The sequence below is a fragment of the Canis lupus genome, chromosome 21 (genome assembly GCF_048164855.1).
Source record: "Canis lupus baileyi chromosome 21, mCanLup2.hap1, whole genome shotgun sequence".
Lineage (NCBI taxonomy): Eukaryota > Metazoa > Chordata > Mammalia > Carnivora > Canidae > Canis > Canis lupus.
Genome location: NC_132858.1, coordinates 1,447,059 through 1,578,679, shown reverse-complemented (window position 1 = coordinate 1,578,679; position 131,621 = coordinate 1,447,059). Strand labels below are relative to the sequence as shown.

The 131,621-nt window shown below is 45.2% G+C and overlaps 3 protein-coding genes, 1 long non-coding RNA gene and 1 pseudogene across 13 annotated transcripts; 3 read left to right on the top strand and 2 right to left on the bottom strand.

Moving 5' to 3' along the window:
* Positions 1-16,430: 16,430 nt before the first annotated feature.
* LOC140613281 (mammaglobin-B-like) lies at positions 16,431-19,089 on the bottom strand. Its single transcript, XM_072791836.1, has 3 exons — positions 18,945-19,089; positions 18,394-18,581; positions 16,431-16,640 (listed from the first exon to the last, which is right to left on the bottom strand). The coding sequence occupies exons 1-3, from the start codon at positions 18,997-18,999 to the stop codon at positions 16,602-16,604; spliced, it is 282 nt and encodes a 93-aa protein (XP_072647937.1). The 5' UTR covers positions 19,000-19,089; the 3' UTR covers positions 16,431-16,601.
* A 19,151-nt stretch (positions 19,090-38,240) lies between these two features.
* Positions 38,241-41,010, top strand: LOC140613280 (secretoglobin family 1D member 2-like). Its single transcript, XM_072791835.1, has 3 exons — positions 38,241-38,370; positions 39,510-39,700; positions 40,883-41,010. Exons 1-3 carry the CDS (start codon positions 38,316-38,318, stop codon positions 40,910-40,912), a joined length of 276 nt encoding a protein of 91 aa, XP_072647936.1. The 5' UTR covers positions 38,241-38,315; the 3' UTR covers positions 40,913-41,010.
* A 23,195-nt stretch (positions 41,011-64,205) lies between these two features.
* INCENP (inner centromere protein) lies at positions 64,206-87,547 on the bottom strand. Of its 9 annotated transcripts, XM_072789458.1 has the most exons (20): positions 87,301-87,546; positions 86,131-86,333; positions 83,964-84,110; positions 83,473-83,586; positions 81,743-82,542; positions 77,877-77,928; positions 77,049-77,103; positions 76,848-76,965; positions 75,993-76,044; positions 75,434-75,551; positions 75,212-75,346; positions 74,611-74,622; positions 70,128-70,237; positions 69,931-70,051; positions 69,581-69,703; positions 68,547-68,752; positions 68,241-68,331; positions 67,936-68,043; positions 66,203-66,353; positions 64,206-64,724 (listed from the first exon to the last, which is right to left on the bottom strand). In XM_072789458.1, the coding sequence occupies exons 3-20, from the start codon at positions 84,101-84,103 to the stop codon at positions 64,510-64,512; spliced, it is 2,721 nt and encodes a 906-aa protein (XP_072645559.1). In that variant the 5' UTR covers positions 84,104-84,110; positions 86,131-86,333; positions 87,301-87,546; the 3' UTR covers positions 64,206-64,509. The 9 variants fall into 9 exon arrangements, with proteins under 9 accessions (XP_072645559.1, XP_072645561.1, XP_072645558.1 ...); XM_072789460.1 differs by lacking the exon at positions 86,131-86,333 and having other exon boundaries at positions 83,964-84,114; positions 87,301-87,547; XM_072789457.1 differs by lacking the exon at positions 86,131-86,333.
* On the top strand, positions 86,861-129,528 carry LOC140612266 (uncharacterized). 2 transcript variants are annotated; one of them, XR_012013550.1, is made up of 5 exons: positions 86,861-87,046; positions 97,769-97,934; positions 116,661-116,844; positions 124,003-124,186; positions 124,807-129,528. It is a non-coding gene; the product is annotated as an uncharacterized lncRNA (long non-coding RNA). The 2 variants fall into 2 exon arrangements; XR_012013549.1 differs by lacking the exon at positions 116,661-116,844.
* On the top strand, positions 115,081-115,175 carry LOC140613687 (U6 spliceosomal RNA; annotated as a pseudogene).
* Positions 129,529-131,621: the final 2,093 nt, after the last annotated feature.

Below are 131,621 nucleotides of genomic sequence, written 5' to 3'. Positions count from 1 at the left end.
GGATTTGCAGGCTGGGACACTACTCTGTATGAGATGATGATGCCAGATATCTATCATTGTGTATCTGTCAAAACCCATCAAATGTACAATCTGAGTGAAATGTAATATAAATTACTGACCTTGAGTGATAAGGATGTGGCAGTATAAGTTCACCAATTGTGACAAATGTACCATCAGGTGTGGCGTGTTGATGGTGAGGGAGGTTGTGCACATGTGGAAGTGAGGGGCACATGGGGACTCCGTGTGCTCTGCTTGATTTTTCTGTGAACCTAACACTTCTCTAAAACAATAAAGGCTATTAAGAAAAAGGGGAATAAAAAAATTAAAAAAAAAAAAAAGAAAAAGGGAAATGGGAAGCCCAAGTGGCTCAGTGATATATCGCTGCCTTCGGCTCAGGGCCTATCCTGGGGGCTTGGGATCGAGTCCCGCGTCTAGCTCCCTGCGTGGAGCCTGCTTCTCCCTCTGCCTGTGTCTCTGCCTGACCCCTTCTGTGTCTCTCATGAATAAGTAAATAAAATCTTAAAAAAAAAAAAGAAAAGAAAAGGGAAATATCTTGTTGAGACATTCTCTTTCAGTAAGAACACCATCAGAAAAAAATGAATCAATGGAATTGTCACCATCTATAGATAGTTGATCAAACCAAGAAAATCCCAGATAATCTACTGAAAAAAAGTGTTAAAATTGATAAAGTTTATTGTGTAACTTAATATAAGACCAGCATGTAAACCACAGTTCCTTTCCTATCAACCTGCTATTAGCATTCATGACATCAAGGAAAAAAAGATGCCATTGGCAACAGAACAATAGCAGCAATAAAATTATTCTGAAATATACCGAAGTGAAAAATGCAAAATTTTAAGGATCAAATCACGAAACATTACTTATAGATATAAAAAAGAATCTCAACAAGTAGATGGACACACTGTTTCTGAGGGAACTAGAACAGCGAAGGAAGTCTCCTATTCTCAAATTATTTTACGAATCCAATCCAGCTCACATCAGAATCCCCATTATCCAGCTTTACAGTTTGTGTTGAATTCTGAAGTGCTGGATCTTTCAAAGTAGAATGTGTTCATGTATTGAGTTGTGCGAATAGTGTGTAAGGGCCCAACGGTAGAGCCAGACTACTGGGTTCAAGCTCAGCTCTTGCACTTTCTAAATGTGGGCACATCAGCAAGATGCTGACCCTCTTAGCCTAGTGCCTCATCTGCAAAATAATGTGATAACAATAGTGCCCGCCTCATGGGATTTATCTTTGGATAAATGAATTAATACAGGAATAATCCTCAGCACAGTATCTGACAGTAAATGTCACCTACAATGTTTATATAATGAAAAGGAAAACATACAAGTAAAATGTGAAGCATAGTAAATCAACTCACTTCCAAATGAAATCTCAAACTGAATCTAACCGACTTCGCCAATGAGGAATGTTTATTTATCCTTAATGTGAACAACGTGTGCCTCGGAATTTGTCTTCGGTTCCTTTGGCATTTCTCTCACATTAAAGTGGGGTTCCTCTCAGTTAAAATTCCTTCCATGTTACTTCTCAGTCGGTTTCTTGTTTTATGATCACATTGAAATGGCTGTTGTGATTTTAAATTCCTAATCACCTAGTACTGGAACTAAGGTATAGGGGAGTGGCGGGTGGCCATAGATATTAGTTATCCTCAAGGCACAAAGGGTCTCTGGGCTCCTGTTCACATCAGGAGGCACTGGGAACACGTGTCTGTTTGCTTGTGGTTTAAACCCCAGGGATTCTAGGGTTGAAGTCTTTAAGTGGTTAACATAGACATGGGGCATGCAAAGTTTTAAGATATCACACCGGGATCATAAGGTCCCAAATGGTGTTTGGAATAACAGATCACAATGTCATTTTTAGCTGGTACCTAGGGGAATTCAATCACCTCTCTTCCCATTTGCACATTCATGTGAGGAGTCTTTTCGGGGTTTACATCTATACAGATGAAAAAATGAATAAACCTGCCTCATTTTAGCAATACATGATATTCATGGACATACAAAACTTAAAAGCATCTCTTTCGGCTCTTTAAGAGATGTGTTTGTCAACAACATTTTATATCATGGATGTAAGAAGTATCAAATTTGAAATATATATGTCTTCATCCAAAGCTGCAAATATCTTTTTCTTAAAAGATTTTATTCATTTATTCATAAGAGACACACAGAGAGAGGCAGAGACACAGGCAGAGGGAGAGGCAGGCTCCCTGCAGGAGCCTGATGGGGGACTCGATCCCAGGACCCCGGGATCATGACCTGAGCCAAAGGCAGATAGATGCTCAACCACTGAGCCACCCAGGTGCCCCTGCAAATCATCAGCGTGCCTTATTTTATAAGCTCCGCAAAACCATTCTATTACTTCTTCTCTTGTCATTATCACCATTGAGCCCGTGAGATTTTTGCCCTGAGGTTCATCAGGGAAATGTGTGAGCTGACCAAGCCATCTACTACTTCCGTGGATCATTGCCTCAACTCTCATACCCCTAGTACATGCTCAGTCACTTGCTCTAAGCTGTGGGCTGCAAAAAGAAGCCCATGATGTGGTAAAGACCACTGCACATCAGAGATTATTTCCTTCACCAGTTTGCCATTGTTGCCATAACTCAATGGTTCTAGGTGTCTAAATCTTCTTTCTGTGTCAAACATAGAGTAGGATTCAAGGAAAAAAATTAGAAATGCTTGGTTTGCTCCAAAATTTGCCTTAGCAGTTTCTCATTGTGTACACTGCCCTACTTGGGCATTTTACAATGCTGGGAATCCAGTCCAGGTGCCATTTCAGATACAACCTGGAGTTTGAGGACACTTCATCCCATTGCACATTGACTTCATCCACCATCACCCATCACTGGGATCTTCCCATGGCCCAGCTGTATCAGGTACTCTCCTCAGATGGTCTGACCCTTTCTTACGGGGAAGTCAGATGTTTGTTCCTCCCATTTGGCCTAAGAAATATAATAGTTAACTCTGTATATGAAAATAACCTGACACTTAAAGAAATTATGCAATGTTATGTTCCCTAGAAGAACATATGTTCACATTAACCAGGATCCACCTACTATTGGTGAGTTACTCCCTTTGCTCCCATATATAGCCTCTCTTTGGGAATTCTGTTCAGAAATAGAAGAAGAGCCTCATTTATGAGAAGAAATTTCCCGCAGATTTCCAACTTTTTAAAAAAATACTTTATTTATTTATTCATGAGAGGCAGAGAGAGAGAGAGAGAGAGAGAGAGAGAGAGAGAGGCAGAGACACAGGCAAAGGGAGAAGCAGCCTCCATGCAGGGAGCCCGACGCGGGACTTGATCCCGGGACTCCAGGATCACACCCTGGACCAAAGGCAGGCGCTAAACCACTGAGCCACCCAGGGATCCCCGATTTGCAACGTTTTAAACATCAAATTACAACCACATATCATACCCCAACACCAGAATCCCAGATCTCTAGAAAGGTCATATCTAAATTAGTGACAAATTACAGACTAAATAAATCATAAATAACAAGCCTACAGTGACCTAAAGTCCTCTCAATGATACAATAAACATACAGGTTGCATTAAAATGGGCTGCAATCAACTGCGCATATGAAATTATCATGGCCCCAGAGATTTCCAGGTGGAACTCCTAGCAATTTTGTTCTGCCATGAGAAGACACTTGAAGGTCAAGGACTCTCTTCTCATCCCAAGCTCCTTTTAAGGTGGAGTCAGAGCCGCCAGACCAAGGTGAGACTCTGTAACAATATATGAGCTCTGTCTGAGGAATAGATGTTACAGAGAGCAATTCCAGAGAGGCTGCCTTGTGGTGCTCAAGGCCAGGTGCTAACAACTCTTGTTGACCATCCCCTCAGTAGGCAGATGTGCTAGGTCATCCCTGAGGTACATGCTGCTCATTGTAAGTTGGCCCCTATGGGAAGAACCTTGAGGACAGCAAGTCATGGCCTCATCAGAGGTACATTCCAAACAGGGGGAGTTGGAATCCTCTGTGAACGCTTAAGTAAATGGCACTCGGATGCCATGTAGGTTGATGAAAATAAGCAGATTTTCTCCATCTTTTAGCCTCAGAAGGAAAGCAGTTAGCCTGTGGCATCAATAATAAGTTGAGTAAAGTTGTTTTTAAATTTTGGAAGCTCTGCCTGAAGATGGAGGTCAAATAACCTCAGGAGTTGTGAGTTGTACCAGGAAATTGATGAACTAATATTCACCATAGGAGTTTCAAGACTATTTGCTTTGCTGACCTTTATACTTTGTTTACCACAAAGTACTTACTTCTTGAATAATCTCTTGTAGTGAAGTAGACAATAAGAATAATTTGTGCCTTTTGGGTATTGATCCTGTTGAATTCCATTATGCTTTAATATTTATGTACACGTAGCTTTAGCAACTTATCCAAATCTCTGATTGTAGATCTGCCACTCTGGGTTTGAGACATAAGACGTAGACCTCACGGGACTTTTCTTATCCCAGCATTACCTAGTACACAGTATTGACCGATAAAGTTTATGGGTGCGTCAGTTGATATATATGTATATATATATTATGCCAATAAGTCATGCTTATTTTGTTGTAGGCAATGAGCACACCAGCTATTAACCTTTCCATAGGTCAGACAAGTGGTCTCCATCACGCTGAAAAATAGCACTCAGGCTCTGTAGGTTAAATCTCTGTGTACCAGATAGGCTCTGTGTCTTCTCAGTTCTAGAGTTGCTTGTCCTACTCACGTCTCTATCACTAGAACTGAAAGCCTGTGAGTTACATATCCCGGACCCTTGCCAGTGCTGTCTTGTGTGGCTCTCCAGTGGAAGGCACTGATGGGAGTTTAAAGGTGGGAAGAAGACAGAAGTCATGTTTTCTCAGTTTTTGACATCACCTCTTACAGAGGTTGTAGAAGTAGTGTCTCCAGGACACACAGAAACCCAAAAGGACAGTGCTTTATGAGTTATGGGAGCATGGAAAATGACCACCTAACCAGAGGACATTGAGGAGAGCTTCTTGGGGGTTGTGACATGAATATAAAGAAAGTACTTATGCTAGAGTAACAGTCAACCTTCAACAATGCTGCATAGGGTCAAAACAGAGGAAGACCCGATCTCACTGCATGCTGGGAACTGAACAACATGAACACCATGGACTTCTGGGCCAGGAGGTGAAACTGCAACCAGGTGAAACCTGGAATGGCTGAAGCGATTTGTAGATGCTCTGGACCAGTTCCTCCCATCCCAACACCTGGGTTCTTGTAACCCCCGAACAGGAATCCTCTCTGTAAGTGATCTCAAATTGCCTTTGGGGATTTTTTAAAATTCCATTCCTCTTTTGCTCATTCCCTGGGTAGGAGAGGCATGGGTCAGAGTCCCAGTATTTATTGAATGTGTGGGAACAATGAGTAGTCAGTGAGAGAGACAAACTATTCCCAGTTGGAGAATGCAACTCCCCAGTTTCTACCCCCAGAACTGATTCTGCAAATTGATGCTATTAATTTATCATGATTGAGCACATGCTCTGTGCTTTCAGGGCAAATAAAGGTAATGAAAATATTAAGTGTCTTCTGCTCAGGATGTGCAGAGTGGGATGATTTAAAGAGACAAAGAGAGAGGAGCTTCTGATAATTAGATCCATTTTAGTAACATAAATGAAATTTAAACCAGCACTAAGTCATTTGTTTGGAAGAGAGGGGTGACAGGGCCTCTAGTAAAACATTTCCCTCTCATCTGGGCAAACACATTTGGAATGGGAGAGAGTGTTCAACCAATGCTTTGCTGAGGTTCAAATGTAGGATGATTTAGGTGTTTTCTTTGATCTGTTCAATGTCTCTTTGCACATCTTGGGCCCTCTCCCATGGACCCTGAGGGCTAGAGTAAACACTGAGAGAAATCATAACTGTCACCACTTCACCTCCCATTGCTTTATTTCTTGAATGCTTTGATACCAAAATTGTGTCTGCCTCCTCCTCCACCTGTCACATTCTCTAGTAAACACCAGGTATCAGCCAGGAGAGCGACTTGGAGGCAAGAGAGCGTGAGTGTACTCAGGTTTGCAGGAAGGTCAATCTTGATTCCTAAACAAGCTATCAGGTGATTGATTGAGATGTGAAGGATCAACAGGAGTCGTCCAGGTAATCAAGGTGGAGGCACAGTTACCCACAACAGGGATGTGGAGCCTGGGTCATTAGCGCCGGAAGGGTGACATCTTGTGGTCCTCTCTAGGAATCACACCTATTCCTGGAGAGCTGAGCATCCACATCTGCCCATTAACCCTAAACTTGAGGAAAACGTTCACTTGTCTGTGTTCCCCTAAGTATGCTCATTGATGTGCAATCTGATGACCAGGACTCATCAGCGTCTGTTTATCCCTTTGACACCCCCACATCTATCACATCTCCACCCATGCTGCCTTTTAAGTGAGATTCCATAATTCCCTCCTTTTTCAAAAGCCACAGGGAATGTCCATCCCCAGTGGGACCCAAGTTCTTCTAGGAGTGATATTGCTTACAGCCTCAGGTTCAGTGGGGTTGTTAGGTCCCCTCATAGAGAGGGCTTGCTGCCCCACTGAAGGGAATCATTTACATGCTCCAGACTCAGTGCTTCTAGCTGCCACACCACCCCATATTTTACAGTCATCTCCAGGACCCCAGAAAGTACATGATGTAATGCAAGTCAGATCATGCTGGAGCTCCCAATTCTTTGCTGGTGGTTCTTGACTTTGTACTATCGTCTGGAATGGTCTTTTCTTCAATTCCGCTGTCATTTTCTTAGAATCTCCGACCTGGACTTGCCCGGGAACTCGTGTCTCTCATTGATTGTTGCTTGACTGGGTCCTCCCACTGGCTGAATTTTTCATCAGGGTCATTCATCCACAAACATCTTGTCGAATGCGCCTTCTGTAGGGGCCAAGTGCAGGCTGCCCCTAATGTACCACTTTGGCATATTGATTATTTTCAATAAAAGTTACTTAAGAGGCAATCTGTGCATAAGGACATTCAGATCATCCTCTGCTGCCGTGATTGAGGAAATAAATCTTCCTGTGTAGGGCACTTTTCCTCTACCAGGATGTGGACATCCTTATATCACCAGAGATATAAAGTGTAGAGCCCTGAAGACTCCTTATTACTTTTTACTAGTTTACTATCCCAGTCCAATTTTGTTTAGAATTCCCTACCAATTGTAGCTCCCAAAGTTAAGTTTCTTTTGTCCTGTCAATTCCTCACTCATTCATTGTCTCTTTGTTTAAAAAGTAAAAATCTGCCTGCCTTCATTATTCCTTTAGGTATCAATTTTTTTGATAGGCTCTATTTATGGCTCATAAATAATAAAACTATGTTTTTTCTCCTGTTAATCTATTTTAAGTAAATTTAATTACCAGTCCAGCAGAAGACCTTGAAGAGTAGAGGGATAAGTTTTCCTTCATTTCAATTTCATGTCAAGCACTGTTCTTGGCACTGGAGACACATCAGTAAGGAAAACAGGCAAAAATCTGTGCTGTCACGAAGTTTATATTTTATCAAGGGAAGAGAAGTAATAAATCAAACGAAGAGGCAAAATAGATGGTTTATTAGAAGGTGGTAAGTGCCATGGAGAAAAAGAGAGTCATGATTTTAATTAGGGTGGACAGGAAAGGACTCACTGGCAAGATGGCAGAGGTTTAGGGTCCCCTGTCACCTGTCCCCACCAACTTTCCTAGATAACTTTCAAATCATCCTCAAAAACCAACAAATTCGCCCTGAGATTTAAAGAGAGAACAGCTGGAACACTACAGAGAGGAGTCTGCGCTTCTAACAAGGTAGAAGGTGGGGGGAAAAGGTGGGGAGGGGCCCCGAGGACCCCAGCTAAGGCCCGCGGTAAAGCCCCCGGGGACAGGAAGCCCAGTCCCGGAGGAGCAGGAACCTAAAAATGCAGACCGGATTCTTCCTGGAGGGAAGGGCGCTTAGCAGGGAAACTGGGCAGAACCGCAGGAGGGGCAGGGGAGCCTCCGGTCTCCCGGGATCACTAACAGAGGAAGTGCACCCCGGGGGGGAGCGCCCCACACACCGGGCCGAGCGCGGTAAAGGGCTGGAGCGCGCGCCCGGAGGGGCCCCGGGAGCAGCTCAGGCGGCGGCTCAGGGCGGAGGGGGCTGCGACCTGCTGCCTTCGGGAGCCTTGCGCCCGGGAGCGCGATTCCAGCAGCGCAGGCCCCGGATCCCAGGGCTCGAGCAGACACAGCCCAGGATCCTATGCTCACCCCCGGGGCAGGCGGAGGCACAGGAGGGAGGACACAGGGCAGCGAGGACCCTCCTGCCGCCGGGCACCCCCGAACCGTGCAGATCAGCACCCCGCCCCCGGAGCATCCAGGCCAGTGCAGACTGGGAGACTGCGGCGGCAGTGACTGCGGGAGCTGACTCTAGAGCTGGAAGGCCGGCTGCCGCCAGTGTGGTGTTCCTCCTGGTGTCACCCTGTGCCTGGGATGGAGCGGGGCCGCCAGGGAACAGGGGCCTCACGGGGTAAACAGCTCCCACTGAGCCCGGCACCGGGCAGGGGGCGGGGGGCGCAGGGCAGCTCCCCCAGGTGCACACACCTGAGAATCAGCACAGCAGGCCCCTCCCCCAGAAGACCAGCTGAAGGACAGGGGAAGAGCAAGTTTTTGACTGAGCAGCGCTGGACAACTCCAGGGGAAGTCGAGGGATTTACAGTACATAGAACCAGATGATACCCCTCTTTTCTTCTGCCTTCCGTTTTTCCAGTACAACTCGTTTTCAGCCACTCTGCACTGAGCAAAATGACTAGAAAAGAGAACTCACCACAAAAGAAAGAATCAGAAACAGTCCTCTCTTCCACAGAGTGACAGAATTTGGATTACAATTTTATGTCAGAGAGCCAATTCAGAAGCACAATTATAAAGCTGCTGGTGGCTCTGGAAAAAAAAGCTTAAAGGATTCAAGAGACTTCATGACTGCAGAATTCAGATCTAAGCAGGCCGAAATTAAGAATCAATTAAATGAGATGCAATCCGAACTGGAGGTCCTAATGACGAGGGTTAATGAAGTAGAAGAACGAGTGAGTGACACAGAAGACGCGTTAATGGCAGGGAAACAAACTGAGGAAGAAAGAGAAAAACAATTAAAAGACCATGAGGAAAGGTTAAGGGAAATAAATGACAGCCTCAGAAGGAAAAATCTACATTTAATTGGGGTTCCAGAGGGCACCGACAGGGACAGAGGACAAGAAAACATATTCGAACAAACCATAGCTGAGAACTTCCCTAACTTGGGGAGGGAAACAGGCATTCAGACTTCAGACCCAGGAGATAGAGAGGTCCCCCCTAAAATCAATAAAAACGGTTTGACACCTTGACATTTAATAGTGAAACTTATAAATCCCAAAGATAAAGAGAAAATCCTTAAAGCAGCAAGAGACAAGAGATCCCTAACTTATATGGGGAGAAATATTAGATTAACAGCAGACCTCTCCACAGAGACCTGGCAAGACAGAAGCGGCTGGCAGGATATATTCAGGGTCCTAAATGAGAAGAACATGCAGCCAAGGATACGTGATCCAGCAAGGCTCTCATTCAGAATAGAAGGAGAGATAAAGAGCTTCCAAGATAGGCAGACACTGAAAGAATATGTGACCACCAAACCAGCTCTGCAAGAAATATTAAGGGGGACTCTGTAAAAGAAAGAGGATGCCCAAGAAATAATCCACAAAAGCAGGGACTGAATAGGTATCATGATGACACTAAATTCATATCTTTCGATAGTAACTCTGAACGTGAATGGGCTTAATGACCCCATCAAAAGGCGCAGGGTTTCAGACTGGATAAAGAAGCAAGGCCCATCTATTTGCTGTCTACAAGAGTCTCATTTTAGACATAAGGACACTTACAGCCTGAAAATAAAAGGTTGGAGAACCACGTACCATTCAAATGGTCCTCAGAAGAAAGTAGGGGTAGCCATCCTCATATCAGATAAATTAAAGTTTATCCCAAAGACTGTAGTAAGAGATGAAGAAGGACATTTTATCATACTTAAAGGATCCATCCAGCAAGAGGACTAACAATCATGAATATTTATGCCCCGAATGTGGGAGCTGCCAAATATATCAATTAATTAATAACCAAAGTTAAGACACACTTAGATAATAATACGCTAATACTGGGAGACTTCAACACGTCGCTTTCTGCAAATGACAGATCTTCTAAGCACAACATCTCCAAAGAGAGAAGAGCTTTAAATGATACGCTGGACCAGATGGATTTCACAGATATTTACAGAACTTTACATCCAAACGCAACTGAATACACATTCTTCTCAAGTGTACATGGAACTTTCTCCAGAATAGACCACATACTGGGTCTCAAATCAGGTTTTCACTGATTCCAAAAGACTGGGATCGTCCCCTGCATATTTTCAGACCATAAGGCTTTGACACTTGAACTCAATCACAAGAAGAAATTTGGAAGGATTTCAAACACGTGGAGTTTAAAGAGCATCCTGCTAAAAGATGAAAGGGCCAGCCAGGAAATTAGAGAAGAATTAAAAAGATTCATGGAAACTAATGAGAATGAAGATACAACCATTCAAAATCTGTGGGATACATGAGTTTCCTGGGAGGCGCAGCGGTTTGGTGCCTGCCTTTGGCCCAGGGCGCGATCCTGGAGACCCGGGATCAAATCCCACGTCGGGCTCCCGGTGCATGGAGCCTGCTCTCCCCCTGCCTGTGTCTCTGCCTCTCTCTCTCTGTCTCTGTGACTATCATAAATAAATAAAAATTAAAAAAAAAAACAAAATCTGTGGGATACAGCAAAAGCAGTCCTGAGGGGGAAATATATCGCAATACAAGCATCTCTCAAAAAATTGGGAAAACTCAAATACAGAAGCTAACCTTGCACTTAAGGAACTGGAGAAAGAACAGCAAATACAACCTACACCAAGCAGAAGAAGAGAATTAATAAAGATTTGAACACAACTCAATGAAATAGATACCAGAAGAACTGCATATGTGCTGCCGAAGCGAGCACGACACCAGAAGAACTGTAGAGCAGATCAACAAAACGAGGAGTTGGTTCTTTGAAAGAATTAATAAGATCGAGAAACCATTAGCCAGCCTTATTAAAAACAAAAGAGAAAAGGCTCTAATTAATAATATCACAAATGAAAAAGGAAAGATCACAACCAATACCAAGGCAATACAAACGATTTTAAAAACATATGATGAGCAGCTATACACCAATAAATTAGGCAATCTAGAAGAAAAGGACGCATTTCTGGAAAACCACAAACTACCAAAAGTGGAACAGGAAGAAACAGAAAACCTGAACAGGCCGATAACCAGGGAGGAAAATGAAGCAGTCATCAAAAACCTCCCAAGACACAAAAGTCCAGGGCCAGATGGCTTCCCAGGGGAATTCTATCAAACGTTTAAAGAAGAAACAATACCTATCTACCTAAGCTGTTCCAAAGGATAGAAAGGGATGGATACTTCCAAATTCTTTCTACGAGGTCAGCATTACCTTAATTCCAAAACAAGACCAAAAGGGAGAATTATAGACCAATATCCCTGATGAACACACATGCAAAAATTCTCAACAAGATACTAGCCAATAGGATCCAACAATACATTAAGAAGACTATTCACCATGACCAAGTGGGATTTATCCCCGGGATGCAAGGCTGGTTCAACACTCGTGAAGCAATCAAAGTGACAGGTCATAGCAGCAAGAGAAAAAACAAGAACCATATGATCCTCTGAATAGATGCAGAGAAAGCATTTGACAAAATACAGCATCCATTGCTGATCAAAACTCTTCAGAGTGTAGGGATACAGGGAACATTCCTCAGCATCTTAAAAGCCATCTACGGAAAGCCCACAGCAAATATCATTCTCAATATGGAAACACTGGGAGCCTTTCCCCTAAGATCAGGAACAAGACAGGGGTGTCCACTCTCACCACTGCTATTCAACATAGTACTGGAAGTCCTAGCCTCAGCAATCAGACAACAAAAAAACATTAAAGGCATTCGAATTGGCAAAGAAGAAGTCAAACTCTCCCTCTTCGCCAACGACATGATACTGTACATAGAAAACCTAAAAGACTCCACCCCAAGATTTCTAGAACTCATACAGCAATTCGGCAGTGTGGCAGGATACAAAATCAATGCCCAGAAGTCAGTGGCATTTCTATACACCAACGAAGAGACTGAAGAAAGAGAAATTAAGGAGTCAATCCCATTTACACTTGCACTCAAAAGCATAAGATACCTCGGAATAAACCTAATCAAAGAGGTAAAGGATCTATACCCTAAAAACTATAGAACACTTCTGAAAGTAATTGAGGAAGACACAAAGAGATGGAAACATTTTCCATGCTCATGGATTGGAAGATTTAATATGGTGAAAATGTCAATGCTACCCAGGGCAATTTACACATTTAACGCAATCCCTATCGAAATACCATGGACTATCCTCAGAGAGTTGGAACAAATCATCTTAAGATTTGTGTGGAATCAGAAAAGACCCTGAATAGACAGAGGAATATTGATAAAGAAAACCAGAGCCGGGGCATCACAATGCCAGATTTCAGGTTGTACTACAAAGCTGTGGTCATCAAGACAGTGTGGTACTGGCACAAAAACAGACAAATAGATCAATGGAACAGAATAGAGAATCCAGAAATGGGCCCTCAGGTCTATGGTCAACTAATATTGGACAAAGCAGGAATGATTATCCACTGGAAAAACGACAGTCTCTTCAATACATGGTGCTGGGAAAATTGGACATCCACATGCAGAAGAATGAAACTAGACCACTCTCATTCACCATACACAAAGATAAACTCAAAATGATGAAAGATCTAAATGTGAGACAGGATTCCATCAAAATCCTGGAGGAGAACATAGGTAACACCCTTTTTGAACTTGGCCACAGCAACTTCTTGCAAGATACATCCATGAAGGCAAGTGAAACAAAGCACAAATGAACTATTGGGACTTCATCAAGATAAGAAGCTTCTGCACAGCCAAAGAAACAGTCAACAAAACTAAAAGACAACCTACAGAATGGGAGAAGATATTGGCAAATGACGTATCAAATAATGGGCTAGTATCTAAGATCTATAAAGAACTTATTAAACTCAACAGCAAAGGAACAAACAATCCAATCATGAAATGGGCAAAAACATGAACAGAAATCCTACAGAGGAAGACATAGACATGGCCAACAAGCACATGAGCAAATGCTCCGCATCACTGGCCATCAGGGAAATACAAATCAAACCCACAATGAGATACCACCTCACCCCATGAGAATGGGGAAAATTAACAAGACAGGAAACCTCAAATGTTGGAGAGGATGTGGAGAAAGGGGAACCCTCTTGCATTGTTGGTGGGAATGTGAACTGGTGCAGCCACTCTGGAAAACTGTGTGGAGGTTCCTCAAAGAGTTAAAAATAGACCTGCCCTATGACCCAGCAATTGCGCTGTTGTGGATTTACCCCAAAGAGACAGAAGCAGTGAATCGCCGGGACACCTGCACCCCGATGTTTCTAGCAGCAATGTCCACAGTAGCCAGACTGTGGAAGGAGCCTCGGTGTCCATCGAAAGATGAATGGATCAAGAAGATGTGGTTTATGTATACAATGGAATGTTACTCATCCATTAGAAATATCAAATACCCACCAATTGCTTCGATGTGGTGGGACCTGGAGGGTATGATGTTGAGTGAAATATGTCAATCGGAAAAGGACAAACATTATATGGTCTCATTCATTTGGGGAATATAAAAATTAGTGAAGGGGAATAAAGGGAAAGGAGAGAAAATGAGTGAAAATATCAGTGAGGGTGACAGAACATGAGAGACACCTAACTCTGGGAAATGAACCAGGGGTATTGGAAGGGGGAGGTGGGCAGGGAGTTGGGGTGACTGGGTCTGGGCACTGAGGGGGGCATTTGGCAGGATGAGCACTGGGTGTTATGCTCTATGTTGGCCAATTGAACTCCAATAAAAAATAATAATTAAAAACAAAGTCACAGAAAAGGATGGAACTAAGGTGTATTATGCTTAGCGAAATAAGTCCATCAGAGAAAGACAATTTCCATATGATTTCACCATATGTGGAATTTAAGAAACAAAACAGATGAACATAGAGGAAGAGAAGGAAAAATGAAATAAGATAAAAACAGAAAGGGAGGCAAGCCATAAGAGACTCTTAACTACAGAGAACAAAGTGAGGGCTGCTGGAGGGGAGGGAGGCGGGTAGAGAATGGGCTAAGTGGGTGGTGGGCATTAAGGAGGGCATTTGTGATGAGCACTGGGTATTATATGAAGGGATGAATTCCTAAGTTCTAATCCTGACAGCAATACCACACGCTAAATTAACCATTTTGAAATCTTGGTTGGAAACAAAAACCAAAAAGCACTCCTACAAGGGTACAGAATGACGCAGTCCTAGGTGCAGGAGAAGAACACCCCTATACCTTTATTCATAGGCACTTTTGCTGATGTGCCACTATATTTACTTTATTATACAATCTCCTTTTATTTCCAGTTCTAGAGACAGTAGTGTCCTTCCAAATGATCCGTCTTTGCACGTCCTTCATCTTCCCTTTTTACTGCTCCCATCCTGCAATACCCTCTATTACCAATTCTTGCATGAAATTTGCTCTGTTTAACATGTAGACACCTTCATCAGATGGACCGGGCTCATCTCAACAGATATGAAGTTCTGCATGGCTCTGTGTCCTCTCCATTTCCTGCAGCTGAATCTCTTCCTGTTCCTCTCCTGTTATGGTCCAAGAGGGAGAGAGGGTGGATTGAGATCCCCGTATGTGAGAGGCAGATAAAGATGGTTCCCCCCCCAGTCGCCAGTGAGGGTGCACCCAGAACACTCAGAACTGAGTATGGTCCATGCGTTCTTAATAAATAAATGGTTTGGTGTGTGTGTGTATGTGTATGTGTACCCCACATACAACGTACCCCACACTGGTGTGTATGTGTACCCCACATACAACGTACCCCACACTGGTACGTTGTGTGTGTGTGTAATAGCGGGGATCTCTTAAAATGTGGGTTCTGGGCAAGGGTCCTTTTGCCCAAGTCTAATAGCACTACAGGCCCTGAGGTGTTTGGGAGAAAAAAGAAAGGTGAGACTCATTATGACTTTTCTGAGTCTTATTTATTTTGGGCCAGTTTCCATGAAAAGCACAATAAATATGATATCTTACAACTGCATTAGAATAAAGAAGAATATACCCCACACTGGTACGTTGGTATATATTCATTATTACTTCAGTCAGTTTTGGTTAATATATTTTTTAAGGATTTTATTTATTTCTTCATGAGAGACACAGAGAGAGGGAGAGGGGGGCAGAGACACAGCAGAGGGAGAAGCATTCTCCTGGCAGGGAGCCTGATCCAGGACTCCATCCCCTGACCCTGGGATCGCGACCTGAGCCAAAGCAGACGCTCAGCCGCTGAGCCACCCAGGTGTCCATTGGTTATGTTTTCAAGGAGAGTATAGCATTCATGTGGAATCCTGAGTATCATGTGTCTAATTCTCTGGATGGGTTATGCCTGGAGAAGGTCAGCCCTGGTGGAAACTGAGAAACAGTCCTGAGGAAAAGTCAAGGGGCTTCTGGGGTGACAGGATAGCCTGTGAAGGAAGAGAGGTTCTGTGAGTTGTGAGCAGAGGGGTGGCATTAAACTATCCCTGGTGACCGGAATGAGGGGACAGGGAAAAGCAAGGGTAGCTATGGTTCAGTATAAAAACTGCTGGCTTTGCCTCATTCCTAAAGAACACACATATTTCCCTCAACCTACGTGCCTTTGTAGGGCATCATGGTGAAGAGACTGGGCCACATTGCCACTTGAGGGGACGGGAGTCGGGCACTCACACTATTTCAAAGGGCCCTGCCCAACCTCAGGAATGAGGGCACATCAGATTTTAAAGATATTTCAAAAAGCAAAATGAATGCCACATTAATTAAAGTTTAACATCAAGACAGGAGTCACTACTGCTTTGTATGAGTCTCGTCTCTCCCTGGCTCTGGTCCTGGCCCCGCACTCTTGGGTCCGGGGCAGAGAGTGGAGAGGGGCCCCGCCGCAGGAGCTTGGCTCGCAGCACAGGCAAAGATTGCGGTGGCCCAGGAACTGCCAGCCTCACAAACACCAGAACCTAAGTCTTGAGGACTTCCCAGATAGTCCGAGGGAAATGGGGGTCAGGAGGGTGGAAGAGCACATTGACGGAGAGAGGACCATGTTGGGCTACACATGGGGCGGAACAAAGTGCTTTTCAGACTCCCCACTCCTTCACGCAGGTGTTCTCCAATGAGAAACTATGCGTGCGTGTGTGTGTGTGTGTGTGTGTGTGCGCGCACACGGGCACATGCACCGGTGATAGAAGAGCCTCTCTAAAGCCTCCAGTTTGATCAGATAACATAAGAAAAACGAACTTCCATTTGCAGATACTTTATTGAAATGAAAATGTACTCAAGGTTTCAACACTTATCTTGCAGTTGATAGATCAAAAGACAAAAAGGAGAAGAATGTTGTGGTTTGTATTAATCAGCAGTCGGCGTCCAACCATTCTCTGCAGTCCTCAGAGCCCCAGGTCACGTGGAAGGTTAAAACAGAGCACACCAATAACTATTATATATTTTGTTCTAGAAAATAAAAGCAGAGACATCGCTCAGATTTTCAGCTCTCTGTGACAAAGGAAAATCTTGAAAGACAAACATGTCTTCTCCTTGGCTTCCTGGGTTTGTCCACATACATCTGGTATCCAAGAAAGTCGGTGTTTGAATTAAGATCTTATTCTAAGGGTCAGGAGACTTTATTGATGCCAGAGTGGTGCTAGGGTTTTCCCCGTCAGAGATCTGGGGATAATTTTTCCCCCACGTTTCCTGTTCCACGAAATATCATATCCCGTAAATATGCTGTGTGTATGATCAGTTTTCACAAAGAATTTTTAAGTCTCAGCTCAAAGATAAAGAGATGTGAAGTTTTTGAGCTCTGGTGTGGCCTTACATGTTAGAAATATTAAAAACAGTGTTGAAACCAAAACCATTATTTTTGAGACCTACAAAATTTTTGAGATATGCCCTCCAAGTCATCAGTCCAATCCAGATTTCTAAGAAAAAATTCCGTTATCCTTGCCTGTAGCGTTTTTTTTTTCCCAGTCTTTAAAATGTTTAGTTCGGTAAGTACACATAACATAAAACTGACCATTTTCATCATTTTAAGGATACAGTTCAACAGTGTTGAGTATATTCACGTTGTGATGCAGCCATTCTCCAGAACATTTTTATCTTGCTATGGTGAAACTCTATACCCACAGAACAATCCTCATTTCCCATACCACCCAATCTCTAGAGAGCATGATTATACCTTCTGTTTCTAGGAAATTGGCTACTCTAGAAAACGGCTCTGAATGAACTCACGCAGCATTTGTCTTTCATCATAGAGTCCTCAAGGTTCATCCATGTTGTGCATTGTGTCAGCCCCCTTGTTAGTGAAGGTCACTTCCAACTGTTCCTTTAGCAATATTTCTAAATCGTCTACCCTGGAATGTTTTCAGTGGCATTTAAGGTAGGGAATAAGATGGAGAGAACAAAACCACTACTGATTGTTGTCTTACACTTTCCATCCCTCACAACAGGTCCATACCCATAATTTCTACTTGTCATTCACGGGCTCTTTAATTCATGGTCAAGGAATCCAGTCATTTATACAAACACATTGTGATTGCTTGCAAGTGCTTTCAATTCTTTTAGTAGGATGTACAGAATCTTCTTCAAATGTGTTCTTCTGGAATCTACTCAGAAATTCTTTTTTAAAAAAGATTTTTAAAAACTTATTTATGATATAAAGAGAGAGATAGAGGCAGAGACACAGGCAGAGGGAGAAGCAGGGTCCATGCCGGTAACCCGACGTGGGACTTGATCCCGGGACTCCAGGATCACGCCCTGGGCTGAAGGCAGGCGCTAAACCGCTGAGCCACCCAGGGATCCCCTACTCAAAAATTCTTATGAACATTTTCCTCTTTGTTTCTATGAAGAAGGGGATTGTTTTTGCTGATCACTGCTACAAGTAGGGACTTCTTGAGAATCAAATGTCTTTTACTGTGATAGAAAATGTTGTGTGTGTGTGTGTGTGTGTGTGTGTGTGTGTGTTGTGTTCTCTCTTTGGCCTTTTTCATTTATCATTTTCTAAAGATTCACACGGTGAAGAGGCAAATCAGCACTGGGACCTTGGCTGGCTTTCTGGATTCAAAATATTCACATGCACCCACAATTAATTTCACTGAAATAAAATAAAGCCTGTGTAACACTTGCTATGGAATAATGAGTGACAAGCCTAGAGCCTGCTCATCCCTGTCCACTGGTTTGAAAGCACATCAGGAGAAACCATAGTTACCATCATCAATGCAAAATTGCTCAGAGTTTCATCCGACTGCTGGAGAAAACATTGCTTCAGCTCTGCTATGGCTTCTTTAGTTTCAAGACCATATGTGAAAGGTTGAAGGAAGTTTTGGTATTCATCTATGCTCACTTGAGAATCGATTGCTTTGTTAATCGCTTCTTCTAAGAGTAAGCATCCAGAACCTGAAAGAAAACATGCAAAAGTGGTCTCAGTTATGTAGGGATGAAGCCTTTTCGGGAGTCTCTAAGATGGTGGTCATCTGCTTACATTCCAGTGGACACATACATTCAGGAAGATTAGGGTGAATGGTCTTGAGTTCTCGATTCTAGCATAGAATTTCCTTTACCCGCGAACATGTGTGCCCCCTCCTCCCCGATCCCTCTCACATTCCCTCATAGTCCAGAGAAGCTAGACACTAGTAACCATGAAGTAGGAAGACACCAGAGAAATGAGATCTCTACACTGGAGTTTGGGGAACAGAAGATCTTCCAGAAAGCACTGACAGATCTTCAGGCCAAAGCCTGTCCTCCCCATCCAGAACTCACCTGCAAGGCAGTAAAGAGGGAGGGCAACCAGCACGAGGACTCTCAGCAGCTTCATGGTTGAAGTCAGCTCTTGCTGGCTCGTCTGACAGGGACGAAGGAACTCACGTTGGATGGGAGGACCTAGGAGTCCTCCCTTTATTCTCCTGGTCACCACCTTAATCCCTCCCATAAATGAGGGAATGAGTCACACCATGAACCTGGCTTCGGACCAGGAAATGGCAGCAAGAATCATCTGCAACCCAGCTAGTCTGCTCTGTGTTTGTAGAAACCAAGGAGACAGAGCTTGGAACTCCATAATGATACATGACTTTAGATGAAATTAATGCAGACGTGCTTGCTACCTAGTCATATTACAGCCAACCGAGCCTGTGTTGTCACCCAGTTGTTTTATTATTAGTGTGGTCTTCATACCCTCCTCGCTCCCCTCCTACTTCTTTTTTTTAATAATAAATTTATTTTTTATTGGTGTTCAATTTGCCAACATACAGAATAACACCCAGTGCTCATCCTGTCAAGTGCCCCCCTCAGTGCCCGTCACCCATTCACCCCCCCCACTTTCCTCCCCTTCCACTACCCGTAGTTCATTTCCCAGAGTTAGGAGTCTTCATGTTCTGTCTCCCTTTCTGATATTTCCTACCCATTTCTTCTCCCTTCCCTTCTATTCCCTTTCACTATTATTTATATTCCCCAAATGAATGAGAACATATAACGTTTGTCCTTCTCCGATTGACTTATTTCACTCAGCATAATACCCTCCAATTCCATCCACGTTGAAGCAAATGGTGGGTATTTGTCATTTCTTTCTTTCTTTCTTTTTTTTTGTATTTGTCATTTCTAATGGCTGAGTAATATGCCATTGTATACATAAACCACATCTCCTTTATCCATTCATCTTTCGATGGACACCGAGGCTCCTTCCACAGTTTGGCTATTGTGGACATTGCTGTTATAAACATCGGGGTGCAAATAGAAAACATGAGCAGGCCAATAACCAGGGAGGAAATTGAAGCAGTCATCAAAAACCTGCCAAGACACAAAAGTCCAGGGCCAGATGGCTTCCCTGGGCAATTCTATCAAACGTTTATTTTTATTTATTTTTTTTAATTTATTTATTTATGATAGTCACACAGAGAGAGAGAGAGAGAGAGGCAGAGACACAGGCAGAGGGAGAAGCAGGCTCCATGCACCAGGAGCCCGACGTGGGATTCGATCCTGGGTCTCCAGGATCACACCCTGGGCCAAAGGCAGGCGCCAAACCGGTGCGCCACCCAGGGATCCCTCTATCAAACGTATAAAGAAGAAACCATACCTATCCTACTAAAGCTGCTTGGAAAGATACAAAGAGATGGAGTACTTCCAAATTTGTTCTAAGAGGCCAGCATCACCTTAATTCCAAAACCAGACAAAGACCCCACCAAAAAGGAGAATTATAGACCAATATCCCTGATGAACATGGATGCAAAAATTCTCAACCAGATAGTAGCCAATAGGATACAACAGTACATTAAGAAAATTATTCACCATGACCAAGTAGGATTTATTCCTGGGACACAAGGCTGGTTCAACACTCGTAGAACAATCAATGTGATTCATCGTATCAGCAAGAGTTAAACCAAGAACCATATGATCCTCTGAATAGATGCAGAGAAAGCATTTGACAAAATACAGCATCCATTCCTGATCAAAACTCTTCAGAGTGCAGGGATAGAGGAAACATTCCTCAACATCTTAAAAGCCATCTACGAAAAACCCACAGCAAATATCATTCTCAATGGGGAAGCACTGCGAGCCTTTCCCCTAAGATCAGGAACAAGACAGGGATGTCCACTCTCACCACTGCTATTCAACATAGTACTGCAAGTCCTAGCCTCAGCAATCAGACAACAAAAAGACATTAAAGGCATTCGAATTGGCAAAGAAGAAGTCAAACTCTCCCTCTTTGCCGATGACATGATACTCTACCTAGAAAACCCAAAACACTCCACCCCAAGATTGCTAGAACTCATATAGCAATTTGGCAGCGTGGCAGGATACAAAACCAATGCCTAGAAGTCAGTGGCATTTCTATACACTAACAAGGAGACTAAAGAAAGAGAAATTAAGGAGTCAATCCCATTTACAATTGCACTCAAAAACATAAGATACTTAGGAATAAACCTAGCCAAAGAGGTAAAGGATCTATACCCTAAAAACTACAGAACACTTTTGAAAGAAATTGAGGAAGACACAAAGAGATGGAAAAATATTCCATGCTCATGGATTGGCAGAATTAATATTGTGAAAATGTCAATGTTACCCTCCTCCTTCTTCAAGGTCCATAAAGCTTCCCATCCCGTTTCTGCTCCTGCGGGCTTACCAACCTCTGGGCTCAATGCAATACCACAAACATCCTGTGGAGGTCAGACTTCCCTCCCCCTCAGTCACTTTAGTAAGGACTTGTCATTTGGGAACTACTAGGTCTCATTTTTGGTGAAAGCCTCTTTTGACAAGAATATCTCACTTAATTAAATCGATTTCATAAATTCAGACTATTACAAATCTATAAATATTTTTTAGCTCTTGAGGATTTTTCCGCTACAGATTCAAAGGATGATGTGCAGCAGTAGAGCAAGAGGTTGGTTGCTCAGCAGAGGCAGTGCTGAGTGGTGGGCCGGTGAAGAGTGTGGTCAAGCAGATATGGATTTAAACCTTGGATGGAACACCTAATCACGAAGTGTCCTTGGGCAAGTGAAACTGCTGGTCGTTTCATTTCAAGCTTCCCTTTCCTCATTTCTGAAATGAGCAGGAATAATATCAGGCCTGATTTTGCAAGTTGACAGACATTCTGTAAAGAGCTTATCTAGGGCTTCAAAAAGGTAATCACGAATAAATCGAAGGTTCATCCATCCTTTCATCCGTCCGTCCATCCATCCATGCATCCATGCATCCATCCATCCACGACAGACTGACAAAAGGTAACCATGGGCTTTCCCCATCACGGGGGCCTGTGCTCTGTGGCCCAGATTCAGTGGTTCAGCCAGGACTTGGCCCTGTGGAGCTTACATCTACGAGAGAAGCAACAAACAAGCCCATAAGTGAATGAGACACAGAAAGTGATGGCTGTACAGAACAACACTGAGGGGCAGTGTCCAGGACAGAGGTCCAGTCTGGCTACGGGAAGGGGGACTTTAAGCCTGGATGAGTGGACAATGAGATCAAGAGGAAGATCTGGGAAAGAGTGTTCTAGGAAGAGAGAACAGCACACACAGAGGCTCTGGAGCACTTGGTATTTGGCAAGATAAGGAAAGCAAACACAGTGTGTCTCGTGGTGTCAAGAGAGACACAGGACGGCCTCATACTGTAGAAATAGAAAAACCACATCAGTTGAAGCGGGGACAGCCTGAGGGCAATAGGAACATGAGAAAGAAAGTTGGCTCAAGGTAACACAAAGAAAGGGAAATTGATGAGAGAGCCAGAGAGATGAGTTAATTACTCGTGAATACAGTATTTGTGTTTGGATTATTTGAATATTGGATTATTTCCTCCCATTATTCAGCTGGAGCCTAAGTTGCCAAGAACAATGCTAATTTAGGGAGAGGCTAGAAATAGGAAGGAAGGTTGATGTTCCTATGTGCGTACGTTCCCCGGGTTGATCATTGCTGCCAATATCCATTCCAAAGTCAAATGAAGGTCTTCAGTGATGAAAGGAGAGACTTCTTGGCTAAGTCTTAATGGGCAGTCACCCTGGGTGATTTGGACTTGCTGTGTTACCTGCTGGGACACAGTTCCCTGTGTCAGAACACAAATAAAATAAAGCAAAATAAAAAAGAAATAAAGCAAAACAAAACACAAGAAAATAATACCTCACATCATGTACATGGTGTCCACAATAAAGAGTATATTTTTTTTCCCTCACGTTTTCTCCACTGAAGATGATGATCATTCCCGCTGAACGAACACAGTGAACTCAGCTCACAAAGGACTCATTGGCAAGCCAGTGTCGACCAGGAGAAATAGAAGAAACCAAAAGTTTAGATTGCATGTGCAGCTAGCCTGATGTTCCTCCTCCCAAAAGGAGCTTTAAGTCAGGTTCCCAACGATGTTAAGAAACTAGGGGAATGGAGGCCTCAGTTTCCGTGTTGGTAGAACATTACTGTTCCCCTATCATTGCAAACCATGATGTACAGGTGAGTTTGTACAGGTACATATTTTACCCTGAATACCCTGTGTCATGGGAGAGAGACAAAGTATTCGGCAAGAGGGAGTTATATTTGGCCTGTCCTCAGTCCTACGCAAGACCTGAGATCTACTCACACTGATATTATGGCCATTTGAGGCCTTGCCATACTGCCTATAAGTAAAAACCGTCAGTGAGCGCCATCTTTTCTCAGTGATTCATGCGTTGGTACAAAAGCCTATGAAGGAGTTCTTTTGAAATTTAGATGATTTTTAAGTGCTTTTAAATTGTAAGTTACTAATATGGATCAACTTTGCAGTATTGAGGGACAAGATATCCCACATGTTTTTTCACTCATTGTTTAAAGCCAGTTCTGCCCTCACCTGCAGAGCTGTTGGGACATTAACCTCAGGCATGTTCTATCAAAGTGAACCTCTTCCTCATTAAGATCTTGCCAAAGTCTAGGTCTTGGGGACAGAGGGACTTACCCAGGCCAGCAAGCTTAGGAGAGACTCTGGCTTTGAAGACATCTTGAAGGCAGTGAGATGGTTGTTCACAGTATCTAGAGTGTTCCTAGACCAGGCTCTCTAGTTGCCATGGGCCAAGCCTGCTGTGGAGATTTCACAGCTGCGTCCCCTTGTACCCTGGGATTGTCATAAGTCCTCGGTACAGTGTTGGCACATAGCCGGCACTGTGTGCGTGTCACCTGCTAGTGAATAATATTATAAAACTGAGAAGGTCTTATGCTAAACCCAGAAGGACTACTGGACCATCAGAGACCACTGGAAATTTGCTTCAACATTATATTCTGTGAAAAATCTAGAGAAGGCCATGTTCACACCTGAGGTAAAAGTCCCATGTTTGAATATGAGGCACTGAATTTGGATCCATGCTTACTTGATATTGCTCTGACTTCTTTTTGCAAGAGATTTAATTTACATAGAAACTCTCTGTCGAACATATTCTACATACTGTTGGCTTTTTAATCTTTTCAAAGCTCCCAAGCAATGAGTGTTTACCTGTTTTCTAAATTCAATAAAACACAATTGCCAAACAAGAATAATGCACTCACTGGACCCACAGCACTGAAGCAAACCTCCTTTAATTTGATGCAAAAAAAAAAAAAAGAAAGAAAGAAAACTCAAAGCATAGGATGATGATCGTATCTCTTATTCCAAAGTAAGTAGTCTAGAGTGTGAAAGTGGTCACAAAATGGATGGCAGGCCAGGAGAGCAGCACAAAGCAGGATTCTCCTGAGAAAACTGCGATATGTGGGCACCCCCCCTTAGTTGGGAACCTCCTCTGCAACTTTCCAGGTATAATCTGAAGGCACCCCCGTCCACAGAGGGTAGGGAGAGACTGAAGAAGAGGCAGGCCACTCTGGGTTGGTATGTGGCAGGTTTAACGAGCAAGTAAAGTTACATTAGAGCGTTGCCCTGGGTAGCCACGGAGGAGTAGATTTCTAAACCCACCTGCCAGAATCAGAAGGTTCCCAGAGGAGCCTTAAGTGAGTTTGATCACATACCCAATTCAAGTGGTCTCAACACCACATCACTATCTCAAGACATTGTCTTGGGACAGCTTCTGGGAGTGGAGCACTACATTCCAAGGACAGGGGTGGTGGGTGAGGAGCCTCCCATTGCCTGGGTCCAGCTCATGGTTCACCTGGAGGTCACGTCCTCTTCCCCAACACCTGCCCGTAAGGTGAGCATATCATTTCTCTCAAGTGCAGAAAATGGCACAAAAGAAGTCAAGCGGGTGGATCAATAGCCCACCCTTGTGGGTGGCAGCCAGGGCAAGGAGCCTGGTGTTCTGGCTGAGAAACAGCTCTCAACACTATTGACCTCCTTAGATGACCCCTATGGACTTCCACCTTATGGCTCAAATGGATTCTCGTGATCTGGATTCACACTGCCCTATGTGAACTCCAGGGTGATCACTATGGAGGCCCCTGAGTGTTCTGCTGAGGCTTTTGCTCCCTGTGGATTCCATATGCCCGGGCCTTGCCTCAATCGCACTGAGGTGAAACTCCTTATCCTTTCCCAGTGGCACATGACACACAGCCCTCTTCTCGTGCCTTTTCCTGACCAGAGAATCCATGGATGTCCCTTTCAAGACACTGGGTGCAGCTCTCTCCTGACATCTCCAGGATCCAGATCCCATGGTCCTTCCTCCCTGTTATGCTCCTACAAGGTAGTGCCTGTAGTGCGTGTGTATCTCTGGTCTTTGTGTTGATGACAGGGATACAGTGGGTTTTTAATTAATTGCTGTGAAACTGCTCTTCAGGACAGATTTTGTATTTGTCCAGAGATTTCACTGATTATATTACACACTTTATTATTGGGTCTATTAGTAAGAGAAACACATCTAAATTTGAATCTTTCGTGAGGTCAAGGATGAAAACCAAACTGGAAGCAGTCCCCAGCCTGTCATTATGGTGCTAACACCACCTTGTTTATGTTCCTGGATGAAGACTTTGGTGTCAGAATAGGGAGAGGGCTGGTGAGGACAGGAGGAAGTGGGAGCCTGTGCCATGCGTGGACAGGCCACCTCAGTCTCCTTGTTCCACAGAAATGACCATGACCTTGGGCCAATGTAACTTTGATCTAATCTATCCTGGATCCATCTGATGACTTGGGGCTGCAAGTCGGATTTGGAAGCCAAGCCAGGATCAAGGTCATCTCCAGTGAATTCTCCTTGGCTCATTCACCAAAACCCTGAACTTTACACAACGTGTGACATTGCCAAGAAATATGTGTTTAGGTATTTAATCCCCATTGACATGTGACATTTCATATGGGTCATTAGATATCTACACCATTATCTTCTGTGTTGAGTTAGTAATTTTCCCTCCAGTTCATGCCCAGCTTTTCTTGCTACCCGTAGGCAGCACAGTTGTGAACCTCACAGGGGGTTCACAGGGGACATTTCGAAGGCTAATTGGGAGAACTGATATAATAAAGTATTTGCACTGTGAGAACAGTGATTTTCTACTAAAGTTCATGACTCTCTCCTTCCACCCATACCTGCGGGGACTCGTCAATGATGGAGATGTTTTGGGTGTCCTCACAGAATGGTTGGTATGCTAACGGTATCAAGTGGATAGAGACCAGGGCTGCTCCTAAACAGTCTGCCATGCTCATGATATTTCCTCAAAAAGGACTTATTCTTTGTCAAATGTCAATAAAGCCTTGGTTGAGAACCCCACTGCTGGAGAAATAAGTAAATACATTGGCCCTTGTGGCAAAAGATCGGTACTTCCAGGTAGCCTCCCACTAAGTGGACAGTGTGAGTGGAGCCCCACTCGCTGTGCAGATAGATGTTGGCAAGATGTGGGCATCTGAGTCATTTGGTGCACAGAGCTCATCTTGTTCTCGCTCACGGAGGGCCGTGGCCTCTCCATTGTGTCATCCCCATCCTCTTTGTCCTTCAAAATCCAATTCAGTCATCTCCTCCTCCCGTAGTTTTACTTCAGAGAGAATGTCCAGCTCATACGGCTTTGTTCTTGGTTGAATGTCTTTTGGCTTTTGAATTCCGGGGTAGAATCTCATTCTCAGGGGTATATTGATGTTTTTTTTATGTCTCTTATGTCCTGTCATTTGACATGATAATTAATTCCTTAAGGAAAATCATTACTTCTTCCAATAAATACATAGGTTGCTCCTAAGTTTGGTGCAGTATAGATTCCAAGTTGTCCTGAGATACTTTGCCACCTCCTAACATAATTTTGGCCAAATGTTTCCCTGACCATTTGTTCTTGCCCCTTTTCTTCTATCTAGTCCTTCCTTTTCGTTTCTAACAACTTCTTGTACTTTTCAAAAATTTTCATTTCATTTTATTTTTGTTAAGTTTCTTTATTTTTAGTAATCTCCGTACCCCCACTCAGGGCTCGACTTCTGGATCTCGAGATCTAGTGTCGCAAATACTCTTGTGACTAAGACAGCCAGGCACCCCTTAAATTTTTCATTTTACTTTTTTATTTATTTATATTTTTTTTTAAACTTATTTATGATGGTCACAGAGAGAGAGAGAGAGAGAGGCAGAGACACAGGCAGAGGGAGAAGCAGGCTCCATGCACCGGGAGCCCGATGTGGGATTTGATCCTGGGTCTCCAGGATCGCGCCATGGGCCAAAGGCAGGCGCTAAACCGCTGCGCCACCCAGGGATCCCAAATTTTTCATTTTAAAATAGTGATATAGATGCATTGCTGAAAAAGGAAATATTAAAAACTGTTTCCAATGAGAAGCACTGAAGCTGTGTCAATTCTTACTCCACCGAATTGCTTCATAGTATTCTACTGCTTCTTTCGCTGTGTCTCCTGGTTTTGTTGTGATCTCAATATTGTTTAAAACTGTTCTCCACTGATTCATTCATAAAAACCTGCGTTATATCCTGCATTGACTGGATTCCATCATCTTATTGTTCCTCCTCTATCACTTTTTTTTTTTTTTTTGGTAAAGCCCATCATCCCAAACCTTCTGAGGATGAGTTCACTGGAGGTAAAGCTTTTGAAGATTTGCACTACCAAAATCCCCATCTATCTTCATGCTTAAGTGATAGTCGACTTCATATAGAATTCTATTCATATGTAACTAGATGTTGAAGCCTCTGAATTTTTAATCGAACTTTCGTGTCTTTTAGTCTTGTGTTGACTCAATTTTTACTCCCCATCTTGGTTATGACCTAGTGTTTCCTTCTGAAAGAAACACCTTTCTTCTGAGCGATGTTCAAAAGAATCACAGCAATGTGTTTTGGTGTGAGGAGTGAGGAGGATATGCAATATCATATTCTTCATTTCTAGGACATTTTCTTGAGGTATTTCTTTGATGACTTTCTTCCCACCATGGTCTGTCTGATTCTGGAATCTTACTATTACGTGGGTAATGGATTGATGTTTTAACATGCTTTTGTTCTCTCTCATAAATGTGTTCTTTATCCTTTCCAATGCACATATGCCACTTTTGTTCCATGATTTTGCTTTGTATTCCAACTCGTGTTTCCAGCAGTCATATTTTTAATTTTTCCGGAGCCGTTTGTTTTACTTTGAATGTTTTAAAGCTATGAGGAGATAAAGAGATCTTGGTAATCGGGGCTTTTTGAAGACCCATGAAAGGATCCACATGAGAAAGAGCTGCCGGGCCCAGAATCCACACTAACTGTAAAGGAATATGAGTCAGTTAAGAACTTTCTTATCTCTTCTCTCACCTCATTTTAGGCCCCAACTCAGTGTGAATTTATGGTTAGTAGGTAGAAGAGGAATAGTAGTAGCAAAGGAGTGAAAGAAAGGAGGTCTCAATGTTGAAGCAATGTGAGGTTTTGCTCGTTATAACAGACCTGAATATACTGACTTCAGAGTGGAGACATTGGACTTCATATCCTAGGAAATGAGGAGCCTTTGAAGGTTCGCTTGAAATAAGCCATGAGAAAAGCCAAGCTTTGTGTTCAGAGTGTTGACTTTTCATAAGGAGTAACATGGATGGAGAGAGAAGCCATTGGAGGAGAAGTCCCTGGGCAGAGAGAGTTAATCTGTGTCCAGGGGAACAATTAGAGACCCGGAAGACAAATTCAAAAGACTCTGCATACACCTCATCCTTTGTGACTGGTTGAACACAGTTGTGAGTTTGAGCTGGAGTTTCTAGAAAAGTAGGCGTATGTCAACAAAGAAAAATCTAGGAGGCAAATCAAAAATGAGTTGACACCAGATGTAATTTGATTTTGAGTTGTTGACAACTCTGGGGGAGTATGTCCAGTAGAGACTGAACTACAGGCCATGCTCCCATTTAGTTATTTTTCTGGTGCCACAGAGAGCTGTAGCCTAAGAAGTCTGCGTGTGTGTGTGTGTGTGTGTGTGTGTGCATGTGTTTATGTGTGCTTGATAAAATATACAGAAAAGAAAATTTAGCATTTAAACCTTATTTATTCATTTATTTGTTTATTTATTCATTATTTATTTATTTGAGATAAAGAGACAGACAGAGAGAGAGAGAGAGAGAGAGAGAGAGAGAGAGAATGAGCCGGGTCGGGGGGGAGGGGGTGGGAAGAGCAGAGAGAAGCAGACTCCCTGCTGAGCAGGAAGCCTGACATGGGGCTTGATCATGACCTGAGCCAAAGGCAGATGCTTAACTGACTGAGCCCCCTAAACCATATTTAAATGTACAATTCCACTGCATTAAGTACATTCACAATGTTGTCATGGCTACCCATGTACTCATTTGCAGATGTCATCTCAAACAGAAATTCTGCATGCAGTAAAAACTCACTCTGTAAACTTCTCTCCTCTCAGCCCCTGCCTGGGCAGTCTTGCTTTATCTCACCTCACACTCTCTAGCAGCAACTCATGAAGGAAAATGTCCTGTATGAGATCCTAAGCTTGTTGGTTTTATAGCAGTGAAACTATAGAATACCCCTGAAATTAGCAGGATTGAAGGTTTACAGTAGCTAAGGAAAATCTGAAGGCAAGAGGTTGCTGGATGGCTGAGTGGGAGGAGCATGGGACTCTTCATCACCAGGTCCTGAGTCTGAGGCCCATTTTGGTGTACAGATTACTCAAATAAAAATAAGACTTAAAATAAAAACCAAAATGTTTCAAGGCCACCACTGTAGTGATGCTGGGTGTTCTCTGAGTCTCATGGCAAGGTTTGGCCTCCTCCCACCACCAACGGGTAGCACCCGCCTCCCCAGCCACTGGGCAGTTGGCACCTAAAGGTGATGGAGGTGAAGAAATGAGGACTTCATGGGTTCTACCTGCAGAGATATCTGCATGTTTGTCCTGGCAGGGATGGTGGGCAGTTTGGGCATCAGTTGCTTTTGAAATGTTCACGGCTGATTCTGACACAGAGCCAGGGTGAGGAACACTTGAGCAAGACATTCTTCATCTCCACATGCAATGGCGGGGATAATCTTTATCTCCTGGCTACTGGTAGGGACTAAGTGAGACAGAACGTGTGAACCTTCCAGGGTAATGACCAGCCCATAAGAGTGCTCACTGAACGTAAATGCTTACTTAGTATTTTGGAAACAATAATACTGATTGACAAAATCAGTTGTTCTATATAATTAATATATAATTAATTTATTCAAAATGACTCTGTGAAGAAATATTCTATCACGGAATGGCAAAATGATAACAGAAGGATGTCTGTGTTTGTGTGTATGTGTGTTTGTGTGCAAGTATGATATTGTGTATCTCTGGTTTTGTCCACGTATGATTGTAAAACTGTATCTGTGTGCATGTTCTTGAGGGTGAAATGTGTATCTGTGCATAAAGATTTGTTTAAGGTTTTGTGAGGCAGAGAGCTTCCTGGAGGAGATGTGAAATGGACCTTACAGATGAGGTTGTAGGCTAACCTAATCAGGGAGGATATAGAGGCAGAGAGAATCCCACCTGTCCTGGTACAGTGGTGTGACTGAGCAGGACACATAAGTGAATGGCATGTAGACAACTGTGGCTGAGAATAGAGTCCTGGGTGACCAGTAGAGAGGCTGAGGGATGCCCAGGGATGGAGCCTTGGATGTCTTTGTGTGCAATGCAAATGGTGGGCCTTGATCCTCCTAGCAGTTGTCTGTAGTCTGAGTATCTCAGAGTTTGCAAAAGATCCATAATCCTAATCCTTGTGTCCACTAAGCATACTTCAGAGGCTGAGTATGGAAGGTATTTCACAAAATGGGACTGATTTGAGGGCACATATTTCCTGATATGTTAAAAATATGTGTTTATTTTAAAGATTTGTTTATTTATTTATTTTATGATAGACAGAGAGAGAGAGAGAGAGAGGCAGAGACACAGGCGGAGGAGAAGCAGGCTGCATGCCAGGAGCCCAATGCGGGACTTGATCCCGGAACTCCAGGATCGTGCCCTGGGCCAAAGGCAGGCACCAAACCGCTGAGCCACCCATGGATCCCCCAAAATATGCATTTATTTTAAAGGCATTGCTAGTAACTGATAATAGTGGGTAGCTGTTACCTTCTATTTCTCAGTCAAGAGTTTGTATCAATTACCAACTATTGGGGGTATAGCTCAGGGGTAGAGCATTTGACTGCAATTACTAACTATAATTTGGGAGTTCGGTTTAAGTCAAAAAGTCGGGGTGCCTGGCTGGCTCAGTCAGTTAAGTGTCTGCCTTTGGCTTGGGTCATAATCATGGGATTGAGCCCCATGTCGGGCTCCCTCCTCTTCGGGGGCCTGCTTCTCCCTCTTCTACTCCCTAGCCTGCTGCTCCTCCTATGATGTCTCCCAAATGAATAAATTAAAAAATCTTAAAAGAAAAAAAGATTCAAAAAGTCAAAAGGTTTGGAAACACATAACCTTTAGTAAATCATTGTGGTAGAATTGAAATGAGATTCACATTTGAAACCGGTGAAGGAAATAATCTCTGATGTGCAGTGGTCTTTTCCACATCATGGGCATCTTTTTGCAGCCCACAGCTTAGAGCAAGTGACTGAGCATGTACTAGGGGTATGAGAGTTGAGGCAATGATCCACGGAAGTAGTAGATGGCTTGGTCAGCTCACACATTTCCCTGATGAACCTCAGGGCAAAAATCTCACGGGCTCAATGGTGATAATGACAAGAGAAGAAGTAATAGAATGGTTTTGCGGAGCTTATAAAATAAGGCACGCTGATGATTTGCAGGGGCACCTGGGTGGCTCAGTGGTTGAGCATCTATCTGCCTTTGGCTCAGGTCATGATCCCGGGGTCCTGGGATCGAGTCCCCCATCAGGCTCCTGCAGGGAGCCTGCCTCTCCCTCTGCCTGTGTCTCTGCCTCTCTCTGTGTGTCTCTTATGAATAAATGAATAAAATCTTTTAAGAAAAAGATATTTGCAGCTTTGGATGAAGACATATATATTTCAAATTTGATACTTCTTACATCCATGATATAAAATGTTGTTGACAAACACATCTCTTAAAGAGCCGAATGAGATGCTTTTTAGTTTTGTATGTCCATGAATATCATGTATTGCTAAAATGAGGCAGGTTTATTCATATTTTTCATCTGTATAGATGTAAACCCCGAAAAGACTCCTCACATGAATGTGCAAATGGGAAGAGAGGTGATTGAATTCCCCTAGGTACCAGCTAAAAATGACATTGTGATCTGTTATTCCAAACACCATTTGGGACCTTATGATCCAGGTGTGATATCTTAAAACTTTGCATGCCCCATGTCTATGTTAACCACTTAAAGACTTCAACCCGAGAGAATCCCTGGGGTTTAAACCACAAGCAAACAGACACGTGTTCCCAGTGCCTCCTGATGTGAACAGGAGCCCAGAGACCCTTTGTGCCTTGAGGATAACTAATATCTATGGCCACCCACCACTCCCCTATACCTTTAGTTCCAGTACTCAGTGATTAGGAATTTAAAATCACAACAGCCTTTTCAATGTGAGCATAAAACAAGAAACCGACTGAGAAGTAACATGGAAGGAATTTTAACTGAGAGGAACCCCACTTTAATGTGAGAGAAATGCCAAAGGAACCGAAGACAAATTCCGAGGTACACGTTGTTCACATTAAGGATAAATAAACATTCCTCATTGGCAAAGTCGGTTAGATTCAGTTTGAGATTTCATTTGGAAGTGAGTTGATTTACTATGCTTCACATTTTACTTGTATGTTTTCCTTTTCATTATATAAACATTGTAGGTGACATTTACTGTCAGATACTGTGCTGAGGATTATTCCTGTATTAATTCATTTATCCAAAGATAAATCCCATGAGGCGGGCACTATTGTTATCACATTATTTTGCAGATGAGGCACTAGGCTAAGAGGGTCAGCATCTTGCTGATGTGCCCACATTTAGAAAGTGCAAGAGCTGAGCTTGAACCCAGTAGTCTGGCTCTACCGTTGGGCCCTTACACACTATTCGCACAACTCAATACATGAACACATTCTACTTTGAAAGATCCAGCACTTCAGAATTCAACACAAACTGTAAAGCTGGATAATGGGGATTCTGATGTGAGCTGGATTGGATTCGTAAAATAATTTGAGAATAGGAGACTTCCTTCGCTGTTCTAGTTCCCTCAGAAACAGTGTGTCCATCTACTTGTTGAGATTCTTTTTTATATCTATAAGTAATGTTTCGTGATTTGATCCTTAAAATTTTGCATTTTTCACTTCGGTATATTTCAGAATAATTTTATTGCTGCTATTGTTCTGTTGCCGATGGCATCTTTTTTTCCTTGATGTCATGAATGCTAATAGCAGGTTGATAGGAAAGGAACTGTGGTTTACATGCTGGTCTTATATTAAGTTACACAATAAACTTTATCAATTTTAACACTTTTTTTCAGTAGATTATCTGGGATTTTCTTGGTTTGATCAACTATCTATAGATGGTGACAATTCCATTGATTCATTTTTTTCTGATGGTGTTCTTACTGAAAGAGAATGTCTCAACAAGATATTTCCCTTTTCTTTTCTTTTTTTTTTTTTAAGATTTTATTTACTTATTCATGAGAGACACAGAAGGGGTCAGGCAGAGACACAGGCAGAGGGAGAAGGAGGCTCCACGCAGGGAGCTAGACGCGGGACTCGATCCCAAGCCCCCAGGATAGGCCCTGAGCCGAAGGCAGCGATATATCACTGAGCCACTTGGGCTTCCCATTTCCCTTTTTCTTTTTTTTTTTTTAATTTTTTTATTCCCCTTTTTCTTAATAGCCTTTATTGTTTTAGAGAAGTGTTAGGTTCACAGAAAAATCAAGCAGAGCACACGGAGTCCCCATGTGCCCCTCACTTCCACATGTGCACAACCTCCCTCACTATCAACACGCCACACCTGATGGTACATTTGTCACAATTGGTGAACTTATACTGCCACATCCTTATCACTCAAGGTCAGTAATTTATATTACATTTCACTCAGATTGTACATTTGATGGGTTTTGACAGATACACAATGATAGATATCTGGCATCATCATCTCATACAGAGTAGTGTCCCAGCCTGCAAATCCTCTGCACTCTGCATATTCATCCCTCTTTCCTCCCCAGCCCACAGACACTACGGATCTTTTACAGTTGCCATAATTTTGCCTTTCCAGGATGTCATAGAGCTGTAACCATACACTATGCAGCTCTTCAGGTTGGCTTCTCTTATTTGGTAATATGTATGTAAGGTTCTGTGCTTTCTCACACCATAAAGCTCATCCTTAAGAGAGACAGAACCTTAGAAATATATCCTGTTGTCTGAAGGCACCACAGTTTCTTCCTCCACTGACCTACTGAAGGACATCTTGATTGCTTCCAAATTTTGGCAAATATGAATGAAAGTGCCATAAATATCATGTGCGAGTTTCAAGTAGACATATCTTTAACTCCTTTGCATAAATATCAAGAAATGCAATTGCTGGATCATATGGTAAGACTATGTGTACTTTTAAAAGAAATTACAGGGCACCTGGATGGCTCAGTGGTTTGAGCATCTGCCTTTGGCTTGGGTCATGGTCCTGGGGTCCTGGGATCAAGTTCCGCACCGGGCTCCCCGTGGAGAGCCTGCTTTTCCCTCTGCCTATGTATCTGTGTCTCTCCTAGATCAACAAATAAAATCTTAAAAAAAAAAAAAAGAAAGAAAGACATTTCAAACCTTCCTTCAGTGTAGCCATACCCTTTTGCATTCCCACAGGCAACGAATGAGAGCTTCTGTTGCTCTACATCCCCATCCGCATTTGGCATTGTCAGTAAACTATCTTTAAAAAGTAAAAGAAGCAAGTTTGCCTCGGTGGCTCAGTCGGTTAAGAGGCCAACTCTTGGTTTCACCTCACGTCATGATACTGGGGTCATGAGATCAGCCTTGGGTCAGATTATGCTTTCATCGGGGAGACTGCTGGAGAGTCTCTCTCCCTCTGTCTTTGCTCCTCTCCCCTAAAATAAATGGATGATTCTTTAAAAAAAAAAGTAAAAGAAGAAGTGAATTGGAGAGAGAGATGAAGAAACTAGCTTGAGGATCATCACCCAGAGGAATCCAACTGAGGCAGAAACTGAAATGCAAGCAGAGAACTTCACTATCATCACCCCTCTTCCATCTGACATGTCACCACCTCCAGCTACTCCGACTGAAAGTACCATTTTGTTACTTTACAATTCACATATCGTCATGCCTAAGCTAGACCTACTGGCTTCCAAACTGAACAAGTTTGAGCAAGTTCCTACTCTTTTCTGCTAGTTAGTTGACTTAACTGTTAAAATAGGAAACATGGAACACCTGGGTGGCTCAGTGGTTGAGCATCTGCCTTTGGCTCAGGTCGTGGTCCTGGGGTCCTGGGATCAAGTCCCACATCGGGCTCCACGCAGGGAGCCTGCTTCTCTCTCTGCCTATGTCTCTGCCTCTTTCTCTGTCTCTCGTGAATAAATAAATAAAATCTTTTTAGAAATAATAATAATAATAATAATAATAATAATATAAAATAGGAAATGTAACGGCTTGTAGATGTGTAGCAATGATTGTAGATGCGCAATTGTCTGGCCATATGTTTGCGCATTGTCTGGCCATAGCTAGTAAGCACAAATTAGTGCTACTCTTTTTATTACCGCAATTAGCATTGTCTACAGGAGGTTTTCACCCAAAGGACCAGTTGTAGAGGATTACAGTGGCATGTTTCCAGGTATAATCAGCTCACTGTTTTTGTGAGGACACATTGTTTTGAACAGATAATTTACCTGCCCCAGCCCCTGACAACCACCATTCTACTCTCTATTTCTATGAATTTGACTACTATAGGAACCCCCTCTTAACGGAATCACACAGCATTTGTCTTTTTTAACTGGCTTATTTCCCTTAGTGTACTGTCCTCAAGCTTCACCCATTTGTAGCACGTGACTGGTTTCCTTGCTTTATAAGTCTGAATGTAAATAATATTACATTATATGCATGTACTGCATACCCTGCATCTATTCAGGTACATGAACCCTGGGTTCTCCCTACCTCTTGGCTACTATGGATAATGCTGCTATAAACATGGATATGCAAATATGTTTGACCTCCTACTTTAAAATCTTTTGCACAGGTACTGAGAGGTGAACTCAATTGAGCGTATTAACTCTCCTTGTAATTTCCGGAGTGACCTTCAGGCTCTTTTCCTCAGAGGCTGCACCATTTTACATTCCCCACCAAATGCACAAGGGTTCCTTAAAGCTCCACATCCCTTGCCAATACTTGTTCTTGCTTTTTCTTTCTTCCTTTCTCCTTCCTTCTTTCTGTCCTTCCTTCCTTCCTCCCTCCCTCCCTCCCTCCCTTCCTTCCTTCCTGTTATCATGCAAGAGCCTTCATAATGGGTGTGATAAGCCCATGTGATTTTGACTAGATCTGAAATCCAGCAGGAAAGCACTAGTGCAAATAAACCTAGGTGTGTCTCGTCCCACCCACCATTCTGCCCTGACATCCTACAGAGTACAATGGAAACTCTTCTTGATTTGGCCCATCGTGTCTCTCCAGTTGCAAAGCCTTCCCTTGGCCACCATGCACTGTTGTATGTATTACATGTTCCAGGGTAACCTACGTACCTGATGTGCACAAGGAACGTGGTTTATGCCCTCTCATCTCCCCTCATGCTGTTCTTTCAGGGTCCCTCCTCCAGTCATTTCTTCAAGTCAGAATACTCTATACCTTTGAATGGCTCTCCTATATGCTCCTCTGGATAACCAGACTGACCTCCCAATGCCTTTTGTAAGAATTTTCCACACCTCCTCTGTGTTTCCATACAACACGCTGCTCATGCCTGGGGAGAGGCAGAGGGAGAGCTCCGGTAGGGGCGCTCTATGCCCAGACCATGATGACTGAGGTGTGACCCTTCTAGTCGGCAACTAAAACTGAGTTTTCCAGTTTTCCGGAGTGGCTGCACCATTTCACATTCCCACCAACAGTGCAGGAGGGTTCCCTTTTCTCCGCATCCTCTCCAACATTTGTGGTTTCCAGTCTTGTTAATTTCCCCCATTCTCACTGGAGCACCCCGATGTTTCTAGCAGCAATGTCCACAATAGCCAAACTGTGGAAGGAGCCTCGGTGTCCATCGAGAGATGAATGGATAAAGAAGATGTGGTTTATGTATACAATGGAATATTACTCAGCCATTAGAAATGACAAATACAAAAAAAAGAAAAGAAAAAAGAAAAAAGAAAGAAATGACAAGTACCCACCATTTGCTTCAATGTGGATGGAACTGAAGGGTATTATGCTGAGTGAAATAAGTCAATCAGAGGACAAACGTTATATGGTCTCATTCATTTGGGGAATATAAATAATAGTGAAAGGGAATAGAAGGGAAGGGAGAAGAAATGGGTAGGAAATATCAGAGAGGGAGACAGAACATGAAGACTCCTCACTCTGGGAAACGAAGTAGGGGTGGTGGAAGGGGAGGAGGGCGGGGGGTGGGGGTGAATGGGAGGGGGGCACTTGACGGGATGAGCACTGGGTGTTATTCTGTATGTTGGCAAATTGAACACCAATAAAAAATAAGTTTATTATTAAAACTTATTAAAAAATAAAACTAATGAGGAGCTTCTCTGTCTCCATTAGAGCCTGATTTGATTTCAGATGTCTTTGATATTTTTAAAAATATTAGATTAGAATAGGAGATTAGTATTGAAGAGGTAGTCTTCCTCTTGGCATTGCCTTTTCTTGGGACTCTAAAACCACTCAATCCTTTCACTATGGTCACCATGCTAACCTTCCTCCCTCACCTGCTCAAGGGGAAACTTGGCATAGCAGGCATCATTTCATACTGAAGATACACCCTAATCAATTTAGTGCTTTGTTGATTCATATCCATTCATTCTTCCAAGGGTATTTACTTTTCCACTCCTGTATGCCAGGCACTATGCTAAGTAAGACTGAGCAAAACCAGAGGCTTCCTGTACAGTTTGTGAGCTACTGTCCAGGGGTGGGAGGCCTGCATCTATTAATTGACTACACATTTGTAAAACTACAACCTCAGTGTTTGCTACAAAGGAGAGGTGCCTGCTGCTAGCAATGCCTATGAATAGGAACTTTCATATTGGAAATGGATGGATGGATGGATGGATGGATGGATGGCATGAGCCCTGAGAGAGGAACGGAGGGCTGGAAGCCAGGCCCATGACCTGACCACATGTTTATTTGGGCAACACCAGAGAGGCTCTCTAGCTATAAGTAGCCCTGGGCTCCCCAGGCTGCTATGTTCAGCTGCTAATTGCTCAGCATTCACTAAAGCTGAAAACTCAAAGCAAAATAAACCATGAGGCTGTCCCTGAGTGTCCTGCTGGTCACTCTGGCTCTTTGCTGCTATGAGGGTGAGTATCACTACTTATCAGACAGGCACCAGCCCTGGTGAGTACCCTTCTCTGAGCTAGGTGAACCTAAGTGGCTTTTCTCTTGTTTCCTCTGCTTGTACACTAGCCCTCCACCCCACTCCCAACCTCAGCGCTCATTTTATCAGTTCCCAACACCTTGGAAGTTCCATAACAAAACGTTGCAGGCAATTTTCAAGAGCTTCCACTGAAACTTTTCTCCTTATCTGTGAGCTGTGTTTCAGAAGCAGAGGACTTAAGATTTAGGTCAGAATCATGGCTCTCATTTGCCAGTGCTTTGAACTTGAACAAAATGCTTGATGTCTCCAAGTCTCTCCTCGTCGTTGGGTCTGACAGATACCACAAGAATAGCTACAGCAATGGATGAGATTAAGTCTATCAAGGGTCTAACTTTGGCCATCAAGCTGATATCTACTGTTCCCAGACGTTCCCCTTTCCAGAGTTTTCCAGGTGCCAGTGTAGTCCACAGCTTTTAAACTCAGGGATTCAGGCTCATAAAATGTTACAACTGGAAGGGCTTGGGGAGAGTTCTCACTTTCAGAAGAGCCTGTGTTGTCTTAGTCTCTGATAATAAATCTTCAAGGGGGCTCTGGGAGTAAGAAGTACTCACTACATCTAGTCCTGAGTAGATCTCACTGTATCCACCAATCTTCCTGGTTTTCTAGGAGTGCTGCCAGTATTTTGTGATAGAACAAGTACGCTCAGAGGGTTGGGATTTCTGTTTGTATAGATGAATTCCGGCCACCCATTCCACAATATTTTTGCATTATCTTCTTACCCAGAATACTAACCCAGTCTTCTTTGTCCTTCTATTTCATATGACTTCCTAAACATCCTCCTCTTTCCCTCTGCTGAGCAGACAAGAGGGTCTTGGAAAGGAGGGGACATGTTTTAACAAGAATAAAAACTGAATTGGGGATCAGTAAGCCTGTATTCCAGTCCTGGCTCTGTGCTCACTCCAAGATATAAGGAAGTCACAGTTCTACTGTCCCACATTGTCACTGGCACTCTTATGGAATGAGATCCTAGAACCTCTTGGGTTCCTGTCTAGTTCTGACTTCGGGGAGCCACGGGAAAATGTGATTTTCCTTACATTGATTGTATTTCTTTTTCTTCACCAGCCAATGGGATCGTATGTCCATCCCTTGGAAAGGAAATGATTGCCTTCCTCTTTGAACATGAAGCTTTATACAAGCCTCACCTGCAGCTTGCATATAACCCACCTGAAGCAGCCCTTAATGCCAAGTTGCAAGTGAAGAGCTGCACAGATAAGATACCCATTGTGCAAAGAAAGCTAATTGCAGGCGTATTGGTAATTCATTCTTTCTCTGTTCATAGAGACTTCTGCTCAGCTGAGCAGCCAGGAAGGCAGTCAGGGTGCTGCTCTGTGGGAGCACAAGAGGCGGGGGTACCTGTCTCCCTGCTGGCCCCTGACAGGGTGAGAGCTGGCCACAGGGTGGATGACATTACACCTGAGGAGACACACTGAGGCTGCACAGAACATCTGGGCACCTTCCTTCTTCTTAGGTCACTTTCCTGGGTGCTAGGTTACCCATAGTGAACTGGGGAGGAGGACAACTAGGGCCCCAAGCTGTGATATCAAAGGGTCAAAGCCTGGCTGCTTCCTTGCCTGGGAGCTTCCCTGAGGGCAGGTTCTCCCCTCAGAGTGGACACAGTCCTAAGGCAGTCCCCTGGGGGTGATGGGAATGTTGAATGGGGAGTCAGCTAGGAGGAAGGAAACCTGGCTCTCTGTCAACAGTGCCAGGGCAGCTGGCCGGGCACTCTGGCAGCTGCTGCAAAGCCAAGGCCTACCCCCCCATACCTCAGCCCATTTCACCACTCTCTGTCTACTACTGTCTCCCTTAATGTGCTCATGTCCAGAGACCTTCCTTCCTCTGTCTCTTGTAGCCACATGTGAAGGTGAAACACTTAAATAACATATTTATCAAGAAATAAGATACCTAAAGGTACCTCTCAGCCCATCGAGTGCTGGATTTAGGTCATGAGGTTCAATCACAAATGCCCACAGGGACTGGGTTTTCAGTGCTGAGAAGACATGTGTCATCCGGTTGAATTTCTATACTGTGAGCCCGAGACTCCCCTGAAAGCCATATTCCCAAAGTTCTGTCCCACTTTTGTTCTAGTAACACCACTGTATCCCCACTGCAGTGAAAAATTAAGAGTCTTCTGCCCTGGGATAGCAAAGAAAAAAACTCCTGGACTGCTCCTCCTTCCATTAGAAACCTGAGTCTTGGGTCACCTCACGCTTTATTTGCCAGACTATGGAAATAAGTTTTTCCTGACTTGCATGACTTGTTGTAATTGTGTCAGGTGTATTTAATTCACCATCCTCCTGGGTTTCCTGTCTTGTGCCCATTCTGCTTGCCTTTTGTTGGTCAAAACTTCACTGACAAGTTTTTGTGAGTGACAGTCTGTGTTAAGGTGTCCTCCCCAGGAGCAGCATGACTGAACTTCTCTTTCTTTATCTGTCTAGGAAAAAATCCTGGTGAAATGTATATTTTGAATCTTCTGTACTAGTACTTCTGTCTCCCAATGGTCACCTGATCTTCTGGAAAATGTAAAGGTTTCAACATCTTCCTTCAATAAATCACTCACCCTGCATTACTGTATTTGTCTTGTTATTACCCCCCCCCCAGTCTCCAGCCTTGAGTTGGGGTGGTCTTCATCAAAAAGAGCCCATTGGGTGGTGCCAACAGTAAATTTCAGAGACCTACTGTCCAGTTACCCACGGCAGCCTGAGGAGCAGGGACCACAAGACTGAATCATTGTGCATCACTTTATAGATTTCCCATTCACATGGCCATCAGTAAAAATGAAATTTCAGGGTAATAAATGATACAAACGTTGCTGCTATGATTTTGTATGAAGGATACCCACAGCCGAGCTACCTGATTGTCACACGGTTCTCAACTAGCAGCATCTCTAATATTGTGCCCTTATCACAACTACAACCAACCTGCCTGGGCTTCACATCTTCTTCACTCTGGTTTTGACCCAAAAAACTCTCTGGTATTATTTTTTTTCTGTCTACTTCTCAGTGTTTAGTGCATCTCCAGGGTTCACCCTTCAGTTAACTCTTTGTAACTCAGCACATGCACATTACTCTGCGACCTCTAGACCACTCACCAACACCTCAGGCTAATGCTTTTCCCTTACATTCTCCCCAGAGTTCCAAAAGCAGCATCCAGCAGCGTCCAGGTCATCAAGGTGGATGCGCGGTTACCCAGAACAGGGATGTGGAGCCTGGGTCATTGGCACGGGAAGGGTGACATCTTGTGGTCCTCTCTAGGAATCACACCTACTCCTGGAGAGCTGAGCATCCACATCTGCCCATTAACCCTAAACTTGAGGAAAACGTTCACTTGTCTGTGTTCCCCTAAGTATGCTCATTGATGTGCAATCTGATGACCAGGACTCATCAGCGTCTGTTTATCCCTTTGACACCCCCACATCTATCACATCTCCACCCATGTTGCCTTTTAAGTGAGATTCCATAATTCCCTCCTTCATCAAAAGCCACAGGGAATGTCCATCCCCAGTGGGACACAAGTTCTTCTAGGAGTGATATTGCTTACAGCCTCAGGTTCAGTGGGGTTGTTAGGTCCCCTCATAGAGAGGGCTTGCTGCCCCACTGAAGGGAATCATTTACATGCTCCAGACTCAGTGCTTCTAGCTGCCACACCACCCCATATTTTACAGTCATCTCCAGGACCCCAGAAAGTACATGATGTAATGCAAGTCAGATCATGCTGGAGCTCCCAATTCTTTGCTGGTGGTTCTTGACTTTGTACTATCGTCTGGAATGGTCTTTTCTTCAATTCCGCTGTCATTTTCTTAGAATCTCCGACCTGGACTTGCCCGGGAACTCGTGTCTCTCATTGATTGTTGCTTGACTGGGTCCTCCCACTGGCTGATTTTTTTCATCAGGTTCATTCATCCACAAGCATCTTGTCAAACGTGCCTTCTGTGGGGGCCAAGTGCAGGCTGCCCCCTAATGTACCACTCTGGCATATTGATTATTTTCAATAAAAGTTACTTAAGAGGCAATCTGTGCATAAGGACATTCAGATCATCCTCTGCTGCCGTGATTGAGGAAATAAATCTTCCTGCGTAAGGCACTTTTCCTCTACCAGGATGTGGACATCCTTATATCACCAGAGACAAAAAGTGTAGAGCCCTGAAGACTCCTTATTACTTTTTACTAGTTTACTACCCCAGTCCAATTTTGTTTAGAATTCCCTACCAATTGTAGCTCCCAAAGTTAAGTTTCTTTTGTCCTGTCAATTCCTCACTCATTCATTGTCTCTTTGTTTAAAAAGTAAAAATCTGCCTGCCTTCATTATTCCTTTAGGTATCAATTTTTTTGATAGGCTCCATTTATGGTTCATAAATAATAAAACTGTGTTTTTTCTCCTGTTAATCTATTTTAAGTAAATTTAATTACCAGTCCAGAAGAAGACCTTGAAGAGTAGAGGGAAAAGGTTTCCTTCATTTCAATTTCGTGTCAAGCACTGTTCTTGGCACTGGAGACACATCAGTAAGGAAAACAGGCAAAAATCTGTGCTGTCACGAAGTTTATATTTTATCGAGGGAAGAGAAGTAATAAATCAAACGAAGAGGCAAAATAGATGGTTTATTAGAAGGTGGTAAGTGCCATGGAGAAAAAGAGAGTCATGATTTTAATTAGGGTGGACAGGAAAGGACTCACTGGCAAGATGGCAGAGGAGTAGGGTCCCCAAGTCACCTGTCCCCACCAACTTTCCTAGATAACTTTCAAATCATCCTCAAAAACCAACAAATTCGCCCTGAGATTTAAAGAGAGAACAGCTGGAACACTACAGAGAGGAGTCTGCGCTTCTAACAAGGTAGAAGGTGGGGGGAAAAAGAGAATCCAGTGGGGAGGGGCCCCGAGGACCCCAGCTAAGGCCCGCGGTGAAAGCCCCCGGGGACAGGGAAGCCCAGTCCCGGAGGAGCAGGAACCTAAAAATCCAGACCGGATTCTTCCTGGAGGGAAGGGCGCTTAGCAGGGAAACTGGGCAGAACCGCAGGAGGGGCAGGGGAGCCTCCAGTCTCCCGGGATCACTAACAGAGGAAGTGCACCCCGGGGGGGGAGCGCCCCACACACCGGGCCGAGCGCGGTAAAGGGCTGGAGCGCGCGCCCGGCGGGGCCCCGGGAGCAGCTCAGGTGGCGGCTCAGGGCGGAGGGGGCTGCGCCCTGCTGCCTTTGGGGGCCTTGCGGCCGGGAGCGCGATTCCAGCAGCGCAGGCCCCGGATCCCAGGGCTCGAGCAGACACAGCCCAGGATCCTATGCTCACCCCCGGGGCAGGCGGAGGCACAGGAGGGAGGACACAGGGCAGCGAGGACCCTCCTGCCGCCGGGCGCCCCCGAGCCGTGCAGATCAACACCCCGCCCCCGGAGCATCCAGGCCAGTGCAGACTGGGAGACTGCGGCGGCAGTGACTGCGGGAGCTGACTCCAGAGCTGGAAGGCCGGCTGCCGCCAGTGTGGTTGTTCCTCCTGGTGTCACCCTGTGCCTGGGATGGAGCGGGGCTGCCAGGGAACAGGGGCCTCATGGGGTAAACAGCTCCCACTGAGCCCGGCACCTGGCAGGGGGCGGGGGGCGCAGGGCAGCTCCCCCAGGTGCACACACCTGAGAATCAGCACAGCAGGCCCCTCCCCCAGAAGGCCAGCTGGAAGGACAGGGGAAGAGCAAGTTCTTGACTGAGCAGCGCTGGACAACTCCAGGGGAAGTCGAGGGATTTACAGTACATAGAACCAGATGATACCCCTCTTTTCTTCTGCCTTCCTTTTTTCCAGTACAACTCGTTTTCAGCCACTCTGCACTGAGCAAAATGACTAGAAAAGAGAACTCACCACAAAAGAAAGAATCAGAAACAGTCCTCTCTCCGACAGAGTGACAGAATTTGGATTACAATTTGATGTCAGAGAGCCAATTCAGAAGCACAATTAATAAAGCTGCTGGTGGCTCTGGAAAAAAAGCATAAGGGATTCAAGAGACTTCATGACTGCAGAATTTAGATCTAATCGGGCCAAAATTAAGAATCAATTAAATGGGATGCAATCCAAACTGGAGGTCCTAACGATGAGGGTTAATGAAGTAGAAGAACGAGTGAGTGACATAGAAGACACGTTGATGGCAGGGAAACAAACTGAGGAAGAAAGAGAAAAACAATTAAAAGACCATGAGGAAAGGTTACGGGAAATAAATGACAGCCTCAGAAGGAAAAATCTACATTTAATTGGGGTTCCAGAGGGCACCGACAGGGACAGAGGACAAGAAAACATATTTGAACAAACCATAGCTGAGAACTTCCCTAACTTGGGGTGGGAAACAGGCATTCAGACCCAGGAGATAGAGAGGTCCCCCCTAAAATCAATAAAAACGGTTTGACACCTTGACATTTAATAGTGAAACTTGTAAATCCCAAAGATAAAGAGAAAATCCTTAAAGCAGCACGAGACAAGAGATCCCTAACTTATATGGGGAGAAATATTAGATTAACAGCATCACTTTCCATCAGGGAAATACAAATCAAAACCACAATGAGATCCCACCTCACCCCAGTGAGAATGGGGAAAATTAACAAGGCAGGAAACCACAAATGTTGGAGAGGATGTGGAGAAAGGGGAACCCTCTTGCACTGTTGGTGGGAATGTGAACTGGTGCAGCCACTCTGGAAAACTGTGTGGAGGTTCCTCAAAGAGTTAAAAATAGACCTGCCCTCCAACCCAGCAATTGCACTGCTGGGGATTTACCCCAAAGATACAGATGCAGTGAAACGCTGGGACACCTGCACCCCGATGTTTCTAGCAGCAATGTCCACAATAGCCAGACTGTGGAAGGAGCCTCAGTGTCCATCGAAAGATGAATGGATCAAGAAGATGTGGTTTATGTATACAATGGAATATTCCTCAGCCATTAGAAACGATAAATACCCACCAATTGCTTCGACGTGGATGGAACTGGAGGGTATTATGCTGAGTGAAGTAAGTCAATTGGAGAAGGACAAACATTATATGGTCTCATTGATTTGGGGAATATAAATAATAGTGAAAGGGAATAGAAAGGAAGGGAGTAGAAATGGGTAGGAAATATCAGAAAGGGACAGAACATGAAGACTCCTCACTCTGGGAAACAAACTAGGGGTGGTGGAAGGGGAGGAGGGCGGGGGGTGGGGGTGAATGGGTGACGGGCACTGAGGGGGGCACTTGACGGAATGAGCACTGGGTGTTATTCTGTATGTTGGCAAATTGAACACCAATAAAAAATAAATTTATTATTTAAAAAAAAATCAGCAGACCTCTCCAAGAGACCTGGCAAGCCAGAAGCGGCTGGCAGGATATATTCAGGGTCCTAAATGAGAAGAACATGCAGCCAAGAATACGTGATCCAGCAAGGCTCTCATTCAGAATAGAAGGAGAGATAAAGAGCTTCCAAGATAGGCAGACACTGAAAGAATATGTGACCTTCAAACCTCAAATTGCCTTTGGGGATTTTTTTAATTCTATTCCTCTTTTGCTCATTCCCTGGGTAGGAGAGGCATGGATCAGAGTCCCAGTATTTATTGAATGTCTAGGAACAATGAGTAGTCAGTGAGAGAGACAAACTATCCCCAGTTGGAGAATGCAACTCCCCAGTTTCTACCCCCAGAACTGATTCTGCAAAATTTTTTTGAAGGATAAATGATTTCTTTGGACTTACATTCTTCTATGAAATACAAATGCTGATTAGGTGAGTCAGTATGTGAGAAATGACCTTGAATCTTCAATGAACATGCATTATTTTTCCCAAGTCTGGACTTCTTGGAAGCCACATAATTCACAGTTCAGCCCATCTTCCAATTCTGCTCTCTGAAGGCTGGTCTACTTCTAGCCTAATCCTGGGGAGAGGTACATAACCCACCACAGTTTGTCCAATACCCTGACAGTGTTTTATTTCAAGCTCTGATCCCTGCCTTATAATTAAAAAGAAAATTCTGCCAGTTTGCTCCTGACGGTCTCTGCTACAGGAAAAATAGGTATCTGAAACGTACTTTCATTGAGACTCAAAAGCTAGATATACAATTTAAATAGGAAGAAGCGGGCTCATGGCTATATGTATCAGCCAGCCACCCACCTCCACCTGGACCCAGCCATCAGCCGTGGTTGCTGAGGAGACAGCTGGAAACACCCAAGCAGGAGAGGAAAGGACAAACATAGATGCTTCTACAGCATGATGGAGAGATGACTGACTTCACAGCTTCCAGACTCCACAGCATCCAGCCACCTCATCACCATGCTTCACAACCCAGGAGTCATTTATGCCACCAGGATAGCTGAAGTTTATGGGCCTCTCCTTGTGGCTCTTCATAGTCTTCCCAGGGTTTCAGCTGGGGCCCAGGGATCACCACCGTCTTAAGGATGGGCTGCTTATGGGTTGCCCATGGAGGGGTGATCTTGCCATGCATTCTCCAGCTCCCATAGGGATTTACCAGGTGCTTTTCAAACACAACATACTCCAGGACATCCCTGGGCACATCTTCCTGTGCATACATTAGCCGGCCAAACCGGTCATAGATGGCCAGAGTCTGCCGGGTATGCATGTGGACAGTGACCTGGCCATATATGTTGCCCTGGTTCAGCAGATTCGAACAGCAAACCTGAACCACCTGGGGTGATTCTGCAAATTGATGCTATTAATTTATCATGATTGAGCACATAATCTGTGCTTTCAGGGCAAATGAAGGTAATGAAAATATTAAGTGTCTTCTGCTCAAGATGTGCAGAGTGGGATGATTTAAAGAGACAGAGAGGAGCTTGTGAAAATTAGAACCACTTTAGTAACATAAATAAGATTTAAGCCAGCACTAAGTCATTTGTTTGGAAGGGAATTACAGGGCCTTTAATAAATGTTTTCCCTCTCATCTGGGCAAACACATTTGGAATGGGAGAGAATGTTCAACCAATGCTTTGCTGAGGTTCAAATGTAGGATGATTTAGGTGGTCTCTGGTCCATTCAATTTTTCCAAGCACAGCCTTGGAACATCCCCAATGGACCCTGAGGGCTAGTGTAATCACTGTAAGAGCAATCAATCATAACTGCCACCATTTAACTTCCTATTGCTTCATTTCTTGATACCAAAATTGTCTGCCTCCTCCTCCATCTGTCACATTCTTTAGTAAACACCAGGAATAAGCCAGGAGAGGGACTTGGAGGCAAGAGAGATGAGTGTACTAATGTTTGCTGGAAAATCCCAGGTTTCTAAACAAGGTGTCAAGTGAGCGATTGAGACTTGAAGGATCAACAAGAGCTGTCCAGGTGATTGAGGTGCATGCAGCCTTATCTGGAGGAATGTGGAGCCTAAGTCCTTGCCACTGGAAGGGGGACATCTTGTAGTCCTCTCCAGTAATCATACCTATACCATGAGAACCGAGCATCCACATCTGCCCTACTCTTCTGTGCCCATAACCCTGAACCTCAGGATAACGCTTGCTTGTCTGTATTCCCAGGAGTATGCTCATTTATATGCCAGTCGATGAACAGGATTCGTAAGCATGTTTCATCCCTTTGACACCCCCCCCCACATCTACTGCTTCTCCACCCATGCTGGCTTTTAACTGAAATTCCATAATTCCTTCCTTTATCATAAGCCACGGAGAATCTCCATCCCCAGGAGGACACAAGTTCTTCTAGTGATATTGCTTAGAACCTCAGGTTCAGTGGGATTGTTAGGTCCCCTCATAGAGAGGGCTTGCTGCCCCACTGAAGGGAATCATTTACATGCTTCCAGACTCAGTGCTTCCGGTTGCACTCCCACCCCCACATTACAGTAGTCTCCAGTACCCCAGAGAGTACACGATGTAATGCAAGTCAGATTATGCTGGAGCTCACATTTCTTTGCCGATGGTTCTTGTTTTGGACTGTCCTCTGGAATGTTTTTTCTTCAATTCTATTGCCATTTCCTTAACATCTCCGACCTGGACTTGTCTGGGAACCCAGGTCTCTCATTGATCGTCACTTGACTGGGTCCCCCCACTGATGATTCTTACATAGGGTCATTCACTCACAAACATCTTATTGGACATGCCTTTTGTAGGGGCCAAGTGCCAGCTGCCCCAAATATGTCCCTTTGGTATATTGGTTATTTTCAATAATCAAGTTACTTAAGAGGCAATCAGTGCATAAGGACACTCAGACCATCTTCTGTTTCCCTATAATCAGGAAATACATTTCCTCATGTAAGGTGCTCTCCTTCTGCAAGGAGGTAGACATCCTTATCACCAGAGATAGAAAATGTAGAGCCATGAAGGCTGTATAAACACTCCTTGTTACTTTTTACTAGTTTACTACCCCAGCCCAATTCTGTTTAGAATTCCTTGCTAATAGTAGCTCCCAAAGTGAAATTTTTTTTGTCTTGTCAAATCCTCCCAGATTTATTGTCTCTTTGTCTAAAAAGTATAAAAACTGCTGCCTTGGTTATCCCTTTAATCTCAATTTTATTACTGGGATTTATTTATTATGCATATATAATAAAACTTTATTTTTTTTCTCTTGTTAATCTATCTTATGTAAATTTAATTATCCACCCAGCTAAAAGACCTAAAGGGTAGAGGACAAATCTTTCCTTCACTTCAGTTTCATGTCAACACTGTTTGGGCACTGAGGATACACTGGTAAAGAAAACAGGCAAAAATCTTTGCCCTCATGAAGCTTTTATTTTATTGAGGGGAGAGGAATCATAAACCAAATAAGGAGATAAAACAGATGGTATATTAGAAGGGAGTAAGTGTCATGGAGAAAAATAAGTAGAGGTAGGGGTCATGATTTTATTTAGGGTGGACAGGAATAGATTCACTGAGGAGATTATCTTTCATCCCAGATTTGCAGGAGGTGAATGGAGAGAGGTGTCTAGGAGATGAGAATTCCTGGTGGAATGACTCCCCAGGGTCTGGCCAGACAATTCACTTAGCTCTTCTGCAAAGATGTATTGTTTTTAATTATTCTAGGGAACGATGTCCCAGGAAACAACATAACTGTTGTGCTCTGTTGAGTAACGTATGGAACAACTATCACAAGACCCTGGAGAGGGGCTGCTCACTTTTTCACCTTCCATTCACTCTTCATCCAGAAGCATTCCACTTCCACTCCAACTATTTAGCTGAGGCTCCTAATTTCTTATATTTTAATCTTAAATTCAGTCTCAGTTTTTTATATGATAAGAGGTAGAAGTCATGTTTTCTTTCCTCTAGATGGTTATTAGCAGTGTCTGCTCAAAAGATAGCTTAACTGGTTAATACAGTTGTTTATTTTCTATAACTAGTTCTCTATACACGTGAGCCTATGTTTTGTACATTGATCAAACTATAATTTCAGTATGTTGACATTCTGTCTACATTTCTGCTTGTACTTGACAAAATATACAAAGTTCACTAAGAAAAATAAACAAATGAAAAATACCATGACATTTTCCAAAAAGGAGAATGAATGAGGTAAAAGTAGCCTTATCTAGTATAAAAACTACTAATGAAGCTGCACTCATTGGAGCAGCTTAAAAATAGAGAAGTAACAGTTTGTAAGAGAATGTCCCCCAATTCTCCAGGTCAGAGATAATGGTGACATTCAAATCACAGGGCAAAGAGAGCTTCTTAACTAAGTGATATTGGGAATATGTGGATCCATTTTTGAGGTCTCTATTATATTCTACATTATGGTTGTCTATTTCTGAGCCAACACTAATCTGGATCAATGTGAATTCTTCTTCAGTAAGTTGCAGTATCTGTTACAGCAAATCACCACTCAGTGTTCTTCCTAATCTTCTTGGCCATTTTCAGATGCATATTCTTCCATTTGAATTTCAAAATGATTTTATCTAGTTTCTGCCAAAGCTCCAATGGGATCCAGATTTAAATTATAATACTTTTATACATCAATTTTGGAAAGATTAGCATTTTTATAACCTTGCCTAAAGACATGGTATACATTTTACTTATTAGATTTGTTCTTAGGGGGACCCCTGGGTGGCTCAGAGGTTGAGCGTCTGCCTTCCGCTCAGGTCTTGAACCTTGGGTCCTGGGATCATGTCTCACATCAGGCTCCCCACAGGCTGCTTCTCCCTCTGCCTACGTCTCTGCCTCTCTCTGTGTCTCTCATGAATAAATAAATAAAATCTTTAAGAAGAAAAGAAAAGAAAATCAGGGAAACAAAAATGTCTGATGTATTCATTATTAGTCAACATTGGTTTGTAAGTCCTAAATGTCACATTAAAATAAAAAGATGAAATGATAATAAATATTTTCAAAGATGAGATAAAACACTTTCATTTTCAGACATTGCAATTCTCTTATCAGGAGACATGAAACATATTCACCAAGTACCGCTGGAAGTATTAAAATAATAAGATGAGATACTTTGTAAGTGGCCGGATTCTTGCTCAATGTATAAAAATACAACAGCTTATATGCTGTATGAGAGAGCCAATGAATATTGTAAATGAAAAAGATACCTCATTTGCAAAGATAATAAAATCGTAAAATACCTAACACCAAATCTTAGGTGCCCCGTTTCCCTGATTTTCATGGAAGTGTTTTCAGCACTCATTATTTTGGAATCTTGTCCCCTGTTCACTTTGAAAATGGATTTTTTTTATTCTAAGTAATTTTTTTCTATTCTTTCTTTACTTAGAATTTTTACTAAAAGCTATCACCAAATTTTATCAAATAACTTTATTCATATATAACTATGAGGTTTTCTCTATTCTATTTGCTGAGGTAATAATAATAATAATAATAATAATGCTAAATAACATTTCTGGTGTTCTTTCTGGAATTCCCCTACATGTGTTTAACCTTTGAAGTTAAGAGTCCTCTCTGGCTTTCATCTTTTGGGTATGCAGAGGAGAAATTTTGTTATATATACACATACATTTACATAATACAGAGGTTCCAGGGACTGTTGAGGGGACCCCCAAGACTCTCCTAGGAGTACTGGGAGGAAAAACTATTTTAATAATAATATTAAGATTTCTTTTCCCAGATTACTCTCATTCTGTCACAAAAGTACAAAAACTTTTTCAGAAGCTACATGACATGTGAAGCTGCAACATTTAAGACTGAAACAAATATGGAAAGCCAGCTGTCTTCCATTGAGCCAGACGCTGAGACTTGGAAAACTAAATAATTTCTACTCTTCTCTCTGGTAAAGAGATATTTGAGTAGATACCACAAAAGTAAGAGAAACTGAAGAGAGGGGAAAACTGGATTTAAGAATTGCTATACAGGGATCCCTGGGTGGCGCAGCGGTTTGGCGCCTGCCTTTGGCCCAGGGCGCGATCCTGGAGACCCGGGATCGAATCCCACATCGGGCTCCCGGTGCATGGAGCCTGCTTCTCCCTCTGCCTATGTCTCTGCCTCTCTCTCTCTGTCTCTCTGTGACTATCATAAATAAACAAAAATTTAAAAAAAAAAAAAAAAAGAATTGCTATACATTGCATGTTCTTTGTGTTAAAAATGCAATTAAAAGTAATTATTTGAAAACGTGATTCAGTTGTTGAACTGTGTAGTTTTGGAAAACTGCTCAGAGATAGGGCCAAGTGGCAACCTATTCCATTTGGTTCTAGAAGTCATTTCTGAGTCTCTGATCTTCCTTTATCTCCAAAATACATATATATCTTCAATTTTCTTTTTCATATATGTCTTTATTTTTCATCATTTCAGTGGATTAAAATATAATGGCTTATTATTAGTATATCTCAGTGCAGTGCAGTTGGCCAGGATGGGGGAGATGCTCCTTGATGTGCTGGAGGTGGAGAGTGGTATGGGGGAATATTCCCATGGGCAATGAATGGGTGCCTGTATGTGGAGAATTTAAAAATGACCATAAATGGAATAAAAGTCAACTGCTTTGAACAATGATCATGAGCTAGTTTTCCTAGACAACATCATGGATAACATGCCCCTCCTTGCTGGACATTTTAAATAATTGTGACACTGACCCAGAGTGGAGTGCTCCCAGTGGCCTGTCCATGACACATCCTGACCATATCCAGTCATTCAAGGAGCCCAGGTTACTTCTATTGAGAGGCTCTGGCGTCTCAAATGGACTCAGGGCTGTACTGGATCTCTGCATTCAGTGGCAGACATTCTGGGAAAAGTCAAAACAATGGGGACATATAAAGAGCAGTGGTTAGGGCACCTGAGTGGCTCAGTCGCAGAGTGTGCTTGTCCCTCTCCCTCTGCTCCTCCACCTGCTCTCTCTCAAATAATAAATAAATAAAACCTTTAAAAAAAATAGCAGTGGTTGTCAGGGGTTGGAGAGAAGAAGCGAATGAATAGACAGAGCTCAGATGATTTTAATACAATGAAACTCTCCAGTACTCTTATAGTAGAAGATGCACATCACATAGATTTTGTTAAGAGGTGTAGACTGTAAAACACCAAGAATGAACCCTAATGTAAACTACAGACTTTGGGTGATAAGGATGGATCTGTCTGTAGATGTTCATCAGGTGTAACCAATGTACCATCTAGTGGAGAATATTCATAGTGGGGGAGGCTGGGCATAAGTGTGAGTAGGGGATATGTAGGAAGTCTCTGCACTTTTGCTAATTTTTGCTGTGAACCTAAAACTACTCTAAAAATAAACTCTGTCAGAGACAGAAGAGGAGGGAAACATCCATATAAGAAAAAGGAATCAATGAATAGATGCCTATTTATCGATAGTTGATCAACTGTCAGGAAAATCTAAGAAAAGCTCCTGAACAAAACTGGTAGAATTGGTAAGAATTCGTGATGTTAACTGAATATATGGTCAGCTATAAAAAAAAATCTACTCCTTTCCTACAACCCAGATATTACCATTCCATGACATTATGGGAAAAAAATGATGCCATAGGCAACAGGAATAATAGCAGCAATATAATATGGACATGTACCTATTGGAAATACGCAAGCTCTTTTAAGGATAAAATCAGACTTAATTCACAGGTATAAAACGTAATCTTAAAAAGCAGAAGCACATGGTATCCAAAAGGAAATATTTTAAAATGTAAAGATGTCAGGGTAACTGGGTGGTTCAGTCCGTTATGTGTCTGCCTTTGGCTCAGGTCATGATCCCAGGGTCCTAAGATTGAGCCCCACATCCCCTGCTCCATGCAGAGCCTGCTTCTCCCTCTCCCTCTGCCTGCTGCTCCCCTGTGCTTATGCTCCCTCTGTCAAATAAATAAATAAATAAATAAATAAATAAATAAATAAATAAAATCTTTTTTTTTAATTTAAAGATGTCAAAAAAATTTAAAGATGTCAACTATTTTCAAATCATTTAAAAAATTCAATGCAGTCTCAGCCAAGATCATATAGATGCTCTGTTTATGCTCTGTTTTGAATCTAAACTACTATTTGGATCTTTTAAAATCAGAATGTCTTAATTTATTGAGTCATGGGGAGGAGCTCAACTTTCAGCTCAGTTTACCTGGGTTCAAGCTCAGCTCTGGCATTTTCTACTTGTGGGAACATTAGCAAGGTGATCTGTGTTAGGATAAACAAATCAAAACAGGAAAAATGCTCAGCAGTGTCTGGCAGTAAATGTCAGCTATGCTTGTGTAAAGAAAGGGGAAAATATAAGTAGAATATCAAACAAAATAAATCACTTCATTCCCCAAATCAAATATGAAACTGAATCTAACTGATTCTGCCCACAAGAAATGTTTATCTATTCTAATTGGTAATAGAATGTGCTTCAGAATAAGACTCCAGTTCAACCAGAGTGTCTCTCATTTAGGATCATTACTTTTCAATTACTTAATTCATTGTTTTATGGTCGTGTCTATGTGACTGATATTTTGATTTTAAAATCCTAAATGGTGACTATTGGAACTAAGGGTACTGGAGGTTGGTGGTTGGGGTTAGATATTAGTTATTCCCAAACCCCACAAAGTCCCTGGTCTCCTGTCCTCAGCAGGATGCACTGGTCACACATGTCCCTTCTGACCCAGGTTAAAATCTCAGGGATTCTCTCAGACTTTGGTCTTCAACTGGCAAACACATACCAGGGGGATGAGACTTGTAAGGGGTCACTTCTAGATCATAACATCCATATATACTATTACCATACACATACATATGGTCACCCAGATCATCCTTCCCACATCCACTTACACAATCCCTCCTGTTCCAGTTACCAAAGACAGAAGACATATCTTCATCCATCAGAATGTTCATACAAAAGCCTGGACTGTGCATGTACAAATTGGCAGACTTTAAAAAACCCTAACAACTTATTTTGTGGACACAAAAATTTTTATATATGCAGCAGTTTCTAATTTCCTGTTTTTATAAAATTAAACCTAATTTAGCTGGGACTGAAAAATTATTAAAAATAATTTAAGTCATACATTGTAAGGCATGTTTAATTCAAAACATTCATAGGAATTCAAAGGATAGAGTGCCATCCTACCACAAACTCATCCTTTTCATATCTGTGAAGTGATGAGTATTTTCAGAATTTACATTTATAAACATGAAAAACATGAATAAAATTGCCTCATTTTTACAATAAATGATATTATCTATAGATATATAATACCAAAGTAGGGTTTTTTCTGCTCATTAAGAGAAGAATTTAGCAATAATATTTTACACCATATATTTAAAAGAGGAATAAAAAATTTATGTTGGGTCTTTATCCAAAGATGTAAACATCTCATGGGCAGCCCAAGGGGCTCAGCGGTTTAGCGCTGCCTTCAGTCCAGGTTGTGATCCTGGAGACCCAGGATCAAGTCCCACATCAGGCTCCCTGTGTGGAACCTGCTTCTCCCTCTGCCTGTCTCTGCCTTTCTCTCTCTCTCTCTCTCTCTGTGTGTGTCTTGTGAATAAATAAATAAAATCTTTAAAAAAATATGTAAACATCTCTACTGGCACACAATGTACTCTGTTTATAAACTCCTTAAAGCCACGTTGTTAGTTCTCTCACCATTGTGGACAGTGGAGCCTGTAAGATTCATAGGTTCATCAAGGAAATGTGTGATTTGATGTACCACTACTTACTACTTACTGCAGACCATGTACCTGTAATACATGCTTAGATTTCCTGCTACAAGCTGTGACCTGCAAAGGGAGGCCCATGCCATGGGAAAGGCCATCGACCTCACCTCTTGCAGTGGTTGTAGAAGCAGTCTCCCATAGTATCTACAACAGCCCGGCAACAGCAGTGTCTGCAGTGGTGGCTGTCATGTATGGACTCCTGGGTTCTTATTTAGGCAGCTTGGTACCAACAAAAACAGCCTACACTTCACCTGCAGTCATGGGGTCTGGGTAACACCATTTTTTTTTTCTTTCAATTCTAAGGGTTTAAGTGTCTTGCTGCAACTATCAATCAATAGATACTCTTTGTATTCCCTACTCTCTTTTCTAAAATGTTTAAATTAAATTTTTAATTTTAATCCAAGTGTAGTTAATATACAGTACATATTAGTTTTCAAGTGTACGATATAGTGATTTAGCAATTCTATACATTACTCAGGGCTCATTGTGATAAGTGTAATCTTAATCTCCTTCACCTATTTCACCCCTCCTCCCAGCCACCTCCCCTCTGACAACCAACAGTTTGTTTTCAGTAGTTAAGAGTCTGTTTTTCATTTCTCTCTCTCACTCTTCCTTTGTTTATTTATTTCTTAAATTCCACATATGAAAATGAGTGAAATCATATAAGGTTTGTCTTTCTTTGACTGACTTATTTTGCTTAGTATTATACTCTCTAGTTTCAGCCATGTTGTTGCAAATGGCAAGATTTCATTCTTTTTTTGGCTGAGTATTATCGTATACCTATACCATATTTTCTTTGGACATTCATCTATCGATGGACACTTGAACTGCTTGCATAATTTGGCTATTGTAAATAATGCTGCAATAAGCATAAGGGTGCATTTCTCCCTATGATTTAGTGTTTTGTTGTTTTTTTGGGTGATGACCCTGCTTACTAGCCCCTCAAACACCTTTATTACCAATTCCTGCATGAAATTCTCCCTATCCAATATACCTGGAATGCTTTCTACTTCCTTTATTGGACATTGGTAAACACTAGAAAAGTCTATTTATAGCTAAGTGATTATATGTGTGAAAATGTGTACTTACAAGATTACAAAAGGAAGAGAGAAGCCCCACCATGGACAGGATTACGGGTCATACTGAGAACAAATTAAAGTGTCAATAAACTCTAAAGCCCCAGTGTTCTACATTCTTTTCACAAATACTCTCAACATCTTCAAAAGCATGTGATTAATACCATTACCAGAGGCCAGAAATTCTGCTAATTCATGGCTCATTGGATATTGATCCTATATAATATTTTGTGATGTTATATCACTTCAGCCTCCTCAGTTGCCCTTGTAATTAATGTACCTCAAGAAAATTTTTACCTAAAGAAAGCCGTATAACTTTTTACTTCTGTCATCTATGGTGAAACACCACATGCTGGGCAAAGACAGAAAGAATAGGGTTGAGATCATTGACCCATCCTGGTTATATGTTTTTATTCTCATCCTTTTTTACTGTCAACTTTAATAATTATTCAAATCCTACTCTGTCTCAATTCCTCTCTTGTACAAAAAAGTACCTCACTCTACAGGAGTTTTCTCCATCATGTGCTTGGACTTCATTTTCCACTAAATTCATTTCTCTGTAGATTTCATCCTATCTGCTCTATTGACCAGGAAATCTTAAACACTTGTAATCAAATGTTGTCACTTCCCTTACCTACGCTGTTGAGTTTACTGCTTTGTTCTTTTGTTGTTGTTGTTTTAATATCATTTTTGTTATTTAGGGGGATTTTAAAGGATAGGCAATGTTTAAATTCATGCTTAGTGTGTGTGCTTGATCCAATCTCAGGTGATATATTTGATATCCATTGTGGATGGGGCTTTGGCCGACAGATGGATTTGGATGATCATAGGCTGTGGTGACAGAGTTGCTTTTTTTTTTTAAGCCAGTATAACACCTTGACATCTGACATTTGTTTCTGTATTGAGAAATCCTAATTTCCTATATCTGATTGTAATGACAAAGATAATCCCAGGAAAGAGAGTTGTAGTAGGGAAATAGTTTGGTATCATTAAAGGGAGAAAACTGGTTCATCATTCCAGTTTTGAATCTGTCTACCTGTGGGACATCCCAAGCTGGGTGTCCTGATGTCTTCCCAATACCAACAGGGGAGAGGCATGGAGACTGGTGAGTAGCAAGGATTTGAAGCATGGATCTACTTCTCCAGCTCTGGGGTTTACGGACTATGTCATCTTGGGACAGTCGTTTAATCTTTCTAAATTTCAGTATGTGGAGACCACTCTTCCTTTAAAAGAAAACTATGAAATTAAATAGCATGCATGTAAAACATGAAGTATAGTGCTCTATACCAATCACCCCTTTAACAGCAACCATAAATCCCAGATAGTGTTATTCCTCTCCAAAACAGGCACTTTGAGTCATCTTCACCTGCTCCCTAGCTTTATCCCCTAAATCTCCCACTCTTTTCCTAACACACACCACCAACATGATTATTTATCTATTATCTCTACCTTCAATAGTCAACTCTCAACTTAGGATCTACTCTATTTGGAGCTCATAATTTCATCAGCTTATGTTGCCCTCAATTTCTCATGTCCTGTTCTGTGGGTGTGAAATGTGAAGAAACAGTCACTAAATACACCTGACATGACTGTGTGGAGCCCTCTTTTATAAAAGAAGAAAGAAGAAAGAAGAAAAAAGAAAGAAGAAAGAAGAAAGGAGGAGGAGGAGGAGGAGGAGGAGGAGGAGGAGTTGTTGGTCAGTTGTCATGAACTAGCACAAATCTCAGTGAAACTCATTTTTTAGTCACTTGGACCACTGCATCCAGGAATCACACATAACAGCTCCTCCTGGTGGCCAACAATATTCTGCAAATGTTCAGGAGATGCTAGATTGGACATGAAATGGCACCACATGGAGTTTCAAACCTTAGAGTTGTGTTCGGTTTAAAAATATCTCACTGAACATTTCCTATTATATGGGAGTCCCATGGGTTGACTTGATTGCGCCACTCCTTGCTCTGTGATCAATTAAAAGGTTAAACATATGAATGTTTACAACCCACAAGGGAAATGAGTGAAAATAATGAGATAATATTTGAAGTGATAATCTGTGAGAAACTTCCAAAATTATAAAAAGAAGAAAAGTCCAACAAACTTTCACTCCTGCCTATAATGGCATAGCTTTTAGAGACCAACACTTCTTCCAAAAACAGTAGGAAATACAGATAAAATACAGAAATCAGATATTTGAAGGAGTTGGTAAACAACCAAAGGAGTATGACCAAGGGTCAAGATTCTAGAAAAAGGGGGGAGCTAGAGAGAAATAGCCTAGCATTCTGCACCAGCTTTCTCCTTCAAGCTCTTGACAGTTTCCAAAAAGACGTGGTATAGGATGATAAAAAGCCAAGCAACACCACCATGCAAGGAAAACCACTTTGAAGGCAAAGGTGCATTGGCAATTCTCACTGAGCAGATTTACAGACTCAGACTTGTGTGGTGAATTAAAAAATTTAGAGAGATGGGGATCCCTGGGTGGCTCAGCGGTTTGGCACCTGCCTTTGGCCCAGGGCGCGATCCTGGAGTCCCGGGATCGAGTCCTACATTGGGCTCCCGGCATGGAGCCTGCTTCTCCCTCTGCCTGTATCTCTGCCTCTCTCTCTCTTTATGTCTATCATAAATAAATAAATAAAATCTTTTTTTAAAAATGTCAAATACACCTCAATAAAAAAATGAAATACTTTCCGTGACATGGATGAGCCTGGAAAACATGCTATGTGAAAGAAAATGGACATAAAAGACCACATAGTGTACGATTCCGCTTATATGATATACCCAGAATAGAATTCATAGAGACAGGAAGTAAATTCGTGGTTGCCAGAGCTTGAGACTGATCCGAGTATGGGGCTCCTTTTTAGGGCAATGAAAATGTTCTGAAACCAGAGATAGGTGATGGTGGCATGGCATTTTGAGTGTACTAAAAGCCTCTGAATTGTACAACTTAAATGGCTGAATTGTGGGGACACCTGGCTGGCTCAGTAAGCAGAGCATGGGGCCCTTGATCTCAGAATCATGAGTTCTAGCCCCACATTGGGCATAGAGCTTGCTTTTTAAAAAAATGAGTGAATTGTGTGGTGTGGGATTTGTATTCCCCAAAAGGTGTTTAGAAAGAAAGAGGGAAATCATAAAACAGGAGATTTACTATGCGCCAGAACAAGGGAGGCTGGGCAGAGCCAGAATCTAGCCATGGGGTGGTCTTGGGGTGTGCCCCTGGTGATGGCATCATCAAAAGCTCATGGCCACCTCCATTCATGGGCACTGGATTTTCATGCTCACCATGGCTGCCATGAATAATCATGATCATTCTGGAATGTTGTCATTCCCTCAAAATTGAAAGTCTTGAACAATAGCATGCCATTGGCAAAGCTGGGTCACCTGCCTCATATCTAATTAAGCACTCTATGCCAGAGAGCAGAAACAGGAAATATAACTGTCACCTCTCAGCTTCCACAAGGGGGTGGGGGTGGGGCTTGTTACCCACCTGTCTTCAGATTCTATCAAATAAGAAGGGTCCAGATGCTGAGCAGCCAAAAAGTAACAATTGTTGACTGCACATGGATGGCCTTTCCAAGAATCTGGAAGTCCCCCCAACCCAGAAAGCAGGAACCCCCCCTCCCACTCCTCAGATTCCAGATCCATAAACACTGAATGAGCAAATTCCTCAGCAAATGCTCAGCTCTGTATGAAGCATGGTGATGGTATTTCACTTAATTCTCGCCGTGAGAGCTCTATTCTTACACCCATCATACAGATAAGGCCCACATAGGTTGCTTGAGGGGTTAGGAACCACTCCTATATCCTTCACCAAATTTGCTGTGGTCAGAACCCTCATGTGTACACATGCTGCTCCCCACCCTATTAATCACATAGTTTTCCTCCTGTATTAATATGGCAAATTACACTAGTTGAATTTCAAAAGTTAAATTTACTTTGCTTTCTTGGGATAAACCCTATTTGGTTAAAATGCATTATCCTCTTCATGTAACTTGTTGGATTTAATTTGCTATCATTTTGTTAAGACTTTTTGTATTGAGGTTTATGAGGGATAGGGGTCTAATTTTCCCTTCTTGCAGTGTCTCTGTTTGGTTTTGGGATCAGGGCAATGTTGGCCTCATTGATGAAGGGGGAAAGTATTCTTTCCTCTTTAATTTCCTGAGAGAGGTAATATAGAATTGGTATTGTCGGGCAGCCCGGGGGGGCTCAGCGGTTTAGTGCCGCCTTCAGCCCAGAGTGTGATCCTGGAGACCCAGGATCGAGTCCCATGTTGGGCTCCCTGCAAGGAGCCTGCTTCTCCCTGTGCCTGTGTCTCTGCCTCTCTCTCTCTCTCTCTCTGTCTCTCATGAGTAGATAAAATCGTTAAAAAAAAAAAAAAAAAAAAAAAAGAATTGGTATTCTCTTTCTTGAATATGGGGTTTCATTTACCACTAAAGTGATCTAGGCCTAGAGTATTCTTGGTGAGGTTTTTTTTTTTTTCTTTTTATTTTATTTTTGATAGTCACACAGAGAGAGAGAGAGAGGCAGAGACATAGGCAGAGGGAGAAGCAGGCTCCATGCACCGGGAGCCCGACGTGGGATTCGATCCCGGGTCTCCAGGATCGCGCCCTGGGCCAAAGGCAGGCGCTAAACTGCTGTGCCACCCAGGGATCCCCTCTTTGTGAGCTTTTAAACTACAAATTCAATTTCTTTCATAAGTAGAGCTATTTTCCTTTTTTTGTTTTTAAGATTTATTTATTCATGAGAGACGGAAAGAGAGGCAGAAACATAGGCGAGGGCGGGGCGGGGGGGTCGGGGGGCGGTGGCAGGAAGCAGGTTTCCTGCGGGGAGCCTGATGCAGGACTCCATCCCAGGGCTCCAGGATCACGCCCTGAGCTGAAGGCAGACTCTTGACTGCTGAGCCACCCAGGTATCCCAAGTTTTTTATTTCTTCTTGACTGAACTAAAATAATTTGGATCTTCCAAGGACTTTGTGGTCATCTAAATTGTCCAATTTATTATCATAAGTTGTTCATAATATTCTTTCTGCTGTTCTAGATATCTATAGAAACTATAGTGGTTGTACCTCTTTCATTCCTGACACTGGCCATTTGTTTCTTTTTCTCCAGATCAATCTAATTAGAGGTTTATGAATTTTTTTATTTTTATTTTTCAGCTTTTCAAAGAATCAGCTTTTGGTTCAGTTAAATTTTCTCTATTATTTTTCTATCTCCAGTGCTATAGATTTCTATTTCACCTTTGTTATTTCCCTTCTTCTGCTTATACTTTTATTTGCTCTTCTTTTTCTCATTTCTTAAAGTGGAAGCTGAAGTCACTGATCCAACACTCCTATATCCTTCACCAAAATATAGGTTTATCTAACATATAGTTTAGTGCTATAAATTTCCCTCTACATACTGCTTTAGTTGCATCACAAGATACAAGGTCAAAACACAAAAATCAATTGTATTTCTGTAGACCAGCAAGGAACAACTGGGAAGCAAAATTAGAAAAACAATACCACTTACAATCGTTCCAAGAAAATAAATACTTAGCTATAAATCCAACAAAATTTGTCTAAGATCTGTATACTTAAGACTATGAAATGCTGATGACAGAAGCCATAGATGTAAATAAATGGAGAGACAAGTCACATTAAGGGTTTAGAAGACTCACTATCATATGTGATTCTCCTCAAACTTTATAGATTTAATGGAATTCCAATCAAAATCCCAACAACACTTTTGTATATATTAGCTCGTTCTAAATCTTATATGGAGAGGCAAAATTGATAGAAAAGTTAAAATAATTTTGAAAAGGAAGAATAAAGTTAGAGGAATCACATTAATAGATTTTTAAGATGGATACAAGCTACAGTAACTTTGACGATGTGGTATTGGTAAAGGGAGAGACTCACAGATCAATGGAAGAGAATAGAAACTCCAGACATTGACCCATACAAATATGGCTGATTGATTCTTGACAAAGATATAAAAAGAAATTCAGTGGAAAACAAAGTCTTTTCAACAAATGGTCCTGGAACAATTGGACATATAATCATATGCCCCCAAAACCAAATAAACCAAAGACATAAACCTCACACTTAAAAAATTAACTCAAAGTAGATCATAAACCTAAATGTATTATTTGTAAAACTATAAAACATTTAGAATAGAAAAGCTTTGAGAACTAGGGCTAGACAGAAAATTCTTAGACATGACACTAAAAAGTACAGTCCATAAAAGAAAAAAAATTTTGATAAATTCTAGGTAAAGACACACTTGCCAATGGACTCAACACAAATTTCTAGTTCAAGAACACATGAAGTTCGTTTGAACTCTGCACCGTTATGTGAATGAACCATCAAATGCTTGGTTTTAATGGATGGATTCCTCTAAACTTACCTATTGTGTATGTTCACTACTTCATTTTGAAGCACTCTTGGACTTTAGCCTTTATTTTGTCCTAAAGCAGGGGTCAGCAAACTTTCTGTAAAGGGTCACAGTATTTTCAACTTTGTGGGCCAAAGAACCTCTGTTCCAACTACTTAACTCTGCCTTCAGCAGCCGGAGGCAACAGACACCTGTTTCTGTTGGGTAGGTTCCAATAAAACTTTACAAAAACTGACTGAGGTTTGATTTGGCCCATAAGGCCATATAGTTCACCAACCCCTATTCTAGGGACTAGAGGAGATGGTAAGGAGCTGGCCGTCGCATATTAGAACACAGCAGGCAGCTATGGGGCAGGACGAGGGCCAGCTTCCACGGACACTAAGCATTTAATGAGCAGCTGCATGGTTTTGCTGGAGAAACATCTCAACTGCTTGCAAGCACTGGCTCAAGGTAGTTTCAGGAGATACCTTTCTAACCAGGACTCCTGCTTTAGCAGCATGCGTACCTTGTCAAGTAGTTTGCCCATCTATGCGGCATGAAGCCTGTGGGGCCCAGAGACTGTGTCAAGAGCCCAGTCCTGGGGATCCCTGGGTGGCGCAGCGGTTTGGCACCTGCCTTTGGCCCAGGGCGCAATCCTGGAGACCCGGGATCGAATCCCACGTCGGGCTCCCGGTGCATGGAGCCTGCTTCTCCCTCTGCCTGTGTCTCTGCCTCTCTCTCTCTCTCTGTGTGACTATCATAAAAAAAAAAAAAAAAAAAGAGCCCAGTCCTCCTGACCTCAACCTCATGTCTTTCCCATTGAACAAGCCCCCCTCTACAGATAGCTCCCCAGAAAATCAGAAAGTCCCCAGAAAATCAAAAGCTTCACTTGCCGCACCATGCAAGTAACTGATTTGTCTCAGCATTGCCCGGGGACAGGATCAGAACCACCTACTGCATCAGCATCTTTTTCTTTAATTTTTTTTTTAAATTTTTATTTATTTATGATAGTCACAGAGAGAGAGAGAGAGAGAGAGAGAGAGGCAGAGACATAGGCAGAGGGAGAAGCAGGCTCCATGCACCGGGAGCCTGATGTGGGATTCTATCCCGGGTCTCCAGGATCGCGCCCTGGGCCAAAGGCAGGCGCCAAACCGCTGCGCCACCCAGGGATCCCTGCATCAGCATCTTGACGTGGAACCCAGGTGACCTGGAAGCACACTCCAGGAAAAGGAATAGGGCCTCAGTCCCCCAGCCCATCAGTGGCCCAAGACACGCACACCTGCGGGGCCAGGGGCCAGGGCACTCTGCCAAGGCGCCCCATCTCCACAATACCCACAGCAGGCTTAAAGGAACAGACTTTATTAATCTAGCTCTTGAACACTAGAAGCTAAAATTCAGCTGCATTATAACAATCTATTTACAGAGTGCTGTCTGCAGGTCAGGTGGGGCTGGGATGGTTCTCCCCCAACCACCCACCAAATGCAGCCTCCAAACAGGTCTGGGCCACGTTCTACCTGCAGCACACGGAGAACATTTCTATACACGTGGCCAAAACCCCAGACAGAACACCAGGCAGGATGGCGCCAGACCAACAGAGGGGCGGGCAGACATGCATAGGGGCTGAGACTGACAAGAGGGCCAGGGGCCTCAGTACTTCTTGAGGCTGTAGGCCAGACTGCTGGGGAGCCTGGAACCCAGCAGGGGCGGTGAGTTCCAGACGGCAGAGCTGGTGCGCTTGTGGTAGCGGGGCTTGCTCTTCTTGAAGATGTCCTCCAAGTCCAGGGGGAGAATGGTTCCAAAGAGCTCAAGTAGGTTCGGGGGGTGGTAGTACTGGTGGATGATGGCCTGGCTTAGCTGAGTGCCTGTAGGGGCCACGGAGGGTCAGGTCACTGCCTGGGGGCTCCTCATGAGCCTCCCCATCCCCTGGTCCCTGTCACCCTCTCCGCCCCAGCAGGCCCCCAGTCCTGCCACAGTGGCTTCTCTCACAGAGCCCCCTTCCCTGCAAATCCTCTTATGGCCTGTGCATCCTGCCATCCTCTGGCAGCTTAGCCTGAACACAGGTCCTCAGGCACTTACATGGGCCAGGCCATGCCTGGGGCCCTCACTGCATGACCTCATTATCCCCACAAGGCAGCTCCTTTCTTCTCCCCATATTATAATGGTGAGACTTGTCCAAAGGTACACAGCTAGTGACTAGGGGAGCTGGGGCCTAGCTCCAGAACGTAAGCATACACTGCCATCCTCAGCTGTTGTGGTCAGCGCTTCTCTCACCAGCCTGCAGGTCCCGTGGCACAAGGTACTTGCTGAGGGGCCCCTGGGCCAAGGCTGTGGGTGACACACAGCCCTGCCAACAAGGCTTTAGGAGGCCCCACAGGGGTCAGGAGGTGGAACGTGTGCCCAGCACTTACAAACACTAACTCACTTCATCCTAACTAACCCTTCTCAGCTGGTATCACCCCTATTTCACAGATGAGAAAACTGAGCCAGTTTAAGTAAGCTGGTGAAGGTCAACTACCATGAGGGGGCTCTTCCAACCATCCAGCTCCTCAGCCACGCTGACTGCTGCCTGCGCCACCTCCCAGATGGCCTGATGCCAGAAGTTAAGGAGACTAAGTCAGATTCTGGCTCACATGGAGTTCAGATGAGGTACACCAAAGCAAGCTGTCTTCTGTAAAGAGTTGACCCTCTCTGAGGTTCTGAGCCCTGCTCTCTGGGGAGTGAGACTGCATCTTACCCTGACCCCCAGCTCAGCACACTCTATAAAGTGCCCATCATTTGCACGGGGCCCACCCCTTTCCCAGTAGGCCTTGCACCCCGGTCGTGGTGGCGGTGGCCTGGTCACCCTCACTCACACTCCTGTTTAAACACTGGGGCCTGTAAACTCTGGGGTCAAATCCTCAAGTGCCTCCACCTCAGCCTTCCCCAGCTCCAGCTCTTGATGCCCTACCTAAAACCTGCTACCACTCTTGGTGCTATTCCTACCCTAAGCTGCTTATTTGAGTCTCAGCTGGCCCATTGCGTGGGGCTCCAAAGAGGGGCACAGAGCCTGAGCTGAAACACCCAGCATCAGCAGCCAGTCATAATTTAACATGTTTGTTGAGAACAGAGGTGCCCAATACTGTAGATCTGGTCCTCAGATGAGCCCACTGGCCGTAGAGTACCCACCCTTCCCTGGGCACATCCCAAGGCCCAACGCAGGCTTGTTGGGCCAACACTTCAAGCTGCCAGCCCATGGGTACAACAGCCTCCTGACGCCCACAGCTGCCGACCCACTACATCCAGGGTCCTCGATGTCAAAGTGAGGACCCAGGTCTCCTGGGGAACTCTGGGCACTGCTTACCTCTGGCCCAGGTGGGGATGGGCTTCCGGGGATGGGCCTCGTCATCAGTGGAGTCATCACTATTCAGATCCATCCCATAGTTATCTGGGTTGATCTTGGGGGGAGCTCTGTGGCCCTGGGGAGTCATCTGATATGAGGTACAAGCTGGAGACTGGAGAAGACAAACATGGCTGTCAACTCCCTGTCCCTGTATTCAGGCATCTCTCACCACTGAGGAGTGCTGGGGCTCTGGTCATCACCCCTCATTTCATGGGGAATAAAAAGGGTTCAGAGGTTCACTTTTTAATTTAAAAAAATTACCACATACATGACTATATCTTCCTTTTTCAAGTTTTAAGTATATTGCACACATTCTTCCTGGTCAGTGTGTCTCCTTTCTGACAGCCCTGGATGCTCCACTAGAAGACCCACGACTGGAAATTTTTTAACTATCTGTTATAGATAAACATTCGGCACATTTCCAAATTTTTGTTATCAGGAACTATATGGCAATGAAAACCTTTCCACATACATTTTGCTGATAACAGCGTTAAGCTGGAAATTGCCTAAGTGTTAATCAACAAAGGCTTGTTAAAGAAATTTTGGTATAAGGAGTGGCTTGTACAAGGGTGGCTCACTGGGTTGAGCACCCCACCATTGGTTCTGGGTCAGGTCATGATCTCAGGGTCCTGAAACAGGGCCTTGCATCAGGTTCCATGCTCAGCACAGAATCTGCTTAAGATGCTCTCTCTCCTCTGCCCCTCCCACTGCTCACATGCTCCCCAAATAAATAAATAAATAAATAAACAAACAAATAAATAAATAAAATCTTAGAAAAAGAAAATTCTAGCACAAGTAACTGGTATGCAGCCATCAAATATGAGATATGGAAGTACTGAAACACACAGATGTCTACAACATACTAAATGGAAGGAGAAAATATCAAGCTGCCAAATGGTGTATGTTATAGACTAAATGTTGTTTGTGCCCCTGCGCCCCCCAAATTCTTCTGTGAAATCTTAACCCCTGATATGATGGTACTGGGAAGTGGGGCCTTTGGAGGTGATGAGGTCATGAGAGTGGAGGCCTCATGAGTGAGATTAGTGCCCCAAGCACAGAGGCCCCAGAGAGCCCCCTCTCCCTTTCTGCCACATGAGGATACAGGGAGAAGATGACCATCTGTGAGCCAGGAAGAAGAACCTCAGCAGACACTGAATGGGCTGGTGCCCTGACCCGCGACTTCCAGCCTCCAGAACTGTTGTTTAAGCCACCCAGAGTGGCAGTTTGTGACAGCAGCCTGAGCCAACCGACACAGTATGTAAGGACAGTGCCCATTGAAGACTCTGTGTGTGGGAGACTGGTCTGTGTATGTATATGAGTCTGAGTGTATGAGTGTGACAGTGTGTGTGAACACGTGAGAGTGTAGGAGTGTGTGAGTGTGACCAGAGGAGTATGTGAGTGTGGGTGTGAGAGTGTGAGTGTATGTGCACAGAGGTTTATATGTGCAAATTATAGAAAGATAAATACCAGACTTAGAGTTTTCCTCTAAGAGAAACCTAGCTGCTGCTTTTTTTTCTTTACAACAAATTCTACTTCCAGAGTAAGAAAACATACTTACCAAAAATAGTAAAAACAATTGGGCCACTTGTGTCCTTCCTCTCTCTTACACTCCTAATACACAGTCTGTGCCTCCAGCTACTGGGAGGTGAAGAACTAGAGCCGGGGGGCCCTCTCCTCTGGGTGCCTGGCCTCACCTGCACATCCACAGTCACATTCAGGCCTTTGCCGGTCACCGCCACCTCCTTGGCTTTCCTCTGCTGCTCCTCAGCCAGCCGCTCCTCCCGCAGCCTCTCCTGCTCCTCCTGGGGCCCAGAGGACACCAGGTGTTAGAGACCCTGCCTGTGAGCACAACCCCTGTCTGTGCCCCCCTCCCTGCCCCATGTCAACCCCATGGGCAGGACAGGCAGGGCAGGCGAGGCAGCTCCTAACCCAGGAGCTCTCAAGGTGGCCCAGAGCTCGGCACAGACCCATGGGAGTCCTAGGCCTGCTTCCCCTTTACCTTTTTCTTCTTCTCCTCCAGTTCCCTCTGCAGCCGCTCCTTCTGTAACTGCAGGGCCTTCTCCCGCTCCCGCTCCCGCTCCTGCTGCTCCCTGGGGACCAAGCAAGAGCTGGTCAGGACACGAAGCAGAGTCCTGGGCCCCCCTCCCACCCCCAGCAAAAGAGCCTGTCCTTTTGCAGACCCCCAAGTAAAGAGGGGAGCTGCCTCCTGCTGCTGGCTGCACGTCTCTCTTCCACACCCTCACAGGGGAGCAGGTGGCATGACGGCATGATGCCACCTTGGGCGGCTAGGGCGCAGGCCCCTCACCTCTCGGCCTGGAGCCGCTCCTGCTCCTTCCTGCGCTCCTGTTCCCGCTGCTCCGCCAGCTGCCGCTCCTGCTCCCGCTGCTCCGCCAGCCTCTTGGCCTCGGCCACCTTGCGCAGCCGCTCCTGCTCCTCCTCCTTCTTCTTCTGCAACAGCTCCTGGTGCCTGCGCTCCTCCTCGTCCTGTGATTGGACCACAAGGTGAGGGCCCTGGTGCCAGCCCAGGGGCCAGAGAAGTGAGAGAGAGGTCAGGGGGAGCAGCCAGGGGAGCCTGGCCAGAGAGCCTGCTCCTTCCCAACAGGGACACCCTGAGCAAAGTTCCTCAAGAATTGCCATTCTGAAAACCGCTTTTGGTGCAGCAAGAGAGTCATTAGTTAAAGGTGGAGACTGGAGCCAGACTCACGAGCTGTGTGACCCCAAGCAAGTGGCTTGAGCTCTCTGGCCTCGGTTTCCTCACTGATCAAACAGGAACAACAGTAATACCTACCACCTCATCAAGTTGCTGAGTTCATACACCAAACATACTTAGGACAGTGTCTGGCACATAGCAAATACTAAATAACTTGTAGTTATTACTATTATAACCCCCTATTGACAGATTTGTGTTCCCTATTGTCCCAGGACTGACAATTCCCCCAGGGAAGTAAACCCCTACTCTTTAAGGCAAAATGTGCAATCCTCACACCAATCCTCTCAAGCAGACACCACTGTAACCTCTAGGAATTGAAGCCCAGCAAGGTCAAGTAACTTGCCCAGGGTCACACAGCTACTAAGTGGCATAGCTGAGACTGAACGCCTGGCTCCGGAGTCCATATATATTTAACCTTCGAACTGTCATCTCTACGGAAAACTGTCATCTCTACGGATACAAGTCACTGTCACCATCCATCTGCCAGATATGTGTTGAGCCTCCTCCAGGCTTAAAGCAACAAGAGCCACCAAGACCAACCCCACAAGGGGGTGTGCTCGGTGGTGCTCGGGGGCTGAGGCACCTCCCCACCTTCTGCACTAAGCCCCTCTGCCCACCTGTCCTTGTACCTGTTGGAGCCGCCTGAGCCGCCGCACCTCCTCCTCCTGCTTGCGGCGTGCCTCCACCTCCTCCATCTTCTTGGCTGCGGCCTTTTTCTTGGCTTTCTCCTCAGCCAGCCGCTCTTCCTTGGCCTGTAGAGCCCATCCATATGTGCCCATTAGAGCATACTCCTCCTCACTCAGCCCTGCAGCATGGGCCCAGAACTCTGCACCCACTGCCCCTGCAACCCCAGTTGTTCCCCATTGCCCAGGGGAGGGTGGCACCCGGAAGCCACAGACCACCAAGTCTGATGTGCTTGGGGCCCGCCAGGGTACAGCCCAGCCCGGAGTGTGGCTGCCCACCAGCCCAAGGCTCGTACCTTCTCGGTCTTCTCGTCAATCTGAGCAAACTTCTGCTCAATCTGCTTCTTCTTCTCCTCCTTCATCTGCTCCACACGCTCCCGGGCCTGCAGCACCTTACGAAGACGCTCTTCACGCTTCCTGCGGGCACAGGGCAGTCACAGGGAGCCCACAGAGGCCGGGGTAGGCCGGGGTAGGCCAGAGCCAGGCCACTTACAGCTTCACCTCCTCCAGCCGCCGCCGCTTATCCTCCTCCACTTTCTGCCGACGGAGCAGCTCAGCCTCCTCCTTCCGTCGCAGGTTCTCCAGGCGCTGCCGCTCCTTCTCCTGGGGCAGGGTGGGGCGGAGTGGGAGGGGTGAACAAGGCCCTGATGTGGGGACAACCCCCTACCACTTCCCCGCAGACCCCCAGGTCCCCACCAGATGGCTTGAGGGGCAGAGGCACCCCCAAACACGCCTCCCTCCCCAACCAGATTGAGGCCTGGGCTTCAGTCCTTCTGGGGGCACCGGAAGGCCTTCCAAGTGCCCTTGACTGCACCCTGCTAAGTCGCAGCAGTGCAAAAATCAGGCTCAAAACTGGATTGACTCTAACTATGTTTAAAGTGCGCTTGTCTTCGAAGAGAAAGGATGAGACCGGGAAGGGACAGACGAGTAGAAAAGTTACAGTTCACGTTCTATCTGGGGTGGGGGGTGGCGGGTATGTGTTTGTCGTTATTACTATGCTTTGTCACTTTTACACTATGTGTACACACACATACAAATACTCTTTTATGTCGCTTAATATTTGAAAAAAATAAAATACGGCCAAATGTTAACACAGATTACTATGGGCTAGTGAGATATATTAAGGATGGCATATTTTCCAAACTCCCTGTGATACACGTACGCAATGATTTTAGCCACAACTTTTTTTAAAGTACTAGCTGGTTGGTTAGCAATTCAATGCTGGGACCTTCCTCCCCTGTGTGCCCAGAAAGCCCCAGGGACACAGTAGTGGGCAACCAGAGGGCATAGGTGGGGGCTTCAAGCACTCCCTGGCCAAGGACAAGACTGATACTTTCTCCCCCTGATGGTTGGGATGTGAGGGTGGGGGCTGGGACCTACCTAGACCAGGGCCCTCACCCCTACCTGGCTCCATCAGACTCTCACCTCTGGGCTTGGCCACCCATAGGCCCCCTCCTTGTATTAGTGACTCTCCATTTCTCCTGGCCTCTGGCCTAGACTGTAGATTTCCCACCTAGAAATCTGGCCCCAAGGTAAGAAAACTCTAAAGACAGAGAGAAGGGCTCCTCTGGTTGTGGGTAGATACACTCCACACTGCCTCTCCCACTGAATGTGGCCGTAAGACCCAACTGCATGAAGCAGCTATATGAGCAGACAGATGGGGAAGATCAGGCTTTGAAGCATCACTGAACCCACAGCAAGTTTACCATGATTTTCCCTCTAGTCTAAACTCAATGAGGTCTGAACCCCCAACGGGATCCAAGGATGCCGACAGACAGAATCTGGGAAAGGCCCTCTCATTCTAACTCAAGAACTGGAAAGGGGACATTGAATGCTCAGAGTATGCAGAGACCCCAGTTTTGGTTTGTCCTTTTCTTCCTCCTCTCATGTCCCAGGCCATAAGCAACCCTGTGGCCTGGGGACAGCAGCAGTTACAAGATCCTGCAGAGTCAAAACTCTGAGGAAGGAGAAGCATCCCCTCCACACTATGGAGCTGTGATCCTGAAAGGTCGTGGAAATGCTGCTCCTCCTTTCTGTCTCCCCACCAGGTGACTCTGGATGAGGTCTTGGAAGCACACAGCACAACAGGGTAACTAAAGCCCCAGTTTCCTGGCTGGAGACAGAGGGGAAGAACCCCAGAGAAGTAACATGTACCAGATGGATAGAGAAAAGGAGACTAGGGTATTTGTGAACTCCAGGGCTCAACCATAAGCTGCAGAGGCATGAAGCTGACCATAACTATTCTATCAAAAACTTCTGAGAATTAAACTCACAGACCACCTGCCAGATCCCATCCTGACCACCGACCAACACACCCAGGACAGATCCAAAGAGCACTGCAGAGGCTTTGCAATCTGAACATTGGAACCATACCCCACAGAAGCCAGGGTGGCACTCATACCCTGAACCAACCAGGTGGGTCACCAGTAGAGCAAAATACCAACATTTTAAGATTTAAACAACATGCATAATATTCAACATATTCTAACATAATATTCAAAATAGCCAGGATATAATCCACAATTCCTCAGCATACTAAGAACCAGGAAAACCTCAGCTCCCTTGTAAAGACCATCAGCAGCCACCAATGCTGAGATGAGAGATGTTAGACTTATCTGACAAAGACGTCTCAGCTGCTCTTATAAAAATGTCTTGACAGGAATCACATTTTTTTTTTTAAGGTTTTATTTATTCATGAGACACACAGAGACAGAGAGGCACAGACACAGGCAGAGGGAGAAGCAGGCTCCATGCAGGGAACCTGACCTGGGACTCGATCCTGGGTCTCCAGGATTACACCCTGGGCTGAAGGTGGCGCTAAACTGCGGAGCCACCCAGACTGCCCAGAAAATCACATTCTTAAGACAAGTCACAAAAGAGAAAATCTCAGCAAACAGATCTCAAAAAAAGCAAATTGGAAATTTTAGAACTCAAAATACAGTCACGGGAGATGAAAAATTCAGTGTGTAGGTCCAAGAGCAGAACGGAAAAGACAGGCAAGTGTCAGTAAACATGAAAATAAATCAGGAAAGTGTATCTGATCCAAACAAAGAGAAAGCTATTGAAGAGAAACAGATAGAGCCCAAAGTACTGTGAGACAGACGGGAAGGCCCGCCACAGGCATGGGTGCCATCACCACGTGCGACGGAGAGGAAAGAACACGCTGCTAAAACAGAGTTTCTCAGGAACAGTAGCTGCAAACACTCCACGTTTGGAAAAGGTCTAATTATGCAGGTTCAAGGTCACCCACACAGGGTGCCGAGCAGGAAGCTGACTCTTAACCCCTGCTCTCCACTGAGGAAAGCTCCTTGGAGGTGAAAGTCACGAGCCACCCAGAGCACCCACCACCCCCTCTCTCCCTTCCTGCCCTAAGTGCCAACCAGACTCCTGCTTCCCATAGGGCTCAGCAAAACCTGTTTTACTCCTGAAGGCTGAGTGTTAAAATTTCCCAGCAGAGGTCAGGGAGACTATCCTGGGCATTGTGAATTTTATGGAAGAAAGTAAGAGTTGTCTGTGTCAGAACCCACATGCACATCCTCTGCCCCCACCCTCCGAGGTAGGTGGGTGGTCTCTGCTCCCTAGAGGTGAGAAAACCAAAAGCTTGCTGAGCCCCTTCTGCCTCCAGGGGCCTCAGCTGAGCAGTCTCTCTGCCTTTTACTAAAAACTGTGTCACACCAAGCCCTGTGCTGGGTGCTTGGAACACAGGACTCTGGTTCACCCACATCTATGAAATGACTTCAATCTCAATCCGTAGCCAAAGGAAACTCAGCTAAAGGTTAGGAAACTAGTCCAAGGCCCCGAGGTCCCCGTGACCCACTTAGGACCACGTCTCCTGAGAACTGTCCTACCACCTCCAGATGCCCTGCGAGGGACCTGGGCTCCCCAAAGCAGGAAAGGACAGCTCCTGGGACCTCTCGGTCATCCCCACAAGGCCTGCCAGGTTCCAATCAAGTCTGTGTGGGGCATGGAAGTTCTCTGTAGCAAGAGCAAGTCCAAGTCTAGTTCGCTGCTGTGAGCTCAGGAGCCTGGCACACGTCACTGTGTAAGGCCACACAGCCCACTTGCCTGCATGCTGGAAGGCATGCCATCACCTCGTCCAACCAAAGGGGACCAGGCTCCTTGCAGGAGAAGCAAGCTCGGAGGCCTACCTGTCCAGCTGCTGAGAAGCCCCTGGACCCGCCAAACCCCAGGCCCTCAGCTAAGAGGCAGAAGCCGTCCTAGTAGAAGGCCCTTCGAAGCACCAGTGGGTACAAAGGGATGTGGCCTTGCAACCTAGGAGACTCCAGGAAGCCAAGACTACAGGCTGGGCAGATCCCAGCTCTCTGGGGCTCCTTCCTCAGGGCTGTGGCCTGGCTCAGCTCCGAGGTATCTGAGAAGAGAACAGCTTCTGTGGCCTTCTCTCCAGAGGCTGCTGTGGACAATTCCAGCACTCCCCCATAAGACCCAGCCTTCAGCCATGGTTTCCTGCACTGCTCTGCCCCTCGAGACAGGAGTCAGGTCTGTGACCCAATAAATCTCAGCAGCTCTGAGGACGAGAGGCAACTTATCTGTTCTCTTCTCAGTGCCTGACCCTGAGGGGGAGTCCGGTGCTGGGAGTGGGGAGGGAGGTGCCGTGGGGAAATTCAAGCTATGGCCCCAGTAATCAGCCTGCAGGCTGCACCCCCTCTGCCTCCTCTGGCTTCAAGGAGGCCCTGAGATCAACATTTGTCTTCCTGGGAGCAGAGACGAAGGCGGAGAGGACAGGCCCTGTGGAGGGAGGACACCAAGGGTCTCCAGGCAGTCACCCAATGCCTCAAGGCTCCCCTGCCCCCTTTGCTGCTCCCTCTTCACCTCCCGCTCCACCTCCTACTCCACCTCCCACTCTACCTCCCACTCCACCTCCCCTACCTCCCACTCCACCTCCTGTGTTAGTGCTGCTACAGACTGATGGGTTTAGGGGGAACTAGGTTACCAGGACAGGAAAAAGCTTTACTTACAACAAAGCTGCACTGTGGGCAAGAGGAGACAAGAAAAAGCCAGGAGTTAATGCCAGGCTGGGGGACTCCTTGAAAGCAGGCCATCTTCTTGGCTATGCCAGCATCACTTGGGGCCTGCACCTTCTCATCACTTGGGGCCTGCACCCTCTCATCAGCAGCAGCCCCACCCTCTGGCTTCCTCCTGTCTCACCAGTACCCATCCTCACCTGTCTCACCTCATCCCCAGTGTATGTCCCTCACCTTAACAACTCAAGCCACCAGAGAGGTGTAGGGAATATGGGGACAGATGGTCATGGTGGTCATGGCAATGACCAGCTATGCCATTTCTACTACTTCCCAGCTCGGGGCCAAAACCAGGGAGTCACACAGAGCCGGCTAAGGCTCTGAGCTGTAGTGCAGAGCCCAGGAAGCCAGAACAGTGCTCAAATACTGAGGCAGCCCATGGCCGTAGAGGATGGAGCTAGCCCTTGACTGGTGCCAGGCCACAGGTGCCCAGATCCATGCTACTCCCAGCAGCCGAGGAGACAGACTGGAGCCTTCAGCCATACTACCCCACTCTAGCAAAGCTTGGCCAGGGGTCCAGGGGTATGGGCTCCCTCACCTTAGGGTCCACACGCAGGGGAGTGTTGCGCTTGATGAAGGATTTCATGACACTGCCACGGGGGGCCGAGGTTGGGGTCATGAGCATCTGGTTCCTCTGCACAGTGTGCAGGAAGGTCCGGAGGGGCCGTACCACCTGGATAAGGTGAGGACCAGGGTAAGGACTCATGGTGGAGGAGGGGGAGGGGTGGATGTCAAGCAGGGAGGGCAGATGCCCACTCACTTTGCTGGCTGGACAGGGTGGGGAAGGCGTCTTGCTCCTGGGGGCTTGCAGCTCCTCATCCTCCAGCTGCTGCTCGTCGTCCAGCTCACTCACTGCCTGCTTGTAGCTGCGCTTCCTCCTGCCGTAGCACAACGGAAGCCATATCATAGGGCTGACCCTAGCACCTTCCCCAGAGCCCCAGCCATACCCCATAAAAGGTCACCCTATGAACAAAACTGGGCCTGGCTCATGGAGCTCCAGACTAAAAAGCACTGCTGAGGTGGGTGGGGTCTCCCTGACTAGTCCTCTGCTGCCAAGAGGAAGGAAAGTGACCTGTCCTAGGTCACACAGCCAGGAAGATGAAGAGCTCAGGGCCTAGGATCTGGTTACCCACTCCCGCCCAGGTTTGTCTCACAGCAGGGAGCCAGCTCCTTCATTAAACCAGAGTACTAGCCCCACCCCTGTAAGGAGGAAACAGGCCCCCGACCACATGCCCACCCTCCCCGAGTAGGGAGTCAAAGTTCATGCCGCTTTGGGACCCTCAGAATAGTGGCCTGCACACCACTGCCCAGATGCAAACCTGACACTCTGGGGTGGCTCCTTGGGGCTATCTCCTTGGTCAGTCTTGGGTTCTGTGAAGAGAGCAATTTTGTGAGGCTGCAGGGACAGCTTGGAGGGGTCAGGGGAAGAAGCCTGCCCAGCAGAAGCCATGGCAGGGGAAAGGCTCTCTTCCTGGCAGACCCCAGGGTGACCAGTGGCAGAAGTCATCAGCCTCAGCACCAACTGGCCTTGAGAAATGTGTGGACATCTGGAGCCCAGCCTGCTATGCCCAGCCCACGGACCCCTCACTCTCCATGCTGGGCCCCTGTGACAAGAATGGCAGGACAATCCTATTGAGGTGGCCCCAATTGTGTCTGTCTACCTCGAACAGTGAGATCTGGGGGGAGGGTTGCGAGGGGTGGGCAAGAGGTAGCTTTCAGGAACAGAAGCCCATGGAAACTGCAAACTCTCACAGACCTTTGTCCTCTTCACACAGGGCACCCACAAAGGTGAGAAGTAGGCCAGCAACAGAGACACAACAAGGCCAGGTGTTCACACCCCAGCACAGAGTTCCTCCTGCTACCCCCGGGAGAGGCGCCCAAGTCTCTTAGCCTGGCATATTCAGTCAGTGCCTCAGCTGAGGCCCCCAACCCTTACCCAGCTTCATACACCGACCACCCATGGCCACTCCCATGGCACTCAGCAGCAGCTGCAGCCAAAAGGTGGGAAATGAAACCTGCAGACCCAAAGGAGATCTACACACGCCGGGGTCCCATTTACCTTTGGCCAATAGCCCAGAATATGGGCCTCCCTCTCCCCAGATAAAAAGTCAGGCCAAGGACACCAGCGCCACTTCGGCCCTGGTTTCTGCACACGGCAGGTCAGAAAGACTCACCTTGCTGCCCTTCAGAGGGTGTTTCCTGGCCACCAGCCAAAGGCCTCGAGCCAGGTGTGCTAATGGCGATCTTGGTGGCACTACGGGAGCACAAGGTACTCCTGTCATCCTTGGAGACCTAGGGGAGGAACCAAGACTCTGGGGTCTCACCTGAGACTCACAGGCCCATGAGCCCTCTGCTCCTTGGCTTGCTTGCCTTACCTCTGGCTCAGCTGCCTCTACTGGCTCAGCCTCCTCGCTGGGCTTCTGCTCACGGCTGAAAGTAGAGCAAGAGGCATGTGGGACCCACCCACCTAGCCTGAGTCCTCACAGGATCCCTCCCTAAACCAACAGATGCCCTGGCCTGGGTCACAAACCCACAGTGCCAGGCAGGCCAGGACAGCAGCCAGAGCCGGGGGCTCCCTGGATGCCTGCCACCTAGGCAGGCAAGGGCAGTTGGCTTCTGGATTTGGTTGCACTCACCCCATCAGGGCCTGATTCAGGAGGTCAGCTCTTCCCTAGCTCCACCCCAAACTACTGTGCCCCGCTGAGCCGCCACCATCCCTTGTTTCTTGTGAGGCCTGCCCTCGATTCACCATAGGGCCAGCAAAGCCAGGAGGTCTGCCCAGTCACCCTATTTCCCCAGCCCAAAGCAGGGGCAGGAGGGTCCTAGTTTTAGTGATGGCAAGGTGGGGCCTCAAGGAAAAGCAGTGCTGGGGTGTAATCCTGGAGCAGGGAGCCCTCTCAGCCCCCACACCATCCCCACCTTCCCCCATCGCGATAGGAATGTAGCTCCTCACACCTGCACTACCTCATTCCCAGGCCTTTGCATTTGACAACTCATGGAGTCCACACCCCAGGGTAAAGGCCCGGGCTGACACCTGCATTATCTGCTGCAGGGTTAGAATGGGGTGGGGCTGCAGCAGTAGGCAGTCCCCACAAGGAAGGCAGGCTTGGGCACAGGAAACGTTTGTACCCCCGAGGTTTCCCTGCAAAGGTATCCACGTGCCCTGCCCTAGAAAGGTTCCCAGGCCCTAGAACTGAACTCACCCAACTTTTTGGGGCACCTCAACATTCAAGAGCCTCTCCAGGTAACTGTGACCTGAGGGGAAAACAAATGAACAAATGATGCCTCAGAAAGTGCCACTGCAAAAGATCCAGAGAGCCAGGTGTTGGTTGGGGCTTGGCCACTCTTCATCTGCAGCCAGACCTCTCCACCTCAGAGACCTCCCTTCACTAGACTCAGGCCCTCTCCACCTTAGACACCACTCCCTTCACCGGGTGAGAGGCCCTGAGCACATTCTCTCTACTCCTAGCATCCTCAGTAGAGCTGTTGGCTTTATGTCTCCTACTACTCCCTAGCTGGCAAGCTTCCCATCTGAGGGCACCTCTTGACTCCTTCACCGGGCTAGAAAGATCTTGAGAAGAGGGACAATGTCTGACTCCAGGCCCCCAACATCCAGCATGGGGCCCAACACAAAGAAGCTTATTCATTCAACAATTACTCTTTGAGGGCCTAATATGGATCAGGCCCTGAGCCAAGCCCCAGGGACCCAATGGTGAGCAAAACAGCCAGAGCCACTATCTGGTCTACGTAACCATCAAATAATGATGAAATGGTGAAAGACATATGCTATGTGTGAAGACAGAAAAGAGGTGAGGATTCTGAAAGACCATAGTGGGGACCTGAGCTGGTCTAGATGCTGAGATATGAAGGAAAAGACAGGCACAAACCAAGAGGTAGGGTTGGCAGGGAGCAGAAGGATGTCTAGGCCAGCGGCTCCCAAAGCATATTCTCTAACTCCTGGAAGTCAAGTGCCTGAGACCCTTTCGGGGGGGGATCTGTGAAGTCCTAGCTGTTTTCATCATAACACAAAAACATAAATTTGCTTTTTCACTGTGCTGGGATTTAGCCTGAAAGTGCAAAAGCAATGCTAGGTGAGACAGACCAAAGTGGAATCAATGATAGCTTCTGATTCCACACTGCAAGGAGCCTCTAAGAAGCCGCCACTTGTTGAATATGAACAAATTATCTGAAAAGACTTTTAAAGTACTCCTCTCTTTTCCAACTATGGATCTGCATGAGGCCAACTTTTCTTCATACGTTTTAACCCAAACAACGCTAGGCAACAGATGTGAGTATAGAATCCAGCTGCCTTCTTTTAAGCCACACATTCCAAAGAGCTGCAGGATGTAGAAGAGTACCAGTCTCCTCATTACAGTTTTGTTGTGGAAAAGAGTTAATTATTTTATTCATTAAAAAAAATCTAACATTGGGACGCCTGGGTGGCTCAGCGGTTGAGCATCTGCTTTAGGCTCAGGTCGTGATCCTGGAGTCCCAGGATGAAGTCCCACGTCAGGCTCCCTGCATGGAGCCTGCTTCTCCCCGTGCCTGTGTCTCTGCCTCTCTCTCTCTCTCTTTCTCTGTGTCTCTCATGAATAAATAAATAAAATCTTAAAAAAAAAAAAGACTGAGCTGGTACCATACCGAGCACTAAAATGGAGTCTCTACCCACATTCAAGGCAGGTGTTATCACCATTTAACAGATAAGAAAACCGAGGTCCAGGGATCCCTGGGTGGCTCAGTGGTTTAGTGCCTGCCTTCGGCCCAGGGCATGATCCTGGAGACCCGGGATCGAGTCTCACATCAGGCTCCCTGCATGGGGCCTGCTTCTCCCTGTGCCTGCGTCTCTGCCTCTCTCTGTGTATGTACGTTTCATGAATAAATAAAATCTTTAAAAAGTAAAAGGAAAACCGAGGTCCTGGGAAGGGTGTGCTCAAGGTCACCGAGGCCCCGTGTGACTCCCGAGCTTAACTACCACCTTTTATAGTCTCCCTCCTTTCCCTCTTCCCTCCACCTCAAGGTGGATGAGCCATGGGCTTAGAGTGAGCAGACTGGTCTAGAGTCTCTACCCCACCTTCCCTCTGGAGCTCCAGGCTCACTTGCTCTACTAGACCCCTTCCAAGGATCAGACTTGGGCCTGAGGTAACCACCATGGCAAGTCAAATATCTCAGCCATTCTGAGGATCCAAAAACGGACGTCAAACACCTGGACTGCACGTCCTAAGGCTCCAGGCCCTGGAGCAAGCCTTACCTCTGATAGGGCAGAGACCTAGCAGGTGAGGTGCCCTTACCTCCTGACCTAAACTACACTCCAGGGCTCTCCACAAAGCCTCCTTAGCAACCAGCTCACCATCCCGGAAAGGCTAAAATGTGGAGCTCAAGCCCGTTTCCCAATTTTATAGATTCGGTGGCCACCATAAGCTTCAGGTTCCTCCTCTGTAAAGTGAGGGGATTCTAACAGACTAAGAATGGGGCTGCAAGGGCCAAACAAGAACCTAGTGTTTCCTACATCTGCAAGTGCCAGGCAGACCAAATGACCCCAATTTTAATTCACATTCACTTAAAACCTGGCCCTTCTGCTCCATCAGCCTTGCCTTCCTCTGGGTGGACCCTGGTGGCGGCCTCTTCCCCGGTCTCCCTGCCTCCTTTGCTCCCTTCCTTCTGGACATTTTTCACACATACAGTGCCAGGGACCTTTCAACAACCAACAAGGGGCTCCATCCTCTGGGCCAGTGGGGTCAAGCCCAAGCCCCCTGTGTAGCACATGAGCCCAAGATAGCCTATCACTTGCCATATTATTCCTGGGGATCTTTGTACAGGCTGTTTCCTCTGCCAGGGATCCCTTCCCCACATTTTTCCCCACCTGCCAACAGCATAGGCATCCTTCAAAACCCTCTCAGCTCAGACCCCACCTCCTCCATGCAGCCAGCCCTGACTCTTACAGCTGCCTATCCTCCTCTGTGGCTCATAATACCTGCTCCCACCAGAACAACAGCCCCCTGAGCTGGGACCAGATGATGATAGAAATGGCTAATGTTAGGGGCACCTGGGTGGCTCAGCAGGTTAAGGTTAAGCATCTGGCTCTTGGTTTCGGCTCGGATCATGACCTCAAGATTGTCGGATCGAGCCCCACATCAGGCTCCACACTCAGTGCAGTCTGCTTAAGACTCCCTCTCCCAGGGATCCCTGGGTGGTTCAGCGGTTCAGCACCTGCCTTAGGCCCAGGACGTGATCCTGGAGTCCCGGGATCGAGTCCTGTGTTGGGCTCCTGGCATGGAGCCTGCTTCTCCCTCTGCCTGTGTCTCTGCCCCTCTCTCTCTCTCTCTATGTCTATCATGAAAAAATAACATCTTAAAAAAAAAAAAAAAAGACTCCCTCTCCCTCTGCTCTTCCCCCTGCTTGTGCTCTCTCTGCCTCTCTCAAATAAATAAATAAATCTTAAAAAAAAAAAAAAGAGGCTAACATTAACAGCTGAGGCCCACAAAGAAACTTCTGTAACCAGCTCAAGGTTGCAGGACAGGTAAACGGCTGAGCTAGCACTAAACCCAGTTCTCTGTCTGGCCAGAATGAGCCTGCTGTGATGAGAATCCACAGTATCTCCAGAGCAGCAGTTTGGCTAACAGGAGGCGGCCTACAAATGTGGTCAATCTAAGTGAGCCTCTATGGGAAGAAAGCGGCCTTGGGTAAAAGGCCTAAGTTTGAGCCTCAACATGGCCATTAACCACAGGAACACTGTGGCCAACCTCCCTGGACCTCGGTTTCCTCATTTGTAAAGTCAGAAGGTTGTATTAGATTTGCGCTGTCCCATATATATGGTAGCCATCAGTTTAAATCTAAATGAAGTAAAATGTAATAGAACTAGAAATTCAGTTCCTCAATCATACTAGCCACTTTCTGACAGCTCAACAGCCACATCTGGTGAGCAGTGGCTATGTAGGGAACAGCACAGACATGGAACACTTTAGAAAGTTCTAGGGACAGCTCCCTGCCAGATAGTTCCCCAGAGCACCTCTGGCTGAGCCAGGCACCAAGGACCATCCACCTCCCGCTGAGCCCCACCCCCTCGACTCACAGATGATGCGGGCAGAGGCAGCTGGCTCTTCAGTGGCCTTCTTGCCAATCCTCCTGCTTGACCTGCGGACAGGTTTCTCCTGTTTGGCCACCAGGGAACACTCCTGGGCCAGGGAGACCTGGCAGCCAGGGGAGGACGGGGCAATCAGGCTGTGCCACACTGACTGCTGGTCCACATGGGTGCCCGTGGGCGTGGAGCAGTTATCCGGCAGGATGGAAGTCAGCACCCGCCCTGGCCATGGGGAGGCCAGAGAGCCCGGCAAGTCCTGCGGGCCTGGGGAGGCCTGCACCATCCTGAGCTTGGAGGCAGACCGGCTTGTTCCAACCCCTCGACCCTTGGGGTCCTGGGGTGTAGCCATCAGGGAACTCACAGTGATGGTTTCTGGTCTCCCAGCCTCTGGCTTCTTGGGTGTTGAATCCTCCTCTGACAGCAAGATGCTGTGGGAGGCGGGAGTGGTGGCCGGAGGGGATGGAGCCAGAGGAGTCTGGACAGACTTGATCTGGCCAAGGTGCTGCTCGGCACTCTTGCGCTCTGGGACGCCGATCTCTACCACGGGCACCAGCTGGCCCTGGGCCAGGCTGTTTTTAGGCTTCTTGGTCAGCGCAGGGGAAGACTCAGGGCTGGGCGAAGGGGTAGCTAACACGGCAGTGGCTGCTGCCGCCGCTGCAGCTGCAGCACGAGTCACCCGCCGCAGGACAGAGCCGTTCTCTCCCACCACCGTGGCCAGCTTCTCCACCTTGCCCTTGCTGCGGAGGTGCCGGGAGCTCAGCTGGCTGCTCCGGGACAGCCTGCGGGACAGCCTGAAGGAGGCAGCAGAGCAGAAACTAAGACAATTCAATGGGGCAAGGGACACCCTGAAAGTGGAGCAGGGGGCAACAATCTCCCCACAAGCCACTAGCTTACATGGGTTATGAATCAGAGGGCTTGGAGCTAGAAAACCAAAGCTCTAGTCCTGGCTCTGACAATCCCCAGACCCTTGTCTGTTCCTTTCTGAGCCTCAGCCTGACTACCTACAAATCGGGATAATGCCAGACCTCACATAATGCCAGACTTCACAGAACTGCTGGGAAGATTATACAAATTTCCCACTGACTGAGGTCACACAGCACCACACATCTTGCTGGAGGCTCTACTCTTTTTGTCACTTAATCCACAAAATGGGCCTGAGAGGTAGGGACCATCCTCACCTTAGAGATGAGCAAACTGAAGCTCAAAGGTAGAAAATTAACCCAAGGACACTTAGCCTTGAAGGGCAGAGCTAGGGTGTGTGCTCTGGACCACATGACCCCAAGAGCCAGCCTCTTTCCCCCAGCACTCTGCAGCCAACAGTCATTTCCATGAGCATTATCAAGTGCAGCAACAGGAGGAACCCCTAACCCACACCTCTGGCTGCTTTCACTCAAGCAGAAGGTTGGATTCTCTTTCTTCTCCCACCTCTGGAAATTCTTCCCATCCCCCAAGGCCCAGAACATACACATACACTCTCTCTCTCTCTCTCTCTCTCTCTCTCTCTCTCTCACACACACACACACACACACACACACACCCTGGAGTCCCTGGTCTAAGGTCATGCTTTGTTTCCCTGGGACATCTGACCCCTCAGCATGGCCCACGTGGTATCCACCACTATTCCTGCCAGCCACTGCTCCCAGTTAACACCTGCAAATCAAAGTCTCCTGGCAGGCAGCAAGCCACCAGGCCCCACCTACCCAGCTGACCCTCCTTCCCACCTTTTCCGGATGGGGTTTCTGTTTTCATCCTGAACATAAGAAATCCGCCTCTTCTTCTGTCGGTTTTTCTGAGAAGGTGTTTTGGGCATCAGCTCAGGCTCCTTGCTGAATTCTCTGTTTGGTATAAGGATAATGATAGTTGAAGCTGCCCCAGAACCCAACCCAGACTGGCCCCACCCATTTCCTGGCAGTGACAAGTCAAGCTGGGATGACCAGCACCAACTTCTTATAGGCCATGTGCAAGTCCCCTGCCAGGTATCTGGGGCTTCCTCCTGGAGACACATGGGGTGCAAGGCTACCAGGCAACTCTCTGCAGCCCCATCCTCTGAGGGCCAACCCAGCACCTCCTCCTCCTCTTCCATTCTATTAGGGTAGCTCCCTGCACCCTGGGCACTCTGGAGGGACCCTTGGCAGCCTATCACATGGGTCAAGTGAGGATGTAGGCTCCTGTGCCCCCAAGGTACCTCCCACCAACACACCCCTGCCTTTACCTGGTGAACATGCGCTCGGCTTCCTCCTCAATCTCTTCGAGCCACACTAAGTCCTTATTATCCACATTGCAGATAAACTCCATGAGCTTCTGGTCACACAGCTCCAGCAGGTGAATGGGCCCTGGGGCTGTCGACCCCATGGTGGCTCTATCTCGTGAAAGCAGATAAGAGGTGCAAGGGCTCAGGGCTGGGGCTGGAACCCCATCTTCAAGGGGAAGAGCCTGGCAGGGCGCAGGACCCATTCCAAATCCCAACCACCTAGTACCTGGATTGGAGCCCCTTCCTGCTTACAGCCACTCCCGCAGGCGTAGAATTCCAAATGCCAATCCACGAGCCTCATTTTTGCAAAAAGAAGGGCCCACCCTTCTTGCTCTTCAAATGCCTTCCTAAACCGATCCACCCACCCACAGCACACTGTCCCTTTAAGTCCATCCTTCCCAGCCAATTCTAGTAGCAACAGTCCTTACAAATGGCCTGGGGGAGGGGGGGGCGGGGGTGCTTAAAATGACAAGACATAGCCAACCGCTTTCCTGGGTCAGGGAGAAACCGCAGCCAGTGGACCCCTCTCTACCTGCCCAAACATAGGCCTGTAGGTTCTCCTCTTACTACCTGTGGGTGAGCAAGGGCTAGACACCCTGGCTACACATGAGTTGACCCCTGGCATCAGGCCAAAGAACATCAGGTTCAACTGTTTCTTCAAGAGGCCGGTGAACAGAGGGTTCTGCATTCCAAAGGAGTTGGTAAGAAGGCAGGGATTCAGAGACATGCTCCTCTTCAAAGAGCCCTCCACCACCCGCTCCCTTAAACTGAAATGCCCTAGAAATGGATGAGAGAGCATGAGGGCAGTAGATAAGCAGTGTCTCTTATTTTTAAGAAAATACAAAACCAGTGTTCTCTTAATTTCTAAAAAAATCCAGCAATTCAGGTATCCTCCTTAAGGCTCAGTTATAAGATCCTGATCAAAGCCCCAGGCTGGACTCTTCATTACAGTCACAGCAGGGGCTCCGTAAATATCCCTACTGGGCTATGAATGAGTGATGGACATCAGCCATCATAAGGCTACATGTCTCATGCCTCAGCAGTGACCCACCACCCTGATCTATACCCCCACCTAAGATGGAAGCTCCTGGTTGGCGTGCCTGGGGGGCGCAGTCAGTTAAGTGGCCAACTCTTGGTTTCAGCTGGGGTCGTTATCTCAGGGTCATGGGATCAAGCCCTGTGTCTGGCTCCACGCTCAACTGGGAGTCTGCTTGAGTTTCTCTCTCCCTCTCCCTCTGCCCTTCCACCCTGTCCCTGTACTCTTGCTCTCTCTATTCTCTCTAAAATAAATAAGTAAATCTTAAAAAAAAAAAAAAAGGAAACTTCTGGATGGAGGGTCTCAGTCACTGATCCCTCGACAACTTAGAGAGCTTAACACCAGGTCCTGTTGCAGCTTCACAAGACTTCCTGAAGCCTGATTTCCAGGGTACACTAGCCTTTGTTCCTCAAACAAGATCTCTCTCTATCTGGAAACTTCTATCTCCTGTTTGTACGTGGATCTCAGCAACTCAGGGAGGGCCTGACCACAACCATGATCCCATCCGACAATTTCAATTCTCTGCACGGCACTTGGGTAACTGTATATCTGTTTACTTACTACCTGTCTCTGCCCACTAAACATTTGCTCCCTGAGGGCAAGCCCTTGTCTGTCTTGTAGATGAAAGCCTGGAACCTGGCACAGCGCCTGGCATAAAAGGAATACTTGTTGAATACATTAATTCACCTGTCCACCCTACACCTAGAAATAAACATCCCACAGGTACTTCTCCCCCAGGCACATACACGCACACAGGGACACCATTCTACACAGGTTAGGGCATGCCATACACAGGTTAGGCCCCTGCTCCTAGATGCCAGAGGTGGCACTCATCAGGGCAGGGCCAGTCGGGCAGGATGGCAGAAGCTTTGTGTAGAGACAGCTCTGAAGCCAGCAACTCTTGGGCATGGCCTCTCTGCTGCCATTCCTCCCCCCAGGACTCTCTGTCCCCAAACTCGTCCCTGGCAAAATGTTGAGACCCCCAGTTCCAGGCCAAGAAAGAGAAAACCGTTTAAGGAAGCCAAAACCAAAACTTAAGGTTTATGAAGAGCTACAGCAAGCAACACCTTTCTATCTTTTTTTTTTTTTTACCTCTTTAGTATCTGTTCAAAATAGCAAAGTTGTTGAGAGCTTCTTTCACAAAGCGCAAAAAGACTGTTTTGGCTTCTTCCATGGGAAAGTCCTTTTGTTTTTGTCTTTTAAAGACCTCAGCTTGGCTAGTTAGAAAGGGTCACTGGAAGTCAGGTCAGAGGTGACCTGAGAAAGAAAGGATCAGTGTGCCAAGAAGGAGGATCCTGGAAAGAACAGCAAAAAAAAAAAAAAAAAAATCTCTTCTGCCGGTGTAAGAACCTGCGCGCACAAACCCAGAGAATCCGACATCCCACAAGGGAGAAGGGACCTCACCTTCCTGTCCCAACACCTGCCTCACGCCTCGCCTAGATCAGAGGCCCCACCCGCCTCCTTAGCGATGCCTGTTTTTTGAGGTGCAGGAAGTGGGGCACTTAACCCTCTAACACACCCCAGGGGAGGACAGTCGCGATCATAAATAACTGCTCCCATTTAGAGTCCGGCCTCGGTGCTCAGGTGGAGCATCCTCCCATTTAATTATCACGACACGACCTCGCGGATACCCCCCCCCCGCCCCCCCGTGTGCGAGTGAGAAAACGGAGGCAAAGAGAAGCCCGAGTCACCCAGTAGTAAGTCAGGAGCGCGGCCTGGATTTAAACAAGCTACACCGCCCGTTCGGTTTAAGTCTCTGGAAGGCGGGAGCCCAGGGTTGCTCGGGGGGAGGGGGAGGGGAGGTGGGGGAGGGGAGGGGGGACCCCCCAGCGGAGGCCGCGGCGGCGGGATGAAACCGAACCGCTGACAGCGGACGTCCTGGCGGAGGGACAAAGCGAGGGACGGCACTGGCCTCCGACAACGGCCAGTCTGGAGCGCTGCTCAGCTGGCGGGGGCCCTGCTGAGCGAGGGGGTAACTTCAGAAATGCCACCTGGCGTCATCCCGGAGGTCAGCGAAGGGAAGGGCCTCCCGGCACAAAACAGGGTGCCAGGCCCCGAGGGGGAGGGAGATGATTACTCTTCCGGGATCTGGTGCCCCGGGTGGAGGATAAAGGGTCATCTCAGGCCGCAGGGCCAGGCGGGGTGGGGGTGGGGGTGGGGGTGGGGATGGGGGGGAGGGGGTCACGCCCCGGTCGGGGGTTGGCGCGGAGGTAGAGACTCGCCAGCCCCCCGCTAGCCCCGCGGGCCGCCCCGCGCACTCACTCGACTGCGCCGCGTCTCCTGAGCGCTGCTCCGACCCAGGCCCCGCGGCCTCCCCAGCAGAGCCCCCCGGCAGGCCCGGATGCTCGGCTCCGGGGCTCCGGGGCTCACGGCGTCCGCGGAGCAGCGCGGCGAAGCCTCCGATTTTCAAAACTGAGCACTCGCCCAATCCCCGGCAAGTTGGCCCGGCCGCTGCGAGACGCTCGGCCAATCAGGCGGGAGAGGGCGCCGGCCCGGCGGGCGGTCTGCGCGACCGGGAGGCGGGGAGAGGAAGCGAGGGCTGAACCTCCAGCGAGCTCAGCTTCCGGGACGGGCGGCCGGCGGGCGGCGGAAGTGGCGCTCGGCGGGGAAGGCGCGCGCACGGCCTCTCGCTCGGGAACTGCAAGCCCCAGCGTGCACTGCGAGGCCCAGCGTGCACTGCGAGGCCCAGCGTGCACTGCGAGGACCCGCGGAGCCTGGGAGGAGGATGCTCGTGGTGCGGCGGTCTGCGGGCCGGTGTCTGGGGCCGGACTTCAGACCCGCACTTATCGCTGGAGCCTCCGGCTTTGCGTTCTCCTTCTCCACACTGAGCGACGTCCGTCTGCCCGCTGCCATGTTTGAGAAAGAAAAGGAAAGTGCTCTGTAAGTCGCGGCGGGCTTTGTTTCTGCAGAGCCCTCTGTCCTCTCTCGGGTGCCAGCAGCCCGGGTCCCACCCCTCCTGGGCCCCAGTACTGCGCCGCCACAGTGTTCTCAACCCCAGCACCTTTGCCTCACCCCCGTTGGGCCATGTATGAAGATGCTTTCTTTCTTTGGAGAAGGTGTCGTGGTGCCACCTGGCATCTGCTGGGTGGAGGCTTAGCCGTGCTGCTAACTACCCTGTGCTGCATAGGACAGGTCCCCCACCAGCTCCTCACACACACACACACACACACACACAAATATCCGTCCGAAATGGCAATATCGCCGCCCGCCGTGGAGAAACTAGGCAGTCGCTTTACCCTGTGAGCCAGGGCTGCCATTACCTGTACAAGAAGGTTGAATCTAGAAGAGGTATTCATACACAAACGCTCATTGCAACATGAATGGTAGCAGGCAAGCGGTGGGACCAGCCTAGATGTCTATCAGTCGATGGTTGGATAAAGAAAATGCGGTAAGCCAAACCGTGGGAGAGCCATCCAACCTTGAAGAAGAAAAGCGCTGTCGTCTGCCAAGACACGGGTGAACCCTTAAGGACATTATGCCAAGTGAAATGAGCCAGTCGCAGGAAGACCAACGCTCAGTGATTTTGCTTATGAGACGTATCTAAAGCAGTCAAACTCTTAAGACACAGAACGTGCAGGGGTGGTTGCCAGGGGCTGAGGACAGGAGGGGAAAAAGGAGATTACGCTCCATATAGTTTCCGTTTTGCAAGATGGAAAAGCTGTAGGAGCGATCCTGGAGACCCGGGATCGAGTCCCACGTCGGGCTCCCGGTGCATGGAGCCTGCTTCTCCCTCTGCCTGTGTCTCTGCCTCTCTCTCTCTCTCTGTGACTATCATAAATGAATAAAAATTTAAATAAATAAATAAAATAAAATCCACCGTGATCCATTTTTCTGTGTATCTTTTTTTCTGTACTGAAGGACAATTGAGATATAAAAATGTACATTTAAAAATGCTTGGGCAGCCCAGGTGCCTCAGCGGTTTAGCGCCACCTTCGGCCCAGGGTGTGATCCTGGAGACCCAGGATCGAGTCCCACGTCGGGCTCCCTGCATGGAGCCTGCTTCTCCCTCTGCCTGTGTCTCTGCTTCTCTCTCTGTATCTCTCATGAATAAATAAATAAAATCTTTAAAAAAAAAATGCTTAAGATGGGGCACCTGGATGGCTCAGACGGTCAAGCATCTATCTGCCTTCGGCTCGGGTCATGATCCCGGGATCCTAGGATTGAGCCCATGTCAGGCTCCCTGCTCAGCGGAGCCGGCTTCTCCCTCTGCCTCTAACCCTCCCCTGGTCGTTTTCTCTTTCTCTTTCTCTAATAAAATCTTTTTTAAAAAATGGTTAGGGTGGGAATCTCTGGGTGGCTCCGTGGTTTGGCACCTGCCTTTGGCCCAGGGCGTGATCCTGGAGTCCCGGGATCGAGTCCCACGTCAGGCTCCCTGCATGGAGCCTGCTTCTCCCCCTGCCTGTGTCTCTGCCTCTCTCTGTGTGTCTTTCATGAATAAATAAATAAAATCTTCTTAAAAAATGGTTAGGATGATAAATTTTATATTTTGGCCAAGACTGAAAGAAAAGTTAAACTTTTCTTCCACTTCCTATGTTTCTGTAGCACTGCTTTCCTCTGACCCTCCTCCTACCCAGTCTAGTTTCACTGCCTTCTTTCACAGGGGAATAACAACTACCCTCAACCCCCAATGCTTTGTTGGCCCCCAAGTGTCTCTTACTTGGCCCCCCTTCAGATGTTCCTCACTGCCCCAGTTTCAACACCCCTCCCCCGCCCAGTCACATTAAAGCAAACTGAGAGGCAGGAATGTGGAAGTGTGTGAACAGAGAAGACTTATTCTACTCCACCCAACCCTAGAGGCCTGTATCTCTGCTGGAACACTGCCCTATGGAGTTAAACATTGGGAGGAACAGCTACCGAATCTCACCTCCAAGCTACCATTTCCTGAATGCCGCATTTGTTCTGGGCACTTTTCCAGCCTTTATCTCCTCACCACAAGCTACAGAGTTTATCTCTGTTTTAACTGATGAAAAAAGAGGATAAGTAACCTGTCGAAATACCGTAGCTAAAGAACTGGAACCAAACCTCGCATCTCTTGCCTCCACTTTAGAAAGAATTATTTAAGGGCAGATGTGAGAAAAGTGATTTATTTAAATGCCTTCAAATCAGATAAAGACTACCCTGCCAACAATGAATTAGACTTACTCTTGAGTTTTACCTGAATTATCAGCCCATATCTACAATGCACAGCCAAAAATAACTTCCAGAGGGCTCCTGGCTGGTTCAGTCAACAGAACATGCAAGTCTTGATTTGGGGATCCTGAGTTTGAACCCCACGTTAGATGTAGTAGAGATTACTTAAACTTTTTTAAAGAAAGATTTTATCTATTTATTCATGAGAGAGAGAGAGACACACACACACAGCCAGAGGGAGAAGCAGGCTCCATGCAGGGAGCCCGACGTGGGACTGGATCCCGGGTTCCCAGGACCATGCTCTGGGCTGAAGGCAGTGCTAAACCACTGAGCCACCGGGGCTGCCCTTAAATAAATAAACTTTTAAAAATTCCCCTACAAAATCAGCTGCTTCTCTTAATTCAATATAATAACTTTTTGTGTGGCCGCAAAAAGTGTTCCAGACACTGTGCTAAGGACACAGCAATGAGCCTAGGCAGATGTGACCCTGCTCTCACTAAGTTTACTGCATGGTGGACTATATTTATATCGTTAAAATGTTCGGGCATTAGAGTTGGATTTCTGACAGTGAAATAAAGTAGAAGTCACAGGTAGAGATTAGCATGAAGAAACCTGTGATGGAATGTTCTGGAAAGCAATGAGGAAGCCTCCTCTCAGATGAGTGCTGCAGCCCCCCTCCCCCCCCCCCCCCCCCCCACTGCAAGATCCTTTGGAGACAAAGGCAGTGCCTGAAATGTGGATTTCCTGTGAGATTAGGAAACTTAATATCTGCCCCACAGAGGAAACCAGTAGTTCCAGGTCTCTAGAGCAAAAATGGGAAGTCCAGAGGTCTGCAACAATACTCTTCAAATAGTTTTGTTCTAGCATCCATTAAGACAATTTTAAAATCTACACACACATTTTTAAAATTGACCTTCAAATTATTTTCCTCATTTAAATGGTTGTAAAAGATGTAATTTCCTAAAACTCCTGGATCGCTCTTTCAAATGTATCTAATGACATCAAAATGCCATAGCAATTTAAAATCCACCAGGATCTGGGATGCCTGGGTGGTGCAGCGGTTTGGCGCCTGCCTTTGGCCCAGGGCGTGATCCTGGTGACCCGGGATCGAGTCCCACATTGGGCCCCCGGTGCATGGGGCCTGCTTCTCCCTCTGCCTGTGTCTCTGCCTCTCTCTCTCTATGACTATCATAAATGAATAAAAATTAAAAAAAAATAAAATCCACCATGATCCATTTTTCTGTGTATCTTTTTTCTGTACTGAAGGACAATTGCGAAATAAAAATTATATATATTTCAGGTGTACATGACATTTGATATTTACACACTGAGATAATCACAACCAATCAAATTAACATATGCCACGCCTCAGTTACTTTTTCTTTTGTTATTTATTTTTTCTTCTTTCTTTTTTTAAAGTGATAAAGATACTTAAATCTACCCTCTTAGCAAATTTCAAGTACATAATACAGTATCGCTATCTATATTCCTATAACTATACATTAGATCTCTAGTACTTAACCATCTTGCATAACTGAAACTTTGTTGAACAACACCTCACCCTTTCTTTTTCCACAGCCTCTAGAAACCACCATTCTACTCTCTACTTCTATGTGTTTGCCTATTTTAGATTCTATATATAGGTAGATCATGCAGAATTTGTCCTTCTGTGTCTTATTTCATTTAGTGTAATGTCCTCCGGCTTCATTCAAGTAGTTAGAAATGCCTAAATTTCCTTCCTTTTTTATTTTTTAAATATTTTTATATTTTAATTTATTTATGAACTTACTTATTCATGAGAGAGACACAGAGAGGGGCAGAGACATAGGCAGAGGAACAGGCAGGCTCAATCCCAGCACCCCAGGATCATGACCTGAACCAAAGGCAGACACTCCACCACTGAGCCACCCAGGCGTCCCCATTATTGCCATTTTAAAGAACAAACTATGCATAAATTAGTGCAAGAATTTGACATTTTTAAGAGAAAGCAGTTTTAGTAACAGTATAGCCCTGTGATCCTAATTTAAAACATATAATTAAATACCTTAGATTCATATTTTTAAGCTGAAATCCCACTAAATCTACATACCAGAATTGGATTATTTAAGAGAACTTAAGATTCACCATCAACCAAGATGGCCTTAAACATTCCCCTTCAGCTTGATTAAACTTTAGGCTGCTTCTTGGCTGTAGATCCTGTTCTCTCCTTCCTTAGAACAGTTTCTTTAGAAAACTTGGAATGGTAAATTCTTTTTCTGCCCCTTTGAAATATATGTAAATCTCTTTAAAAAGCATCTTGCCAGTTTTACAACCTAGGAATGTCTTCCTCAAGGATTTAGGAACCATCCCTTCAAAATATAACAGACCGAGCCATCCAGGCACCCCATGACCTCATGCATTCCCAACCCATCAGCAAGACTTTCTCTGTAATAAGTTGGAAGCTCAATGCCATTAGGCCGTGATTCATTCATCTCCCATACTGATTCCATGAGTAGGATAACCTTAGGATTACATGTGGCTTCTATTGTGCTTCAGAGAAAGATTACATACGATTACATCCAGGCGAATTCTGGTTGCGCAAGACAGTGGTTCCTCATTACTAAACCCTCACTGAGAGAGCATCTGGTTATTTCACTCTGTGCCTTGCTTATCGGAGAGGCTGCACAGATAGCATAAAAGGATTTTAGTCTGGTGAGGTTTATTCTTCAGTATAAGTGAATAGACAGACTCTTTTTTTCACCTTTCTTTGCATGCTTTTTTACTTAGAATGAATGAGTCTCTCAGCCATCATTATCATAGAGCAACAACAAAAAAGAGTGAGCTTTTTGAGACCTCCACACAGAGGCTCCTCAAATAAAACACACAGCACAGAGAACTTCTCTACCAGCTGATGTAAAGGAACAGGACAGAATTAGCCCTCCTGGGATGCCTGAGTGGCTCAGGGCATGATCCTGGAGTCCTGGGATCGAGTCCCACATCGGGCATGGAGCCTGCTTCTCCCCCTGCCTATATCTCTACCTCTGTGTATGTGTGTCTCTCATGAATAAATAAATAAAATCTTAAAAAAAAAAAAAAGAATTAGCCTTCCTGTCTTAAACAATGGTAGAAATGGACCTCCAAGTATGAGGCATTTCTTTTTAGGCCTTAGAGCCAGAGTGTAATTGCCAAGGTAAGGAAATACCGGGGGTTGAGCTCCTGGACTGTTTGGTCTCTCTATCCTATGGATGGTGGTGCAGAGAGCTGGAGCCCCGCTAAGCTGAGGATGCAGACTTCAGACCCACGGCAGCTGAGGGGATTGGAATCCTTGAGACAGAGGAGTGCTCAGTGCAGGTATACCAGTTGGATAACAAGATTGCTGGTAGTGTGACTTTTAAAGTTGGGGTTGTTGGGATCCTTGGGTGGCGCAGCGGTTTGGCGCCTGCCTTTGGCCCAGGGCGCGATCCTGGAGATCCGGGATCGAATCCCACGTTGGGTTCCCGGTGCATGGAGCCTGCTTCTCCCTCTGCCTGTGTCTCTGCCTCTCTCTCTCTCACTGTGTGCCTATCATGAATAAATAAAAATTAAAAAATAAAAAATAAAGTTGGGGTTGTAAGTTCAAGCCCCACGCGGAGTGTAGAAATTACTTAAAATCTTCATAAACAAGAACAAAAAAGGGAAATGCATGAGGTCTGCTACTCCCTCTATCCATCTCCACCTAAGAGAAAACCTTCCCTGTGGAACAGGGAATACTTGAAATTTGATGACTATCACTCACACTACCCTGGGAGAGCCCTGCGATAGGGAATGCCAGCATTTGCCTCTCGGACTTTCCTTCTGTTTTGCTTGGGTGGCTTTGCATATCTTTGCTCCAACAAGTATCTTAGAATTGAGCTCACAACCCTATTTCCTTCATTTCAAGATCCACAAGGAACACATTGCCGTAGCTCCAACTATTGAGGATCTCGAGTGCATTAATTCTTTGTTCCATTCTAAGTCTTCATCTCTTTTACAGAGTATCTTGTCTGGATCTAGACTGTTCTACCTCCTTTGTACCCTGAGGGTACAGCCCTAGCTTCTGCTGGCAGTAGGAGATGCTATATAAGGAATTCCTATTCAGGATGACTAGTTGGACCACATTCCTTCCAACCAATGATTCTGAAATACTAAATTCATAGGTCTTGTTCACATTTTGAAATGGCACAGGTCATTGGCTACTTGGAAGAAAAGGCAAAGTCATTTGGTTCTGCAAAATCAAAGTATATTTAACAACTGGGAGGTGGTTGGCAGAGAAAGCTCTGCGTCAACCCTGTGTCAGTTTGCTGGGGTCCCACAGAGTGGCTTTGATGATCAAAATGTAATGTCTCACCTCTCTGGGGGCCAGAGTGCAAGATCAAGGCATCGGCAGGGCCGGTCTCTCCTGAGGGGGCTGTGAAAGAGAATTCGTGCCATTCTTCTAGCTAGTGGTGGTTTGCCGGCAGTCTTTGGGTTATCTCAGTCTCTGCCTTCAGGTTCTACGGTGTGCTCCCTGTGTGCTTGCCTTCTTAGGTCACAAGGCGGTGTCTGAGACATCTTCCCACAACCGAAGTTCCAGGGGGAGGCCAACTGACGTTGGGTGCTATCTTTCTTTTGCTGCCAACCGTAAATGGCAGTTCCCAGCACTTAGAAGGTCTTTTTTTTTTTCAAAGATATTATTTATTTATTCATGAGAGACAGAGAGAGAGAGAGAGAGAGAGAGAGAGGCAGAGACACAGGCAGAGGGAGAAGCAGGCTGCGTGCAGGGAGCCTGATGTGGGGACTAGATGCCCATCCAGGTCTCCAGGATCACGCCCTGGGCCAAAGGTGGCGCTAAACTGCTGAGCCACCCAGGCTGCCCCCAGGATGTCTTCAGAGGTAGGTGGCCTCCAGGTAGCCGAATGAAGCTGCAAGGTCGTGTGGTGGGCAAAAAGCCCAGAGCCCCGCTGCGTGACTTCAGGCGTCACCAGCCCCATCTGCAAAGTGAAGGGAGTGAAACAGGCGGCTTCGTAAGGTCCCTCCAGCTTGTAAGGCTAATTCTTAGAGCACCTGGGGGAATCGGGTTCTCTGAATTTAGAGAGGAACTCCCTGCTGCGTGTCCACTAGGAGGCAGTAAATGTCTGCGTTTGGATGTGCGGCCCTTTGACCACTCCTTGCCTACTTGATATCAGTTCACCTAAAAAGAAAAAAGAAGGTCGGATAAGGAATCTCTTTTTAGTTTTCCCCTCAATACTACTCTGAAATGGTAACTTATAAGTCACGGCCATGCCAGGCAATAAGAAAAACTGCGTGTTTTCTTGCTTTCTGCATCAGTCTGAATTTCCCCAGAATTTATCTGGGTGGCTCAGTCAAGACTCTTGATTTCCACTCAGGTCATGATCTCAGGGTACTGGGATGGAGCCCTGCCTCAGGCAGGAGGGTCCACACTCAGCAGGGATCTGCTTGAGATTCTCCCACTCCCTCTGCCCCCGGCCCCACTCATGCGCTCTCTCTCTCAAATAAATAAGTAAATAAAATTTTTTTTAATCTTAAAAAACAAGCAAACAAACAAAACTGACCTCTCACCCATAAAGAGCCATCTCTTTCTCTTAATGTGATGAGCTTGGAGATCACGGACTTGTCAAGTAACAGATTTTCGGACCTGAAAAGGAAGAGTTCTTTGCAGTTGAAGAACAGATCAGAGCGGTGAGTGGCTAGTTCAAGGTCACGTGGCAAGTAAGTGATGCGGCCAGGACTAGAAACCATCAAAATCAGCTTTCTCTGCTGTTATAAGATGTGATCATCTGACCAGTGATCTCTGCTCCCCATGGTGGTTGAATTTTGCATTGAATTTTGCTTGGTAGGTTGCCTTTTTTTTTTTTTTTTTTTGTTAAATAGACTTTATTCTTTTAGAGCATTTTTAGGTGCACAGCAAAATTAAGTAGAAGGTACAGGGATTTTTCCATACACCCTCTGGCGCCATGCATGACTAGTAGCCTTCTGTTGTCACTTCACTGATACCCCTCACTAGAGTGGTACATTTGTGATAACTGCTGAACCTGCATTAGGGTTCACTCTTGCTGTTGTGCAGTCTATGGATTTTTTAAAAAGATTTTATTTATCTATTCATGAGAGACACAGGGTGGGGGGGCAGAGACAGAGGCAGAGGGAAAAGCAGGCTCCATGCAGGGAGCCTGATGTGGGACTCGATTCCGGGACTCCTGGGATCATGCCCTAAGCCAAAGGCAGACACTCAACCGCTGAGCCACCCAGGTGCCCCCAGTCCATGGATTTAGACAAATTTGAGTCTCATACAGAGTAGCAGTTTCATTTGCCCCCAAATCCTTTGTGCTTTGCCTTTTCATCCCTCCTTGTGTTCACCCCTGGCAACCACTGATCCTTTTAGTGTCTGTAAGCTTTTGCCTTTTCCAGATTGTCACAGAGTTGAACTCATCCAGCACCTAGTAATATTAGTGCCTTGATAGCTCATTTCTTTTCTTTTAAAGATTTATTATTTTTTTTTTTACCTTAAAGAGAGAAAGAGAAAGAGAGAGAGAGAATGCTCCTGAGCAGGGGGAGGGGCAGGGAAAGAGGAAGAGGGAGAGAAATAGAGTCCCGCTCAGCTTGGAGCCCATCATGGGGCTCAATCCCATGACCCTGAGATCATGACCTGAGCTGAAATCAAGAGTCAAATGCTGGGCAGCCCAGGTGGCTCAGCGGTTTAGCGCCGCCTCCAGCCCAGGGCCTGATCCTGGAGACCAGGGATCGAGTCCCACGTCGGCCTCCCGCCATGGAGCCTGTTTCTCTCTCTGTCTGTGCCTCTGTCTCTCTCTCTCTCTGTCTCTCATGAGTAAATAAAATCTTTAAAAAAAAAAAAAAAAGAGTCAAATGCTTAACTGACTGAGCCACCCAGGCTAACAAGATAGCTTGTTTCTTTTTAGTGTTGAATAGCATTCCATAGTGGAGGTGTATCCATTTATTTATGCATTCACTTGCTGGAGAATATGGCAGTTGCTTCTAGTAGGTTGACTTTTGAATGTGCAGAAATGTATTATTCAAAACCTTTCTGGGGATCCCTGGAAGGCTCTGCGGTTTAGTACCTGCCTTCGGCCCAGGGCGTTGCCCTGGAGTCTTGGGATTGAGTCCCATGTTAGGCTCCCTGCATGGAGCCCGCTTCTCCCTCTGCCTGTGTCTCTGCCGCTCTCTCTCTCTCTCTCTCTTTCTCTCTCTCTCTCTCTCTCTCATGAATAAATAAATAAAATCTTTAAAAAACAAAAACAGAAACAAAACCTTCCTCATCAGAAAGAGCTTTAGTCACATCCCATTAAATCCATTATGTCAAATTAAAGCTCTGGTGAAATCCATTAAAACAGTGGTTCTCTGGACTTTTGGGATGCCACAAAGCAGTAAAATTAATAAAAAATGTTTGGTCATCTACAGTGGGTTAATTTTACTGTGCAAATATGCCTGTTTAATTTTAAGTCTCTTATTGTGATCCATTATTATAAAAGAGAAGACATTTTAACTAAAAAAGTAGAGGGTACTCGATCTCCAAATACATCACAATGAGAAAAATACATTCCTGTGTGAAAAACTCTTGCATTGTTCTTATTTGTCTCATTTTGCACAGATCACTAAAATCCTTGTCTCCCACTGAAGCCAGCCTACAGATCAACCTTGGGAACCACCGCCTTAAGGAATCAGCCAATGTTACACAAGTCCCTCTACAAAAGAGCCCTTCTGCCTATGAATGGCTCCCTTCAAGAGCCACGGAGGCTGACCACATTTCCGAGCGGGTAAGAGAAAACAGTGAGGGTGGGAAAGTATGTCTTCTAAAGCTGAATTTAGGAAGAACTTTCTGGGAGAAGATTTGTAAATTCTATTTCTGTATGATAAAACGCTCTTGGGACCTAAAACCATTTCCTTCTGTGGATGCAAACACTCTGGATCAGTAAGATCTGGGTTGCATCCTAGAACAAGGGTGTAGACTGCTGTGTGGACCCCTCACACTCACCTTCGGCAACAAATTGAGAAAGCAAGATTCCTTCTTTTATTTACTCAGTGGCTCTTTGGCAGACTGTCTAATCCCAGTCCACAGTTTTAAAGGATGCCATCAGGTTGCCGACAATAGCCACTTGGATAATGCTAGAACTTCTTTTTAAACAAGGTTCCAGTTTTGCAAACCAATGTTCTTCACAGCAATTTTTCACTCCACCTTCTCTGTCCCTTACATTATATTATCTGAGAAAAGATATACTTAAAAAAAAAAAAAAGCAAAAACAAAAAACCTTTATCCCCTTGTGGGATTTACTAGATACATACAAGTCAAAGTATAATTCCTATCGTCCCTTTTGGTCATAAGACTGTGCCCATGTGCCTGTCTTCTTCTAAGAGGAGTAAAACCAATCTAGAACTCTTCCTGGATGGTAGGGGTGTTTGGGGTGCTCCCTAGGCACTGTGTGTTCCTAAGAAAACTAGGAACTCTGGAGGCTGTCTGCAGGAAAACAGATAACCCTAACTGCTTGGAATGTAGAGAGGTTCTTGCCATGTCATCTCTCCTGGACTTGAAGTTATGCACAAAAATCTCCTTTCCTCAGAAAAGCTGAAAGAAAATATTCTAGGTGTGAAGCTGGGGATGCAAGCCCCTGCAGACCCCACAATTTAGACATTGGACTCCTCGCTGCCTCTGAGCAATCAACTAGCCCTTAATCACTGTTAAAGAAACAAGAAAAATTGCCTCAGGAAATAACCTGAAGTTACCTCCTCAGAAATCCATGGGATGCTGTTCTGCCTGAGATGGCAAACATAATGTGCAGTGTTTGCGAGAAAAAAAAAATAGTGATTTGCAGCTTAGTAACAGTCATAGGATGTAGACTTCTGCATTTGTACTCTCTCTTCGAGATGAGGTCGCAAGTACAAACCACCCAGAATGTCTTGCAGTTCCCAGTCCCCTAAAGCGGAACAGCCAGGTCTCTAAAGCAGAACAGCCCCCTCACTATAAGTACACTGAAACCTTGTGCCAGGCACAAGGTGATCAAGAAAGGAAAACCTACAGCTGACTCAATCCCTAATCAATCAGCATGATCCAAAATGCTTACCCTGAAATTTCACCCTTTAAGAACCCCTGTTTGGGATCCCTGGGTGGCGCAGCGGTTTGGCGCCTGCCTTTGGCCCGGGTCGCGATCCTGGAGACCTAGGATCGAATCCCACGTTGGGTTCCCGGTGCATGGAGCCTGCTTCTCCCTCTGCCTGTGTCTCTGCCTCTCTGTCTCTCTCTGTGTGACTATCATGAATAAATAAATAAAATCTTTAAAAAAAATAAATAAATAAAAATTAAAAAAAAAAAAAAAACCCTGTTTGAAAGCCACTGGGGCATTTGAGACTTTTAACCATGAGTTCCCCATTCTCCTGGGTGGTGCCCCAGCAATAAATAGCCTATCTTTCCTCACTGCAAAATCTTGGTGTCAGTTTTTATTGACTTGCTGCACATCGAGGGGACACACTCTCCTTTGGTTTGGCTACAGGTAGGCTGAAGGGGAAGAAGGTGAAATAATGTAGAAAAATACTGCAGGATTCTAAAGTCTCTACTATTATATTAAGCTCTGGTGGGTTCATGTGGTTTTCTCCAAAAGTAAGTATAGATTACTGGCAAAGCCTTTTTCACTAGGGAAAGCTCTGAGGCTCTTTGGAATGTTCTAGAGTCCTCTAGGAGAATGTTATGGATAGTTCCACTGATCCTGCAATTTATCCTTTCATCACCGTAAGAGTTGTGATGTTTCCCCTCTAGATGTTTACATAATTAAAAGAGTCTTCAAAATAAAGTAGGAGCTGCTGGCTGGCTCAGTCAGAGGAGTGTGTGACTCCTGATCTTAGAGTCATGAGCTTCAGCCCCACACTGGGTGTAGAGATTACTAAAAATAAATAAATAAACTTCAAAATAAAACAGAATGTAAAAGAAAATGTCAAAATAATATATCCTCATTAGAGAAACCTTGAAAATAGAGAACTAGAGGGTAATCACCAGACTCTCACCACCTAATGGCACCGTGGCTATATTTCTTCCTATGACTCTGTGTATGTCTTTCAAACACAGCTGTAACCAGGGTGTGCTAACAACCTTGTGTTCTTTTGGTACTTTTATGCATATGTGTTTTAGCTTGCTACCATTTCATGAGTCTCAGTTTTCTGGGCTATGAAATCCCTTCTTGTGGGTGGCACATTTTAGCTAACTACTCCCTTTAATGAGTTTGAGGACAATGTGATTTTTATTTTGTTGTTACCAACTGGAAATCTATGAAAGTATCCATTTTGCCAAGCGGTGCCTATGTTAGCCATTGTTATATTTCAAAATCTTTTTTTTTTATTTTTTATTTGTTTATGATAGTCACAGAGAGAGAGAGAGGCAGAGACACAGGCAGAGGGAGAAGCAGGCTCCATGCACCGGGAGCCCGACGTGGGATTCGATCCCGGGTCTCCAGGATCGCGCTCTGGGCCAAAGGCAGGCGCCAAACTGCTGCGCCACCCAGGGATCCCTCAAAATCTTTCTTAATTGAATAGATACAAATAGCAGCTCATCTTTATATCTATTTCTTTTGTTTACAGTGAAATTAAACAGTTTTGCCCAGTCTTTCACTCTACCTTCTATTTTGGTGACATCCTGGTTAAGTCCTTTGGGCAGAACCAATTAGAATGATGTTTCCTACTGATGACCATTTAGAGATGACCAGTAAATGTTCAAAGGGGGAGTGTTCTGCAGAGCAGAGAGCTAAAATAGTCCATTGTGATGATTGAATACTCTATTGTAGTTATAAGTAGGTGAAATGTCATGTAAAAATGAAAGACTAGAACTTCCCTCTTCGTTCTCAGGATAGTTGTAATTTGGTTCAGCACACATATTTGACACTCAGCACCTGTGATCTACCTGTGACTCGAGCTGTTGTTTTTGTCTAACTCCTCCTACAGTCAGTGAAGACCAGAAAGCAATTGCATAGAACGCTATTGATCTAGGGCTCCTTAGAATAAAGGATTCACACATCACATTCAAAGACTCCAAATATGTGAGCTTAGATCCTTTCCTACCACTGCTGAAATATCCTGCCTCTTGTTTAAAGACTGTCTGACTGGTTTTACCACTTTGCTGCTTTCTTTGCACCCTGTCAGTCACAGCACCATAAATTCTTTTGTGGATCATTTACATTTGTTTTATGCCACTAACACCTGTTACATATATTATGGGCATTACTCATTGAATGTTGGTGTTGTAATAGGGTGTTATAAGCACTCTATTTGGTAGTTACTATTATGCCCATTTTACAAATGGGGCATTGAGTCCCAAAGACAAAAGCCAGCTTGCTCTGGCCTGAGAAGAGGCACCAGGGGGGAGCAGCATGGACGTGAAATCACATCCCTCTGATTCCAGAGCCACCACAGTAAGTTACCACAAACCTGCAGTTTAGCCCTAGAGGCTATGAATAAAAGCACTCTGCTCTTAAATCTCAGGCAATATGGCCTAACATTTGTACATAGTAGATGTTTATTAGAAACCCCACTGACCAAAAAGGGGGTTACCCACGTAAAAGATTCTATGTCTCCAAATTAGGCCATTCCTCTGCCTCTCTACAAATTCTAAGCTCGCTTACCTGAACATTATTGGGGGTGCAGTGGATTAGAGCATTTAAAAAATCTTTGTAATGACCTGAATGACGTCAGAATTGTTGATCTGAAGGCCCTTTATTACTGAAAAGCCAATAAGCTGTGGATAAACTATGTAGTGAGAAATCTCCATCTTCTGGTCTCAGAACCGGTTCCCTGTCTGAAACTGACACCTCTGGCTCTTGTCTGTGGGTGTCATGGCCTCCCACTACATTTTTATACACTTGGCAAAGGAACCACCTTTTCATGCGTGGGCCTTAAAATATCTGTTGATCTTACTCACAAAAGGCCTCCAAGGTAGGGACACGTGTCTCTTCTCTAAGAAAGTACAAATTATAATGTTGGTCTTCTCCCAAACACTAGCAGCACCTCAGCATCCTAGAAACACCTAGAACTACTTGGAACCACTTCATTTATCTCTTCAGTCAAATTTTAAAAACTTACTGTAAACTCTGATCATTTTATTAGGTTAATTTCACCTGAAATAAACTCATAACCTAATTACTGATTTTGTTGATGGCCTTAGTATTACATTTTGCCGGGGTTTTATAATGTTGGTTTAGGGACTAGGTTCAGAGTTTATTGTATGTTTGTTTCTTCTCATTTCTCTCACTCTGTGCTCACTTCTAGTCTTAAACGGTTTTTCACTTGCCTCACTTCCAACCTCAATGGCTCCCGTCTGGAACAGACTGTAATTATGACAGTTGGGCATGGCTGCCCCATGAATGACTAATGATGATGCAGGTCCAGGCATGGAGCCAGTGGATGAACCCTGGTCCTACCACTTCTCTGGACTTGCAGCTTATACACCTTAGCCCAGTGTTCAGCAGCAATGAAGTTCAGCTCCTGGCCTGCCTTGGCCCAGACCACGACTTCAAGCAAGGATCCCGCTGTGTCTAATTAGAGACCTTTAGTTCCCATGACCACCCAGGAATGAAAATGGGGGCTTCCATGGACTCTCTGGGCCTGGAGCTCTGAAACCCACTTACCACAGTGCATTTCCATTCTGCTTCTCATCATGGTTCTGAGGCCACCTGGGGTCGGCATAATAAGAGCCCCCTGAGATGGACATCCATGTTCTAGTTACCTTACATAGCAACAGGGAGTTTGCAATGGGATGGGTTCAGGATTTTGAGATGGGGAGATACTCTTGGATTCTCTGGGTGGGCTGATGTGACCACAGGGGCCCTTATAAAGGAAAGAGGGAGACAAGAGAGTCACAGGAGGAGATGTGACCTTGGAGACATTAGAGGCAGGGGCACCTGGGTGGCTCAGTGGTTGAGCATCTGCCTTTGGCTCAGGTCGTGATCTCAGAGTCCTGGGATCAAGTTCTGCATCAGGCTCCATGCATGATGGAGCCTGCTGCTCCCTCTGCCTGTATCTGCCTCTTTCTCTGAGTATCTCATGAGTAAATAAATAAAATCTTTTTTAAAAATAAAGAAAGAAACAGCAGAGACAGAAGTCTGATGCTGCTGCACTGCTGGCTTTGACCAATGAGCCAAGGCAGGCAGGCAGCCTCTAGATGTTGCAAGGAAACAGTCTCCCCTAAAGGCTTTAGAATGGATGCGGGCCTGATAACACCTGGAGTTTTAACTTAGTAAGACCTAGTATGGACTTCTGACCTCCAGAACTGCAAGATAATAAACTTATGTTGCTCTGAGCCATGAAGTTTTCAGTAATTTTTTTAAATTTTTATTTATTTATGATAGTCACACAGAGAGAGAGAGAGAGAGAGAGGCAAAGACACAAGCAGGCAGAGGGAGAAGCAGACTCCATGCACTGAGGGATCCCAGTTTTCAGTAATTTGTTACAGCAGCCATAGGAAACCATCTTTGGGGTCGTTTTGTTGTTGTTTTGTTTTTTCTTTTATTTTAACCCCCCGCCCCCCTTTTCTGCATTTGGAGCTGAGGAGGCCTACCAAACAGGAATTTGCCCACAAGTGGACTCTTTCTCCAGTAATCAGTCTTGATTGTTTATTAAAGTGGGAAACAGGGTAGCCCGGGTGGCTCAGCGGTTTAGCACCGCCTTCGGCCCAGGGTGTGATCCTGGAGACCCGGGATCGAGTCCCACGTCGGGCTCCCTGCATGGAGCCTGCTTCTCTCTCTGCCTGTGTCTCTGCCTCTCTCTCTCTCTGTGTCTCTCATGAATAAATAAAATCTTAAAAAAAAAATAAAGTGGGAAACACAGACTGACAATGATAGGAGTGCATAGAATATGCTCACAGGTGTATTGTTCAGGGCTTTAAAATGTTGCAAGCTTTTTTCTAAATCACATATATGCTCTGTATGTAGCACCTAAACCCTAATACTCTAAAGCCATACACGAATTGCCAGACTGCCTTTGAAATAGTTATAACCTACCTAATAGTGCGAGTGTTGGACACAAAGTGTTGAAAACTGGGACGTCTTTTTCTCTGTGATTCAATCCCCATCATACCTAAAGAAATAAATCATTTTCTCTAAGACTTTCATTTTACTCTCTGTCTCTTTCAGCGTTTGTAGGAATAATAAACATATTTTAAAGCTTTTAAGTAATTAGAATTGTTTTCTTGTTACATCTATATGTAAGGTGCATCTTCCATATATACATCTATATGAAAGCCATCGTATTAATTGTCTCTTGCCACATTGCAAAGTACACCAGAGCTTAAAAAAATAACATTTATTATCTTATGTAATTTCTGTAGGTCAGGGATGGGCAAGCCGCTTAGCTGGGTAGACCCGCCCCCAAGTCTCTCGTGGAGCTGTGGTCAGATGTGGGCCACACGTGCAGTCGATCTGAAGTCTGGTTAGAGCTGGGGATCTGCTCCCCAGGTGGCTTGTGCAGGTTAGTGCTGACTGATGCTGGTGGCAGGAATTTTCACTGCTCAACACAAGGACCTCCCACTAGGACTGCTTCAGTGTCCTTACAGCTGCAGCTGGCACAGAGCAATCAGTTCAAGAGGCAGCAAGCAGAAGCTTTGATGCTCTTTATGATCTAGATTCAGAAGTCACATACATCTTGTCCATGACATCCAACTGGACACACAGGCCAGCCCTATTCAGTGTAGAGCAGATGACACACAGGGGTGAGTGTCAGAGGACAAGATCCACTGGGGACCATCTTGGAGGCTGTGGACCATCACTAGGGAGAAGATTTTGTTTTGTTTTCAGCCACAAAGCCTTCCTTATCTCATAAATCCCTAAAGATACAGAATGGGAAAGAAATTCCAAGATCACTTAGTCTACACATCTAGGTCACATGAATCACTTTCTAAGAATAGTATCACTTAAAAATCTCTACTGATAATTTTTTTTTTTTAAGTAAGCTCCATGCCCAGCATGGAGCCCAATGTAGGGCTTGAACTCACAACCCTGAGATCAAGACCTGAATTGAGATCAAGAGTCGGTGCCTTATCCAACTAGGCCACCCAGGCATCCCTCTACTGATAATTAAAAGTGAGTTGTGTAAACCTTGTCTCATTTACATCAGAGTCTCAATATCTCCAAAGAGCAGGACATGCCTCTTACTTCTGAAACCCTTAGAACCTGCTGCCTGCTCCCTGGCCCATAGTTAGGGATACATACATTTTTGTAAACTTGACAAATTCCTGGTTGTCAATTGGCATTTGAAGATTAACTCATTGGTCAATATCCAGCCTCCCCTAGTTCGGTGTTCCCAGGTGTTTTGAAAGCCTTGGCTCTGGGGAGTGACTGACTCCAGAATTTAGGGAGAGGTCAGTTGTATGGTGACCCTCTCTCTTCAAGCTGAGGCTGAATTTAGAGTCTGAATAGAAGGAGCACCTGGGTGGCTCAGTAGTTGAGCATCCGCCTTCGCCTGAGGTTGTGATCCTGGGGTCCTGCAGTCAAGTCCTGCATCAGACTCCCTGCAGGGAGCCTGCTTCTCCCTCTGCCTATGTCTCTGCCTCTGTGTGTGTGTCTCATGAATAAATAAATAAAAGCTTATAAAAAAAAAAGAGTCTGAATAAGACCCAGATGAAGGGATACAGAACCAAAAATACCACTGGGGGGTTCCTAGTCTGGTGATGCTAGTGAGCAAAGCATATTCTACAGGAGTGATATCTGTGATTTGAGGGGAAGGATGGCAGAAACAGTGGAGAATATTCGAGCAGTCTATATGAGTTTAGACAAATCCAGTCACCTAAATTCTCTGCATGTTGGTTTCCATATCACTTAACTGGGATAATAGCACCTATGTGCTTTCAAAGATGTAAAGTACCTGCAACTCTCCTACTGGAAGGACCCCAAATAGTTACAGTCACTTTACAGATCATTGGCAATATCCATTATAACTAATGATATAACATGAACCCCAGCAATTCTACTCTCAGACCTCAGAGCAGAGGTTCTCAGCCCTGATTGCCTGTTGGAACCACCTGGGGGAGCAGGTGTTTTTAAAATCCTGATGCCTAGGGGCACCTGGGTGGCTCAGTAGTTGGGCGTTGGCCTTCAGGCCTTCAGCTCAAGGCATGGTCCCAGGGTTCTAGGATCAAGTCCTGCATCGGGCTCCCTGCATGGAGCCTTCCTCTCCCTCTGCCTGTGTCTCTGCCTCTCTTTCTCTGTGTCTCTCATGAATGGATAAATAAAATCTTTAAAAATAAATAAATAAATAAAGCAAAATCCTGATGCCTCAATACCACTCCTAAAGATGAAGACTTCATCAGTTTGGGATGAGGCCCAGAAACCGTTTTTGTTAAAAAGCTCCCAAGACTACTCTACTGTGTTCCCTGCTAGAAATTCACACATCCAAAGAGACATCCACATTGTACCAATTACATAAAGAAAACCAAAGGGAATGAAGCATCTAAATATAAAAAAAGCAAGTCTTTAAAATTATTTAAAAACAGAAAACTACCTGCTAACCTTGGGAGACAGAAGGATTTCAAAAGAGTCAAATGGATAAACCATAAACAAACAGATTGATACACTTGGCTTTGAAATGTAAAAGTCTTGTATTTGTAAAGGCACCATTCATGAAAAGATAAGCCACAAATTGAAAGAAATAATCTGCTAATCATATCACCAAAGGATTAGTGTTCAGAATATAAAAAGAATTCAAACGTGTTAATCAGGAAAAAATGAATGATTTACTTACCACGATTTCGTTATAAGGAGAATTGATAAATAAAATGAGCATAGTTACACAAGGAAGTTTTCAGTAGTAAAAACTGGATCAACTATATATTAACATATATACGTATATGTATGTTGAGACATGTGTATACATTGACATGAATAATTCTTTTTTTTTTTTTTTTTAAAGATTTTATTTATTTACTCATAGACACAGAGAGAGAGAGGCAGAGACACAGGCAGAGGGAGAAGCAGGCTCCATGCAGGGAGCCTGATGTGGGACTCGATCCCGGGTCTCCAGGATCACGCCCCAGGCTGCAGGCGGCGCCAAACCGGCGCCACCAGGGCTGCCCCGACATGAATAATTCTTAAACACAATATTGATCAATAACAGCAAGATCTTCAGAATGATACAATAAGATACCAATTTCTTGAAAAATTCAAAACACACAAATCAATACTATTTGTGTTTCTGGATACCTATACAAGTTGTACAAGTATAAATACACACGTGAATCTGCAAGTTATTATCCTGGGTTTCATTTTACCTCCAAGAAGAAAGGAAGATTGAATTGGGGCTACAAATGAATCTGTACTATTTTGAGTGTTCAGCAGATAACTGAGTATATCTGCTGAAAACTCAACACATGAATGTTGTATCATTATACTTTTTTGGTATGCTTCAAAATATAAAAATTATTGAAATATCAACTAGTTCTAGCATCTTTTGGGGACTAGTCCTCTAGAGCCACCGTAGACTCCTCTGTGTGAAACTTTGATCTGTGTATCCAGTTTTGGTGAGCTGTCACTTTAAAGAGAGAGCAAATGAACTTGGCAGAGAAACCAAGGCAGAAAGTCTTTAGTTCCTTCAAAGTAAATGTAGTTTAAAACTACATTAAGAAAATAAGAACCCATTATTTCCAGTGAGCTACTGAAAAGACATTTTTAAAGAAAAAGTACTGATTATCTTTCAAACGAGAGTTTATTAACTGGAAATTTCCCTAAGTACTTTCATCACCACGGAAAGAACAATAGGCTTCTTTGTCCTGTTGCCTTAATAGCAACACTCCCCCTGGGTCAGTTCGGTTTCCCGAGGTATGTACATGCAGGTGAATGATGGGAGGAAGGGGGAAAAAATGTCACCAGCTGCTGACATTTACTATAAATCCTTAGCACTGCATCTAACTGGTATGGTAAGAATGTAAACGCCAGCTACGAGCTGTTGTCAGGAAGGCACCAACAAAGAGCCTCCTCTGCGCGGACCAGAAGAATTGAAAGAAAAATTGCCATTGAGTACATATAATATCAGTTCAGGAATAAATTATGTTGATATCGTCAATCTGGATCAAAGAAATAAACTGGCAATATGTAAAATAATTGGTCAAGTAACTTCCTTATATGTGTCACTATGATATAGAGATATTAAGAGAATGTTGGTTTGCCATATAGCATAGAAATCCACTTGTACTGTAGTTTACTGAGCATTTTAAATTGCTGCTACATACTGTGTTTTTTAATACATAAGCGATATTCTTATTAGGCACTCCAACAATCAGCGTCTCTTTTCTCCTTTGTTTACAATTCAATCAGATCAGTTTTAGCTGGATTATATGCAAATATATACAGAATCACCTGTATAGGTAGCAGACACTGGGAAGTCATGTAGTAATATGACAAAATGACATTTAGGGATAGGATTAGACAAAGTGGCTATTGTTGATGTAATTATTTACTTTTTAATAGATTTTATTTATTCATGAGAGACACAGAGATATAGGCAGAGGGAGAAGGAGGCTCCCAGAGGGAAGCCGGATGTGGGACTCAATCCCATGACCCCAGGACTAAGCCCTGAGCCAAAGGCAGTCCCTCAACCGCTGAGCCACCCAGGCTCCCTGCAGTTTTAACCTCTTATATGCAATTAACCCTAAGTACCCATTCGGGGGCGCCAGAGGACAGCACAGGCAAGCTGAGCCCTGGTTGTCCTTGGGGAACTGACCAGTAGACTCGCCGGCTCCACGCTGGTTAATGAGTAATCAAACCACTAATGGGTTCTTGCCCCCTTGGGTGACTTGTGATGACAGTAGCACAAGTTGTCTTTACTGCCTTTGGCTTGATATAATAAAGGTTTGTGGAGCCCCTGAAATGCGATCTATTTTTCCATCTGAATGCTTAGAGCTTTGAGAACTGAGTCCTGGGTATAATGGTTCTCCCCTAGCCTGGAGTTATGGAAAACTAATCTGGTGGGTCTTTTATTCTTTCTAACACCTCCAGATCCTCATTAGCATGAAATGAGGCTGCTTGATAAACGTGCTTTTTTCTCAATTTGTCATATATTCAAAAAATAATTTGAAAGGGAAAAAAAAAGTGATGATCAAAGTTCTCAACCAATTATTATAAAAGCCCTTTATCTGATATGTCATTTGCAAATATCTTCTCCCATTCTGTAGGTTGTCTTTTAGTTTTATTGACTGTTTCTTTTGCTGTACAGAAGCTTTTTATCTGAAGTCCCAATAGTTCATTTTTGCTTTGGTTTCCCTTGCCTTCGTAGATGTATCTTGCAAGAAGTTGCTGCGGCCAAGTTCAAAAAGGGTGTTGCCTGTGTTCTCCTCTAGGATTTTGATGGAATCTTGTCTCACATTTAGATCTTTCATCCATTTTGACTTTATCTTTGTGTATGGTGTAAGAGAGTGGTCTAGTTTCATTCTTCTGCATGTGGGTGTCCAATTTTCCCAGCACCATTTATTGAAGAGACTGGCCTTTTTCCAGTGGATAGTCTTTCCTGCTTTGTCCAATATTAGTTGACCATAGTGCTGAGGGCCCATTTCTGGGTTCTCTATTCTGTTCCATTGATCTATGTGTCTGTTTTTGTGCCAGTTCCACACTGTCTTGATGACCACAGCTTTGTAGTGCAACCTGAAATCTGGCATGTGATTCCCCTGGCTCTGGTTTTCTTTTTCTTTTTCTTTTTCTTTTTTTTAATTTTAATTTTTTTTTATTTTATTTATTCATGATAGGCACACAGTGAGAGAGAGAGAGAGAGAGAGGCAGAGACACAGGCTCCATGCACCAGGAGCCCGACGTGGGACTCGATCCCGGGTTTCCGGGATCGCGCCCTGGGCCAAAGGCAGGCGCTAAACTGCTGCGCCACCCAGGGATCCCCTGGTTTTCTTTTTCAATATTCCCCTGGCTATTCGGGGTCTTTTCTGATAACAGACAAATCTTAAGGGATGATTTGTTCCAACTCTCTGAAGAAAGTCTATGGTATTTTGATAGGGATTGCACTGAATGTGTAAATTGCCCTGGGTACCATTGACATTTTCACAATATTAATTGTTCCAATCCATGAGCATTTGAATATTTTTCCATCTCTTTGTGTCTTCCTCCACTTTCCATCTCTTTGTGTCTTCCTCCACTTTCCTTCCACTTTCTTTCAGAAGTGTTCTATAACTTTTAGGGTATAGATCCTTTACTTCTTTGGTTGGGTTTAGTCCTACGTCTCATGCTTTTGGGTGCAATTGTAAATGGGATTGACTCCTTAATTTCTCTTTCCTCAGTCTCATTGTTAGTGTACAGAAATGCCACTGATTTCTGGACATTGATTTTGTATCCTGCCACACTGCCGAATTGCTGTATGAGTTCTAGCAATCTTGGGGTGGAGTCTTTTGGGTTTTCTATGTACAGTATCATGTCATTGGTGAAGAGGAAGAGTTTGACTTCTTCTTTGCCAATTTGAATGCCTTTTATTTCTTTTTGTTGTCTGATTGCTGAGGCTAGGACTTCCAGTACTATGTTGAATAGCAGTGGTGAGAGTGGACATCCCTGTCATTTCCTGATCTTTGGGAAAGGCTTCCAGTGTTTCCCCATTGAGAATGATATTTGCTGTGGGCTTTTCGTAGATGGCTTTTAAGATGCTGAGGAATGTTCCCTCTATCCCTCCACTCTGAAGAGTTTTGATGCTGTTATTTTGGATGCTGTTATTTCGTCAAATGCTTTCTCTGCATCTATTGAGAGAATCATATGGTTCTTGTTTTTTCTCTAGTATCCAAGATCTGTAAAGAACTTATTAAACTCAACAGCAAAGAAACAAACCATCTAATCATGAAATGGGCAAAAGACATGAACAGAAATCTCACAGAGGAAGACATAGACATGGCCAACAAGCACATGAGAAAATGCTCCACATCACTGGCCATAGGGGAAATACAAATCAAAACCACAATGAGATACCACCTCACCCCAGTGAGAATGGGGAAAATTAACAAGACAGGAAACAACAGATGTTGGAGAGGATGTAGAGAAAGGGGAACCCTCTTGCTCTGTTGGTGGGAATGTGAACTGGTGCAGCCACTCTGGAAAACTGTGTGGAGGTTCCTCAAAGAGTCAAAAATATATTTTTTAAATTTTTATTTATTTATGATAGTCACAGAGAGAGAGAGAGAGGCAGAGACACAGGCAGAGGGAGAAGCAGGCTCCATGCACCAGGAGCCCGATGTGGGATTCAATCCCGGGTCTCCAGGATCACGCCATGGGCCAAAGGCAGGCGCCAAACCGCTGTGCCACCCAGGGATCCCCTCAAAGAGTCAAAAATAGGCCTGCCCTACGACCCAGTAATTGCACTGCTGGGGATTTACCCCAAAGATACAGATGCAGTGAAACGCCGGGACACCTGCACCCGGATGTTTCTAGCAGCAATGGCCACAATAGCCAAACTATGGAAGGAGCCTCGGTGTCCATCGAAAGATGAATGGATAAAGAAGATGTGGTCTATATGTACACAATGGAATATTCCTCAGCCATTAGAAATGACAAATACCCACCATTTGCTTCGACGTGGATGGAACTGGAGGGTATTATGCTGAGTGAAGTAAGTCAATCGGAGAAGGACAAACATTATATAGTCTCATTCATTTGGGGAATATAAAAAATAGCGAAAGGGATCCCTGGGTGGCGCAGCGGTTTGGCGCCTGCCTTTGGCCCAGGGCGCGATCCTGGAGACCCAGGATCGAATCCCACATCGGGCTCCTGGTGCATGGAGCCTGCTTCTCCCTCTGCCTGTGTCTCTGCCTCTCTCCCTCTCTCTCTCTCTCTGTGACTATCATAAAAAAAAAAAAAATAGCGAAAGGGAACATATATATGTATTTATGTATGAAGTGTGTATGAACGTGTGTTCAATTAAGTTTGTCAAATTATATTCTTGGCTAAAGTCTGTTCCAGGCATAACGCTTATAGAAATCAAAACAATTAATTAAAAATTAGAATTGTTTTGATTATTGTTGGGCCAGGGACCAAGGTAGATGGGGAGGCACCAACAAAACCGCGGCTGACCCCCCACCTTGCTGCCCCCACCTCAGAGCTCTCCCATCACCCACACAGCCAGGACAGGTCATCAGGGGGAGACTGGGCCTATGCAGGAAACCTGAACCACACTTAACCCAGACCCCATTTAAGGGCATGGGCAGTTACTGCCCCAGGCCAATTTCCCCAGTAATAGGCCTAATACCTTTCACCCCTGCAGACACACAACCCCTTCCCCTCCCCCCTTAAAAGGCCGGCTTGCCCTCCCCTGCGCGCGATTTCCCGCTCCCTCACTCCCTCCCCGAGAGCGCGTCCCATGAAAAGCCTGTTTCGACCAACTTTTGCCTGGCCTCTCTATTTCATTTCACTACCGATCGGATCAAACCTGACAATTATTACATTAGAAGGGAAATGTTAAAACCCACAGTGGCTGGAGGTGTTTTGAAGGAGCATGCATGCACATCTGAAACACTACTCCCGGGCTTTTAGGGAACGAAGTTGATACAGTGTTTTTGAATGATTGTGTTGGGATTTCGGGATTTATTTTTATCCTCGGCATAGAGTTCAGTTATTTCAGAGGGACAGAAGCCCTGAGGTGGAGTAGTCATTCCTTATAAGGAAGGACTCCATCTGGCATGGGGATAATCTAATTTACTCAAAAGGTTTGGATGCCAGGTCCACGGGAAAGGAGCTTGGGGGATGTGCAGCTTCCAAATTGGGCCCCAGAGCAGTGTTTCAGTTGTGCGTGGACCTGGAGAGAAAGATTTTAGCAAGGAAACACTTTAACAATCCACAGAGACAACTGGGCTGTTGTTTTCAGGTGTTCTTATTGTATGATCTGTTATATGAGCAGAACATGTGCTTCCTGAGAACCTGGCTGTTTGGTATTTATTTATCAGGGGACAATCCTCAGACAAGTCTGAAACATCCCACCTCTCCAGTCCCATAGTTGGTCATTTCCCTTAGTGACCCTGAGTCACTAGCCACATTGAAAAATTTGTGATCCCCCAAACCAAACCATCATGTGCTCTTGTGTTGCTTCCTCCTTTGCTCAGCTGGTCAAATCCCACCAGCAATTCCTTGTGAGCTCTAGTATCATCTTCTGCATGATGGCTTCTCTGCCGCAGAGGGAGGGAGATGTCCTTCCACTGGGTGCTAACCGCCTCTCTTCATTCCTCTCACATGGATTGTGATTTGGGGTTATTGTCTGTTCTGTTGCTGGACTGGGCACTGCAGGCTGGGAGGGAGGGACTAGGCCGGGTTCATGGCTGTATCCTCATTCTGGTCCAGGCTCAATAAACGTTTGTGCAAGTGAAGAAAAAAAAAAAGAATATATTGCTTTGGGCCATACCTTCTCAATTTACATTTCATCTCATGAACTGTCAGGGTAGGAAGTGCAATTGGGTTTCATATCAGATTGGAACACAAATATGATACTGTGAGACTACCTCTGTAACTGTATTTAAAATTTTTTGTCTCAAGCGAATGTGTATGGAATTCTGTTGTTTGTAATCAAAAGTGCCTTTTGCTCCATCACATAAGACTTATTTCCCAGGGACGTCTGTGTGGCTCAGCGGTTGAGCATCTGCCTTTGGCTCAGGGAGTGATCCTGGAGTCCTGGGATCGGGTCCTACATCGGGCTCCCTGCATGGAGCCTGCTTCTCCCTCTGCCTTTGTCTCTGCCTCTTTCTCTGTGTCTCTCATGAATAAATAAATAAAATCTTAAAAGAAAAAAAAAAACAAATATTATAAAAGCGAATTAGGGGTGGATGAGTTGATGCCTGATGAAAATATGGGTCAGTGGTTTTGCAAACGCAGGAAAGACTTCTCTAAAAGAAAGATCTCCTGAGAGGGCTTGAGAAATCTCCCTGTGGGCATGCCAAGGGCTACAGCTTCTAATGTCCCCCCCTCTCCCGCTATTGTCTTTGTGGTTTACCTTTCTAATTATTGTGGGAGACCAGAGGATACACAATACATGAGGTCAATCTGAGTTCACTTCTCAAAGCAGAACTATCTTCTTTTTTGCACAAGTCTTTACCAGAACATGGAGGGTGTGCAGGATACACTGGCCCAACAAATGAATGACAGCCCTCAGGCCTGCTCTCGTGTGCAGTGGGAGCCTGGCCACACTCGCTTTTATAAGTGATTTGAAACACAGACCAAATCCTGAATTTCTGTAATCAGTGGCCATTACGAACATGGTATATATTCTGCTTCACTTGAAGGGCTTGAGCGAGTTTCCTCATCTGTAGAATAGAGCTGATATTCCCTACCCATTTTAGAGATGATGAAGGGTGGGGAGTGGATTGAAAACAGCCTATAACCCAGGAAGCATTAGGCTTTTTTGGTTTGGGGGATTTTCAGAGATACTTAAAATAGGTGTCCTTTTTATTTTACCAATCTTTTCTTCTGCTTAGGGAACAAAGGAGCAATACAACAGACAAAACCTGAGTGCCAGTAAGCTTGTAGACAGGCACAGTGCTGGGTTTATGGTAAAATACACAGAAGTTCCCAGTTTGGTGCAATTAAAAACACTCTTCTTATTTCTGCCTCAATTTATTTTTTGTGATTGCAAATAATGCTGCAATAAACATAGGGATACATATATCTTTGCAAACTAATGTTGTTTTATTTGCGTAAATACCCAATAGTGATCACTGGATCATGTGGTGGTTCTATTTTTAACTTTTTGAGGAACCTCCATACTGTCTTCCACAGGGGCTGCACCCTTTTGCATTCACACCAACAGCGCACAAGGGGTTCCTTTTTCTCCACATCCTTACCAACACTTGTTGGTCCTTGTGTTTTTTATTTTAGCCATTCTGACGGGTGTGAGATGATATCTTATTGTGGTTTTGATTTGCATTTTCCTGCTGATGAGTGATGCTGAGCACCTTTTCATGTGTCTATCGGCCATCTGGATGTCTTCTTTGGAAAAATGTCTGTTCAGTACACAGAAGATTAGCATGGCCCCTGTGCAAGGATGACGTGCAAATCTGTGAAGCACTCCTTATTTTTTGTTAGTTTAAAAACTAACAAAAAGGGGAGGGGGTAGGGGAGGCGGGAGGGGCAGGGGGAGAGAGAGAGAGAGAGAGAGAGAGGGAGAATCTTAAGCAGGCTCCATACCCACTGCAGAGCCCAACGCTTGATCTCAGGGCCCTGAGACCCTGACTTGAGCCAAAATCAAGAGTCAGAGGCTTCACCGACTGAAATTTAATATTTTTTTTTAAAAGAAGATGGGATCCCTGGGTGGCGCAGCGATTTGGCGCCTGCCTTTGGCCCAGGGTGTGATCCTGGAGGCCTGGGATCGAATCTCACGTCGGGCTCCCGGTGCATGGAGCCTGTTTCTCCCTCTGCCTGTGTCTCTGCCTCTCTCTCTCTGTGTGACTATCATAAATAAATAAAAATTAAAAAATAAATAAATAAAAGAAGAAAAAAAATCTATTCAAATCCTCTGCCTATTTTTTGTTTGGTTTATTTGTTTTTTGTTGTTGAGTTGTATAAGTTCTTTATATATTTTAAATATTGACCCCTTATCAGATATGTCATTTGCAAATATCTTCTCCTATTTCATAGGTCATCTTTTTGTTGTTGTTGTTGATGGTTTCCTTTGCTGTGCAGAAGGTTTTTATTTTGGTGTAGTCCAATAGTTCAATTTTCCTTTTGTTTCCCTTGCCTGAGGAGATACATCTAGATGAATGTTTCTATGGCTGATGTCAAAGAAATTACCACCTATGTTTTCTTCTAGGAACTTTATGGTTTCAGGTCTCCTATTTAGCTCTTTAATCTGTTTTGAGTTTCTTTTTGTGTGTGGTACTATGGTCCAGTTTCATTCTTTTGCAAGTAGTTGTCCCGTTTTCCCAACACCACTTGTTGAAGAGACTGTCATTTCCCCATTGTATATTCTTGCCTCTTTTGTCATAGATTAATTGACCTATAAATGTGGGTTTATTTCTGTGTTCTCAATTCTATTCCATTGATCTTACTTTTGTGCCAGTACCTTGCTGTTTTGATTATTATAGCTTTGTAGTATATCTTATAATCTGGGATGGTGGTATGTCCAGCTTTGTTCTTTCTCAAGGTTGCTTTGGCTATTAACGGTCATGTATGGTTTCATACAAATTTTAGAATTATTTGATCTACTTCTGTGGAAAATGTTTTTGAGAGGAATTGCATTAAATCTGTAGATTGTTTTGGGTAGTATGGACATTTTAACAATATTGGTTCTTCCAACTCATGAGCATGGACTACCTTTCCGTTTGTTTGTGTCATCTTCAATTCCTTCCATTAATGTTTTATAGTTTTTGGAGTACAGATATCTTACCTCCTTTGTTAAGTTTATTCCTATGTATCTTATTATTTTTGGTACAATTGTAAATGGGATTATTTTCTTAATTTCTTTTCCTGCTATCTCATTACTAGTATATAGATTTCTCCATATTAATTTCATGTCCTGTGATTCCACTGAATTCTTATTTCTTCCTATTTCTGCTCTTCTGATAGGGATTATGGCAAAATTGTTCCTCCACCCCTAATGATGTTTATGTCCCCATCTCTGGAACCTGGGTGTATATTGCCTTACATGGCAAAGGAGAATTAAGGCTGCATATGGAATTGAGGTTGTTCATCAGCTGACCTTAAAACAGAAAGATTGTCCCGAATTATCCAGCTGGCCCACAGTAATCATGTGAGTTATCAAATTTGGAAGAGGGAGGGCAGCCCGGGGCGGGGCTCAGCGGTTTAGTGCCACCTTTGGTCCAGGGCATGATCCTGGAGACCTGGGGTCGAGTCCCACATCGGGCTCCCTGCATGGAGCTGCTTCTCCCTCTGCCTGTGTCTCTGCTTCTCTCTCTCTATGTCTGTCATGAATAAATAAATAAATAAATAAATAAATAAATAAATAAATAAATAAATAAAATTTTTTTAAAAATTGGAAGAGGGAGGCAGAAGAGGAGGTCAGAGTTCCAGGACTCAATCCACCATTGTTGGCTTTGAACATCATGAACCAAGGGATGTAGGCAGCTTCTGGAAACTGGAAAAGACAAGGAAATAGATTATTTCCTGCAGTGTCCAGAAAGGAACACAGCCTTGGTGATACCCACATTTAGCCCAATGACACTTCTGACCTCCAGAACGGTGAGGTAATAATTTTTCACCACCAAGTATATGGAAATTCGTTACAGCAACCAAGGAAAACTGATACAGAAATTAAATCATGTAAGTTCCTTGGAGCAGTAGGATGGTAAAATTGGTTGACTTTCCCCTATGCCAGTCTCTTAACTAGTTTGCCAACTTACCTATATGATTGCTCCTCTCCAGGAGTATCTATAGGATACACACTAAGCTTCTTTCCAGAGGGTTATAAAAATGCACCCATTTAGAAAATAAGAGATCTGCACTGTCTTAATCCTGAGTTCAACTCTAGAGGAAATTGTTACTGCTTCACACGCATAACTCTATCGAACTCCATTCTGAGGATGGGAATGGGTGGGAGGGGTACAGTCTTTTACCACATTCCCAAGTGAGAGTTCTCCATAGGTGGTCTTTGCTTTTTTCTTCTTCTTCTTCTTTTTTAAAAATTTTTTTAATTTTAATTTTATTTTTTATTTATTTTTGATTGGAGTTCAATTTGCCAACATATAGCATAACACCCAGCGCTCATCCCATCAAGTGCCCCCCTCAGTGCCCGTCACCCAGTCACCCCCACCCCCCACCCACCTCCCTTTCTACCACCCCTTGTTCGTTTCCCAGAGTTAGGAGTCTCTCATGTTCTGTCTCCCTCTCTGATATTTCCTACTCATTTTTTCTCCTTTCGCCTTTATTCCCTTTCACTATTTTTTATATTCCCCAAATGAATGAGACCATATAATGTTTGTCCTTCTCCGATTGACTTATTTCACTCAGCATAATACCCTCCAGTTCCATCCACGTCAAAGCAAATGGTGGGTATTTGTCGTTTCTAATGGCTGAGGAATATTCCATTGTATACATAGACCACATCTTCTTGATCCATTCATCTTCCGATGGACACCGAGGCTCCTTCCACAGTTTGGCTATTGTGGACATTGCTGCTAGAAACATCGGGGTGCAGGTGTCCCGGCGTTTCACTGCATCTGTATCTTTGGGGTAAATCCCCAGCAGTGCAATTGCTGGGTCATAGGGCAGATCTATTTTTAACTCTTTGAGGATCCTCCACACAGTTTTCCAGAGTGGCTGCACCAGGTCACATTCCCACCAACAATGAAAGAGGGTTCCCCTTTCCCCACATCCTCTCCAACATTTGTGGTTTCCTGCCTTGTTAATCTTCCCCATTCTCACTGGTGTGAGGTGGTATCTCATTGTGGGTTTGATTTGTATTTCCCCTATGGCCAGTGATGTGGAGCATTTTCTCATGTGCATGTTGGCCATGTCTATGTCTTCCTCTGTGAGATTTCTGTTCATGTCATTTGCCCATTTCATGATTGGATTGCTTCTTTGTTGTTGAGTTTAATAAGTTCTTTATAGATCTTGGAAACTAGCCCTTTATCTGATACGTCTTTTGCAAATACGTATTTTGTAGGCTGTCTTTTTGTTTTGTTGACTGTTTCTTTTGCTGTACAAAAGCTTATCCTGATGAAGTCCCAATAGTTCATTTTTGCTTTGGTTTCCCTTGCCTTCATAGATCTTGCAAGAAGTTGCTGTGGCCAAGTTCAAAAAGGGTGTTGCCTCTGTTCTCCTCTAGGATTTTGATGGAATCTTGTCTCACATTTAGATCTTTCATCCATTTTGAGTTTATCTTTGTGTCTGGTGTAAGAGAGTGGTCTAGTTTCATTCTTCTGTACGTGGATGTCCAGTTTTCCCAGCACCATTTATTGAAGAGACTGTCTTTCTTCCAGTGGATAGTCTTTCCTCCTTTGTCGAATATTAGTTGACCATAGAGCTGAGGGTCCACTTCTGGATTCTCTATTCTGTTCCATTGATCTATGTGTCTGTTTTGTGCCAGTTCCACACTGTCTTGATGACCACAGCTTTGTAGTACAACCTGAAATCTGGCATTGTGATGCCCCCAGCTCTGGTTTTCTTTGCTTTTTTAATGATTAGAGACTTCTCTAAAGCCAGTCTTAGAAGCTAAGGTGACTTTGCAAACCAAACCCTTGGCTCCCCACTCCTCCCTCCCTCTCTGCAGGGCTCCACAGTCCTGTTTTCTCACCTCTATAGTTTCAGTGGGAGACACCTGCCTTCTTTGTCCTTCAGCCCACCTTTCTGTGACCGATTCCCCACTGTAGACAGGAGACAGCAGAACTTTGGGTTCATGTCAAAAAGACTTTCTGAGGGGGGCACTTGATGGGATGAGCACTGGGTATTATACTATATGTTGGTAAATCAAACTCCAATAAAAAATATTCAGAAACCAATGTCAAAAGGACTTTAACCAGTGCTCCGCTCAGACCCCTCCTGTGCACATGTGCCTGGGAGGCAGGAAGGATAGAGTCCTAGGGCTTAGGTCCTTATCCAAGTGAGGAGAAACTTACTACTCAGCACCATGCCCAGGAATGTTTCTCGGATTTGCTGAGGCAAAATCAAGAGAAAAATAAAACATAACATCACGTTCCTGGTGCCCAAGAGCCCACTGGAAATAATCAGAGGAAATATCAGAGATGGGTCTTTGTGTGCAGTAGAACCAGCTGCCAAGAAACTCTACTGCTCTCTGCTTTCCACAGAATCTGATGAGTACCTGGATTGTTCAGTCCACAAAATAAACCCAAGAAAATTCTGGAAGTTTAATGGTGATGGTTGCACAACATCGTGGATGTACTCAATGCCACTAACTGTACACTTAAAAATGGGCTAAGTGGTAACTTTTATGTTATGTGCATTTCACTACAATTAAGGGGGAAAAGACACTCAATAGCTTGCTTCTAAAACCAAAGATGCATTCTTCATTCCCTTCTTTCCTCACTCCATATGACCAATCTGTAGGAAGTCTGATCAACTGTACCTCTAGGAGGCTTCTGGAATATTCCCCTTCACCTCCACAACCATGCCCTCCACAACTACTGGTGCTCTGCTTCAACTGCCACAGTAGGAACCTCCTAACTTATAACCTGCCTCTTCCATAGACCTTTACCCTTTAGTGGCCCACTTCCCCCAGCAGCCAGATCCTAAGTTAGCTCATGGTGTTCCTCTGCTGGAAACCTGTGGGATTCCCCTCATTCTTAGAATAAAAACCAAGTGTCTTACCTGGACTCCAGGCCCCCGTGATCTGACTCAATCGCCTCCCCAGCCCCATCTCCTGCCACTTGCTTTCTTGCTCATTGGGTTTCAGCCACAGTAGCCATCTTTCTGCTCCTTGAATATGCTAAGCCCATGCGCACCTGTTTTCGCCATTTCTCTGCCAAGTCTTTGCATCCTGGCTCCTTCCAGGCACCCAGACTTCAGCTTCACATACCTCTATAAAAAGACTGTCCCCAGGGAACCCTGGGTGGCGCAGTGGTTTAGCCCAGGGCGCGATCCTGGAGACCCGGGATCGAATCCCACGCCGGGCTCCCGGTGCATGGAGCCTGCTTCTCCCTCTGCCTGTGTCTCTGCCTCTCTCTCTCTCTCTCTCTCTCTGTGTGACTATCATAAAAAAAAAAAAAAAAGACTGTCCCCTCTGACTCTAGAGTAGCCACCCTCTCACTCCATCACATGTCCTTGTTACATTCTCCATAAAGCCCTCACCATTCCCTAACATTTCTTGTTTATTTGTCTAATAAAATATGGCCCATCTCCTCCCCCTAGAATGGAAGGTCTGTGATAAGCAGGAACCTGGACTTCTGTGTCCCCAGCACCTAGAACGGTGTCTGGCATCTAGGTACACAACAAATATGACAAAGTGAAGTATTAAAGTCCCTTTTCCACACACTGGGAGTATTGCCAGCAGTGGCTTGACTGGTGGAGCCCAAAGAGATATATCCATGCATTTGGAAAAACAGTCTCTGCAGATATAATTAAGTTAAGGTTCTTATGGTAAGATCATCCAGGATTACCCAGGTGGGCTCTATATCCAACAAGTGTCCCCAGCAGAGATGGCCATGTGAAGACAGGGGCAGAGATTGGAGGGATGTTGACACAATCCAAGGAACATCCGAAGCCACTAGAATCTGGAAGAAGCAAACAAAGATCCTCTGCCTTAGAGCCTTATCAGGGAGTATGGCCTGGCCAGCACCTTGACTCCATACTTTTGGCCTCCAGAACTGTGAGACAATGCACTTCTGTGTTTTTGAGCCATCCAGTTTGTGGTAATTTGCTACGGCAGCCTAGGACACGAATATACTCCCCAAATTTACTTTTTAAAAAAATTCTTCTGGCATGCTGTATGTTCACATTGACACCAAATTACCTATACAAACCAGGTTGTAATTATCTTCCACGTCTGTCATATTCCACCACCTGTGGGCTGAAGGAAGGTGTTCCTGTCCCAGTCCTCAGTACCACCCACACAGGGTGCTGGGATCAGAGCAGGCACACAGCAGGTGGGTACTGATGCACTGTGGGGAGTATCCATGTGTCTACTGCCGAGGGAGGCGGCGGTTACAAAGCAATGGCTCAGGCGTGGGGATGGATCCAGGAAGCTTTGCTGTCTGCCAAAGCCCTGAGTTGATACAAGTTTGGGTATCATTTTGGCCTGTCCACACCTTTTCTACAATCCCTCAAACCCTGCCTTTAGCTCCTCTTACATGGTCCCCCCTGAGCCTCAATACAGTGAAAAGATTTTTTTTTAAGATTTTATTTATTTATTTATTTGAGAGACAGCAGAGCAAAAGAGAGGGAGGATGAGTGGCACACAGCAAGTCTGATGGGATTCACTGGGATCTTCCAAGGCCAAGGAGGACAGGTCAGCGGGAGAGACAACTGAGAGATCAAAATAGCCCACAAGACAGCAGGGGAAATAACAGGCCCAAGGCAAAAGCAAGGACCTTGGGGTTGGTTCATCAGTAAAAACTATGGCCCCCTGGACACCAAATGCAGAGGGAACCCCTGTACGCTCCCTGAGCATCTGGCAGCTGTGTTTGGGAACCGCAGACACATGTCTTTTCCTAAGGCCATACCTCTGTTTTTCTTTCCTTTTTGACTATGGGTTTTTCCACTTTATCTTCCCTGCCCAGGCCTCTCTGGGGAACTTGTGCTCCTTTGCAATGAGGTTTTCCCCGCTTTGCTGGAGAAAAGAGACAGTGTACATGTCCCATGAGGAACACAGAAGGCAGCCTCTACCCCCTCCTCCTCCAGGGCCCTTCTGAGGGATGGGGGCAGGGAGGGGTGACTTCCCTACCCTGGGCCAGTAGGGGGCCCAGTGACAGCAGTTGGGAAGGAGGCACTGGGAGGTCTATTTTCCGTTTCTCTTGCTCTTTTTTCCCTTCCATTTTTCCCCCAAATGAAGAAAAGAGCAAAAATTAATGTGAAGCAGAAGCAAAAATAAAGAGAGGAAAAGAGCAGATGGAGATGGGATGGTGACCCCCACTGAGGTAAAAACGGGAGGCTTGGGGTGCCTGGGGGTCTCAGTCGGTGGAGCATCTGCCTTGGGCTCAGGTCATGATCCCAAGGTCCCGGAATCGAGTCCCACATCAGGCTCCTCACAGGGAGCCTACTTGTCCCTCTGCCTCTGTCTGTGTCTCTCACAAATAAATAAATAAAATCTTTTAAAGAAAACAAAAACAGAAAGAGGCCACAGAGTCAAATGGACTTGAAAGAAGAGAGGCTTCCACCTACTCCAGAAAATCTATTTGAGAAGTAAGGCAGGGACATCTGTGATGGGGGGTACACACACACACACACACACGTACATACACACATTTGCACATGTGTCAGAGTGTACACAGGCACACACATGGGCTGCTTGGAACGAGTCTGTCTGGGCCTTGCTTGTCCTAGAAAAGTTCTGAAGGGATCACAATTATGGCAAAGGCAGGATGGGAGGACAGACACCAGCAGGGCTGGCAGCCCTGGCACTAGTCCTGGGTAAATTTTTAAAAATAATTTCGTTGTCAAATAAAACACAAGTACACAAACAATCAAATGAATTTTAAAATAAAACAAATCACACAAACCACACAAAACAAACATACGGCTTCACAGATCAGTATAACGTGAAGACCCGTGTAACCGCTACCCGGGTCAACAGAGCTTTTCCAGCCAGTCAGTCCCCAAGTCCCTTCTATGTGTTCCCTCCCGACCACACCCTTACCCCAACAGCAGCCCCACCTCCTGACTTTTATAAGAATCACAGACTTGCGCTTTGTATAGTTTATTTATTTTTTCGCTTTTTATAGTTTATTACTCAGGTGTGCATCACTAGACACTGTAGTTTATTTAGTCTCGCGCATTTTTAATTAGATGTGTCCTTTCCATCTCATAAATTTCTGAATTTCCTGCTGGATCCTTCCCTTCCTTACAATTTCCCTGTGGCAGACCTGAAGAAGTTTCCCACAGTCTGGATGTTGCCCTTGGCTACCAGTAGGGGAATGATGGATGGAACCCCTGGCCTGAGTGTCATCCCAGCTCTGACACTAACTGGGAAGCCATCTGGTGTAGCCAGGGGACCTCTAGTGGAACAGTTAAGGGAATAGGTCACAGAGTCGGGGGAGCAGGTACCCATTTCTGGTTCTGGGACTTAAGATTCTCTGGGTCTGTTTCCTCATCATATAAAGAGTGTGCAATTCATATCCCAGAGTCGTCATAAGGATTCAACGAGAAAAACTCTTCTTGCTTCTCCTGAGACAGGAGTATCAGGATATATAGTATGCTGCTGTATTATTACCCTCATTCTTTTTTTTTTTTTTAAGTTAGTTAGTTAGTTAGTTTATTTATTTATTTACTTATTTAACAGAGAGCGCGAAAGTGCACAAGCAGGGAAGCAGCGGGCGGAGGGAGAAGCAGGGAGCCTGATGTAGGGCTCCATCCCAGGACCCCGGGATCATGACCGGAGCCGAAGGCAGACACTTCCCCAGCTGAGCCTCCCAGGCCCGGTGCTAACATCACTTTATGCAGACCAGCTCGCCTCTGAAGTTCAGGTCAGTCATCCGAAGAATCCGTGTTTTTTCGTTACACAGTTAAAAATACATGCCTTTAAAAATACATCCTAGTGAGTCGAAATCCGGGTCCGCTTTCCTTCTTCCTGCAAGGCTTCTCCTCTTTTCTGTTGGGTGTGGCATTTGAACACGTTCCAGACAAGTCAGTCATCTGAGCTGAGGTCGTCAGTTTGCTTGAAACACACCTGTGTCCGCCTTCGTCAGGGGGCAGCGTTCATTTCATACCTTGCCAAGAACACACTGAGTGAAATAACCATTAAACATGCCCTGACCTCCCGATGGGTCCGTTTTGAGGTTCAAACAAGATGATAATGGTCTTCAGTTCGCTTTGAAAGTGAAAGCACTGGCAAGGACAGGTGCTATTTTTCTGCCTTTCTTTCTTTCTTTTTTTATATTTATTTTTTTAATCGGAGTCCAGTTTGCCAACATATAGCATAACACCCAGTGCTCATCCCGTCCAGTGTCCCCCTCAGTGCCCGTCACCCAGTCACCCCCACCTCCCGCCCACCTCCCCTTCCACCACCCCTTGTTCGTTTCCCAGAGTTAGGGGTCTCTCATGTTCTGTCACCCTCACTGATATTCTCTGCCTTTCATTCTTACAGACTCAGAGCACAAGCAGTGGCTCCTCCTCACACCTTGCTGGTGGCTGTGCTGGGACCAGACCCTGGGTCCTGACCCCCAGCCCCGGTAAAGCGTGCCTGGCAGAGGTCTTAACCTTGTCCCACGTCTTGCAGCTCCTTCAGTTGAAAGCAGCTTCAACTATTGTCTAGAAAGAGGAGCCCCTGCCATCGCCATGGACATTCAGTGTGGAGGGAAGACCACTGGCTGGGAGGGGGAGATGGGGGGATGGGGGATGAGCTGGGCAAGGGCAGGAGGCACAGAGACAGTACAGACGCAGTGAGCATCTGGATTCTGAAGTAACCACAGAAGGGACCAATTTGAGAAATTTCATTTATCTTTTGTTAAATTTAACTTTCTGTTTGGAGACATCCAGACTCACACAGGAGAGAATAGTACAATGAACCTCCACATTCCCAGCACCACAGGCATCAGTCGTCATGTTTTGCATTTCACAGGTTGTAGCCTGTAGAGATGGAGAGAGTGAGATTAGTTAGAAGGTGAGGGAGAGGGGAGGGTGATGAGGGAAGAGGGTGTAAAAGGGAAAGAAGAATCTAGAGTGACCCTAGGCCTCTGGCCATGTTTGGTAGAAAACCTTATAAGGAGCCAAGCCAGTACAGAGGAACTCGGATGAGCTGGGAGAGCAGAGTCAGTGCTGTTTGCACCCCTACTTCTCAATTCCTTACACTAATATTTACTAAATGAATAGGCAAAGGATTCTGGATACTGAGGTCCAGCAGGGGTGAGTGCTAAGCAAGAGAGAGCTGATGGGTCATCTGTTTTGTTTTCCCTCTGGTCCTCATACGTTGCTTTTGCCTCCTGAGGATTTCTGAAAATGAAAAATAGCTACCTTGCCTTTTTCCCAGAAAGAGAAAGGTTTCACTTATGAACTGAAGGATGCTAGAGAATGTTCCAGAAAAAGACCGGGTGGTGTAACATGGCTGATGGTCCCATCTTACTACAAGCTGCCCAGGCTATGCTCCAGGGGCCTCTCTGCTGGGCACAAGAATTCAGCTCTACCTGGCAACCCCCTACCCTCTCTGCCATGTGTCTGGGAACACACCTAGAGCACGTGATGCAGGAAAGGAGAGGTACCCACGGTAGACCACTGCTGACCTACAGAGGGACTGGGACTGATGCAGGCCCCTCCTCATATTCTGGACATTCATGCTCACATTCAGTTTATGTCAGGATGACACTGACTGTTCTCAGACATGGAGAGCTTCCTGCTTCTCCTCCACTATGTATAACCAGAGATGTTATCACCCCAGTTGGCCAATCATAATTCCAAAGTGACTTTTCCTTATCACAATTTATGCAATTACAGGCAACACCAAGGGTGCTCTTTGAGTCTGGTTTTATTACTTCTCCAGGTGTAAATAACTCCAACACACAGGCCTGAGTCATTTAAGGGCGCCCTCTGACCAGCTCTACGCTACTGCTTTCTCCCCTTTGCCTTCTAGCCAAAAAGCAAAACTATAAATTGCTCCTTCTGTTAGACTTCTACCAGCTGACAGTCTTCAAAGAAGCCTCTCTTGCTACAGTAATTTTTCTCATTAATTTGAACTCAAAGTATGCACGTGCTATTTTGACAAACCTGTTGCACTATATTTGCAACCATCACCATGTTGTCGTTTGACACGTCAGTGTCGTGTCATGTTACTGACTAGACTCAGAGTTCCTTGAAGACTTGCTTCTTTGCCTCCCATACAGAGACAGATGTCTAGAGTTTACGGATTCATTCGGAGGTGTTTCTTCTGAGTCTTTCTTTAGGCAGCTTCCTGCCCCAAATATAGAGATTAGAAGCCTTAAGGCAGCGGACATGTCTCAGCACCACCTGGGACCTTCTGACTTGTCTTCATCATCTCTGACACCTGTGGAGACCTTGAGAGTGACCCAGAGGGCACATGTTGCCTTGGGTAAATGTGGCCTTAGGGCGAACCCGTTTCTGAGAGTTGCATTTTGGTTACTAAGACTTTTAATATTTCTTATCATCAAGGGCAGGAATTTGAAGTTGAGAAAATTCTGTACAAACAGACTTTGTTAAAATAGTTCTCTTCCCTGAGCCTCTCCTATGCTTTAGTGACTTTTCTACAATCACCTGTCTTTGTTCAATCTAGTACAAAAACATGTAGGTTTTGTCCCTTCTTTGGGTCTTCGTTTCCTTATCAGGGCTCCCATGTCACATAAAACCTTTATTAAATGTGCGTGTTAATCTGTTTTAAGTCAATGTAATCCACAGGGATAACCAAAAACTCTAGGTGGGTAGAGGTAGAATTTGCCTTCTCTGCACTAAGAAAATGAAATTTAAAAAAATACACAAAAGGGGTACCTGTGTGGCTCAGTTAAGTGTCTGCCTTCAGCTCAGATCACAATCCCGGGGGCCTGGGATGGAGCCCTACGTCAGGCTGTGGGGAGCATGGTTATCCCTCTCCCTCTGCCACTTCCCTTGCTTGTGCTTGCTCACTCTCTCTCTCTGTCAAATAAATAAATAAAATCTTTTAAAAAATAAGACAAAATATAAATCCTGTTGTCATTATTAGACTCAACAATCAGAAAATTATTCTCTAGAGCCCCTGGCTGGCTCAGCTGGTGGAGCATGCAACTCTTGATCTCGCGGTTGTAAATTCAAGCCCTGAGTTGAGTGTAGAAATTATTTAAAAATAAAATCTTAAAAAAAGAAAGGAAGGGAGAAACAAAATAATTCTCTCAAATTGCTATGAAGCATTCTAGAAAATTTCTTCTAATTCCTGCACTTCTTGAACTGGTAACACGTGGATTAGTCTCTGTTCCTTAAATTTTGGGAAGCAATGGTCTAGCCCTTCTTGAAATAACTTGCCATGTTTTAATAAAACACAGTCTTTACTATTTTAAGTAATATAACAATTAGTTTATTTTTTTAAAAAAAGCATATTTATCCTTCCCCAGTGTTCTCCATTCCTCTGCCTGGAGCAGCCCCACCTCCTTCTTCCTCTCTTCCTCCCTTTGTCCTTACATTTTCTTTATCCAGAATCCCGATAGCCAACTAACTGGAGGGTTTGACCTTTTCTTATGAGTGAATTTACCCCCGTGTTGCAACTTCTCTGGAGCACAGGTGGGAACAGAGCCAAGAACTTACACTAAACAGGATCACATCTTGAAACAGGGGTGGGTAGGGACACCTGGGTGGCTCAGTGATTAAACATCTGTCTTTGGCTCAGGTCGTGAGCCCGGAGTCCTGGGACCTGGGACCGAGTCCCACATCGGGCTCCCTGCAGGGATCCTGCTTCTTCTTCTGCCTATGTCTCTGCCTCTCTGTGTCTCTCATGAATAAATAAATAAAATCTTTGGAAAAAAAGAAGGGGGAGTGCTATAACTGCTTGCCAACTGGCGGGAGGAGACGGAAGAGACATATCCGTTGTTAAGAGGCAGTAAGGTATGTTCCTAGCTTCTATTTTAGGGTGCCTCCACCTTCGTTCCCTCCAGCAAGGCGTGGGTGCCCATTATTCCGGAAGCCAAGCTCTGCCACCCCCTCAATATATACTTCCTCAATTCTTTCAAGAAGTCCACATACCCTGAGAGTTCCAGTTCTGGTTTGACCTCCTTACCCAACTGTCTCTTCCCTGGTGACCCAGCCTGCAGGCTCTGCCCAGGGCCCTGCTTCCTAATCACCAGTGTCAGGCTGATCTCCCAGGTGGTTACCAGATAATCTCTCGGTTCTATATTCTTGCCTTCACTGCCCACTTGATGGCCGCCTATGGTAGACAAAATTATAAAGATAAAACCCAAAGATAAGAGTTGTCTAAAATTCAGTGAGGAAACAAAGTTAGGGCATACATCTCATTTATTGTTCCATCTTATGGTGTGGAGGGATCTAGTGGGGTGAGGGTCAGCCAGGGAAGGATCCACAGCTGACAGGCACTAAACAATTCTCGCTGGGTTAGGGGAGAGGGATTGCAGAAATGGGGCATGGAGTGTGTGAGGGAAGAGAGCAGGATGACTCAGAGACCAGCTCAGGTCAAGGTGGCTGGAGCTATGGGTGCCCAAGTGGGAGAAACAGAGGATGATACTGGTGAAGGAGGCCAAGGCGTGGCTCAGGCAGCTTGACCTGAGCTCCTACCAGTCTCATGAGACCCCTCCCAGTAACCTCCTTTCTTGTCCTCCCCAAATCCACTGCCATGGTCAAAGTGATCCACTTAAAGCAGAGCTCAGCTGTGTCACCGCTCTGCTTCACCTCCACTGGTTTTCTATTACAGGTGGAAGTCCGTCCAAACCTCGCCTCCCTGCCCAATGCTACTCCCCGTTCTGGCCTGTTTGGTACCAATCACCCTGGCTCGTTCCGATAAGCGTCCAGCTCAATGGCAATGCCATCCCCATGAGAGCCACAGGAATGTCACTTTTTTCATGAAGCAGGTATCCACAGATTCATCAGCTTAAGAAGATGAAAGTCCCATTGTCCATGTGCTGATTTTGGGAGTGGGCATTACCTTGTGAGGCTAAAGATGCGGGAACCCCACAACCAGCCATTAACTGCTGCTGGAGAAACGGTTATGCATAAGCTCCAGGGAGTTCAAGCAAACAAAGGTCAGCAAGCTATATGGCCCATGAGCCAAATCCTGCTCCTAATCTCCTGTTTTTTGCACCCTGTGGGCTATTTTTACATTTTTAAAATAGTTTTTCCCTTTTGGTTCTACATTTTTTTATGTATTTTAAAATAAAGAAGAACATGCAACAGAGACCATTCATGACCACAAGGCCTGTGTTTACTATCTGTTCCTTTACAGAAAAATTTTGCCAACCCCTGATATACAGGAAGGCTCACACAGGATTTTGTGTAATAACATAATCTGGAAACATCAACAGTAGAATAAATAAATTATAGCTTGTTCCCATAACGAATATTACACAGTGATGGAAATTAACAAATGGTAGCTCCGTGTAGTAATTGGGATGATTATCATAAAGCATACTGAGCAAATAAAATGAGACAGAAAACATAAGCCAGGAGATTTCTCTCATATAAAGATCAAAGACAATCAAAAGCCAACTATCTAAATTAGAGATGCATATATGGATCTTAAGCTATGAGGAAAAAAAGAAAATTTTTTTTTTTTAATTGAAACTGTGATTACCTCAAGGGCTGAGGGAGAGGTGGTGACCAGGAAGAGGCACAGGAAGGTTTTTGTTCTTTTTTTTTTTAATATTTACTTATTTATTTATTTATTTATTTATTTATTTATTTATTTATTTATGATAGACAGAGAGAGAGAGAGAGAGGCAGAGACACAGGAGGAGGGAGAAGCAGGCTCCATGCACCGGGAGCCCGACGTGGGACTCGATCCCGGGACTCCAGGATTGCGCCCTGAGCCAAAGGCAGGCGCTAAACCACTGAACCACCCAGGGATTCCCCAGGAAGGTTTTTGAAGTGCCAAGCCATGTTTCACTTCACTGACCTTGGTGGCAGTTACATGGATTTTCTCTGCAAAACTAACCTTAATTTGTGTATCTGTATTTTATATATTCATCTTTACATAAAATTGTATTGGTTAGCTATTGCTATAATAATGCTGTGCAACAAACCAGCCCAACTTTCAGTGGCTTAAATCACAGTCTTTTTTTTTTTTTAAGATTTTATTTATTTATTCATGAGAGACACAGAGAGAGGCAGAGACACAGGCAGAGGCAGAAGCAGGCTCCATGCAGGGAGCCTGATGGAGGACTCGACCCTTAGACCCAGGATCACAACCTGAGCTGAAGGCAGATGTTCAACTGCTGAGCCACCCAGGCGTCCCAAAACTACAGTCCTTTATTCTCACAGCTCCTAGAGTTAGCAGGACCCAAGGCTCTAATTTATCTGTTCCTTACATTAGATTTTCATATTGGCCAGGGCAGCTTTGCTCCAGGTGTATTCATTTTTACCCTGACTCAGGAGGCAGCAGCTACCCAGAGGAAAATTCTCTCATGGCAATTGCCAGAGGCTCATCTAGGGCACAGTGTGACTCCTATTGACTGAAGGAAGTCATATGACCAAGCCCAAAATCATGGGCTGGGGGAATGTACTCTGCCTGAGTGAGGCAGTGGGGTAAGGAATTGCAGCTAATAATGTAAGTTTATTTCTCTTCCATTAGTTAGTTAGGAAGGAAATTGAGGTTGCTTTGGGGCATCCAGTTAGGAGTCAGAAATACTGATCTGGAGCTCAGGAAGATCTCTAATGCAGACCAAGGCCTAGTTCTTCTGCATTGCAGTAGCATAACATAAGCCAGGAGATTTCTGGCTTATGTTATGAGATTTTTTCCAATGCCCTTCAAGTGACTGGTAGTCTGGGGACAATATACCCAGGTAAAGCAAGGGCATCACTAATATGAGTTGGTCCCAAGAGGACTATCCAGTTTGGAGGATTTAGACAAGGACCAGCAGGAGGACAAGAGGAGAGGACTAAGGACGGAGTTTGACACTGAACAAGGCAAACGCTAGTGGCAGCCTAGTGTAGAATGTGCTGGGCCTTTGTTCTTGGGGAATCTTCTTAGAGAAAGAAATTTTGTTGGCTGTAGAGACTACATCTCATCTGCAATGGGTGGAGGCAATAAGAGACAAAATAGGACTGTTCTTCCAAGCAGCTGCCGAACTGTGTTCTCAACCTTTGAGGCTCTGTTCTACCCTGGATCATGAATGCTTTGGACTCCAAGCAGGAGCAGTGTGCACCACTGCTGATTTTCAACACTTGTCACCTTCCTCCAATCTCATTTTAAGAAAATACAGTTCTAAAAAAAAAAAAAAGAAAAGAAAAAGAAAGAAAAGAAATACAGTTCTAAAAAAGAGA

Coding starts and splice junctions, on each gene's coding strand:
- LOC140613281 (XM_072791836.1), bottom strand. CDS start 18,999: ATGAAGCTGCTGAGAGTCCTCGTGCTGGTTGCCCTCCCTCTTTACTGC. Junction 18,582..18,944: donor CCCTCTTTACTGCCTTGCAG/GTGAGTTCTGGA, acceptor GTTTTCTTTCAG/GTTCTGGATGCTTACTCTTA. Junction 16,641..18,393: donor GCAATTTTGCATTGATGATG/GTAACTATGGTT, acceptor TTTATTTTCTAG/AACAAAATATATAATAGTTA.
- LOC140613280 (XM_072791835.1), top strand. CDS start 38,316: ATGAGGCTGTCCCTGAGTGTCCTGCTGGTCACTCTGGCTCTTTGCTGC. Junction 38,371..39,509: donor GGCTCTTTGCTGCTATGAGG/GTGAGTATCACT, acceptor TTTCTTCACCAG/CCAATGGGATCGTATGTCCA. Junction 39,701..40,882: donor AGCTAATTGCAGGCGTATTG/GTAATTCATTCT, acceptor TTATCTGTCTAG/GAAAAAATCCTGGTGAAATG.
- INCENP (XM_072789460.1), bottom strand. CDS start 84,103: ATGGGGTCGACAGCCCCAGGGCCCATTCACCTGCTGGAGCTGTGTGAC. Junction 75,347..75,433: donor CACCCTGTCCAGCCAGCAAA/GTGAGTGGGCAT, acceptor CACCTTATCCAG/GTGGTACGGCCCCTCCGGAC. Junction 70,052..70,127: donor CGGCTGGAGGAGGTGAAGCT/GTAAGTGGCCTG, acceptor CTGTGCCCGCAG/GAAGCGTGAAGAGCGTCTTC.